This window comes from Oncorhynchus keta, chromosome 6, assembly GCF_023373465.1.
Source record: "Oncorhynchus keta strain PuntledgeMale-10-30-2019 chromosome 6, Oket_V2, whole genome shotgun sequence".
Lineage (NCBI taxonomy): Eukaryota > Metazoa > Chordata > Actinopteri > Salmoniformes > Salmonidae > Oncorhynchus > Oncorhynchus keta.
Window position 1 is genome coordinate 22,981,445 of NC_068426.1, and position 103,871 is coordinate 23,085,315.

General features: G+C 43.3%; 3 protein-coding genes, 1 long non-coding RNA gene and 1 pseudogene across 6 annotated transcripts; all 5 read left to right on the forward strand.

Annotated features, from left to right (window-relative positions):
- Positions 1 to 6,211: 6,211 nt before the first annotated feature.
- On the forward strand, positions 6,212 to 58,152 carry LOC118385256 (ectonucleoside triphosphate diphosphohydrolase 2-like). Of its 2 annotated transcripts, none has more exons than XM_035772243.2 (9): positions 6,212 to 6,230; positions 49,537 to 49,654; positions 51,240 to 51,390; positions 54,196 to 54,355; positions 54,765 to 54,992; positions 56,446 to 56,718; positions 56,930 to 57,049; positions 57,280 to 57,414; positions 57,628 to 58,152. In XM_035772243.2, the coding sequence occupies exons 2-9, from the start codon at positions 49,576 to 49,578 to the stop codon at positions 57,841 to 57,843; spliced, it is 1,362 nt and encodes a 453-aa protein (XP_035628136.1). In that variant the 5' UTR covers positions 6,212 to 6,230; positions 49,537 to 49,575; the 3' UTR covers positions 57,844 to 58,152. The 2 variants fall into 2 exon arrangements, with proteins under 2 accessions (XP_035628136.1, XP_035628135.1); XM_035772242.2 differs by lacking the exon at positions 6,212 to 6,230 and adding an exon at positions 26,979 to 27,293.
- Positions 58,153 to 58,228: 76 nt separating this feature from the next.
- On the forward strand, positions 58,229 to 64,963 carry LOC118385257 (14 kDa phosphohistidine phosphatase-like). The gene is made up of 3 exons (XM_035772244.2): positions 58,229 to 58,525; positions 64,044 to 64,171; positions 64,326 to 64,963. Exons 1-3 carry the CDS (start codon positions 58,360 to 58,362, stop codon positions 64,416 to 64,418), a joined length of 387 nt encoding a protein of 128 aa, XP_035628137.1. The 5' UTR covers positions 58,229 to 58,359; the 3' UTR covers positions 64,419 to 64,963.
- An 855-nt stretch (positions 64,964 to 65,818) lies between these two features.
- On the forward strand, positions 65,819 to 85,551 carry mamdc4 (MAM domain containing 4). Of its 2 annotated transcripts, none has more exons than XM_035772239.2 (29): positions 65,819 to 65,986; positions 66,580 to 66,672; positions 66,968 to 67,129; positions 68,368 to 68,493; positions 68,641 to 68,877; positions 70,446 to 70,571; positions 70,651 to 70,809; positions 70,908 to 71,011; positions 71,485 to 71,640; positions 71,832 to 71,922; positions 72,097 to 72,213; positions 78,800 to 78,886; positions 79,075 to 79,212; positions 79,348 to 79,487; positions 79,638 to 79,746; positions 79,892 to 79,996; positions 80,199 to 80,333; positions 80,508 to 80,635; positions 80,796 to 81,009; positions 81,628 to 81,765; positions 82,090 to 82,217; positions 82,450 to 82,540; positions 82,629 to 82,778; positions 82,990 to 83,115; positions 83,278 to 83,402; positions 83,915 to 84,020; positions 84,114 to 84,319; positions 84,444 to 84,518; positions 84,621 to 85,551. In XM_035772239.2, exons 1-29 carry the CDS (start codon positions 65,932 to 65,934, stop codon positions 84,654 to 84,656), a joined length of 3,663 nt encoding a protein of 1,220 aa, XP_035628132.1. In that variant the 5' UTR covers positions 65,819 to 65,931; the 3' UTR covers positions 84,657 to 85,551. The 2 variants fall into 2 exon arrangements, with proteins under 2 accessions (XP_035628132.1, XP_035628133.1); XM_035772240.2 differs by having other exon boundaries at positions 84,447 to 84,518.
- A 318-nt stretch (positions 85,552 to 85,869) lies between these two features.
- LOC127930850 (uncharacterized) lies at positions 85,870 to 89,482 on the forward strand. The gene is made up of 2 exons (XR_008139614.1): positions 85,870 to 86,386; positions 86,583 to 89,482. It is a non-coding gene; the product is annotated as an uncharacterized LOC127930850 (long non-coding RNA).
- Positions 89,483 to 91,423: 1,941 nt separating this feature from the next.
- On the forward strand, positions 91,424 to 94,048 carry LOC118384857 (glutamine synthetase-like; annotated as a pseudogene).
- The last annotated feature ends 9,823 nt before the right edge of the window (positions 94,049 to 103,871 follow it).

Here is a 103,871-nt window from a genome sequence, read left to right on the forward strand (position 1 = left end):
AATTCCTAGAGATTATACATTGAGCAGTCAGAGCATTAGGAACACCTCCTTGCCCTCAGAACAGCCTCAATTGGTCAGGGTGTCTCAATCTATGTCATGGAAAGAGCATGAAAAAGCAAAAACCTACAGGATGGTAGCTCTCCAGGAACCCTGCAATACATACAGTATATTATGAAGGCACACAACTTTCACTGGGGACGGAGACTGTTTCAGGCAGCGGGATTTAGGACCACCCGGACACCACAGAGAGGGCGGAAAGGCTGTGTGAAGGCAAAGCTTCTGAAAGGCTGGCTGGACCAGCACGGGAGAGTTGAACAGAGGCAGCTGCAGAGCAAGCAGAGCAGCAACTGGCTACTCTTTAGTTGACTGATGTAGCTGACAAGGTAACTGCTGTATAACTTAAAAGAAACAAAACTAAACTAGTGTTTTTTCCCAGTGCTGAGCTAATATTGTAATTGATATGCAACGTTAGCTAATATTTCATCCCCTCTTAACTGGGGTGAATGAATTAGATAGCTACTGTAGCTACCACAGTCAGTTCAGCTCTAGCCTCTAGAAACTAGTTTTTCAACCACTCCACAAATTTCTTGTTAACAATCTATAGTTTTGGATAGGACATCTACTTTGTGCACGACACAAGTAATTCTTCCAACAATTGTTTACAGACAGAGTGAATTAGAAGTGAAATAATCTATCACAATTCCACTGGGTCAGAAGTTTAAATTCACTAGGTTGACTGTGCCTTTTATCAGCTTGGAAAATTCCAGAAAATGATGTCATGGCTTTAGAAGTTTCTGAAAGGCTAATTGACATCATTTGAGTCAATTGGAGGTGTACCTGTGGATGTATTTCAAGGCCTACCTTCAAACTCAGTGCCTCTTTGCTTGACATCATGGTAAAATCAAAAGAAATCAGCCAAGACCTTAGAATGTAAATTGTAGACCTCCACAAGTCCAGTTCATCCTTGGGAGCAATTTCCAAATGCCTGAAGGTACCACGTTCATCTGTACAAACAATAGTACACAAGTATAAACACCATAGGACCACACAGTCGTCATACCGCTCAGGAAGGAGATGCGTTCTGTCTCCTAGAGATGAACATATTTTGGTGCAAAAAGTTCAAATCAATCCCAGAACAACAGCAAAGGACCTTGTGAGGATGCTGGAGGAAACAGGTACAAAAGTATCTATGTCCACAGTAAAACGAGTCCTATATCAACATAACCTGAAAGGCCACTCAGCAAGGAAGAAGCCACTGCTCCAAAACCGCCATAAAAAAAGCCAGACTATGGTTTGCAACTGCAAAGATCGTACTTTTTGGAGAAAAGTCCTCTGGTCTGATGAAACAAAAATTGAACTGTTTGGCCATAATGAACATCTTATTGTTTGGAGGAAAAACGGGGAGGCTTTAAGCCGAAGAACACCATCCCAACCGTGAAGCAAGAGGGAGGCAGCATCATGTTGTGGGGGTGCTTTGCTGAAGGAGGGACTGGTGCACTTCACAAAATAGATGGCTTCATAAGGAAGGAAAATGATGTGGATATATTGAAGCAACATCTCAAGACATCAGTCAGAAAGTTAAAGCTTGGTCGCAAATGGGTCTTCCAAATGGCCATTGACCCCAAGCATACTTCCAAAGTTGTGGCAAAATGCTTAAGGACAACAAAGTCAAAGTATTGGAGTGGCCATCACAAAGCCCTGACCTCAAACCTATAGAAAATGTGTGGGCAGAACTGAAAAAGCGTGTGCGAGCAAGGAGGCCTACAACCTGACTCAGTTACACCAGCTCTGTTAGGAAGAATGGGCCAAAATTCACCCAACTTATTGTGGGAAGATTGTGGAAGGCTACCTGAAATGTTTGACCCAAGTTAAACAATTTAAAGGCAATGCTACCAAATACTAATTGAGTGCATGTAAACTTCTGACCCACTGGGAATGTGATGAAAGAAATAAAAGATTAAATACATCATTCTCTCTACTATTATTCTGACATTTCACATTCTTAAAATAAAGTAGTGATCCTAACTGACATAAGGCAGGGATTTTTTTACTAGGATTAAATATCAGGAATTGTGAAAAACGGAGTTTAAATGTATTTGACTAAGGTGAATGCAAATTTCCGACTTCAACTGTTGCTATGTGAGATGGCTATTATTACTATCTAACAGCTGTTTGTATGGAAATGTTTTGTAGACTTTTTGTCCCGTTTCAACAGAAGTAAATGAATTTAGCTAGCTTTCGCCACTCGATATATTGTTAGAGAGAGCTGGCCAAAACTAGGTAGGGATTATTTTTGCCTCATTCACACTAGACCTGAATCAAACGATGAAACCAGCGGGCAAATGATTGAAGACCTATAATTCTGACATTTCTTTTGTGCAATGTGAGTTTTTATTAGAGTCAGGATAGCAATATAATGTTATCGATTTGTCAGTTTCCCTAGCTAATTGCCTACTTTCAACACTAACACAGTAATAAACAGCTCTACAGGCTTCACCGTCAGTACACAATACTATGATCATCATGTCTTAACAGGATCAGATGGTGACATGTGTCCCAGTAAGGGTCAAACAGCCAGTCTACAGAGCTCAGGTGAATTTTGTAGAATACTAACAATAACAATATCAGTGAATGATACAAAGTTCCATCTTGAGTTGATGGTTGGACCTACAGTAGCTACAGGACAGCTTATTACAGTCTGGGATCTGGTTCAATTACTGAACCATTGATTATATTCTTGGAAAATATAATGTATAAATGTTCACCAAGTAAATCTTTGTCATGCCTCATCTTAGGAGGATCAGATTGTGACGGGTCTCAGCAGGGTCAAGCAGCCAGGGAAGTCCAATCTGTGATGGAGCAGAGGTGAATTTTTGCAGATACAACACTTTATTCTCTTTGTGCAGCAACACTGGGCAACCCAGATGGTTCAAAGATTTAAACTATTGTATAGCAGTCTGACAAACCTCCAAAGTTGATTTCAAACTGTAACAAGTGTTGTTGGAGGCTTTTCCTGATGACACAAAGCATGTCAAATCTAAATGTGAGGAAGACATGATAGAAGCTATTGATGATAAATTGATACAGATATGTTTGAATGCCCAGTCATGTTCATAATGTTCAAAATCTCAGACACACAGGGCATTCGGAAAGTACTCAGACCCCTTGACCTTTTCCACATTATGTTACATTACAGCCCTGTTCTAAGATTTATACAATAATCTTTTCCCCTCATCAATCTACACACAATACCCCGTAATGACTTACCGAAAACAGGTTTTTAGATTGTTTTGCAAATGCATTAAAAATGCTAAGCAGAAATACTTTATTTACATAAGTTTTCAGACCCTTTGCTATGAGACTCGAAATTGAGCTCAGGTGCATTCTTTTTCCACTGATCATACTTGAGATGTTTCTACAACTTGATTGGAGTCCACATGTGCTAAATTCAATTGATTGGATATGATTTGGAAAGGCACACACCTGTCTATATAAGGTTCCACACAGTTGACAACGCATATCAGAGCAAAAACCATGCCATGAGGTCGAAGGAATTGTGCGTACAACAGGATTGTGTCGAAGCACAGATCTGGGGAAGGGTACTAAAATATTTCTTCAGCATTGAAGGTCCCCAAGAACACAGTGGCCTCCATCATTCTTAAATGAAAGAAGTTTGGAACAACCAAGAATCTTCCTAGAGTTGGCCAAACTGAGCAATTGGGGGAGAAGGGCCTTGGTCAGGAGGTGACCAAGAACCCGATGTTCACTCTGACGGGGCTTCAGAGTTCCTCTGTGGAGATGGGAGGACCTTCCAGATCGACAACCATCTCTGCATCACTCCACCAATCAGGACAGACGGAAGCTACTCTTCAGTAAAAGGCACATGACAGCCCGCTTGGAGTTTGTCAAAAGGCACCTAAAGGACTCTCAACCCCTGAGAAACAATATTTTCTGGTCTGATGAAACCAAGATTGAACTATTTGACCTGAATGCCACGTGTCACATCTGGAGGAAACCTGACACCATCCCTATGGTGAAGCATGGTGGTGTCAGCATCATACTGTGGGGATGTTTTTCAACGGCAGGGACTGGGAGACTAGTCAGGATCGAGGGAAAGATGAAAAGAGTAAAGAACAGAGAGATCCTTGATGAAAACCTGTTCCAGAGTGCTCCTGGACCTCAGACTAGGGTGAAGGTTCACCTTCCAACAGAACATCGACCCTAAGCACACAGCCAAGAGAACGTAGGAATGGCTTCGGGACAAGTCTCTGAATGTCCTTGAATGGCCCAGCCAGAGCCCGGACTTGAACCAAATCGAACATCTCTGGAGAGGCCTGAAAATAGCTGTGCAGCGACAATCCCCATCCAACCTGACAGACCCTGAGAGGATCTGCAGAAAAGAATGGGAGAAACTCCCCAAATACAGGTGTGCCAAGCTTTTAGTGTCATACCCAAGAAGACTTGGGGCTGTAATCACTGCCAAAGGTGTTTTAACAAAGTACTCAGTAAAGAGTCTGAATACTTATGTAAATGTAATATTGTTTTTTAAAAACATTTCTAAAAACGTTTTTTTACTTTGTCATTATTGGGTATTGTGTGTAGATTGATGGAGGGGGACAATTTAATACATTTTAAAATAAGGCTGTAACACAACAAAATGTGGAAAAAGTCAAGGGGTCTGAATACTCTCCGAATTCAGTGTACATTCCTGCAGTTTGTGACCATCAATAGAATGTACTATATGCAAGTGTAACTGAATAACATTGACTCAGAAACTGCCTCTGGAAGCAACATCAGGACACAAACTGTTCATCGGGAGCTTCATGAAATGGGTTTCCATGGCCGAGCAGCCGCACACAAGCCTAAGACCACCATGCGCAATGCCAAGCTTCTTCTGGAGTGGTGTAAAGCTCGCCGCCATTGAACTCTGGAGCAGTGTAAACGTTATCTGGAGTGATGAATCGCGCTTCACCATCTGACAGTCCGACGGACAAATCTGGATTTGGCGGATGCCAGGAGAACGCTGCCTGCCACAATGCATAGTGCCCGCTATAAAGTTTGGTGGAGGAGGAATAATGGCCTGGGGCTGTTTTTCATGGTTCGGGCTAGGCCCCTTAGTTCTAGTGAATGGAAATCTTAACACTACAGCATACAATGACATTCTAGACGATTCTGTGCTTCCAACTTTGTGGCAACAGTTTGGGGAAGCCCCTTTCCTGTTTCAGAATGACAATGTCCCTGTGCACAAAGCAAGGTTCATAAAGAAATGGTTTGTTGAGATCGGTGTGGAAGAACTTGACTGGCCTGCACAGAGCTCTGACCTCAACCCCATCAAACACCTTTGGGATGAATTGGAATGCCGACTTTGAGCCAGGCCTAATCGCCAACATCAGTGCCCAACCTCACTAATGCTCTTGTGGCTGAATGGAAGCAAGACCCGCAGCAATGATCCAACATCTGGTGGAAAGCCTTCCCAGCATGGAGGATGTGCTGTTTCTCTGTGTTCATTTACATGTGTCGTTGTATGTTTTGTTTTTATTGTTGTTTTTTAAACTTTTGTTTTTAAACCTTTCGCTTGGGAATAAAGAAAAAAAAGGTGGAGAAAAATGTGTTTTGGGAGAGAGTTTAGGTATTGACTAGACTGTTGGGGGTGCAGGTGGCTCAGGCTAGCTCTGCGGTCTGGCAGACATTTTATATAGAGGATATCTTAAAGAATGTGTTTGATTTGATTATTGAATTACTTTTGATCTAGTTCAGTCTTATTAATCACTTAAAAAGATATTTAACAATGATCTCTTACCTAGCTTGATGACTGGGTGCATTTTTTCTTAATTTGAGTTGTTCTGAATAGAGAGGGCTAGAACGGCCATTGGTTATATTGGGATTGTGTAGAAATGCAGGAAATTTGCTTAGATGCCAGACCCCTCGCAAAGTTATGTTCCCCCCACTTCTAAAACCAAAGTTGGGCCCCTTATATTAAGGTATTTTAATGTTGCGTGAACCCCATCCAAACCGCACGCGGGCAAGCTAACTCAAGCTCTTTCGTTTTCAGTGGCTGGAGGTAGGTTCAGTGTTGCCAGCTCCTCAGTAAGGAAAGTAGCTATTGGCTGTCCTAAAAGTCACTAGAAATCGATAAAGATGTCATCACCTAATTTGCATAATTGGCTATGTGCATGTAATTGTGATGGACGCTGTAGGTGAGAGGAATAACGTCGTGGTAGGGACAAAAAGTGAGTGAAAAACACCCTAAATATGTTTAGAACTACAAATGAACTTTCTTCTGTCAGTTCTTTTTTTTTTATGTCACAATTCCAACCCTCCTCCTCTATCCGGGCTTGGGACTGGCAAAAGTGACCCAAAAGAGACACTCTGGCGGAGTTACTCAGTTTTTTAAAACGTTTTTTTTTATTTAGTTTTTTTTAGTTTAGTTTAGTTTTCTTAATTTGGTTTGGTTTTTAACCTTATGGTCCACTTGGGAGCCTACAACAAGTCACAGTAAAACATGAACATTTATAACCATAACTTAAAAAAAAATACAATCTACATTAACAATCTAAATGGACCAAAAAGAGACAATAGAAAAAAAAATGTCAATGACAATGTGAGAAAATTATCTTCAGGTTAATAAAAAATAAAATAATGGAAACCAGGGCGGGATCAGTCAGCCGTGGCTTCCCGCTCGCGGGATTCATTTGCAGTCTGGACGCGGAGGAGTGCTCTGACTGAAGCTGGGAGGGACTGCTATGCGAGGAATGGGCCGCCTGTGAGTGCTTTGGGACCGGGGTGCTCGTTGAGAAGAGTAAGAACGATACGTGCTTTCACGTCTCCAATAACACCAGAAAGGGGTCTGAATACTAAAGGGGTCTGAATTCTCGCTAAATATAGCGACACATTCGCCAAGTTGGCAACACTGGGTTCCCACTAGTTACCACAGCCACAAAGCTGTGTCATACTACTTCAATATTGACTATATTGTAAAAATGCAGGAAAACACAAATTAGCTTTTTGGTCTTCATTTAAAGTTTAGGGTTAGGCATAAGGATAGCAGTGTGGTTAATGTTAGGTTTAACATCAGATTTGAAGAAGAAATGGTAGAATTAAGCGGGGTTAATAATTTTGTGGATGTGGTAACTAGTGACGACCCCGGAGGTGGAGGCTAGGACAGCAGTACGTTCTCGCGCCTGCTCATCAGGTGGAAGGTTTCAAATTGGGTGTGGCTTACCTATTTTTGTTTTGTTTTTGACTGTTGTTGTTTCTTCAGAGGCGATAGGGGTCGTGAATCGTTTTTTAAGTGTTAGGTATATCATATGGGACTATTTTATAGAGAAATATACCTAGACGTGTTAAAACCGTCCACACCTGTTTGGAGCTGAACCTCATCTGAGTTCTGGAGTTTGTAAGGTAAGAAGCTCGACGAACTCGGGGCTTTTACTTTTCAGTAAAATATGTAGACGGTATTCACCCGAAGGGTTGTGTGCCGTTACTGTACAGACTACTTCTCTTGTATTTAAACAGTAACAAATTGCAACAACAAACATGTCCCAATATTTAGCCCATATCATTTTGATGACTTACTGTGTAGAAAAATTATTTGCAGAATATGGGTATTTAGGACTACATTTAGAACACTACTTCACTGCTGAATCTACTGTACTAGTTCACATCAACACCCACAGATTCAGTCTTGAGACTGCATAGCCAGACACTTTTTGATGTCTGGGTTTAAAAAAATGACAGTACAAACTGATGTCATAATGGCAAATTGTAGTAATAGTAGGCCTAGCGTATCAATAAGAAGTAGTATGACACTACCATTGTCTTTTGTCCAGCTTGCCTTAAGTTCTCAAGTGAGATCTATACAAGGGTCAGGATGGCTGAGACTGAGCCATGGATCAGGGCTGGAGGTCCATGGGAAGCCACTGTCCATCGCCTCCCTGTCTCATGGATCAAACAATGGCTGTGGCATCCTCCAACCTCCAGACCCAAGGTTGAAGACCTGGAGAGACATTATGCAGGACTGTTAGAAGACAGCACTACTAGTCCCTCCAGTTGCTGCTCTCGCCAGCGCATCCTCCTGGCCATCCTCATCATGGTGGCCCTGACAGTCATGGCACTGCTGCTACTGTGGAACTACCAGTGCATCATGGTGTGGCACCTCTGCCAGGAAGAGCACTCTGGCTTCCCTAAGATGATGGAAGGGGGTATAGGGCTGGCACGTTGGGGGAGAGACTAGGGCAGCTTGAACAGGTTTAAGGCGTGATAATGCGAAAGCACATTAACCCTATCCAAACATATACACTAGCTAGCTCATTTTTGTCCTGATTTTGTTTGTTTTTCTGCTTGGATTCTATGGTGCTATACATTTTGCACAATGTTAGTTTTTCCATATAAGTTATGAACAGGTGACAGGTTTTTCAGTTACTGTCAGATTTGTTTGTTTGAAACTCGGGTTCAGAAATAAACAAGGCCAAAAGTATGTGGACAGCTTATTCCAAAATCATGGGCATTTAATATGGAGTTGGTCCTCCCTTTGATGCAATAACAGCCTCCACTCTTCTGGGAAGGAAACTTGATGTTAGAACATTGCTGCAGGGACTTGCTTCCATTCAGCCACAAGCATTAGTGAGGTTGGGCACTGATGTTGGGCGATTAGGCCTGACTCGCAGTCTGCGTTCCGATTCATCCCAAAGGTGTTCGATTGGGGTGAAGACACGGCTCTGTTGGTCAGTCAAGTTCTTCCACGCCGATCTTGAAAAAACATTTCTGTATGGACCTCGCTTTGTGCACAGGGGCATTGTCCTGCTGAAACAGGAAAGGGCCTTCCCCAAACTGTCGCCACAAAGTTGAAAGCACAGAATTGTCTAGAATGTTATGTGCTGTTTCATTAAGATTTCCCTTTACTGGATCTAAGGGGCTTAGCCCGAACCATAAAAAAACGCCACAGACCATTATTCCTCCTCCACCAAACTTTACAGCACTATGCACTCGGCCATCCCGTTCTGTGAGCTTGTGTGGCTTACAACTTCGCAGCTGAGCCATTGTTGCTCCTAGAACTTCACAATAACAGCACTTATAGTTGACTTGGGTAGCTCTAGCAGGGCAGAAATTTGATAAACTGAGTTGTTGGAAAGGTGCATCCTATGACGGTGCCACATTTGAAAGTCACTGAGCTCTTCAGTATGGGCCAATCTACTGCCAATATTTGTCTATAGAGAGTGCATGGAAGTGTGCTCAATTTAATAGAACTGTCAGCAACGGATGTGGCTTAAATAGCTGAATCCACTCATTTGAAAGGGTGTCCACATACTTTTGTATAAAACACACTTTCAATGGTTTATTTTTGCCATGTGTATTACTCAAGCTGGAATATATAAACTCTTATGCTCTTATTTCTTTTGTGAATATTAGAGGGTGATTCTATATTCTGTAAGTGTTCCTACACTAGGAATAAAGATACTTGTTTGTCATATTAAGCTTGATGCAAGTTTGCCAACCTACTATAGTTTTGTTGTTGTATTTTACCACAAGGGGGAGTTATTGTCCATAAATAAAACATCATTAAGTCCCAGCTCTCAGATGTTTCAAGGTGCAGCACTAACTGTTGTTTTGCATGTCTTTTGGGGTTGAAGGTGGTCTCACTGATTTTCCTGCTAATTTAAACCACGGTTGGATAAAAATAAATAAAACAGTGTGGCTCTCAAATGGACTGTGTGTCTACATTGTGATGCCTCTGTGTGGTCAAGCATGGGGGGAAATGTGTGTGTGATTATGTGAATGTGATTTTCACTTGGGTGGTATCGGGTGTAATCATTCTGCAGATTTTTGCAAAAATCTTTGTTTTGCAACAATCTTTTTATTCCAAATGGAAAATGTTTTGTAATGAAAACAAGAGTTTCTATTGGACAAGTTCATGTAGCTCCTTCGTCATTTCATTCCATTTGGTTGGTTCTTAAACGGTAAATGGTTTCCTTTGCAAGACATAACGAATACATCCCAGGACTTTTGCATGCAACAGTGTTCCTGTCATAATGGAGTCTTGTGGAACACTCCATTCTGACCCTTTGATTCTGGAGTCCCAGGGCCCTCTCTGGTTTGAGGAAATGGCCATTTGTCCCTTTGCATTGGCTGTTTAGCCATGTGTGTCTTTTTAAGGATAAAAGGTATGTTGAGTGGACACAGGTCCTTGTTAAGGACCGGTAGTTGGCCATTCTTCAGGGGATTAATCACAGATATTCCAATGGAGGCAATGAGGCATGAGCCCAAGGGATAGAGGGGGAGTAGACACATCGGAAGGCTGGTAAAGAACATTCTGAAAGTGGACAATAGGACAATCCCTGTTTATGTCATCAAAATTGTTTTACGACTATCATACTATCTAGTATGGTGTCTTATTGTCGTTCAAAAAGGTGAGGGCAAATTAAAACATGGTCATTATTGCACTTGTTGTGGAATGAAGTTGCCATATAGGCCTAGTTTATAATGCCAACCATCATTTTTCCAACACTGGTGCAATGCTGTACTAGCCCACCATCTTTATTGTCCCCGGCGATGACAACCGGGAGGGGACTGTGGATCTGTCCCAGTACATTCGTTTGTGTGTTCTTTCTTACAGTCGTCACACAATAACTCTGATGGCACTGGCCCAGTTTTTTTTTTAAACAAAATTTGGGCGAATGATGCATCTTGCCATAGAGATCCAGCATTTACAAAAGTACACTGATTTGGCAGATTATGGCGCTATAACAAGATATTGAAAATGCAAAGTTTGAAACGTCAAGCCCCCCCTCACCCTGTTTGACCTAAAGTAATGAAATTCGGTACATGGGTCCCTCTCCTCAGAAGGAACAAATGAGCCCCAGGGAGGGACCCATAAGGTCTGCCACGATGGATTTTCCGTCATTTTGAATTTAGTGAAAAATAATTTACGCAACTCTTCAGGCAGCAAATGACCTATTTGCACGAAACTTGATATGTGGCATCTATAGACAGAGGTGTCTCAATGCAATATTCTCCAGACTAGTGCTTAAAACAACATTCAGCCTTGGCAATACAGCCACACCAACCCACATCAGTGTGTGTTTTTCTGTCTTTGTTCCTTTGTTGTCACTCTGTGCGTGTCTGTGTCTGTCTGTCCCTCCCTCCCTCCCGTGTTAATTGCTGTAACATATAGAGCCAACAAATTAAGGAACTAGCAGTACATCTTTGTCTCTCTGTTTTCTTCATACCTACACTGCACTCACCTCTGAGCTGTGTCTGCTAAGCCTAGCATCCTTTCCCACATCACTGGTACCAGAAGACCAGAGGATCACAGTGCCTGTGCTGGGTCGAGCAACAATCTAGTTGTGAATGAATAAACACATTTATTTGATAAAGAAGAAAGATTATTGAACTTTTTTGTTTTTACATTGTAGAATAATGGGGAAGACATCGAAACTGAAATAACACATGGAATCATGTAACCAAAACCGTGTTAAACAAATCAAAATATATTTTATATTTGAGATTCTTGAATGTAGCCACACTTTGCCTTGACAGCTTTGCACACTTTTTGCATTCTCTCAACCAGCTTCATGAGGTACTCACCTGGAATGCATTTCAGTTAACAGGTGTGCCTTGTTAATAGGGAATTGTGGAATTTATTTTCTTAATGCATTAGTAATGTTGTGACAAGGTATTGTTGGTATTAGTGATGCACCGATATGACATTTCTGCCCAATACCGATATCCAATATTTTCCTTGCCAGAAAAACCAATAGCAATAACCAGCAGGGTAGCCTAGTGGTTAGAGCGTTGGACTAGTAACCGGAAGGTTGCAAGTTCCACCCCCCGAGCTGACAAGGTACAAATCTGTCGTTCTGCCCCTGAACAGGCAGTCACTATAGTCCCTGGTTCGAATCCAGGCTGTATCACATCATCCGGGCCATCATTGTAAATAAGAATTTGTTCTTAACTGACGTGCCTAGTTAAATAAAGGTTACACACATACCACACTGACCAAAAAGTTATTTATGTCCCGATTACCAGTAAAACATAATCAAAACCAATTTCTTTCACTTACTTGCTGTGCTGTTTCGTTGTTCAGTCGTTTCATTCTCAACCATGATTTCTTTGGAATGCAGTTTGGGTCTTTGCGTGTCAAAAAATATACACAATCTGTTGGCTAGCTAACTATTAGCTAGCGAACTATATAGCTAGGTGTCATCTAAAATAACCCTAATTTATAAGACAGTTCTTATTTGATTTAATGGTGGTCGGACCCATCTATGTGAAGCTAGCCACAATAATGATTATCCACAATAGTGGACTTTGCAGGTTAGCCTTCAAAATAAAAGTATGGCATATGGCATTCTACTATTTGTATTCATTTGTATTACTGTCAATGCCATACTTTTATTTTGAAGGCAAACAGCAATTTCCACTATTGTTCCTAATCCTTATTGTGGCTAGCTTCACAAAACAACCCGGTGTGTTCAAGCCTCACTAGCCAGATAGCTGGCTGCTTATAATGTTGCTTTTGGCAACAGGGTTAAGTTGCTGACTAGCTATTTATTTTCATGAACTGAAGTTCAATTTCAATAGGGAAACAACAAGTGGCAACCTAGCTAATACTTACAAGGATTCCTAAATCATTGCTAAGATTGAATGAAAATGACTGCAGGTTCTACTGGTCATTGTTTTCAGGCTGATTGTATGGGTGCTAGCTAGGTTCTAAGCTAAAGATAGCTACCCCAGACATTGCGGTCGAACAAATTATGCTTAATTACCAACGCGATATTGTAAACACATCGTTTGTGGCCGGTGTTTGCTTGTTTGCAGACTTTTTTGTACATATTTGACAGTGCTACTGTATCTTTTTTGACACGCAAAGACCCAAATGGCATTCCATCGTATGTATGTTGTGAAGCTAATAGCAGTGATGCTATTACTGTGTAACTCCGGTAGGGCAACATTTAAAAAATACCGCACTTGGTAGTGTGGTCGGCGAAAACCAACATCACCCACTACAGAGAACTGTTGATTGTGAATTATTTTGGTATTAATGGATTAAGCCTTTGAGTTGTCTCGTACGGGGGGTGCTTTATGATTAACAACTCATGGTGTAGTCATGAAAACATACAGGAACTCATGTCCTTCTGTTCAGCCGATCTAGAATTCCTTACAATCAAGTTTTGGCCATTTTACCTACCAAGATAATTCTCATCAGTTATAGTCACAGCTGTGTACATTCCCCCTCAAGCAGACACCAAGACGGCCCTCAAGGAACTTCACTGGGACTATATGCAAACTGGAAACAATACATGCAGAGGCTGCATTTATTGTAGATGGGGATTGTAACAAAGCAAATTTGAGAACAAGTCTACCTAAATTCTTCCAGCATTTTGACTGCACTACGTGCATGCGCAATACCGTCAACCACTGCCACTCTAACTTCCGCGACGCATACAAAGCCCTCCCCTGCCCTCCCTTCGGCAAATCCGACCACAATGCCATCTTGCTTCTCCCATCTTATAGGCAGAAACTTAAACGGGATGTACCAGTGACGAGAACCATTCAATGCTGGTCCGACCAATCGGAAGCCACGCTTCAAGATTTTTTTGATCACATGGACTGGAATATGTTCCGGTCAGCCTCCGAGAACAACATCAACCAATACGCTGACTCGGTGAGTGAGTTTATAAAGAAGTGCATTGGAGATGTTGTACCCATGGTGACTATTAAAACCTAACCTAACCAGAAACCGTGGATGGATGGCGGCATTCGTGTAAAACTGAAAGCGTGTTCCACCGAATTTAACCATCGAAAGAGGTCTGGGAATATGTCTGAATATAAACAGTGTAGCTATTCCTTCCAAGACAATCCAACAAGCGAAATGCCAGTAAAGGGACAAGGTGGAGTTGCAATTCAACAGCTCAGACACAAAACGTATGTGGCAGGGTCTATAGGAAATCACGGACTACAAAAAGAAATTCAGCCACGTCACAGACACCGACGTCACGCTTCCAGACAAACGATACACCTTCGCCCGCTTTGAGGATAATACAGTGCCACTGTCGCGGCCCGCTAACAAGGACTGACCCCCCTCCTTCTTTGTGGCCGACATAAGTAAAACATTTAAATGTGTTAACCCTCGCAAGACTGCTGGCCCAGACGGCATCCCAAGCCTCGTCCTCAAAGCATGCACAGACCAGCTGGCCGGTGTGTTTATGGACATATTCAACCACTCCCTATCCCAGTCTGTTGTCCCCACATGCTTCAAGATGGCTTCCATTGTTCCTGTACCCAAAAAGGCAAAGATAACTGAACTAAATGACTACTGCCCCGTAGCACTCACTTCTGTCATCATGAAGTGCTTTGAGAGACTGGTCAAGGATCATATCACCTCCACCTTACCGGCCACCCTAGACCCAGTTTGCATACCGCCCCAACAGGTCAACAGACGACGCAATCGCCATCACATGGCACACTGCCTAATCCCATCTGGACAAAAGGAATACCTATGTAGGAATGCTGTTCATTGACTACAGCTCAGCATTCAACACCATAGTTCCCTCCAAGCTCATCATCCAGCTGGAGGCCCTGGGTCTCAACCCCGCCCTGTGCAATTGGTTCCTGGACATTCTGATGGGCAGCCCCCAGGTGGTGAAGGTAGGAAACAGCATCTCCACTTTGCTGACCCTCAACACTGGGGCCCCACAAGGGTGCGTGCTCAGCCCCCTCCTGTACTCCCTGTTCACCCACGACTGCGTGGCCATGCACGCCTCCAACTCAATCATCGAGTTTGCAGACAACACAACAGTAGTGGGCTTGATTACCAACAACGACGAGACAGCATACAGGGATGAGGTGAGGGCAGTCTGAGTGTGAGATCAGAAAAACAACCTATCACTCAACGTCAACCAAACAAAGGAGATGATCGTGGACTTCAGGGAATGGCAAAGGGAGCACCCCCTATTCACATCGAATGGCAATGGAGAGCCTGGACAGTTAAGTTCCTCTGCGTACACATCACAGACAAACTGAACTGGTACACTCACACAGACAGTGTGGTGAAGAAGCGCTTCTTCAACCTCAGGAGGCTGAAGAAATTTGGCTTGTCACCCAAAACCCTGACAAACTTTTACAGATCCACAATCAAGAGCATCCTGTTGGGCTGTATCACAGCCTGGTATGGCAACTGTACCACCTTCAACCGCAAGGCTCTCAAGAGGGTGGTACGGTCTGCACAATGCATCACCGGGGGCAAACTACCTGCCCTCCATGAGGCCTTTCAGCACCCGATGTCACAGGAAGGCCTAAAAGATTATCAAGGACATCAACCATCCGAGCCACTGCCTGTTCACACCGCTACCATCCAGAAGGTGAAAGTGAGGTCAGTACATGTTAGAGGTCGACCTATTATGATATTTCAACGCCGATACCGATTATTGGAGGACCAAAAAAGCCGATACCGATTAATTGGCCGGTTTTTATTTATTTATAATAATGACATTTACAACAATACTGAATGAACACTCATTTTAACTTAATATAAAAATCCATTTAGCCTCAAATAAATAATGAAACATGTTCAATTTGTTTTAAATAATGCAAAAACAAAGTGTTGGAGAAGTAAAAGTGCAATATGTGCCATGTAAAAAAGCTAACGTTTGGGTTCCTTGCTCAGAACATGAGAACATATGAAAGTTGGTGGTTCCTTTTAACATGAGACTTCAATATTCCAAGGTAAGAGGTTTTAGGTTGTAGTTATTATAGTATTTATAGGACTATTTCTCTCTATACCATTTGTATTTCATATATCTTTGACTATTGGATGTTCTTATAGGCACTATAGTATTGCCACTGTAACAGTATAGCTTCCGTCCCTCTCCTCGACCCTACCTGGGTTCGAACCAGGAACACATCGACAACAGCCACACTCGAAGCAGCGTTACCCATCGCTCCACAAAAGCCGTGGCCCTTGCAGAGCAAGGGGAATAACTACTCCAAGTCTCAGAGCGAGTGACATTTAAAACGCTATTAGCGCGCATCTCACTAACTAGCTAGCCAATTCACATCGGTTACACCAGTTATTAGGCTATTTGGCTTGAAGTCAGAAACAGTGCTGTGCTTGCGAAGAGCTGCTGGAAAAACGTACGAAAGTGCTGTTTGAATGAATGCTTATGAGCCTGCTGCTGCCTACCATCGCTCAGTCAGACTGCTCTATCAAATCATAGACTTAATTATAACAAAACCACACAGAAATACGAGCCTTTGGTCATTAATATGGTCGAATCCAGAAACTATCATTTCGAAAACAAAACGTTTATTTCAGTGAAATACGGAACTGTTCTGTATTTTATCTAACGGGTGGCATCCCTAAATCTAAATATTGTTGTTACATTGCACAACCTTCAATTACGTAAAATTCTGGCAAATTAGTTCGCAATGAGCCAGGCTGCCCAAACTGTTGCATATACCCTGACTCTGCGACAGCGCAAGAGAAGTGACCATTTTACCTGGTTAATATTGCCTGCTAACCTGGATTTCTTTTAGCTAAATATGCAGGTTTAAAAATATATACTTCTGTGTATTGATTTTAAGAAAGGAATTGGTGTTTATAGTTAGGTACAGTCGTCCAACGATTGCGTTTTTCGCAAAATTCGCTTTTGTTAAATCATCCCCCAGCGTTGCATTGATTATTTGCAACGCAGGACACGCTAGATAAACTAGTAATTCATCAACCATGTGTAGTTATAACTAGTGATTATGATTGTTTTTTATAAGATAAGTTTAATGCTAGCTAGCAACTTACCTTGGCTTCTACTGCATTCATGTAACAGGCAGGCTCCTCATGGTGTGCAATGAGGCAGGTGGTTAGAGTGTTGGACTAGTTTACTGTAAGGTTGCAAGTTTGGATCTCCCGAGCTGACAATGTGAAAATCTGTCGTTCTGCTCCTGAACAAGGCAGTTAACCCACCGTTCCTAGGCCGTCATTGAAAATAAGAATGTGTACTTAACTGACTTGCCTAGTTAAATAAAGGTATAAAATAATAATATGCGCCCAAAAATACTGATTTCCGATTGTTATGAAAACTTGAAATCGCCCTTAATTAATCGGCCATTCCGATTAACCGGTCGACCTCTCCAATGGATATTAGAGTGGTTGAAATCTATCCTGTCGTCTGATGAGTCGAAACTTGCGATTTTTGATTCCAGCTGTTGTGTCTTTGTGAGACGCCAAGTAGTTAAACGGATGATCTCCGCATGTGTGGTTCCCACAGTGAAGCATGGGGGAAGAGGTGTGATGGTGTGGGGGTGCTTTGCTGGTTACACTGTCAGTGATTTGATTTAGAATTCAAGGCACACTTATCCAGCATGGCTACCACAGCATTCTGCAGCGATACACCATCCCAACTGGTTTGTGCTTAGCGGGACAAAATTTGTAAGTGCAGGCTGTGTAAGTGCTATTTGACCAAGATGGATAGTGATGGTGCTGCATCAGATGACCTGGCCTCCAAAATCACCTGACCTCAACCCAATTGAGATGGTTTGGGGTGAGTTAGACTGCAGAGTGAAGGGAAAGCAGCCAACATGTGCTCAGCATATGTGGGAACTCCTTCAAGAATGTTAGGAAAGCATTCCAGGTGAAGCTGTTTGAGAGAATGCCAAGTGTGTGCAAAGCTGTCATCAAGGCAATGGGTGGCTACTTATTGGACATGATTTGGAAATGCGCACACCTGTCTATATCAGGTCCCACAGTTGACAGTGCATGTCAGAGCAAAAACCAAGCCATGAAGTCGAATGAATTGTCTGTAGAGCTCCGAGACAGAATTGTGTCGAGGCACAGATATATATAGATCTGGGGAAGGGTACCAAAATATTTCTGCAGCACTGAAGATCCCCAAGAACACGGTGGCCTCCATCATTCTTAAATGGATGAAGTTTGGAACCATCAATACTCTTCCTAGAGCTGGCCACCCGGCCAAACCGAGCAATCAGGGGAGAAAGGCCTTGGTCAGGGAGGTGAGCAGGAACCCGATGGTCACTCTGACAGAGCTCTAGAGTTCCTCTGTGGAGATGGGAGAACCTTCCAGAAGGACAACCATCTCTGCAGCACTCCACCAATCAGGCCTTTATGGTAGAGTGACCAGATGGAAGCCACTCCTCAGTAAAAGGCACATGACAGCCCGCTTGGCTGTCGATTGAACCCAATCGAACATATCTGGAGAGGCCTGAAAATAGTTGTGCAGCTACGCTCCCCATCCAAACTGACAGAGCTTGAGAGGAACTGCAGAGAAGAATGGGAGAAACTCCCCAAATAGAGGTGTGCCATGCTTGAAGTGTCATACACAAGAAGATTTGAGACTGTAATTGCTGCCAAAGGTACTTCAACAAAGTATTGAGTAAAGGGTTTGAATACTTATGTAACTGGTTTATTTGTAATAAATTACCAAAAATGTGCTTTGTCATTATGGGCTATTGTTTGTAGATTGATGAGGGGATAAAAACAATTCAATCAATTTTAGAATAAGGCTGTAACCTAACAAAATGTGGGAAAGGTCAAGGGGTCTGAATACTTTCCCAAGGCACTATGGCTGATTTAAGATGAAATCGTCAACGCTTGCTTTATTTGTTTTACGTAATATGCGCTTACTATAGTCATTTTTATTTAACCTCCTGAGATGGAAAATAACATTTTTGATTAAGTTGAACATGTGCTCTTTTAAATTATAATTGTTTAACTCTATTAAGTTTTACACACACAGACGAGACAACACAAAGCAATATAAATCATATACTACACTATAAAAAAATACAAATAATACATTTTTTAAAAATAGTTTAAAGATACCATACTTTAGACAAGTTAAACACACCAGGCAGAAGGCTACAAAGGTTAAAGGGCAATCTATAGTACAGGTACAGAGCAAACACCTCACCATTGTTCCTGTATACAGTCAAGGGATAGGAGTGGAGAAATGCAACCACTCGCTGACCGTCATGGCCACAGACCGACCATCCAGAAAAAACACAAAGAAATGCTCATCCAACCCACAAGGGGGTCAAATACAGACTTATTTTGGTTTTAATAGGAATGCCATCAGAGGATGGACTGTTGAAAGTAAGACCGGAATGGAGCCCAAGCCTCATTAAACAGTTTGGGGTTCCCACGTGAATTGAATATCATTTTTTCTCGTTTCAGAGAGCACAACACATCTCACCCAATATTTATAAGATTGGGGAGCTGCCATCCATTTTACATCTGACACAGGTAGGATCAAAATCAGAGAATATTCTTCCAAGTTTGGCCCCAGACCAGTGGATACTGTGAACCACCTTGAATTGAATGAGGCTGTGTCTAGTGCTAAAAGAGGATGAATGCACCCTGTGCAGCACAGATTCTCAGGTGTCTTCCCCAAGTTCCTCCCCCAAATCCTTTTCCCATCGAGTCTTTAAAGGCACCAAAGAAGGATTCTGTAAGTCATGAATGATTGCATATACATCTGAAATTGCGCCCCAGGAAGCTTGTTCAGCTCCAAGATGCTCTCTATAGCTGTATTCGCAGGCCTATGGGGAAATTGAGGTGTGTTAGCTCTGACAAAGTTCCTAGTCTGGAGATTGCGGAAAAAGTAGGATTGGAGGAGGTTGAACTTTTCCTGTAGCTGAGCAAAAGAGGCAAATGTATCATCAAAGAATAATTGGGCTAGTGAGGAGAGGCCTAGTGAGTGCCAGATGGCAAAAGCCCCATCATTCAAAGATGGAGTAAATAAAATGTTATGATTAATTCAGCCTGATAGAGAAAAGCCTCGGAGGCTAAAGGCTAAACGGAACTGATTCCAAATTTTAAGAGACTGCTTTTAAATTGGTTTGACACACCTTTTGCCTAGGGACACTGGGAGAGACGAGCACAACACAGAAGCAAGTGCAGCAGGTTTACATGATTCAGACTCCATCTGGATCCAGAGTGGTCTAGGATCAGTCTGCAGCCAGTACAGAAGGGCTCTGAAATTTGCAGCCCAATAGTAAGTCTGAATATTTGGTAGAGCTAAACCCCCCAATGACTTAGGCTTCTGTAAATGTTTTCTACCAATTTGTGGTACCTTGCCATCCCAAATAAAATGCATGAATCTTTGATCCAGTGAAATAAAAAAAAAACAGTTTGGAATAAAAATGGGTAAACATTGAAATAAATATAAACATTTGGGCAACACACTCATTTTAATGACATTAATCCTTCCGATAAGAGAAAGAGGTAGCGAATTCCAAAAAGTAAAAGATTGAAACAATCTGTCTGCTAGAGCAACAAAGTTTTCCTGAAACAAATTCCTAAACTGAGAACTTGTAAAAGAGCACTTTAAAGCAGCCTTATTTACAGGAAAAAGTTCACTCTTGCATAGATTCAGCTTGTACCCTGAGATTGATCCCAACTTTTTAAGAACAGATAACGCACGTGGCAATGAGGTATCAGGGTTAGAGATAAGCAAAAGGAGGTCGTCAGTATATAGTGAGACTTTTTGCTCTAAACCCGTCCTGATTATTCCTTGAATGGCATCATTAGAGCGTAATGCAATGGCGAGAGGCTCGATTGCTAAAGCAAACAACAAGGGGGAGAGTGGACAACCCTGTCTGGATCCGCAATGCAAGGGAAAATAGTCAGAGGACAAGTTATTAGTCCGTACTGAAGCCATGGGGGAAAAATAAATTATCTTTATCCACGCAATGAATTTGGGGCCAAAGCCAAATCTATAAAGGGCAGCTGTTAGGTAATCTCACTCAACTCTGTCAAAAGCTTTTTCCGCATCAAGTGAGACCACCACCTCCGGGTCCTCCGATGCTGGGGAGTACAGTATATTCATAAGGTGCCTAATATTGAAAAACAAATGCCTATTTCTCACAAAGCCAGTCTGGTCAGAGTGTATTACTTGGTGCAGCGAGCCTTCCATACGGATGGCTAAAAGCTTGGCTAGGATTTTGTAATCAGAATTTAAAAGCGAGATTGGGCGATAGGATCCACATTCCAGGAGGTCTTTGTTTTTCTTTAATAGGAATGAAATTGAAGCCTGATAAAGACTAGGTGGTAGCTTTGAGGTATTAAGGCACTCTGAAAACAGCCGAGACAAGAATGGGCAAAGCAGACCAGAAAATGTCCTGTAAAATTCAGTTGGAAAACCATCCAGACCCGGTGATTTACCACTTTTCATTGCGGACACTGCTGTTGCAATCTCCTCAGGTGTAAATTCTTCTTCTACACAGTCATGGGAGTCCGTATCAATTGAAGGCATATTCAAGCCATTAAAGAAGGAATAAATCAGCAATAAATCAGAGGTGTATAGCGCAGAGTAAAATTGTTTGAATTGATCATTGATCTCTTTATGTATAACTGTGGTGGCACCAGACGGGGTCCTTATTTGTGGGATTAAACGTGAGGCCTCAGATTTACGGATCTGATGTGCAAGGAGTTTACTGGCCTTGTCGCCTTGCTCATACACTCTGTACTGAGCTCACAAGAGTAACTGTTCAGCTTGCCTGGTAGAAACCTCATCAAATTCAGATTGGAGTAGTTGGCGCTCTTTATGCAGATCAGAGGAAGGATCCGTAGCATACTTCTCATCCAATGTGGCTATGGACTCGCTCAGGTCCCGATGTCGCTGAGAGCAAACTCTGTTTTGGTTGGCTGTATAAGAAATCATTTGGCCACGTAGGTATGCTTTGAGAGACTCCCATATGGTAGAGCAGGACATACCTGGTGTTGAATTAGTTTCTAGGAATAAGGTGATTTCAGAATAAATTAAATTGACAAACTCCTTATCTGAGAGTAAAATGGGGTTAAGACGCCATTGATAACACATAGGAGGTTGCTGGGGAAACTCTAGTTCAAGAACTAATGGTGAATGGTCAGAAATAACAATACTCTCGTAAGTAAACTGCCGAAGGTTAGGCAGAAGTTTTTTGTCCAAAAAGAAGTAATATATCCGGGAGTATGTTTGATGAACATGAGAATAAAAGGAATACTGTCTATCTGTAGGATGTAGGAAACGCCAGGTCTCAAACATAGCATATTTCTGAAGACAGGATTGAATAAGTAGGGCACATTTAGATGGGCCTGTAGTTGTTTGTGAGGACTTGTCAAGAACTGGGGACATTTTACAGTTGAAATCCCCCCCTACAATCAACCAATAAGAATCTAAATTGGGTATAGCATACAAAAAGGAAGAAATTAAACTTGTCATCCCAATTGGGAGCATAAACACTAGCCAAAAGAGGGGTAGAAAACAGTTTGAAGTAAGGAAATCGTAGTAAGACAATAAAATAAAAAAAATAATAATAATAACAATAGTTGTCTAGCTGACGCTGAGACAGCTTACAACCAAGACCAAAAAACTACGTAGTCGTTTGGCCTGTCTGAAAGATGAGCGCTGCCTGGAAACAGTGGGGGAGTAGTCCTGGTAGATGGAGAAGCTCTGTCCTTGAAAGCTCAGTGGTATTGCGGGCTCGTCGGAGAATCTCCATCTTCTCATGGAAAAAGTGCACTCGAAGAATTTCACAGGGCCTCTCCCCATCCCGGGGCTTTGGGCGCAGCGACCTGTGGGCACAATCAATCAGGGGCTACCAAAGGGACATTATAAACTGAAATATCTTATGTTTCACAGAGTCGTGGCTTAACGCCGACATGATTAGCGTACAGCTGGTGGATTTTAAGCTTTTACGGCAGGATACAACAGTGGCCTCTGGTAAGACAAGGGGTGGCGGCCTATGCATATTTGTTAACAACAGCTGGTGCAAGGAAATCTAGAGGTTTTGCTCGTCTGAGGTAGAGTGGCTCATGATAAGCATTAGACCACACTATTTACCAAGAGAGTTTGCATCTATATTTTTCTTAGCGGTCTATATACCACCACAGACCGATGCTGGCACTAAGACCGCACTCAACGAGCTGTATAAGGCCATAAGCAAACAGGAAAACGCTCATCCAGAGATGGCGCTCCTAGTGGCCGGGGACTTTAATGCAGGGAAACTCATCAATTTTACCTCATTTCGATCAGCATGCTAAATGTGCAACCAGAGGGGAAAAAACTCTGGACCACCTTTACTCAACACACAGAGATGCATACAAAGCTCTCCCTCTCCCTCCATTTTTGGCAAATCTGACCATAATTCTATCCTCCAGATTCCTGCTTACATGCAAAAACTAAAGCAGGAAGCACCAGTGACTCGGTGAATAAGAAAGTGGTCAGATGATACAGATGCTTTACTACAGGACTGTTTTGCTAGCACAGACTGGAATATGTTCCGGGATTCTTTCGATGGCATTGAGGAGTACGCCACATCAGTCACCTGCTTCATCAATAAGTGCATCGATGACGTCGTCCCCACAGTGACCGTACGTACATACCCCAACCAGAAGCCATGGATTACAGGCAACATCCGCACTGAGCTAAAAGCTAGAGCTGCCGCTTTCAAGGAGTGGGACTCAAGGAGTGGGAAGCTTATAAGAAATCACGCTAATCCCACTATTGGGTTCTGATGGGGTATGGCGATTGAATTAAGCTCATGAGGCATTTATAAGTTATATTCTTCAAGAATCAATGGGTAGGCGACATCAATAATTTATAGGGCCAAAAATGGATGTAGCATCTACACTGAACAAAAGTATAAAAACAACATGTAAAGTGTTGGTTACATATTTCATGAGCTGAATAAAAAGATCCCAAGTTTGTGCATGTTTGGGATGCTCTAGATCGACTTGATGACAGCGTGTTATAGTTCCCGCTAATATCCAGCAACTTTGCACAGGCATTGAAGAGGAGTGGGACAACATTCCACAGGCCACAATCAACAGCCTCATTTAATTTTATGTGAAGGATATGTGTGGGCTGCATGAGGCAAATGGTGGTTACACCAGAGACTGACTGGTTTAATACATTTTTTTGTAGTACTTTTTACCCCTTTTTCTCCCCAATTTGTAGTTAGTCTTGTCCCATCGCTTCAACTCCCGAACGGACTCGGGAGAGGCGAAGGTCGAGAGCCATGCGTCCTCTGAAACACTACCCCGCCAAGCCGCACTGCTTCTTGACACACTGCTCACTTAACTCGGAAGTCAGTCGCACCAAACTGGTGACCAAAGTCAGCATCCATGCGCCCAGACCGCCACAAGGAGTCGCTAGAGCCCCAAATCGACAAGGACATCCTGGGATCAAACCCGGGTCTGTAGTGACGCCTCAAGCACTGCGATGCAATGCCTTAGACTGATTCGCCACTCGGGAGGCTACTGATTGGTTTTCTGATCCACACCCCTATATTTGCATATCTGTATTGCCAGTCAGGTGAAATCCATAGATTAGGGCCTAATGTATTTATTTTAATTGACTGATTTCGTTATATGAACTGTAACTCAGTAAAATCTTTGAAACCTGTACCACTGCACACTTACTTGGTACAGGTACCCCCTAGAGGTCGACCGATTTAATTTCAAGTTTTCATAACAATCGGATATCTGCATTTTTGGACACCGATTATGGCCGATTACATTGCACTCCACGGGGAGACTGTGTGACTTCAAGCCTATCAACTACCGAGATTAGTCTTGCAATACTAAAGTGCCTATAAGAACATCCAATAGTCAAAGGTATATGAAATACAAATTCTATAGAGAAATAGTCCTAGAATTCCTATAATAACTACAACCTAAAACTTCTTAACTGGGAATATTGAAGACTTATGTTAAAAGGAACCACCAGCTTTCATATGTTCTCATGTTCTGAGCAAGGAACTCAAACATGAGTTTTTTTACATGGCGAATTTTGCACTTTTACTTTCTTCTCCAACACTGTTTTTGCATTATTTAAACCAAATTGAACATGGTTCATTATTTATTTGAGACTAAATAGATTTTTATATGTATTATATTAAGTTCAAATAAGTGTTCATTCAGTATTGTTGTAATTGTTATTATTACACACACACACACACACACACATATGTACAGTGCCTTGCGAAAGTATTCGGCCCCCTTGAACTTTGCGACCTTTTGCCACATTTCAGGCATCAAACATAAAGATATAAAACTGTATTTTTTTGTGAAGAATCAACAACAAGTGGGACACAATCATGAATTGGAACAACATTTATTGGATATTTCAAACTTTTTTAACAAATCAAAAACTGAAAAATTGGGCGTGCAAAATTATTCAGCCCCCTTAAGTTAATACTTTGTAGCGCCACCTTTTGCTGCGATGACAGCTGTAAGTCGCTTGGGGTATGTCTCTATCAGTTTTGCACATCGAGAGACTGAATTTTTTTCCCATTCCTCCTTGCAAAACAGCTCGAGCTCAGTGAGGTTGGATGGAGAGCATTTGTGAACAGCAGTTTTCAGTTCTTTCCACAGATTCTTGATTGGATTCAGGTCTGGACTTTGACTTGGCCATTCTAACACCTGGATATGTTTATTTTTTAACCATTCCATTGTAGATTTTGCTTTATGTTTTGGATCATTGTCTTGTTGGAAGACAAATCTCTGTCCCAGTCTCAGATCTTTTGCAGACTCCATCAGGTTTTCTTCCAGAATGGTCCTGAATTTGGCTCCATCCATCTTCCCATCAATTTCAACCATCTTCCCTGTCCCTGCTGAAGAAAAGCAGGCCCAAACCATGATGCTGCCACCACCATGTTTGACAGTGGTGTGTTCAGGGTGATGAGCTGTGTTGCTTTTACGCCAAACATAATGTTTTGCATTGTTGCCAAAAAGTTCAATTTTGGTTTCATCTGACCAGAGCACCTTCTTCCACATGTTTGGTGTGTCTCCCAGGTGGCTTGTGTCAAACTTTAAACGACACTTTTTATGGATATCTTTAAGAAATGGCTTTCTTCTTGCCACTCTTCCATAAAGGCCAGATTTGTGCAATATACGACTGATTGTTGTCCTATGGACAGAGTCTCCCACCTCAGCTGTAGATCTCTGCAGTTCATCCAGAGTGATCATGGGCCTCTTGGCTGCATCTCTGATCAGTCTTCTCCTTGTATGAGCTGAAAGTTTAGAGGGACGGCCAGGTCTTGGTAGATTTGCAGTGGTCAGATACTCCTTCCATTTCAATATTATCGCTTGCACAGTGCTCCTTGGGATGTTTAAAGCTTGGGAAATCTTTTTGTATCCAAATCCGGCTTAAAACTTCTTCACAACAGTATCTCAGACCTGCCTGGTGTGTTCCTTGTTCTTCATGATGCTCTCTGCGCTTTTAACGGACCTCTGAGACTATCACAGTGCAGGTGCATTTATACGGAGACTTGATTACACAGGTGGATTGTATTTATCATCATTAGTCATTTAGGTTAACATTGGATCATTCAGAGATCCTCACTGAACTTCTGGAGAGAGTTTGCTGCACTGAAAGTAAAGGGGCTGAATAATTTTGCACGCCCAATTTTTCAGTTTTTGATTTGTTAAAAAAGTTTGAAATATCCAATAAATGTCGTTCCACTTCACGATTGTGTCTCACTTGTTGTTGATTCTTCACAAAAAAAATGCTTTTTTTTGGTCCTCCAATAATCGGTATAGGCATTAAAATCATAATCGGTCAACCTCTAGTACCCCCTGTACATAGCCTCCTTATTGTTATGTTATTGTGTCACTTTTTATTATTTACTTTATTTGGTAAATATTTTCTTAACTCTTCTTGAACTGCACTGTTGGTTAAGGGCTTGTAAGTAAGCATTTCACGGTAAGGTCTACACTTGTTGTATTCGGGCATGTGACAAAGTTTGATGTTGTGTTTATATTTTTGTTCAATGTGCAAGATTTTAACTGCAATTTCAATTCCGTGAAATAAACATTTTTTCCCCCACCAATTTACACAACTCAAAAGGCACCTAATTTTTTGGAACAACCCACATAGAATCGTGATACATGTAGAATGGCAATAAATATGGTATCGCCAAAGTAAAAGTGATAATATCTTATTGTGAGGCACTTCCCAGCCCCACTACCAATGGTTCTATCTGTGGGGTTTTGTGATGGGAAGTAAATAAGTAATTGAAAGTCATGCCGAAGTGACTTAAATTATGCTTTGTATGAAGCCAAACCCATTGTGTAGTTAGTTACCTCAAGTTGTTATCCAAACTCCCTTGCCTTCACTGACAAATCAGGCAGAGCACGCACTGTGGATTTCATCTGCAAGAAGAGCACTGCTCAATTTTTAACAATGGCCAAGCGACGCTGTCATATTTTCGCTTCGGTTGCGCTATTACTGTTTGGGATTGTAGCCATTCTCCTTCTCACTATTCCCACGGATGACTTGACCGAAACCCCGGAATTTATGGTAAGATTCGTTGGGCTATTTTTGGACTGTGTATGTCAGCGTTTTATGCTGGTTCGTGAAATGTAAGCTGAACACAATTAGCCTCACCAACCCCTTACGAAAAAAGATTGCAGTCAGAGTGCAGTTTAACTGTAGTATAATGCAGTATAACTGCAGTTAAAGCGGAGTTAACTGCAATATGCTGCAAATACTGCTTCCAAAATACTTTTTTTTTTACAACTAATTTCGCAGTGTGACTGCAGTTATTCTGCAATTACTGTGTCCAAAATACTACAGTGGACTGCAGTTACTGCACTTGTACTTCAGTTTCAAAAGTGCTATATATTTTTGTAAGGGACAGTGTAGGCTGTGAATGGAGTGGAGTGAGGTGTCTATCTGCAGGCAGCAGCATGCAGAATATAAACCGCATATTTGACAAGGTAATTGTAAAAGGTAAATGTCTACTGACTACAACACTGAAGATAATAACATTGTCAACAAGCATTCAACTATTCAGTCAGTTTATCCACCTCTGCAACCTGGTCCCGAAGCATTTCATAATATTCTTTATGTAAATCCAAGATGCTCCTTTTAGTATGCATGTCACGTTTCATATGGTATGTATACATTTTTGGATGCCCATCATCCATTTCATATAATGATACAAATGACAATTTGTATATGTTATGAATTTTTAAATGTACAATATGTTACGAATTTGCAAAAGGTATGAAGCGTTACGAATGGCAGTTTCTTGTGGCTAACGTTAGCTGGCTAGGGGTTAGGGTTAGCTAACATGATAAGTAGTTGCTAAAATGCTAGTGTCCATGATGAGATTCAAACACGCAACCTTTTGGTTGCTATACGTTCACATTATACACCCACCCTGACCAATGACCCTCCTTTCGTTTTTTGCCTCAAGTAACCTGTCTTGTGTTACGTTTGGTATGGTTACATATCATACTAATTTGAATGTCCACTATGCTAAATCAAATCAAACTGTATTTGTCACGTGCCAAATACAACAAGTGTAGACCTTACCGTGAAATGCTTACTTACAGGCCCTTATTAATAACCAACAGTTCAGTTTAAGAAGAGGTAAGAAAATGTTTACCAAATAAACTAAAGTAAAAAATAATGAAAAGCAACCCAATAACATAACAATAACAAGGCTATATACAGGGGGTACCGGTACTGAGTCAGTGTGCGAGGGTACAGGTCAGAGGTCATTTGTACATGTAGGTAGGGGTGAAGTGACTGCATAAATAAACAGCGAGTAGCAGCAGTGTACAAAATAAATGGAGGGGAGGGGGTTAATGTCATTGTCCAGTGGCCATTTTATTAATTGTTCAGCAGTCTTATGGATTGGGGGTAGAAGCTGTTCAGGAGCCTTTTTGGTTCTAGACTTGGCACTCCGGTACTTCTTGCCGTGCAGTAGCAGAGGAAACTGTCTATGACTTGGGTGACTGGAGTCTCTGACATTTTTATGGGCTTTTTTAGGACCAGGCTGATCCACCTCATACATTAAATAATATGAGAAACTTGTAGCAATTTAGTTAACCCCATAATCCTAAAATGGTAGGCTAACATTCTTCCTTCCATACGTTTGAATAAGGTTGATAGCCAACCTTGCTGAGCATCTATCCAATATTACAGTCACTGAAAAGTACCAAAACATATTTGGCCATTAATGTGTCTGGGTCACATTGTCATCATATAATATTCACCCTGAGAAGTGTTAACATGGGTGTGAGTTGCTAACAACCCAGTGACACTACTTTGTGGTGTCCAAAGCAATCTACTGAGACAATGTATCTTTCACCTTATGTCACTTACTGGGGTCCAACATATAAAGAAAAAGACATTACAGAAAAGACTACAATTTACATACATTAACATGTAGTGTAGAGGTCAACCGATTAATCTGCATTTTTTAAAAGTTTTCATAACAATTGATAATCGTCTTTTTTGATGCCGATTACATTGCACTCCACAAGGAGACTGCGTGGCAGCCAGACCACCGGTTACACGAGTGCAGCAAGGAGCCAAGGTACAGTGGGGCAAAAAAGTATTGTCAGCCACCAATTGTGCAAGTTCTCCCACTTAAAAAGATGAGAGGCCTGTAATTTTCATCATAGGTACACTTCAACTATGACAGACAAAATTAGAAAAAAACATCCAGAAAATCACATTGTAGAATTTTTAATGAATTGATTTGCAAATTATGGTGGAAAATAAGTATTTGGTCAATAACAAAAGTTTCTCAATACTTTGTTATATACCCTTTGTTGGCAATGACAGAGATCAAATGTTTTCTGTAAGTCTTCACAAGGTTTTCACATTGTTGCTGGTATTTTGGCCCATTCCTCCATGCAGATCTCCTCTAGAGCAGTGATGTTTTGGGGCTGTTGCTGGGCAACAGACTTTCAACTCCCTCCAAAGATTTTCTATGGGGTTGAGATCTGGAGACTGGCTAGGCCACTCCAGGACCTTGAAATGCTTCTTACGAAGCCACTCCTTTGTTGCCCGGGCGGTGTGTTTGGGATCATTGTCATGCTGAAAGACCCAGCCACGTTTCATCTTCAATGCCCTTGCTGATGGAAGGAGGTTTTCACTCAAAATCTCACGATACATGGCCCCATTCATTCTTTCCTTTACACGGATCAGTCGTCCTGGTCCCTTTGCAGAAAACAGCCCCAAAGCATGATGTTTCCACACCCATGCTTCACAGTAGGTATGGTGTTCTTTGGATGCAACTCAGCATTCTTTGTCCTCCAAACACAACGAGTTGAGTTTTTACCAAAAAGTTATATTTTCGTTTCATCTGACCATATGACATTCTCCCAATCTTCTTCTGGATCATCCAAATGTTCTCCAGCAAACTTCACTGCAGGATTTGAGTCCCTGGCGGCGTAGTGTGTTACTGATGGTAGGCTTAGTTACTTTGGTCCCAGCTCTCTGCAGGTCATTCACTAGTTCCCCCCGTGTGGTTCTGGGATTTTTGCTCACCGTTCTTGTGATAATTCTGACCCCATGGGGTGAGATCTTGCGTGGAGCCCCAGATCGAGGGAGATTATCAGTGGTCTTGTATGTCTTACATTTCCTAATAATTGCTCCCACAGTTGATTTCTTCAAACCAAGCTGCTTACCTATTGCAGATTCAGTCTTCCCAGCCTAGTGCAGGTCTACAATTTTGTTTCTGGTGTCCTTTGACAGGTCTTTGGTCTTGGCCATAGTGGAGTTTGAAGTGTGACTGTTTGAGGTTGTGGTGTCTTTTATACTGATAACAAGTTCAAACAGGTGCCAATAATACAGGTAACGAGTGGAAGACAGAGGAGCCTCTTAAAGAAGAAGTTACAGGTCTGTGAGAGCCAGAAATCTTGCTTGTTTGTAGGTGACCAAATACTTATTTTCCACCATATGTTGCAAATAAATTCATTAAAATTCCTACAATGTGATTTTCAGGATTTTTTTTCTCATTTTGTCTGTCATAGTTGAAGTGTACCTATGATGAAAATTACCGGCGTCTCATATTTTTAAGTGGGAGAACTTGCACAATTGGTTGCTGACTAAATACTGTTTTTGCCCCACTGTAAGTTGCTAGCTAGCATTAAACTTATCTTGTAAAAAACAATCACTTAACAATCACTAGTTAACTACACATGGTTGACGTTAATTTATCATCGAATCACAGCCTACCTCGCCAAACGGGTGATGATTTAACAAGCGCATTCGCAAAAAAAGCACTGTTGTTGCTCCAATGTACCAAACCATAAAAATCAATGCCTTTCTGATAATCAATACACATGTATTTTTTAAACCTGCATATTTAGTTAAAATAAATGTATGTTAACAGGCAATATTAACTAGGGAAATTGTGTCACTTCTCTTGCGTTCTGTGCAAGCACAGTCAGGGTATATGCAGCAGTTTGGGCCGCCTGGCTCGTTGCGAACACCATTTCTTCCTAACAAAGACCATCATTAATTTGCCAGAATTTTACATAATTCTGACATAACATTGAAGGTTGTGCAATGTAACAGTAATATTTAGACTTATGGATGCCACCTGTTAGATAAAATACGAAACGGTTCCGTATTTCACTGAAAAAATAAACGTTTTGTTTTTTAAATAATAGTTGCCGGATTTGACCCTATTAATGACCTAAGGCTCGTATTTCTGTGTGTTTTATTATATTATTAAGTCTATGATTTGATATATGATAGAGTAGTCTGACTGAGCGGTGGTAGGCAGCAGCAGGCTTGTAAGCATTCATTCAAACAGCAGCTCATAGCAATGTGGGATGCACAGCGCTGTTTATGACTTCAAGCCTATCAACTCCTGAGATTACGCTGGCAATACTAAAGTGCCTATAAGAACATCCAGTAGTCAAAGGTATATGAAATACAAATGGTATAGAGAGAAATAGTCCTATAATTCCTATAATAACTACAACCTAAAACTTCTTAACTGGAAATATTGAAGACTCATGTTAAAAGGAACCACCAGCTTTCATATGTTCTGAGCAAGGAACTTAAACGTTAGCTTTCTTACATGGCACATATTGCACTTTTACTTTCTTCTCCAACACTGTGTTTTTGCATTATTTAAACCAAATTGAACATGTTTCATTATTTATTTATGTATTATGTTAAGTTAAAATAAGTGTTCATTCAGTATTGTTGTAATTGTCATTGTTACAAATATATATATATAAAAACCGTCCGATTAATCGGTAGCAGCTTTTTTTGGTCCTTCAATAATCGGTATCGGCATTGAAATATCGTAATCGGTCAACCTCCAATGTAGTGTGTGTGTGTGCATCTACATGCCTTCTGTTTTCACAAGTGAAGCCTTGACCTCCACAGAAACTATGCCTCTCTGACATAGGCCTGCATTACATTGCAGCCAGGGTCCCTGGAACTATATTACCTTCATCTGAAATATCCTATTGGTGGTGTCTGGTGTCTGCTTTCTCACCTCTCTCTGTGTCTCTCGCTTTCTGTCTCTCTGTGTTCTCTTCACTGCTCATGGAGCAGTCGCCTGGACTTCTTCAAAATGATCTTCACACGGATGGCATGTAAACTAACAACACAATGTGGGCAACATGATGTGTGGTCAGGTATAGTGAAGTGTTTGCATTTTAACAGTCACATACCCTAATACATGCCTGGTTCTTTGTGCAATGCTGAAATGAGCCTCTGTTTGCTCGAACAGACGTTGCCAATGGCACAACCCTGTGTATGTTTGGGTGAATTTAAAAGCCTCAGAGGGAAGAGTAGTTGAATGCCTTGAACCATAACAGATAACTACTACTTCTTGTATGGGTTATTGACCGTCTGTGTATATAAAGAATGTGAATCAAACCTCTACTGTTCCTCATATAAATGTTATGAATACCCTTCAAGTTGTATGAATCCCCTATATGGTGTTGTCAATGGAAAAACAGGAAAGCAGCTCTTTGTGGAGGACTGGTCTGCAGTTCTGTCTGATCACACAGTAATAATAATAATAATAATATATGCCATTTAGCAGACGCTTTTATCCAAAGCGACTTACAGTCATGTGTGCATACATTCTACGTACGAATGACTACTGCTGTATTTTTTGTCAATGGGGCATATTCATTATGTTAATTTAGTTGCATATCCATGTTGCTCTGTTTTTGGAAGACTCTTCTTCCTTCTCTGCCTCTTGCCTCTCATTGGGTGAGTTTGTGTAATTGAGAAATCTTTGTTTAAAAATCGGAAAACCTATCATCACAGCTAGAGACTACTATTGGTTTTCTGTGTGTCGCCCCTACCGGCTCGCTCTCTTCCCCCCCATACCGAAGCCATCGACCACAGCTTCCTGTTAGCTGGTGAAATGGTTAACAGTCAGTTTGTTTAGAAAAAGTTTGAAGGTCTCCTCCTGTTCCACCCCCGCCCCATCAAACATGTCATCGGGTGAGCTCGTTTTCAACTGAAGAGTTTTGGGGGGGTTTATTGGGAGGTCAAAACAGGAAGTTGTAATCCTGGGGTGGAACATGCCGGCCATGCCAATCAGCTGTTTCTATTCCATTTAGTGCCAGATAAATGTACAGAGACAGCACTTCAGTTAAATATAATTTCAGCTATGCACAGTATGCAAACCAACTCAGAACCTGGCACCATCCCTACGGTGAAGCATGGTGGTGGCAGCATAATTCTGTGGGGATGTTTTTCAGTGGCAGGGACTGGATAGTCTAGTCCAGATCGAGGGAAAGATGAACGGCGCAATGTACAGAGATCCTTGATGAAAACCTGCTCCAGAGTGCTCAGGATCTCTGACTGGGGTGAAGGTTCACTAAGCCAAAACAACGCAGGAGACAAGTCTATGAATGTTCTTGAGTGGCCCAGCCCAGAGCCTGGACTTGAACCTGATCCAACATCTCTGGAAAGGCCTGAAAATAGCTGTGCAGCGGCGCTCCCTGTCCAACCTGACAGACCTTGAGAGGATCTGCAGAGAAGAATGGGAGAAACTCCCCAAATACAAGTGTGCCAAGCTTGTAGCGTCATTCCCAAAAAGACTCGAAGCTGTAATCGCTACCAAAGGTGCTTCCACAAAGTACTGAGTTAAGGGTCTGAACACCTATGTATATTAAATCAATATTTTTGGGGGGGTGGGGTGGTAAATGTCTAAAAACCTGTTGTTGCTTTGTCATCGTGGGGTATTGTGTGTAGATTGATGGGGGGGAAACAATTGAATACATTTTAGAATAAGGCTGTAATGTAACAATGTGGAACAAGTCAAGAGGTCTGAATACTTTCCAAATGCACTGTAGATTGGGAGTAATGGTAATCAAGCATTCTCACGCTACAAGAACAGTAAATAGGCTCCTGCTCCTATGAGCTGTTCAGGCTTGCACAAGCCAAGTCTTGTCCTAGGCTACTTATGATGTATGTTAATATCACGTTTCCTTTTTGCAGGTTCACATATGCATGAATGCTCTGAGAGACATTACAATCAGGTCAAAAATGATTGGCACCCTGTATAAAATTAATACATACTGAGCTATATTGTATGTAAAATAGCTCTTTTCATGTGATCTGATTCCAATCCAAGTGCCAATGCTGTTTAGCAATCTCCAAGCATTTACATTTGTTAGATGACATGAAGATCGAGCTCTTTGCCCACGCACACCAGTGGTGGGTTTGGTGTCGAAAGAAAGATGCATGAAAGATGAATTCACTGAATCCCAAGGTGGAATGTACAAGAAATTTAGCTAGGCCAACTGAACATGTAGCCAATAAATGGACGCACTCGCTCTGGCTCTACTGGTGCCTATATTGCATTGATGTTACAAGTCATTATACCACCCTGCTCTTAGTGAGCTGCCCGTTTTGTCCCCGTGGGAGAAATCCAGTGCGCCCCTATCGGTGGTTGTGTGCTATATAATATAACTGTAGGCTACTTCAGTGGTTGTATGCCTGCATCTGTACTATAGATGCCTAATTCCTAAATAATCAAATTCATTTTATTTTCAATTAACACAGTGATGGCAAGTGTTTTTGTTGTTTTTCCTTTGTTATTGACTCTGAGAGGGATAACCTATCCCTTTAAAAAAAACAAGAGGTCTATCACACTAGCCAGGACAAATTATCAATGTATATTTTAATGTGACAATATATATTTTTGTTCTTTGGTATTTTACTTATCTATTTTTTACTCAACAGTTGTTTTCCTTAACTGCATTGATGGTTATGGGCTTGTAAGTAAGCATTTCACTGTAAGGTCTACTACACCTGTTGTGTCTCAGAAGGCAGAAGCAGACCTAGACAGGGCTCATTAATAATATTTACTATATTTACTTCAAACACTCAAAAAACAATTATAATAATAATAAGGGAATTTCAAGAAAGTCATTTCATTCTAGTTGGGAAATATACACTCAGTAGCCAGGTTAAGTACACCACCCCTTTCAATAAAATTGTTCACTCCTACAGATACAGTTGAAGTCGGAAGTTTACATACACTTCGGTTGGAGTCATTAAAACTTGTTTTTCAACCACTCCACAAATTTCTTGTTAACAAACTTTGGTTTTCGTAAGTCGGTTAGGACATCTACTTTGTGCATGACACAAGTAATTTTTCCAACAATTGTTTACAGAGATTATTTCACTTATAAGTCAGTATATCACAATTCCAGTCAGAAGTTTACATACAAAGTTGAATGTACCTTTAAACAGCTTGGAACATTCCAGAAAAGGATGTCATGGCTTTAGAAGCTTCTGACAGGATAATTTACATAATTTGAGTCAATTGGAGGTTTACCTGTGGATGTATTTCAAGGCCTACCTTCAAACCCAGTGCCCCTTTGCTTTACATCATTGGAAAACCAAAATAAATCAGTCAAGACCTCAGAAAAACAATTGTAGACCTCCACAAGTCTAGTTCATCCTTGGGAGCAATTTCCAAATGCCTGAAGGTACCACATTCATCTCTACAAACAATAGTATGCAAGTATAAACACCATGGGACCACGCAGCCGTCTTACCACTCAGGAAGGAGACGCGTTCTGTCTCCCAGAGATGAACATGCTTTGGTGCGAAAAGTACAAATCAATCCCAGAACAGCAGCAAAGTATCCATATCCACAGTAAAATGAGTCATATATCGACATAACCTGAAAGGCTGCTCAGCAAGGAAGAAGCCACTGCTCCAAAACCGCCATAAAAAAAGCCAGACTACGGTTTGCAACTGCACATGGGGACAAATATTGTACTTTTTGGAGAAATGTCCTCTGGTCTGATGAAACAAAAATAGAACTGTTTGGCCATAATGACCATCGTTATGTTTGGAGGAAAATAGGGGGAGGATTGCAAGCTGAAGAAAACCATCCCAACCGTGAAGCACGGGAGTGGCAGCATCATGTTGTGGGGGTTCTTTGCTGCAGGAGGGACTTTTGCACTTCACAAGATAATGGCATCATAAGGAAAGAAAATTACGTGGATATAATGAAGCAACTTCTCAAGACATCAGTCAGGAAGTTAAAGCTTGGTCGCAAATGGGTCGTCCTTAAGCCATTTTGCCACAACTTTGGAAAACAAAGTCAAGGTATTGGAGTGGCCATCACAAAGCCCTGACCTCAATCCTATAGAATTTGTGGGCAGAACTGGAAAAAGTGTGTGTGAGCAAGGAGGCCTACAAACCTGACTCAATTACACCAGCTCTGTCAGGAGGAATGGGCCAACATTCACCCAATTTATTGTGGGAAACCTGTGGGAGGCTACCCGAAACGTTTGACCAAAGTTAAACAATTTAAATGTAATGCTACCAAATACTAATTGTAAACTTCTGACCCACTGGGAATGTGATGAAATAAATAATTCACTCTACTATTATTCTGATTATTATTATTCTGATTTCACATTCTTAAAATAAAGTGGTGATCCTAGAATATTTACAAGGATTAAATATCAGGATTTGTGAAAAACTGAGTTTGAATGTATTTGGCTAAGATGTATGTAAACTTCTGACTTCAACTGTAGTCACTTGGCCGAGCCCTGCTACAGAAATCAGGCAGACAGGCATTGAAGCATTCAGTTACTGTTTCGAAAGGACATTAGAATGGGCAAAACAAGTGACCTAAGCGACTGAGCGTGGTATGATCATCGGTGCCAGGCGCGTCAGTTCCAGTATCTCAGAAGCAGCCGGCCTCCTGGGCTTTTCACACACATCCAGTCAGCAGCAGTCCTGTGGGCAAAAACAGCTTGTTGATGACAGGTTCGAAGGAGAATGACAATCGTGCAAACTAACAGGCGGGCCACGAACAAGAAAATAAACTATTAAGTACAACAGTGGTGTGCAGCACGGCATCTCAGAACATCGTCCTTGTCACGGATGGGCTATTGCAGCAGATGACCACACCGGGTTCCACTTCTATCAGCTATAAACAAAGAGGCTCCAGTGGGCAACCGATCACCAACACTGGACAATTGAGGACTGGAAAAACATTGCTGGTCTGACAACTCCCGGTTCCTTTGCATCATGCTGATGGCAGAATCAGGATTTCGCGTAAGCTGCATGTGTCCATGGCCCCATCCTGCCTGGTGTCAACGGTACAGGCTGGTGGTGTAATGGTGTAAGGAATGTTTTCCTGGCACATGTTAGGTCCCTTGATACCAATTGAGCAACATTTCTAGGCCCCAGAGAATTCAGACTGTTCTGGATGTAAAGTGGGATCCAACCTAGTACTAGATGGGTGTACCTAATAAATTGGACTTACCAATGGAATCATGATTCGTGTTATTATATAGGTTATATCTTTAAAAAAAAAATATACACACCTTATTTAAAATATTACATTTGTGGTTGACTAGAGCACAATTAAGTCTGGCCAAGACTATATATATTTTTTTCTTTGTATTGCGTAGAGACAGTCACTGACCAATAACCTGCATTAAAGGGAATTACCACTACAGAGGCACCAATAAGGTCGCTCTCTCACTGGTGCATCAGTACAGGACAGATTCACACAGGAAGCATCAAAGGGGAAAGGGGAGGAGGTGAAAGAGGAACATGAGGGATTTGTATTTATTTTTTATGTTGTGTGAATACATGCCCACTTAAAAGCTTAAGGGTTGATCAATACTACTTTCATTGTAGCTGTTTATGTAGTGTACCTTACATAATGTGTGGAGTCAAAATGAGAAAATATATGAAGACCCATCTCAATGTTATGTGTTTTTGTGGGAGGGGTATTGGAGGACAACTGGAGGTCTACTTAGAGTTAGTATGGAGAAGTATCTCAAAATGGTTGAAAGGACAGCGATGAGTATCTTAAAATGTAACCCATCATGGTAATCAGTGTATCAAGTATAGCTAGCTATAATTCCACTGTTTATGCTGATAATAAGAAAATAATTTTTACATGGCTAAAGGACAAGGATTACATATTTTGTCTTCAGGAAGCTCATTCAATATCTTTAATGAAGTGCCCTGGGAAAAATAATGGGATGGTAAAATCTATTGCAGTCGGTGGGTAAAGAAATTCAAAAGGTGTTATGATCCTACTCAAAAACAATTTGGATCTTGAGGTACAATATGTTAAAATGGATTGTGAAGGAAGGTGGATTGCCTTGAATATACTATTTGATAATTAACAGTTATGTCTCAAATCTATAAGGACCGAAAAATGACGATCCAAACTTCTTTGAAAATCCACTATATATACACAAGTATGTGGACACCCCTTCAAATGAGTGGATTAGGCTATTTCAGCCAAACCTGTTGCCCACAGGTGTTTAAAATCAAACACATGGCTATGCAATCTCCATAGACAAACATTGGCAGTAGAATGGCCTTACTGAAGAGCTCAGTGGCTTTCAAAGTGACACCGTCATAGGATGCCACCTTTCCAACAAGTCAGTACTTCAAATCTCTAGCCTGCTAGTGCTGTTATTGTGCCGTGGTCTGGGAGCAACAACGGCTCAGCCGCGAAGTGGTAGGCCACACAAACTCACAGAACAGGACCGCCGAGTGCTGAACTGCGTAGAGTGTAAAACTTCTGTCCTCGGTTGCAACACTCACTACCGAGTTCCAAACTGCCTCTGGAGCAATGTCAGCACAAGAACGGTTAGTTGGGAGCTTCATAAAATGGGTTTCCGTGGCCAAGCAGCCACACACAAGCCTAAGATCACCATGCACAATGCCAAGCGCTGGAGTGGTGTAAACTCACCACCATTGGACTCTGGAGTGTTGAATCACACTTCAACATCTGGCAGTCCATCGGATGGATCTGAGTTTGGCGGATGCCAGGAGAACATTACGTGCCCCAATGCATAGTGCCATCTTTAAAGTTTGGTGGAGGAGGAATAATGGTCTGGGGCTGTTTTTCATAGTTCGGGCTAGGCCCCTTAGTTCCAGTGAGGGGAAATTTTAACTCCATTAACTCCATAGCATACAATGACATTCTAGACGATTCTGTGCTTCCAACTTTGTGACAACAGTTTGGGGAAGGCCCTTTTATGTTTCAGCTTGACAATGCCCCCGTGCACAAAGCGAGGTCCATACAGAAATGGTTTGTTGAGATCGGTGTGGAAGAACTTGACTGGCCTGCACAGAGCTCTGACCTCAACCCCATCAAATACCTTTGGGATGAATTGGAATGCTGACTTTGAGCCAGGCCTAATCGCCCAAAGTCAGTTCCCAACCTCACTAATGCTCTTGTGGCTGAATGGAAGCAAGTCCCCGCTGCAATGATCCAACATCTGGTAGAAAGCCTTCCCAGCATGGAGGATGTACTGTTTCTCTGTGTTAATTTACATGTGTAGTTGTATGTGTTTTTTATATTTAAAAAAAAACTTTTGTTTCTAAACCTTTCTCTTGGGAATAAAGAAGAGAAAAAAAAGGTAGGGAAAATGTGTTTTGGGAGAGTTTAGATATTGACTAGACTGGTGGGGGTCAGGGGTGCAGGTGGCTCAGGCTAGCTGGGAGGTCTGGCAGAAATTTGATATGGAGGATTTCTTAATAAAGACATTTTTTAAGTGATTTGTTAAAGGTGCTATACGATATTGATTATTGAATTACTTTTTATCTAGTTCAGTCTTATCAATCACTTAAACATATTTAACGATGATCTCTTACCTAGCTTGATGTCTGGGTGCATTTTTTCAAATTGTTTGTTCTAAATAGAGAGGGCTAGAAGGGCCATTGGTTATATTGGATTGTGTAGAAATGCAGTAAATTTGCTTTAGATGTCAGACCCTTTGCAAAGTTATGTCCCCCCCACTTTAAAACCAAAGTTGTCCCCTTATATTAAGGTATTTTAATGTGTGAACCCCCTCCAAACCGCATGCGGGCGAGCTAAATCACGCTTGTTAATTTTCAGTAGCTGGAGGTTGGTTTCCACTGAAATTATTTGTTGATTAGTGTAGAAGAACTTGACTGGCCGGCACAGAGCCCAGACCTCAACCCCATCGAACACCTTTCGGGTGAATTGGAATGCTGAATGCGAGTCGGGCCAAATTGCCCAACATCAGTGTCGGACCTCACTATGCTCGTGGCTGAATGGAAGCAAGTCCCCGCAGCAATGTTCCAACATCTGGTGGAAAGCCTTCCCAGAAGAGTGGAGACTGTTATAGCAGCAAAGGGGGAGGGCAACTCTATATTAATGCCCATGATTTTGGAATTGGATGCAGGTATCCACATACTTTTGGTCATTGTGTATTTATAAGAATCTAATTTGACTCATAACTATTTTACAATGGTAGGTAACTAGGAAAGGGGATACCTAGTCAGTTGCACAACTGAACGCATTCATAAATGCATTCAGTTCTCATGTCTTCTGCATTTAACCCAATCCCTCTGAATCAGAAAGGTGCACACTATTAAGTACATCAATAGACCGTAAAGGCAATAATACTGCTCATTTTCACCCTCTGGCGCTCATATTATGAATTATGGACACGTTGGCACTGGTTGATGTATGGACGCTTAAAAACCCGGACATACTTGTCCCAAAGTCACACCTGCGTTTGTCTTTGGTGTGTGCTTAGGGTCGTTGTCCTGCTGGAAGGTGAACCTTCGCCCCAGTCTGAGGTCCTGGGTGCTCTGGAGCAGGTTATCATTGATCTCTCTATACTTTGATCCATTCTTCTTTCCCTCAAACTAATCTCCCAGTCCCTGACGTTGAAACACATCCCCACAGCATGATGCTGCCACCACCATGCTTCACCGTAAGGATGGGGCCAGGTTTCCTCCAGACGTGAAGCTTGGCATTCAGGTCAAAGAGTTCAAACCTGGTTTCATCACACCAGAGAATCTTGCTTCTCATAGTCCGAGAATATTTAGGTGCCTTTTGGCAAACTCCAAGTGTGTTGTCATGCCTTTTCCCGAGAAGTGGCTTCTTCCATAAAGGCCTGATTGGTAGAGTGCTGCAGAGATGGTTGTCCTTCTGGAAGGTTCTCCCATCTCCACAGAGGAACTCTAGAGCTCTATCAGAGTGACCATCGGGTTCTTGGTAACCTCCCTGACCAAGGCCCTTCTCCCCCGATTGCTCAGTTTGGCCGAACGGCCAGCTCTAGGAAGAGTCTTGGTGGTTCCAAACTTCTTCCATTTAAGAATGGAAGCCACTGTGTTCTTGGGGACCTTCAATGCTGCAGAAATGTTTTGGTACCCTTCCCCAGATCTGAGCCTCGACACAATCCTGTCTCTGAGCTCTACGGACAATTCCTTCGACCTCATGGCTTGGTTTTTGCTCTCTGGATACACCGGAGCTCAATTTCGAGTCTCATAGCAAAGGGTCCTAATACTTATTTAAATAAGGTTTGCAAAAAAATTCCAAAAACCCATTATTGCTTTGGCATTATGGGGTATTGTGTGTAGATTGAGGATTTCAAAAATTATACATAATCCATTTTAGAGTAAAGCTGTAATGGACCCAAATGTGGAAAATGTCAAGGGGTCTGAATACTTTCCGAAGGCACTAAATCCTAACTGGTTATCCAGTAGGCTACTAAGAGAGACACATCCGGTGTTTCAAATGGGTCTCTTTGCTGTTATACAGAATAAAATCATACATTTCCAGTCACTTGACAATGGAGCCCTGTTTAAATTATCCTCTTTTTTAAAATGAGGCTTTACAGAGTTGGCTACTATTCCAATTTTATAATCCAAAAGAGGCACAACATATTACAGCAAATAATATGGCTAGATGCCAATATACGGAGAAGATAAACCAGTTCTCGTGTAGATAATGTTTTAGGAACGTATAGTTATGAATGATATAAAACAGTCAAATTATGTCACGCAATTAATCAAGGGGTATGGAGATGTATGCTCAATATAAAATGATAACCAACTCATCCCAGCTCTGCCACAAAAAGGTGAGGAGGATTATTTAAGATAGTGTTTGAAGAGGTAAGGTTCCAGATGTTTTCAAAAGATATGCATGGACTCTGTATGGGTGGGAGGGCAAAGAGACTGGAGGTGGCACAACGGAGTGCTGGGGTGTAGGGTTTGAGCGTGGTCTGAAAGTAGGGAGTAGCAGTTCCTCTTGCTGTTCCGTAGGTAAGCACCATGGTCTTGTAGTGGATGCGAGCTTCGACTGGAAACCAGTGGAGTGTGGGGATGAGCGGGGTGACATGAGTGAACTTGGGAAGGTTGAAAACCAGGCAGGCTGCAGCGCCCTGTATAAGTTGCGGGGAGCCCAAACAAGGAGTTGCAGTAGTCCAGATGGGAGAGGACAAGTGCCTGGATTAGGACCTGCGCCACTTCCTGTGTAAGGTAGGGTCGTACTCTACAGATGTTGTAGAGCATGAACCTGCAGGAGCGAGTCACTGCTTTGATGTTTGCAGAGAACAATAGGGTGTTGTCCAGGGTCACACCAATTTTCTTTGCACTCTGGGAGGGTGACATTGTGGAGTTGTCAAACGAGATGGAGTTATTTGAGCTGGCAGGCCGTCCCTGGCAGGAAGAGCAGCTCTGTCTTGTCGAGGTTGAGCTTGAGCTTGAGGTGGTGTGCTGACATCCAAGTTGAGATATCTGCCAGGCACACAGAGATGAGTGTTGCCACCTTGGTGTTAGAAGGGGGGGAAGGAGAAAAATAGTTGAGCATAGCAATGATAGGAGAGACGATGTGAGGATATGACGGCGCTGAGTGACTTGGTGTATAGAGAGAAGAGGGCCTAGAGCTGAGCACTGGGGGACACCAGTTGAGAGTATGTGGTGCAGACACAGATCCTCTCCACGTCACCTGGTAGGAGCGGCCTGCCAGGTTTGATGCAATCCAAGAGTGTGCAGAGGCTGAGACGCCCAAAACGGAGAGTGGAGAGGATATGATGGTTCATGGTGTTGAAGGCAGCAGATCGATCTAGGAGGATGATAACAGAGGAGAGTCAGCTTTGGCATTGTGGCGAGCCTCCATGACACAGAGCAGTCTCGATTGAGTGAACCGTCTTGAAGCCTGTCTGGTTAGGGTCAAGAAGATCTTTGTGAGAGAGAGTTTAGAGACCGCACACTCAAGTGTTTGGGAAAGAAAACAAAGGAATAGGTCTATTGTTTATGACGTCAGGAGTCGTGTTGTGTGTTTGAGGAGGGGAGCGACTCGGGCCATTTTGAAGACTGAGGTGTCACGAGCAGTGGTCAGGGATGAGTTGATGAGGGAAGTGAGGAATGAGAGAAGGTCTCGGGTCCAGCAGGCAGGTTCATTGAGAGTGGACTCAATAGGCTGAGTGAATGAGTAGCATGTCAAAGTGGTTGACAAAGTTGTCTGTATGGAGGGAGGAGAAGGTAGAAAATAGTTTCCTAGGGTTAGAAGCAGAAGCTTGAAATTTAGAGTTGTAGAGAGTGGCTTTAGCAGCAGATGCTGAGGAAGAGAAGGTAGAGAGGGAGCGAAAGGATAGGTACACCACACCGGAAGATTACTTTTCTCCATTTTCGCTCAGCTGCCCATAGCCCAGCTCTAAGCTTGCAATGAGTTATTCAGCCAAGGAGCAGAAGGGGAGGGCCGAGCCGCCCGGGAGGAAAGCGGACAGTGCGAGTCATGGTATGCGGAAAGAGAGGATAGTAGTGTAGAAGAGGCAGAGTCAGGAGGTGGGAGGGAGAAGGATTTAGCAGAAGGGAGAGATGATAGGATAGAAGAGGAGAGTAGTGGGTAGTGGCTGAGTGGTTAGGGGTAGTGGGGTTAGGGGTAGTTGGGTAGTAGTAGAGTAGTGGCTGAGTGGTTAGAGTTGGAGGAAAGGGAGACTGAAAAGGAAACAAGTAGTGATCAGAGACCTGGAGGTCAGTTGCAGTGAGATTCGGAGGCGAGCAGCCTCTAGTAAAGATGAGGTCAAGCGTAGTGCCTGCCTTGTCAGTTGGAGGAGATTGGGAAAGGGTCAAGGAGGCAAGGAGGGGAAAGAAATGGAATTAAATTAATCGAATGCAGTCGTCGGGAGGTTGAAGTCGCCAAGTACGAAGTGTGGTGAGCCATCGTCAGGAAATTAGCTTATCAAAGTGTCAAGATTGAGATCTGAAAATATCTTTGTAAGATACTCAAGTGAGAGAGTGGTGTAGAGCCTCCCTCCCTCCCTCCCTCCCTCCCTCCCTCCCTTTCCTGCCTACCTTCCTTACTCGAACAACGGTCTTTATTTTAGGCGCCACTGACACAACCGCCACTTTCAGCTGAGCTGACCATGGGAGACTGAAGTACTAACACTAATTGCTAATTGCCTAGGCAGAGGTGAAACCACTGCCCCTCCAATACAGCCACTGATTACCAAAACAAGTTGGCAAATTGCCCTGCCCCTTAATTCTGGTTCCTGTGTCCACAACTATCTGCAAATTATGAGCAGTCAGCAGTTCACACACCATGTAGCCCACTGGAAAGACAGGCAACACTTAAAGTAGATTGCCCGAGCTAGTAAAAATACAGTACTGGACCACAACAGATATAAACAAAAATATATATTTCTCACTCCTGGAGATATCAGGAGTTCTCTAGCTGTAGAATTAAGCACTCGCAGAGTATACACGTTTAAGGTCCTCCAAACTTGGCTACAAGTGGATCTTCCAGCAAGACAATAACCACAAGTACACATCAAAGTCCACAAAAAAATTGTGAATTGACAACAAAAATCAAAATTTTGCAAGGGCCATCTCAGTCTCCGGACTTGAACCCAATTTAAAATCTGTGGTTTGAATTGAAGAGGGCTGTCCATAAGAACAGATGAAGGATATCAAGGATCTGGAAAGATTCTGTATGGAGGAATGGTCTAATATCCCTCCCAGTGTGTTCTCCTATCACATAAAATATTTTACTAAAATGCTCAGTATTGAAAATAGAGGTGGCAATAATTTTAACCCCTATCTTTAAAAAAAAAAGTATTACTTGTCAAACAAAATCTACTTTCAGAACATTTGTATTAGTATACAATTAAATGATTAGTTCAGCATTGTATTCTTAATTTTTTTCAGTATTTTTTTCCTCATCTTTATCAAGGGTGTCAATAATTATGAACCTGTCTGTATATATGTGTATTACCATGTAAATACTTACACACAAACACATGCAAATTTACCATGAGGTAAAACATACAGTCTTCAATACTGTAGTCCAGCTATTCCCAAAAGACTGCATCCCAAACACGCAATGCCGTTGGTGGTACGCCAAATAAAAATGTGATTCACATTTTCAAACAGTCCATTCAGATCTTCCAACAGCGCTATACATTTGGGTGATGTTTTTTTCTCGCCTGAGTAGCCTCGTTTCACTGCCAAAAATTAAATGAAACCATCTAGTGTTCAGCGAAATAACAACGCAATGTCAAAAACAGGTAGCCTCGTCAAATAATGAACATCCAATCACATTAACCGTTACTCTTTCGCGGGAATTCCACTAACGGTCCGGTCCGTATGTAGCCAAACGTAGCTGCTGCTTATTCCGTTTGCTCGAAAATGGATGAATGGTTAAAAATAAGTAAGGCCCGCATCCATAGACACATACCAGCTCTACTGGCAGTACTGCTACTACCAGCAGTACTATACCTGCACCTGTCAACGACACAAGCTGTTCTGCTTTCACGAGCACATCCAACGCTAGCATCAGTCATTTTACATTTGTTGTTAGCCCAGCTATCATGCATACTGACAGTTGGGAATATGATGCAGCCGAAGAGCTACTGCCCCCTTACCCAGGAAAGCACAGAACAACAGACAGGGACGTTGGACCATCGAAGAGGCGCAAATATGATGAGATCTACATTGATTTGGGGTTCACTTATATTGGGAGTAGTGCCTTTCCAGAGCCACAGTGTTAAATGTGCAAAAGTACTATCTCACAACTCGATGAAACCTTCACTCTTGCGCAGACATTTAGAGACAAAACATGCCAATTTGAAAAATAAGCCTCAGGATTTTTTGAGCGAGATTTAAGATGACTTTCGAGTAGTAAGACATGTATAAAAGCAACAGATACTATTTAATAAGAAGGGGCTAGGAAGCGTCTTATATGGTGAGCTACCAAGTGGCTAGGACAGGCAAGCTCCATACTATTGTGGAGGACTTAATTCTTCCTGCTGCTGCAGATATGGCTGGGACAATGCTGTGGGAAAAGGCCCAAAAACCTATACACACAATGCTTTCATCAAACAACACTGTATCACGATGCATCAGTGACATGGCTGGAGATGTTTTGAAACAATTACTGTTTCGCATACAAGCCAGTGAATTCTATGCGTTACGGCTGGATGAGTCAACAGACATTGCAGTCCTGGTATATGTCCGTTACGTTTCTGGTGGGTCAATTAAGGAAGACATTATCTTCTGCAAACCACTGGAAACCAGGACAACAGGAGAGGATAGTTTTTAAGTACTGGACAGCTTTGTGACATCAAATGGACTTTGGTGGTCAATATGTGTTGGTATCTCTACCGATGGCGCAAAAGCCATGACAGGGAGACATAGTGGAGTGGTAATGTGCGTGCAAGCAGTTGCTCCCGACGCCACTTGGGTACACTGCAGCATCCACAGAGTGGCTCTTGCTGCCAAGGAGATGCCTGACAGCTTGAAATACGTTTTGGACACTACAGTGAAAATGGTTAACTTTGTTAAAGCAAGGCCCCTGAACTCTTGTGTATTAAATGCATAATGCAATGATATGGGCAGTGACCATGTTACGCTTTTACAACATACAGAAGTGCGCTGGTTATCAAAGGGAAAAGTATTAACAAGTTTTTAAAATGTTCTTTACTGACCATAATTCTCACTTGTCTGACCGCTTGCATGATGACGAGTTTCTCACACAACAGGCCTATCTGGGTGATGTTTTTTCTTGCCTGAAAGATCTGAATCTAGGATTACAGGGACTCTCCTCAACTATGTTCAATGTGCGGGACAAAATGAAGGCTATGACTAAGAAATTGGAGCTCTTCTCTATCTGCATTAACAAGGACAACACACAGGTCTTTTCATCATTGTATGATTTTTTTTGTGTGCAAATAAACTCAAGCTTACAGACAATGTCAAATGTGATATAGCGAGTGAGTGAGCTGGGTGTGCAATTACACAGGTATTTTCCCGAAACAGACAACACAAACAACTGGATTCGTTATCCCTTTAATGCCCTGCCTCCAGTCCACTTACCGATATCTGAACAAGAGAGCCTCATCGAAATTGCAATAAGCGGTTCTGTGAAAATTGAATTTAATCAGAAGCCACTGTCAGATTTCTGGATAGGGCTGCGCTCAGAGTATCCTGCCTTGGCAAATTGCACTGTTAAGACACTGATGCCCTTTGCAACCATGTACCTATGTGAGAGTGGATTCTCAGCCCTCACTAGCATAAAAACTACATACAGGCACAGACTGTGTGGGAAATGATTTAAGACTGAACTCTGCAATGTTGGGTTGTATTGGAGAGGGTCTATGTACATCCTTTCAAGCACACCCTTCTCATTAGCCTGTGGTGAGTTGTTCACAATTGTTGATGAACAAATAAGGTTTTATATGTAAGATGGCTAAATAAAGAACAAAATTATTGATTATTATTATTTTATTATTATGTGTGCCCTGGTCCTAAAAGAGCTCTTTGTCACTTCCCACGAGCCGGGTTGTGACAAACTCGCACTCATTCTTATGTTTAATAAACGTGTCGTATAGTTTTGTGTGTGGCAGGCTTACAATGATGGCAAAAAAATAACATTTGAGAGTGTGCTGACCCTGGTGCTAGAGGGGGTACGCAGCTGGAGGTTGAATGTTTGAAGGGGTACACGATCATAAAACGTTTGGGAACCACTGCCGTAGGCTATTCCCAAACACACCCTTCCACCTGCCTTACCTTTGCTCTTGGGTCCTACACCCATAGTTACATATTTTAATTGCTGTCTCTTTCTCTGACACTGCTGTTGAAACTTGTATAATTACCTGACTGTGTTTGGCATCTGACTGGTTTATGATATTTGTTTCGTGATGTATAACTATACTGAAGAAAAATATAAATGCAAATGCAATAAAAACGCAATTTCAACAAATTTAGTTACAAGGAAAATCAGTCAATTTAAATAAATGAATTAATCTATGGATTTCACATGACTGCAGGAGCGCAGCCATGGGTGGTTCCACCCACTTGGGATCCAGGACCTGCCAATCAGAATTAGTTTTTTATTACAGACAGAAACACTCCTTAGTTTCATCAGCTGTCCGTGTGGCTGGTCTCAGATGATCCCGCAGGTGAAGAAGTCCTGGGCTGGCGTGGTTACACGTTGTCTGCGCTTGTGAGACCAGTTGGAAGTACTGCCAAATTCTCTAAAATGATGTTGGAGGCTGCTTGTGGTAAAGAAATTAACATAACATTTTCTGGCAACAGCTCTGGTGGTCATTCCTTGCAATCTGCATGCCAATTGCACACTCCCTCAAAACTTGAGACATCTGTGGCATTGTTTTGTGTGATAAAACTGCACATTTTAGAGTAGCCTTTTATTGTCCCCAGCACAAGGTGCACCTTTATAATGATCATGCCGTTTAATCAGCTTCTTGATTTGCCTCACCTGTCAGGTGGATAGATTATCTTGGCAAATGAGAAATGCTCTCACAGGGATGTAAACACATTTTTGCTCATAAGAAATAAACTTTTTGTGTGTACATTTCTGGGATTTTTTATTTCAGCTCATGAAACATGGGACCAACACTTTACATGTTGCATTTATATTTTTATTCAGCATATTTTGGTCATAGTAAGTTCCGCTGTAATAATGTCATCATTACAAAGTGGCCTCATGCAGGATGTTGGCCCAAGGGTTTTAATAGAAGACAGTATCTTAGAAAGTTAATGTTGCCTTAATCATTTGAATATTTACACACAATTTACTATGTTTGCAGTTTATGATTCATAGCATAATCAGGATTGGAGCGTACACACTCTAAACTGTTCCTTCATGATTTTCAATCATGGGTTGTTCTCAGACCAGACAGGGCCTCTTACTTCTCCTAATTAATTCCCTCATCCTCTTTCACATCCTCTACAACTTTCCATCTATCTTACCATGACGTAAACATGCAAGCAACATCCTTGCTGCCAAAATGTATACACGATGTCATAAAAGCCAGAGGACAGGCCTTCAATCTAGTTAAATGTCTTCCAGATGTCTCTATCCATATTAAATGTCTTGTCATAGATGGATTTCAAACACCTGATCGTTTGTAACCTTTTATGGTTTGGAGTATACCCAATTAGGTTGTCTTTTCTTGGGGATTATTCTAAATCGGCTCTTTTTTTCTCAAGATTTGTCTCTAATCTCCCTCTCTTCTCTTCTCTCCAACCCTCTCCCCAGTATGGGATAGTCCTGGACGCAGGCTCCTCTCACACGGCCATGTACATCTACAAGTGGCCGGCAGACAAGCAGAATGGCACGGGTGTGGTCACTCAGCACACTGAATGCCACCCCAAGGGTAAGACAGTATCCCAATGGAAGGATTCTTCCAGGTGGTTGTCTGCTATTTACCAAGTGTTTACATAGAAATTACTTGGTAGAATCGTAATTAAATTGTTATTACTCTTTTGTTCCTTAAAACAAGTAGTATTACCATGTGTTACCAGTGAGTAACCAATTATTTGAAGTACCAGAAAGTACAGATTTACATCTGAAATGTTTATCAAAGAGCAGGCAAATGGGGTGGCAGGTAGCCTAGTGGTTTTAGCATTGGACTTGTAACCGAAAGGTGGCTAGTTTGAATCCCCGAGCTGACAAGGTAAAATGTCATTCTGCCCCTGAACAAGACAGTTAATCCACTGTTCCGAGGCCATCATTAAAAATAATAATTTGTTCTTAACTGACTTGCCTAGTTAAATAAAGGTAATAAAAAATATATATTTTTTAAACAATAATAATTGTAAAATACTGTATTACCCAAAACCTTAACCCCAATAAAACTTTTTGGGTGCTCCAGTTGGCAAAGAACAGTCCCCATTGTGTGCTGTGTTCACGCCATTTCGGTTACGGTATCTCATCCCACAAGGCCAGAGATAAAGAAGCAGAAAAACATAGATGCCTAGCAACGCTGGATCTGTCAATAGTTCCGCAGTGACTCAGTGCACTGTGTGGTTTTCCAGTCCTGTCATGCCTAGAATAGTTACGTGTTTGTATAGATCACGGTAGTTGGCTGCTTTAATTCATGTGAAGTATTTGTAAGTACACAAGCTCTCCTAGAGTACATGTAAACAGCATATACATTTTAGTAATTTATCAGAGGCTCTTATCCAGATCGTTAGGTCAGACAACTACATGTCATAGTCATAGTAAGCACAGTAAGTTATCAGAGAAGTCAGTGCAAGTAGGTTGCAGCTAGGGAGTTCTGTATAGCACTTTGTGACATCGGCTGATGTAAAAAGGGATTTATAAATACATTTGATTGATTGAAGCAGCAACATCAACAGCTCCTCCCATCTGTCATCACCTGTACCGCTAGTGCCAGGAAACAATACATGCTTCACTTACTGTAATTTACTGTCTTTCAGCAACCGCATGGGTTAAGACCTTTACATATCCTGGGATTCTCTGACCAGTATAACATGATGGGATCAAACACTGAAATCTCGACTTCTTCTTCCTCCTCTCTACCTCACAGGGTATTAGAAACAAAGAGTTCAAGGGTGTTAGACTCAAGGTAGCACCTGGGCAGTTTGGTCTGTCTTGGAATTCGTCGGGCTCCAGCTAAGCTAGCTAACTGTATTGGAAAGTAGTTTGTGTGCGTGTGTGAGTTTTGTGTGTTGGAACAGAAGCTTTCCAAGGGGTGAGACTACCCAACGTCTCCCTCACAATGTAATGTGTTGAGCAGAAAGCTCTGCCTCCTGCTTCAATGCCCCACAGAATGCAGGGAATTCTCTTGATCTGGTCTGAGTTGGGGGAAGGCATGCATGACCTGATCCCTGGGTCACTGCCTGGGCTTAATCCTGCTCCATGAACCAGGGCATTGACACCCAGGTGAGGGGTGTTTGTTCTGCCATAAAGTATGTCTGGGTGTTCCCGCTATGCAGGCGGAGGAATCTCTAGCTATGCGGGACAGCAGCGAGAGGCAGGGAGAAGCCTCCAGTCTTGTCTGGACCAGGCCACGAGGGACATCCCCAGAGCCAGGCACCACCTCACACCTGTCTACCTCGGAGCCACCGCTGGCATGAGGCTGCTCAAGTGAGTTATAGTTTGTGTATGCATCTGTGTGTGTTTGAGTGTGAGTGCACAAGCATTTGTGTCTGTGTATCTTTGTGTGTGTGTGTGTGTGTACCTTTGTTTACATACAATCAGTGGCTAAGGATTTCACACTCAGAGGCAGACAGGCAAGAACAAGCCCCCACCTTTCATCTGCCAAGCTCTAAGCAAACACTACCACACCTGTTTAAAACACAAGGGATGTCATATTCCGACATTCTGATCAAAGAAGCATACACAACAGTAGAGGCAGCTGAGGGGAGGACGGCTCATAATAATATCTGGAATGGAGTGAATGGAATGGTATCAAACACATCCATTCCGTCATCCTCCCCTTCCTCCCCTCCAATGATACACACACATTATGTACACACAAAGTTACACTAAGACACCCATGTCCATGCAGATATGTGCACATAGACATTTCTCATGCTCTTGCACACAATGGTTTTAAACACAAGCAAAGTTAACAGAATGTACATCAGAGACAGACAGATGGGCGGACAAAGTCAGAAGTTTACATACATACAGTTGAAGTCAGATGTTTACATACACCTTAGCCAAATACTTTAAACTCAGTCTTTCACAATTCCTGAAATTTAATCATAGTACAAATTCCCTGTCTTAGGTATGTTAGGATCACCACTTTATTGTAAGAATGTGAAATGTCAGAATAACAGTAGAGATAATTATTTATTTCAGCTTTTATTTCTCAATTAGTATTTGGTAGCATTGCCAAACGTTTCGGGTAGCCTCCCACAAGCTTCCCACAATATTTTGGGTGAATTTTGGGCTATTCCTCCTGACAGAGCTGTTCTATAGGATTGAGGTCAGGGCGTTGTGATGGCCACTCCAATACCTTGACTTTGTTGTCTTTAAGCCATTTTGCCACAACTTTGTAAGTATGCTTGGGATCATTGTCCATTTGGAAGACCAATTTGCCACCAAGCTTTAACTTCCTGACTGATGTCTTGAGATGTTGCATCAATATATCCACATAATTTTCTTACCATCTATTTTGTGATGTGCACCTCCTGCAGCAAAGCACCCCCACAACATGATGCTGCCACCCTGTGCTTCACGGTTAGGATGGTGTTCGACTTGCAAGCCTCCCCCTTTTTCCTCCAAACATAACGATTGTCATTATGGCCAAACAGTTCTATTTTTGTTTCTTCAGACCAGAGGACATTTCTCCATGTGCAGTTGCAAACCGTAGTCTGGCTTTTTTATGGCGGTTTTGGAGCAGTGGCTTCTTCCTTGCTGAGTGGCCTTTCAGGTTATGTCGATATAGGACTCGTTTTACTGTGGATATAGATACTTTTGTACCTGTTTCCTCCAGCATCTTCACAATGTCCTTTGTTGTTGTTCTGGGATTGATTTCCACTTTTCGCACCAAAGTATGTACATCTCTGTGAGACAGAACGCGTCTCCTTCCTGAGCGGAATGACGGCTGTGTGGTCCCATGGTGTACTTGCGTACTATTGTTTGTAGAGATGAACGTGGTACCTTCAGGCATTTGGAAATTGCTCCCAAGGATGAACCAGACTTGTGGAGGTCTACAATTTACATTCTGAGGTCTTGGCTGATATCTTTAGATTTTCCCATGATTTTAAGCAAAGAGGCACTGAGTTTGAAGGTAGGCCTTGAAACACATCCACAGGTACACCTCCAATTGACTCAAATGATGTCAATTAGCCTATCAGAAGCTTCTAAAGCCATGACATCATTTTCTGGAATTTTCCATGCTGTTTAAAGGCACAGTCAACTTCGTGTATGTAAACTTCTAACCCACTGGAATTGTGATACAGTGAATTATAAGTGAAATAATCTGTCTGTAAACAATTGTTGGAAAAATGACTTGTGTCATGCACAAAGTAGATGTCCTAACTGACTTATAAAACTATAGTCTGTTAACAAGAAATTTGTGGAGTGGTTGAAAAATAAGTTTTAATGACTCCAACCTAAGTGTATGTAAACTTCTGACTTTAACTGTACATAACGTTACTATAAAATACATTCACACACAAAGTTGCACAATAATAGATTCTAACAAATGAAAATATCGAATTGTCGCCTTGTCTTTCTCTTTGTGTTATTGCAGGGTAAAATGTGAGTCAGGTTGGGGTTCTGAGATGAGTCAACAAGATTGAGAGATGTGCGTGTGTCTCGTTAATAGGTTATTGTCAGTGGTGGAAAAAGTACCCAACTGTCACACTTGAGTTAAAGTATAGACACCTTCATACAAAGTTACTGAAGTAAAAGTTACAGAGTAAAATATAGCATGATTAAAAGTATTTGGTTCTAAATATACTTAAGTATCAAAAGTTAAAGTATAAATATTTTCAAATTTCTTATATTAAGCAAAGCAGACGGCAACATTTTTTAAATTTCCGGCTAGCCAGGGGCACACTCCAACACTCAGACATCATTTTCAAACGATGCATTTGTGTTTGGTGAGTCCACCAGAGGCAGTAGGGATAACCACGTATTCTCTTGATAAGTGCATGAATTGGACCATTTTCCTGTCCTGCTAAGCATTTCAAATGTAACGAGTACTTTTGGGTGTCAAGGAAAACGTAGGGAGTAAAAAGTACATTATTTTCTTTAGGAATGTAATGAAGTAAAAGTAGTACTTTAAACTATTTCTACTTAAGTACTTTACGTCACTGGTTATTGTTGTCAAGCTGAGTAATGTTGTTCAGTCAATATCCCCATGTTGATTCGTGCCTGTACCTTCTCTTTGCGCATCTAAAGTATCTGAAGTGGTACATTTCCCTTTCTCAACAGTATCTCCAGCCCTGTCCAGTCAGCTCAGGTCTTAAAAGAAGTGGGTGGAACAATCCAGTCCTATCCTTTTAACTACCAGGGGGCAGCCATCTTAAGTGGCCAGGAGGAGGGAGCGTACGGCTGGGTCACTGTCAACTATCTCTTGGAGAACTTCATCAAGGTACCATGGCTCAGCTTTCACAATTCTATAGTTATTTATGGTACCCCAAAGAAGTGTTTATTTATACAGTTGTTTGTAAATAAAGATCCTGCATAAACATTGCTATGGTGGTTCGAAATCGATCCCTGCCTTAAGCTTTTCTTTCAATGCAACCATAAGCAGTTAAAAACTTAAGAACCCTGTGTTAGTTTCCTTTAAAGCTTCTGTAGACATTCTTTGAAGATTGAAAGGAAATTGATTATAGCTACCAAATGACTGATTTCCACTAAGGCTGATTCTTGTGTTAGGATTAATTGGTTGAGTATATGGCTACCTGAGGACCTCTAGTGACCATTACAGCACAGCTGACTAGACAAGCTACCCACACACCTCTCATATTACTATGTTTATCCCTATGTGCCCACTGCAGTATGGCTTTGTGGGCCATTGGCTGAGCCCAGGCAGACAGACTGTGGGGGCGCTGGACTTTGGTGGGGCTTCCACCCAGATCACCTTTGTGACCAAGGACGAGGTGGAGGACAAGAGGGACAGGATGAATCTACGTTTGTACGGCCATGACTACTCCCTGTACACACACAGCTTCCTGTGCTACGGACGAGACCAGGTCTTCAAACGCCTACTGGCTCACTTGGTGACGGTAGGAAACACTCTGTTTGGCCACAACAACATCAGAACCCCCTAAAGGCTACTTACTGTAAGCTTCACTCCATTTCACAGCCTGTTCACCCTGCCATCATCCAGAAGGCGAGGTCAGTACAGATGCATCAAAGTTGGGACCGAGAGAATGAAAAACAGCATCTATCTCAAGGTCATCAGACTGTTAAATAGCCATCCCTAGCCGGCCTCCACCCATTACCCTGCCCTGAACTAAGTCACTAGCTGCCTACCACCTGGTTACTCATCCCTGCACCTTAGAGGCTGCTGCCCTGTGTACATAGACATGGAACACTGGTCACTTCAATAATGTTTACATACTGTTTTACCCATTTTATATGTATATACTGAAGGTCTGCCTTGAAACACATCCACAGGTACACCTCCAATTGACTCAAATTATTTCAATTAGCCCATCAGAAGCTTCTAAAGCCATGACATCATTTTCTGGAATTTCCCAAGCTGTTTAAAGGCACAGTCAACTTCGTGTATGTAAACTTCTGACCCACTGGAATTGTGATACAGTGAATTATAAGTGAAATTATCTAGAAGATTGAAATTCTGCTTGTTTTTAATGACCGCATGCTTCCGAAAAACGAGCAATCTCGCCCCAATGCTAAGATTCGCATTTTCATGGAATCCAATTGGCTGCAATAGCACGCTGACAAAAAACTAGCAGTATTTCAATATTCTCGATGTGTCAGTTGGGATAATTAGGAGTACACTGCCATCTCCCACACCTGGTTTGAGGTCCATTTTCTGTCCTGATTATGGCATAGTCGCATTCTGACTAGAGAGAGAAGGTAATGAAGGTCTAGACGGATGTTGGTTAATATAGTCTATATATCAGATCAAGGAACCAAGCGACAACACTGTACCCATGTCTGCAAAAGGAATGATAAGGCGCCTTTCAGTTTTTAGGTTGTACAAAATTGAGCCAAAAGGAGCCGCCCCTTTTGTGATGAAAAAGGACATTGCAGTACCGTGCAACGCTCTGTACCTTCCGTCTCCATAGTGTGTGTATTTACCTTTATGCACTCCAGCAAGGGCCCAGAGTCTTTCCCAGTCATGTCACGTAACAAGAAATCTAGAGACTCTGTTATAAATCATTGGAAACCCACCCACTAATATATCACCCCCAGATTGTTTCTATGTGTTGTATCTATAACAGATTAAGATAACCATGTGTATTTGAAAGTCATCCCAGGCATTAATTCCAACAATAGATATTGGTCCTCAGTACCATAGTACTCCATTTATGACTGTAGCTTGGTCTCTACTTGTTATAGGAAAGTGTCAAGTTACTGTAATAAATTCTCTCTCTGTCTCTCTCTCTGTCTGTCCCGCTCTCTCTGTCTCTCTGTCTCTGTCGTCTCTCTGTGTCTCTCTCTCTGTGTCTCTCTCTGTGTCTCTCTCTCTCTCTCTCTCTCTCTCAGGGTCAGGGTCACACAGGGAAAATGTCCCACCCGTGCTTCCCTGCAGGCTACAACGTCACCATGAAGGTGGGGACATTGTTTGACTCTCCCTGCACAGTGGGCCTGACACCCAGCTCTGGCTACAATCCCCAGACAGCCCTAACTGTGGAGGGCAGTGGCGACTATGATCACTGCCTGGGCAACATGACTGAGATCTTCTCCTTCCACAGCTGCCCCTTCTCCCAGTGCTCCTTTGACAAGGTGTTCCAGCCCAATGTCAGTGGCAGCTTCATGGTGAGAGGCATTAGGAGGGGCCCATACAGTGGTTGAATCAACCCTAACCCTATCCTCAACTACAACCCTAAACCTAGTTTCATGTCCACATCGTGGTTCAACCCTAACCTTAAACCCAACCCTCAAGACACAAACCTAACCCTAACTACAGCTCCGACCCTAATCATAACTCATCCTTTTTTTTCTCTCTTTCTCTCCATTTGTCCATCAGGCGTTCTCAGCCTTCTTCTACATTCACCAGTTCCTACAGACTACTACAGGAATCATTGTTGCCACCCCTGCCCAACTGGAAGAGGCAGCCCGTGCTGTCTGTAACATGAGCATCAATGAGGTCAGCAGCCCTCTCTTTGTGTGTGTGTGTGTGTGTGTGTGTGTGTGTGTGTGTGTGTGTGTGTGTGTGTGTGTGTGTGTGTGTGTGTGTGTGTGAGAGAGAACATTTGTGTGTGAAGGGGAGAGAGCCTGCATGCATGTGAGAGACCCCGTCAGTGTTTGCATGTGTTTTCATGGATTTCTGGATGGATTTCATGGCTATGCAGTACACATTTTTGTATCCTGTTTCAGATGTTGGTGCTGGCCCCAGACCAGGAGCCTCGTCTGCAGGACTTCTGTGCTGCTTCTGTCTTCACCAAGGTGCTCTTCACGAGAGGCTATGGCTTTGACGAGATCTCATTCCCCCGCATTTCTTTCCAGAAAAAGGTAAACTTGCTTGATGTGAATATGATTTATTTCTCAATCTCCTTATTTTACTCCAGATACCAGCATAATCATTGACATTACACAAAGTCTTGTTAGTGTTTGTAATTTACTTATTTTTAGGCTACAGCCTCTCCCCCTAGTGCACCAAGTGCCTATCAGAATGCTCTGAGTGTACCCAGGCTAACCTGAGGTGTTTGTTTGAAATGTCACTAGGCAGGGGATACCTCTGTGGGCTGGGCCCTGGGCTACATGCTCAGTTTGAGCAGTCTGCTGCCGGGGGAGAGCGTAGGCCTGAGGAAGGCTCTGAAACCTGGAGCCTGGACGTCCCTGCTCTTCCTCTTCGCCCTACTCCTCACCACCGCCCTGATGTACGTCTCCCTGCAAGCCTGCCGCGGGAAGAAGAAAGGAAGCAGTGACATTGCCAGCTAATCATAATAAGGGAATCCCTTATGCTGGTGTTACTATCCTGGAGTGTGTAGATATAATGTTGGATAAAGTATTAATTATATTGTCTCTCTTTACACAGAGATAAAAACGGAGTCCTCTCAGGCTGTCAATACATTTTAAATATCCTCTCTTTAACAAATAGGGGGTTTTCTGTACATCACACAATGTAGGCTATAATTAATGTTCAACATCACTCTCACAACACATTTACCCAACATTTAAGTGCCATTTGTTTATGATTTATATTCATTTTGTATTTTGATAACAAAAAATAAACTGTTTTGTTTTGTACATGAGTGGTGTTTGTATATTGACTACAAGTGACTAAAACTACAAGTACCATAATAGCATCTTTCTGTATTTCCGGAAGTGTGCTTCGGATCTTTCTTTCCACATTGATCATCGCAGGAAGAATTGTCTACTATTTCAAATTCAATCATTATCAGCTGTGCGAACTAGCTAAGTACGTTGCATTTCGTGGAACTATTTTAAGGAAAAATGTGTACTCAAACGAAGGCTGCTTCCCTAATGGCGAACATTCCAGAGGCAGAAATCGACCCGACGGGTGTGTTCAAATACGTTCTCATTCGAGTACACAGTAAAGAAGACGGCGACGATTCGAGCGTAGATATTGTACGTGGATATGCCTGGGCCGAATATCATGGTAAGAGGACCAAGAATGAGGATGCTTTTTGTCTTTCAGTTTTAGTATAATTCATGTATATGTCACTGATCTACTAGCTACAGACTAAGACTCGTACTGTGCCGGCAGTGACGCTTGCGAGCTAGTAGGTGGGGCTTATGTCACTGAAAATGTCAGACAGTCCAGCCCTACCTTGCTATATTGTTGTCTTAGGTCTCTCTTCATGTAGTGTTGTTTTGTCATGTTTTGTTATGTATGTATGTGTGTGTGTGTGTGTATACAGTTTAAGTCGGAAGTTTACCTAGACTTCGGTTGGAGTCATTAAAACTCGTTCTTCAACCACTCCACAAATGTCTTGTTAACAAACTATGATTTTGGTAAGTCAGTCAGGACATCTACTTTGTGCATGACACAAGTAATTTTTCCAACAATTGTTTACAGACAGATTATTTCACTAATAATTCACTTTATCACAATTCCACTGGGTCAGAAGTTTGCATACACTAAATTGACTGCCAAAAACAGCTTGGAAAATTCCAGAAATTTGTCATGTCAATTATAATATCAGAAGCTTCTAAAGCCATCATTTGAGTCAATTGGAGGTGTGAATGTACTTCAAGGCCTACCTTAAAACTCAGTGCCTCTTTGCTTGACATCATGGGAAAATCAAAGAAATCAGCCAAGACCTCAGAAAAAGAATTGTAGACCTCCACAAGTCTGGTTCATCTTTGGTCAGCAATTTCCAAACACCTGAAGGTACCACGTTCATCAAGTATAAACACCATGGGACCATGCAGCCGTCATACCGCTCAGGAAGGAGACTCGTTCTGTCTCCTAGAGATGAACGTACTTTGGTGTGAAAAGTGCAAATCAATCCCAGAACAACAGCAAAGGACCTTGTGATAATGCTGACAGGTACAAAAGTATCTATATCCACAGTAAAACGAGTCTTATATCGACATAACCTGAAAGGCCACTAAGCATGGAAGAAGCCACTGCTCCAAAACCGCCATAAAAAAAGCCAGACTACGGTTTGCAACTGCACATGGGGACAAAGATTGTACTTTTTGGAGAAATGTCCTCTGGCCAGATGAAACAATAATAGAACTGTTTGGCCATAATGACCATCATTATGTTTGGAGGAAAAAGGGGGAGGCTTGCAAGTCGAACACCATCCTAACCGTGAAGCATGGGGATGGCAGCATCATGTTGTGGGAATGCTTTGCTACAGGAGGGACGGGTGCACTCTACAAAATAGATGGCATCATAAGGGAGGAAAATCATGTGAATATATTGAAGCAACATTCCAAGACATCATTTACATTACATTTACATTTAAGTCATTTAGCAGACGCTCTTATCCAGAGCGACTTACAAATTGGTGCATTCACCTTATGACATCCAGTGGAACAGTCACTTTACAATAGTGCATCTAAATCTTAAAGGGGGGGGGGGTGAGAAGGATTACTTATCCTATCCTAGGTATTCCTTAAAGAGGTGGGGTTTCAGGTGTCTCCGGAAGGTGGTGATTGACTCCGCTGTCCTGGCGTCGTGAGGGAGTTTGTTCCACCATTGGGGGGCCAGAGCAGCGAACAGTTTTGACTGGGCTGAGCGGGAACTGTACTTCCTCAGTGGTAGGGAGGCGAGCAGGCCAGAGGTGGATGAACGCAGTGCCCTTGTTTGGGTGTAGGGCCTGATCAGAGCCTGGAGGTACTGAGGTGCAGTTCCCCTCACAGCTCCGTAGGCAAGCACCATGGTCTTGTAGCGGATGCGAGCTTCTACTGGAAGCCAGTGGAGAGAGCGAAGGAGCGGGGTGACGTGAGAGAACTTGGGAAGGTTGAACACCAGACGGGCTGCGGCGTTCTGGATGAGTTGTAGGGGTTTAATGGCACAGGCAGGGACCCCAGCCAACAGCGAGTTGCAGTAATCCAGACGGGAGATGACAAGTGCCTGGATTAGGACCTGCGCCGTTTCCTGTGTGAGGCAGGGTCGTACTCTGCGGATGTTGTAGAGCATGAACCTACAGGAACGGGCCACCGCCTTGATGTTAGTTGAGAACGACAGGGTGTTGTTCAGGATCACGCCAAGGTTCTTAGCGCTCTGGGAGGAGGACACAATGGAGTTGTCAACCGTGATGGCGAGATCATGGAACGGGCAGTCCTTCCCCGGGAGGAAGAGCAGCTCCGTCTTGCCGAGGTTCAGCTTGAGGTGGTGATCCGTCATCCACACTGATATGTCTGCCAGACATGCAGAGATGCGATTCGCCACCTGGTCATCAGAAGGGGGAAAGGAGAAGATTAATTGTGTGTCGTCTGCATAGCAATGATAGGAGAGACCATGTGAGGTTATGACAGAGCCAAGTGACTTGGTGTATAGCGAGAATAGGAGAGGGCCTAGAACAGAGCCCTGGGGACACCAGTGGTGAGAGCGCGTGGTGAGGAGAAAGATTCTCGCCACGCCACCTGGTAGGAGCGACCTGTCAGGTAGGACGCAATCCAAGCGTGGGCCGCGCCGGAGATGCCCAACTCGGAGAGGGTGGAGAGGAGGATCTGATGATTCACAGTATCGAAGGCAGCCGATAGGTCTAGAAGGATGAGAGCAGAGGAGAGAGAGTTAGCTTTAGCGGTGCGGAGCGCCTCCGTGATACAGAGAAGAGCAGTCTCAGTTGAATGACTAGTCTTGAAACCTGACTGATTTGGATCAAGAAGGTCATTCTGAGAGAGATAGCGGGAGAGCTGGCCAAGGACGGCACGTTCAAGAGTTTTGGAGAGAAAAGAAAGAAGGGATACTGGTCTGTAGTTGTTGACATCGGAGGGATCGAGTGTAGGTTTTTTCAGAAGGGGTGCAACTCTCGCTCTCTTGAAGACGGAAGGGACGTAGCCAGCGGTCAGGGATGAGTTGATGAGCAAGGTGAGGTAAGGGAGAAGGTCTCCGGAAATGGTCTGGAGAAGAGAGGAGGGGATAGGGTCAAGTGGGCAGGTTGTTGGGCGGCCGGCCGTCACAAGACGCAAGATTTCATCTGGAGAGAGAGGGGAGAAAGAGGTCAGAGCACAGGGTAGGGCAGTGTGAGCAGAACCAGCGGTGTCGTTTGACTTAGCAAACGAGGATCGGATGTCGTCGACCTTCTTTTCAAAATGGTTGACGAAGTCATCTGCAGAGAGGGAGGAGGAGGGGGAGGAGGATTCAGGAGGGAGGAGAAGGTGGCAAAGAGCTTCCTAGGGTTAGAGGCCGAAGCTTGGAATTTAGAGTGGTAGAAAGTGGCTTTAGCAGCAGAGACAGAAGAGGAAAATGTAGAGAGGAGGGAGCGAAAGGATGCCTGGTCCGCAGGGAGGCGAGTTTTCCTCCATTTCCGCTCGGCTGCCCGGAGCCCTGTTCTGTGAGCTCGCAATGAGTCGTCGAGCCACGGAGCGGGAGGGGAGGACCGAGCCGGCCTGGAGGATAGGGGGCATAGAGAGTCAAAGGATGCAGAAAGGGAGGAGAGGAGGGTTGAGGAGGCAGAATCAGGAGATAGGTTGGAGAAGGTTTGAGCAGAGGGAAGAGATGATAGGATGGAAGAGGAGAGAGTAGCGGGGGAGAGAGAGCGAAGGTTAGGACGGCGCGATACCATCCGAGTAGGGGCAGTGTGGGAAGTGTTGGATGAGAGCGAGAGGGAAAAGGATACAAGGTAGTGGTCGGAGACTTGGAGGGGAGTTGCAATGAGGTTAGTGGAAGAACAGCATCTAGTAAAGATGAGGTCGAGCGTATTGCCTGCCTTGTGAGTAGGGGGGGAAGGTGAGAGGGTGAGGTCAAAGAGGAGAGGAGTGGAAAGAAGGAGGCAGAGAGGAATGAGTCAAAGGTAGACGTGGGGAGGTTAAAGTCGCCCAGAACTGTGAGAGGTGAGCCGTCCTCAGGAAAGGAGCTTATCAAGGCATCAAGCTCATTGATGAACTCTCCGAGGGGACCTGGAGGGCGATAAATGATAAGGATGTTAAGCTTGAAAGGGCTGGTAACTGTGACAGCATGAAATTCAAAGGAGGCGATAGACAGATGGGTAAGGGGAGAAAGAGAGAATGACCAATTGGGAGAGATGAGGATCCCGGTGCCACCACCCCGCTGACCAGAAGCTCTCGGGGTGTGCGAGAACATGTGGGCGGACGAAGAGAGAGTAGTAGGAGTAGCAGTGTTATCTGTGGTGATCCATGTTTCCGTCAGTGCCAAGAAGTCGAGGGACTGGAGGGAGGCATAGGCTGAGATGAACTCTGCCTTGTTGGCCACATCAGTCAGGAAGTTAAAGCTTGGTCGTAAATGGGTCTTTCAAATGGACAATGACCCCAAGCATACTTCCAAAGTTGTGGCAAAATGGCTTAAGGACAACAAAGTCAAGGTATTGGAGTGGCCATCACAAGGCACTGACCTCAATCCTATAGAAAATTAGTGGGCAGAACTGAAAAAGCGTGTGCAAGCAAGGAGGCCTACGAACCTGACTCAGTTACACCATCTCTGTCAGGAGGAATGTGTCAAAATTCACCCAACTTATTTTAGGAAGCTTGTGGAAGGCTACCTGAAACGTTTGACCCAAGTTAAACCATTTTAAAGGCAATGCTGACCAATACTAATTGAGTGTGTAAACTTCTGACTCACTGGGATTGTGATGGCTGAAATAAATGATTCTCTCTGCTATTATTCTGACATTTCACATTCTTAAAATAAAGTGGTGATCCTAACTGACCTAAGACAGTTAGGAATTGTCAGGAATTGTGAATAACTGAGTTTAAATGTATTTGGCAAAGGTGTATGTAAGCTTCCGACTTCAACTGTGTGTGTGTGTGTGTGTGTGTGTGTGTGTGTGTGTGTGTGTGTGTGTGTGTGTGTGTGTGTGTGTGTGTAATGACACAACACTACATAAAGAGAGACCTAAGGCAGCAACACATGACAACGCAGCATGGTAGCAACACAACACGCTGCAAACATTATTGGGCACAGACAACAACACAAAGGAAAGAAGGTAGAGAACAATGCATAATTGCCTCCACTCTCCTGGGCAGTGGTGTAAAAATACTTTGAAGTACTACTTAGTTATTTTTGGTATCTGTACTATACTTTACTATTTTTATTTTTGACTAATGAGCTGTTTTTGCACCTAGACGTTTCCACTTCCACAATAACGTAACTTCCAGTTGACTGGGGCAGCTCTGGCAGGGCAAAAATGTGACAACATTACTTGTTGGAAAGCTGGCATTCTATGACGGTGCCACATTGAATGTCACTGAGCTCTTCAGTAAGGCCATTCTACTTCCAATGTTTTCCTCTGGAGATTGCATGGCTCTGTGCTCAATTTTATACAACTGTCAGCAACAGGTGTGGCCGAAATAGCCAAATTCACTCATTTGAAGGGGTGTACTTTTGTAGATAGTGTACATTCCTCATACAAAAAACAACAGACTTTCACTGGGTTATTCTGCACATCAGTGCTTTTGAAATAGTGTATTTTGAGTATTTCAAAGAGATTGGTTCTGAAACCTTGAGTACATGAATGATTTTTGTGTTTTTGTCCCTGCAGCGGATATCTATGACAAGGTAGCAGAGGAGCTTGAGAAAGGAGGGCACCTGGACTGTGAATGTATTGGAGGAGGAAGGATTAAGCACGACTGCCAGTCAAAGAAGATCCACGTCTATGGCTACTCCATGGTAAGAGAATGCAGAATAGCGTTGTTATTTCAGTGGAACTCGTACGTCTATTGATTGGGTTTTCTGATAGTGCATGGCTGAGATTACATCTCTTGAGGTTTGTTATTTCCTAGCAGCCAAGTTATCCTTTGAATTGCTTTCTTGTTCTTTGCAGGGCTTTGGAAAAGCAAATCACGCTGTTTCCACAGAGAAACTGAAGGTCCGCTATCCTAAATACGAGATCACCTGGGCTGATGAGGGATACTGACCTACACTGGACCCACCTCTGTGCTTGGACTTGGTTCGGGCCTGACTCCTTCCTGAGTGTGGACCAACAGAACACTGCAAAACCTCAGTGGCATCACAGTATGTGAGATCTGAAGACAAACCTGTCGGTACAAAGCTGGGACTAAGACTGACACATTACCTAGTTCATCGTTTCCCAAACTCAGTCCTAGGGACCCCAAGGGGTGCATATTAATTTTTGTTGCCTTACACACAGTGTATTCAAATGATCAAATCATCATCAAGCATTGTTTATTTGAATCAGCTGTGAGGTGCATATTAATTTTTGTTGCCTTACATACAGTGTATTCAAATGATCAAATCCTCATTGAGCTTTGTTTATTTGAATCGGCTGTGAAGTGCTAAGGTAAAAAGTTTGGGAAATGCTGACCTAGTTGCTGACTAATATACCCAGAACAGTGCTTGATTTTGTATTTTGTTTCAGTGAAACAATACATGGAAAACATTACTTAACAGGAATCTTTTCATGTTTAACCATAAAACTAATAAATGTTTACATCGATTTAATACATTGTAACGTATGCTTTATTAGCATGAATTAATGTTTAGTAAGGACATTTTATATCATACAATACCGGTACCTGAAAACGAATGAGTATGAAATTCCATCTCCGGTCATGGAGTCATAAAGCCATTATCATGTTGAGCAATGTGGTTCAACATAGGGGAAATATAACACTCCATCTTTCAAATAGCGCACTCCTGTTTCATAACAGAAAAACGCATCTGTCATTATGTTTCTCTCTACTTTTATCTCACTGTGTATCTAACTACAGGAAGTTCATATGGTTTTGGGAGCAAATTGCTGAGCAACTGCAACATGAGTGATTATAAATGTGGATATCAGATAAGGTCAGGTGAACTCATTGATCTGAAATGTGTTAACTTCCGATGTTGCCATACAGGCACAGTGGTATAGTGGAGGGTAATTGCAGTTTACATGAAAGTATAGGGAGTGTTACTTTTTACACCGCAATCAGTTTACCCACCTATTGTTTTTACCATTACATCACTGTATACTGCAACTCTACACTCAATCATGTACCTAAAATATACCTTGCTGTCAGTATGTGCTACTGCCAATTAAATGATGTATCTATAGTGAATTTAAAGTATCCATATCACAAGTTTGATACCTTCATAAAGGTATACATTGCAAATTAGTATCCTATCACTATTCAGTGCCTTGGCTCTGAGAATATAGAAGTCAGGTTTCTACACTGAGCACTGCAGAGCTGCCATGAAGAGGAATTCAGGACCTTTGATGAATGCATGCAGCCACAATATGCATGCAGCCACAAAACGTGCTGTTTTTACGACCGACGGCTCTGACCGATGCAGATGGATGTAAAGTCTACCTGTTATCCATCAGCAGATCAGAGGAGGTCAGAGGCAGACCGTGGCTGTTATCACAGTCTAGTAGGTGCCAGGTGGTGTTCAGACGTCCACAGCTCCAGCAGAAAGAGAAGGGTAACATGGGATTTAACAGAGGGATTTCAGCGCTGGTTTTACTGCTGACGTTTCTCTGGGGTAAGAACATTGACACTGGTCTTCATGCAATACTTTGCTAAATGTAGGCTAGTGTTTACTGAACTCACTGTCCGTGTCAGCAACAAGGACATTTTTTAAATTCACAGTTATCAAGGAAGTGCAATATTGTTTTTGTTTTTGACTTGAAATAGGCTGTGTAGATCACAGGTGCATGATGAACCTAGGTCCTGTGGCTTTGGAAGTTACTGCTACCACAAAAACGGTTATTTATTATGTACAGTTACTTTATGGACTCTTGTGACATGGATTCTGTAATAGCTGCTGTCAGGGACCTTGGCTTGAACATTTCCCAGATTTACTGCACTGTATGACCTTTGAGCCTGCTAACATTATCAGCCTCATAAAACGTTGATTATAATGGGTTCTGATAAGAGGGGAATTAAGGGGTTAGTTACTGCCCGGGTAATTATTGCACGTACTCACTCGGGTCCAACCATGGAAGATCCTACTGGGGCATTTATGCAATTGTCCACTTAAAAGTCAGTTTTAGTTTTGTCTGCTTAAATCACTCTCCTACTGTACTGTAGATGGAGATTATTTTCAAAGTCAATGATGAGTCTGTTGTTTTGCAGCGATTGGCTCACAGACACTTGCATGCCAGACCCCAGAGCTGAAGTGTGACTTTGTTTGTGACTGTACAGACTGCATCGATGAAAACGGCTGTGGTAAGACTCCCTCTGCTCTGACTGAGCCATACAAATCAATTCAAGTACCTGCGCTCCAGTGACCGTGCCCATTTGCCACTGAACACCAATCATGCAGCTCTGACATTTACTAAACGTTATGTTATATCACTAGAACGGGATGGAAAAAGGTCAAGAAAAAACCATTTCCAAGAACACACACTGCAGCTCTCTCAGACCAACACATTGCAATACAAGCTTTTGATTTTAAGTGATGTCTGTCTGCTTGCCTATCTGTCTGCCTGTCTGTATCGTGCGTGTTGGTGTGAAACCCAAGGCTACAGAGGGATGGACTTTGTGTGTGACTTTGAGGACCCAGATGTGTGTGGCTGGCAGGACCAGTCCTTGGAGAAGGCCTACTCCTGGGAGAGGCGTCAGAGAGGGGACACACTGCCAGACAGCGGACCCTCCTCAGACTTCACCATTGGGACAGCCACAGGTACACTCTCGACAGTACTACAACACACAGATAGGGACTCGGTGCACTCAGATAGATACTCACACTCCTGCTCTCCCAGTGAATGTACACTAATATTTAAAAAACACTAAAACACAGGGCTAAGAAGTTTTGTATCACACACTACTAAAAAATGTAATTCACATCTATTTTTTATTTAATTTTTTTATTTAACCCGGTATACCAGTTGAGAACAAGTTCTCATTTACAACTGCGACCTGGACAAGATAAAGCAAAGCAGTGCGACACAAACAACAACAACAGAGTTACACGTGGAATAAACAAACGTACAGTCAATAACACAATAGGAAAAGAATCTGTATACAGTGTGTGCAAATGAGGTAAGGCAATAAATGGGCTGTCGTGGCGAAGTAATTACAATCTAGCAATTAAACACTGGAATGATAGATGTGCAGAAGATGAATGTGCAAGTAGAGATACTGGGGTGCAAAGGAGTAAAACAATTTATAAATATATAACAATATGGGGATGAGGTAGTGTCATGAGAATTTTCAATCCCAATGATAATAACTGACAATATATAGCTCTGACCAATCCCCGAGATCTGTAAGACCATGGGTTTAATAATAATTAGTCAAAAGCTCAGCTTATGCAAAAAGATAGAATGTTCTTTGAATTAACTGTACTAAAGTCCATTATACAAAGACATCCATTTTATAGCTGCGCACATACTTCCACACAAACAGTAGGTGAGTTTTATCCTTCTCCATAGTTCTCGCCACTGTGTATCACTGCCCAGCCGACAGTTCCATTCCCCCGAGATTAGGGAAACCTTGAGAAGTACTCCCTATGCTATCATAGGTTCCTCAGAGGCCTAGCCAGGTCGGTCCAAACACAGTTTAACTATGTTTTTTTCTTCGGCACACACATACAAGTTCAAATCCTTGCAATTTGTTCCAGTCATTGGCAGCAGAGAACTGTAAGGAAAGGCGGCAAAAGTAGGAATAGGCTTTGGGGGTGACCAGTGAAATATACCTGTGCATGCGCTACGGGTGGGTGCTGCTATAGTGACCAGTGAGCTGAGATAAGGCAGAGCGTTACCTAGCAAAGACATAGATGACCTGGAGCCAGTGGGTTTGGCGAAGTATATGAAGTGCGGGCCAGCCAACGAGAGTGGTGGGTAGTAATATGGGGCTTTGGTGAATGGGGCTATTTGTGTGTGGGAGATTATACAATGACTGCGTGTTTTATTTTTTCAGGTTGGTTTATGGGAGTGACCGAAGTGAAGGCACATTCTCCCAGCACTGCAGTGATGGCATCTCCAATGATGAAACAGTCTTCACCCTCATGCCGAATGCACCTCAGATACTTCCTCTGGGACCCAGGTAACACAATAGCATTACAAAATCAAGGGTTTTACAGTAATATTTAGCTATTTCTTCTGATCAATTTTAGCATGGGAAACACAGGGGTTAGCCACTGTGTAGAATGAGGTAAATTCCCCCAAAATCTAACCTTTATACTATTATCAGGGTTCACAGGAATGGGGCCTGCCCCACTGTGGGCATCTGTGTATAGGGAGGACAGCACCCAGCAGGCAGTGGTGTGGCGTCCTGAGAGCACCAGCGTGCGTGGCTGGAGGGAGGCAACCGTCTTCCTGGGACGCATCCCCACCACCTTCCAGATCCGCCTCCACTCCCAACGCACCGAGGGGCGCCGCGGAGACGTGGCTATAGACCAGCTGCAGTTCTTCGACTGTGCCCTGCCTTGTGAGTCTCGCTCTTTTCCTGTCTTTTGATTCCTCTGTTTCTTTATGCTCTCTTCCTCAGATCTGTTATTCTGTGTCAGCGTGTTAACCTTTCTAGCGCAGGGGTTCTGCTAGCGGAACACCTCGACAACATTCCGCTGAAAAGGCAGCGAGCGAAATTCTAAAATATATTTTTTTAAATATGTAACTTTCACACATTAACAAGTCCAATATAGCAAATGAAAGATAAACATCTTGTTAATCTACCCATCGTGTCCAGTTTCAAAAAATGCTTTACAGCTAAAGCACAACATATGATTATGTTAGATCACCACTTAGTTGAAAAAAACACAGCCATTTTCCCAGCCAAAGATTGGAGTCACAAAAAGCAGAAATAGAGATAAAATGAATCACTAACCTTTGATGATCTTCATCAGATGACACTCATATGACATCATGTTACACAATACATGTATGTTTTGTTTGATAATGTGCATATATATATCCAAAAATCTCAGTTTACATTGGCACCTTACGTGCAGTAATGTTTTGATTCCAAAATATCCGGTGATTTTGCAGAAATACTAATAATAAACATAGATAAAAGATACTAGTGTTATTCACAGAATTAAAGATAGACTTATCCTTAATGCAACCGCTGTGTCAGATTTTAAAAAAACTCAGAATCCAAAACAGCCAGAGGAATAGCTGCCATTTTGGAATCAACAAAGTTAGAAACAACACCATAAATATTCACTTACCTTTGATGATCTTCATCAGAATGTACTCCCAGGAATCCCAGTTCCACAATCAATGACTGATTTGTTCCATCATTTATGTCTAAATAGCCACTTGTTGTTCGCGTGTTCAGCCCAGTAATCCATCCTCATGAGGCACGAGCATTTCATCCCGACAAAAACTCAAAGTTCCATTATTGTCCTTTAGAAACATGTCAAACCATGTATTGAATCAATCGTTAGGATGTTTTTAACATAAAACATCCATAATGTTCCAACCGGAGAATTCCTTTGTCTTCAGAAAAAGCACTGGAACGCGAGGTAACTCTGTCAGGAGTGTGCATCATGAGAGCAAGGCTCTCTGCCAGACCACTGACTCAGAGGTCTCATGAGCCCCTCCTTTATAGTAGAATCCTCATTTAAGTTTCAAAAGACAGTTGACATCTAGTGGAAGCCCTAGGAAGCGCAACCTCATCCATATCTCAATGTGTACTCGGTAGGCCAAGCATTGAAAAACTACAAACCTCAGATGTCCCACTTCCTGGTTGGATTTTTCTCAGGTTTTCTCCTGCCATATGAGTTATGTTATACTCACATACATAATTCAAACAGTTTTAGAAACTTCAGAGTGTTTTCTATCCAATACTAATGATAATATGCATATATTACCATTTGAGACAGAGTAGGAGGCAGTTCACTCTGGGCACGCTATTCATCCAAAAGTGAAAATGCTGCCCCCTATCCCAAAAAGGTTTTAACATCACTTTGAGTTAAGAGAGATTACTCTTTTAACTCTTTCTCTCTCTTTTCTCTCTTTCTCTTTCTCTACCTCTACCTCTCTCTTTGTTCTCAGTGCCAGTCCCAGGGGAGTCGTGTGCTGCAGGGTTACTGCAGTGTAACAGGGAGGGCTGTGTGGAGCAGCGTCAGGTCTGTGACGGCACTGATGACTGTGGTGACAAAACTGATGAGCAGAATTGTGGTGAGAGTCACCTTATTTCAACCTTATTTTAACCCTGTTCCACTATTTTTATGAACTCTGTATGGCTTTGTGTGTTTAGGAGGCTACTGGGGCTGTGACTTTGAGGAAGGAGTGTGTAACTGGGACCTGAGGACTGTCTCCACTAGTCTGAAGTGGACAAGGACCAGTCAGGCCAATATCTCCACGACAGACCCTTTTAAAGGACCTGGTAGAGACCATTCCGACAATACTGCATCGGGTACAAGCTCAACGACATTATATAAACATAGTAATACTTGTTCTGTCCTGATTTTATTCCTCAGTGAGATGTTTTCAACTTGTGTTATTACCCTGAAGGTCACTTCCTGTATGTCACTGTACCTGAAGGCGGGCTCATATCTGATTGGACATCCTTTCAAAGCCCTTTACTGGAACCAACCAACAGCACACATCCTTGCAAGGTATGCACTAAGGCACAATAATGCTTCTCCAAAACACCCCTCTATCATGCTGTCTCCACACACACACATGGCTTCTACCTTGGCAGGCCAGTCTTTTGAACTTTATACGCACATTTACATGTAAACAAAATTGTCATTTAGCAGACGCTCTTCTCCAGAGTGACTTACAGGAACAATTAGGGATAAGTGCCTTGCTCAAGGGTACATCGGCTGATTTTTCATCCTGTAGACTCAGGGATTCAAACCAGCGACATTTATATTACTGGTGTAAGGCTACCAAACGCACATCACACACTATCACACACTATATCATCACTCTTGACAGTCATCATATTACTAACCTCTCAGTCAAGGTAAAAATAGTTGAATCAATCATTATGTTCACTTTAATTACTAATGTACTACAGTCTGTATAGATACTTGTCTTTAATGTGAGCAAAAACACCTAAATGAACGTCATGTCTGCCCTGTAGATGGTGATGTACAGCCACCAGTTTGGGCCAAGGTCTGGAGGCCTGTCTGTGCTGGTGGCAAACACTGAGATCTACCCGGTGTGGCAGAGGGGGGGTGCCCTAGGGGACCTCTGGGTCAAGGCTGAGGCGGAGATCATTAGCAACACCAGCTTCCAAGTGAGTGGACTGGATAGGGCTTGGTGGACATAATCAAAGCGTGGACATCTGTTTCAGATGGTTTTCCAGATAATCAAAGAGCTTTACATTGGATGAGGGACAGTATTGTTATAAAAGCCTGTTGAATACTGACCACCTTTTCGTTTGCATATTGCTCTCTTTCTCCTTTTAATGACATTCATCTGTCTTAGATTGTGTTTGTGGCTGCGATCCGGGACGAGGAGTATGGAGGGGTTGCTATAGATAGCATTACGATGTCTCCTAACTGCCGTCTCTCTAAAGGTGAACCAAATAAACACATACAAGGAAGGTATCTTCTGAATCACACAATGTATACAGAACTGAACTACTAATAAAGTTAACCAACAGCACAGTGCAATATGGTCATAACATAGCATGTATACTGCATCTATTTACCCGCTTAACTCTGTCCCCTTCCCACCTTTTCTCTTGCAGGAAATTTCACATTAGCAAATTTCCCCAAACCTCCTGGGCATCCTTGCACTAGCGATACCAGTAAGATCTGTGACTTTCGTGAAGACTGTGCGGATAAAGATGACGAGGCCAAGTGCGGTGAGTACTTTGCGTTTACGATGTATGTATTATTGTAGGTGTATTATACAGTTGAAGTCGGAAGTTTACATACACCTTAGCCAAATACATTTAAACTCAGTTTTTCACAATTCCTGACATTTTAATCCGAGTAAAAATTCCCTGTCTTAGGTCAGTTAGGATCACCACTTTATTTTAAGAATGTGAAATGTCAGAATAATAGTAGAGAGAATGATTTATTTCAGCTTTTATTTCTTTCATCACATTCCCAATGGGTTAGAAGTTTATATACACTCAATTAGTATTTGGTAGCATTGCCTTTCAATTGTTTAACTTGGGTCAAACATTTCGGGTAGCCTTCCACAAGCTTCCCACAATAAGTTGGGTGAATTTTGGCCCATTCCTCCTGACAGAGCTTGTGTAACCGAGTCAGGTTTGTAGGCCTCCTTGCTCGCACAAGCCTTTTCAGTTCTGCCCACACATTTTCTATGGGATTGAGGTCAGGGCTTTGTGATGGCCACTCCAATACCTTGACTTTGTTATCCTTAAGCCATTTTGCCACAACTTTGGAAGAATGCTTGGGGTCATTGTCCATTTGGAAGACTCATTGCGACCAAGCTGTAACTTCCTGACTGATGTCTTGAGATGTTGCTTCAATATATCCACATAATTTTCCTTCCTAATGAAGCCATCTATATTGTGCAGTGCACATATCCCTCCTGCAGCAAAGCACCCCCACAACATGATACAACAAGTTCTCATTTACAATTGCGACCTGGCCAAGATAAAGCAAAGCAGTTCGACACATACAACAACAGAGTTACACATGGAGTAAAACAAACATACAGTCAAAAATACAGTAGAAAAACAAGGCTAAGTTATAGATGGGCAATGTACAGGTGCAGTGATGTGTGAGCTGTTCTGACAGCTGGTGCTTAAGCTAGTGAGGGAGATAAGTGTTTCCAGTTTCAGAGATTTTAGTAGTTTGTTCCAGTCATTGGCAGCAGAGAACTGGAAGGAGAGGCGGCCAAAGGAAGAATTGGTTTTGGAGGTGACCAGAGAGATGTACCTGCTGGAGCGCGTGCTACAGGTGGGTGCTGCTATGGTGACCAGCGAGCTGAGATAAGGGGGGACTTTACCTAGCACGGTCTTGTTGATGACCTGGAGCCAGTGGGTTTGGCGACGAGTAATGAAGCGAGGGCCAGCCAACGAGAGCGTACAGGTCGCAGTGTTGGGTAGTATATGGTGCTTTGGTGACAAAACAGATGGCACTGTGATAGACTGCATCCAATTTATTGACTAGGGTATTGGAGGTTATTTTGTAAATGACATCGCCGAAGTCGAGGATCGGCAGGATGGTCAGTTTTAGAAGGGTATGTTTGGCAGCATGAGTGAAGGATGCTTTGTTGCGAAATAGGAAACCAATTCTAGATTTATTGGAGATGTTTGATATGAGTCTGGAAGGAGAGTTTACAGTCTTACCAGATACCTAGGTATTTGTAGTTGTCCACATATTCTAAGTCAGAACCGTCCAGAGTAGTGATGTTGGACGGGCGGGCAGGTGCAGGCAGCGATCGGTTGAAGAGCATGCATTTAGTTTTACTTGTATTTAAGAGCAATTGGAGGCCACGGAAGGAGAGTTGTATGGCATTGAAGCTCATCTGGAGGGTTGTTAACACAGTGTCCAAAGAAAGGCCGGAAGTATACCGAATGGTGTCGTCTGCGTAGAGGTGGATCAGGGACTCACCAGCAGCAAGAGCGACCTCATTGATGTATACAGAGAAGAGAGTCGGTCCAAGAATTGAACCCTGTGGCACCCCCATAGAGACTGCCAGAGGTCCGGACAGCAGACCCTCCGATTTGACACACTGAACTCCATCAGAGAAGTAGTTGGTGAACCAGGCGAGCCAATCATTTGAGAAACCAAGGCTATCGTGTCTGCCGATGAGGATGTGGTGATTGACAGAGTCGAAAGCCTCGGCAGCATAGCCTAGTGGTTAGAGTGTTGGACTAGTAACCGTAAGGTTGCATGTTCAAACCCCCGAGCTGACAAGGTACAAATCTGTCATTCTGCCCCTGAACAGGCAGTTAACCCACTGTTCCTAGGCCGTCATTGAAAATAAGAATTTGTTCTTAACTGACTTGCCTAGTTAAATAAAGGTAAAAAAAATAAAATAATGAATACGGCTGGCGATGGCGGTTAAGATATTGTTTAGGACCTTGAGCGTGGCTGAGGTGACCAGCTCTGAAACCAGATTGCATAGCGGAGAAGGTATGGTGGGATTCGAAATGGTCGGTAATCTGTTTGTTGTCCTGGCTTTCGAAGACCTTAGAAAGGCAGGGTAGGATAGATATAGGTCTGTAGCAGTTTTGGTCAAGAGTGTCCCCCCCCTTTTTGAAGAGGGGAATGACCGCAGCTGCTTTCCAATCTTTGGGAATCTCAGACGACAAGAAGGAGAGGTTGAACAGACTAGTAAATAGGGGTTGCAACAATTTCAGCAGATAATTTTAGAAAGAAAGGGTCCAGATTGTCTAGCCCGGCTGATTTGTAGGGGTCCAGATTATCAGCTGACTGGATTTGGGAGAAGGAGAAATGGGGAAGGCTTGGGCGAGTTGCTGTGGGGGGTGCAGTGCTGTTGACCGGGGTAGGGGTAGCCAGATGGAAAGCATGGCATAGAAAAATGCTTATTCAAATTCTCAATTATAGTGGGTTTATCGATGGTGACAGTGTTTCCTTTCCTCTGTGCAGTGGGCAGCTGGGAGGACGTGTGCTTATTCTCCATGGACTTTACGGTGTCCCAGAACATTTTTTAGTTTGTGTTGCAGGAAGCAAACTTCTGCTTCAAAAAGCTAGCCTTGGCTTTTCTAACTGCCTGTGTATATTGGTTTCAAGCTTCCCTGAAAAGTTGCATGTCACGGGCTGTTCGATGCTAATGCAGAACGCCATAGGATGTTTTTGTGTTGGTTAAGGGCAGTCAGGTCTGGGGAGAACCAATGGCTATATCTGTTCCTGGTTCTACATTTCTTGAATGGGGTATGCTGAAGCTCGCATCCGCTACAAGACCATGGTGCTTGCCTACGGAGCTGTGAGGGGAACGGCACCTCAGTACCTCCAGGCTCTGATCAGGCCCTACACCCAAACAAGGGCACTGCGTTCATCCACCTCTGGCCTGCTCGCCTCCCTACCACTGAGGAAGTACAGTTCCCGCTCAGCCCAGTCAAAACTGTTCGCTGCTCTGGCCCCCCAATGGTGGAACAAACTCCCTCACGACGCCAGGACAGCGGAGTCAATCACCACCTTCCGGAGACACCTGAAACCCCACCTCTTTAAGGAATACCTAGGATAGGATAAGTAATCCTTCTCACCCCCCTTTTAAGATTTAGATGCACTATTGTAAAGTGACTGTTCCACTGGATGCCATAAGGTGAATGCACCAATTTGTAAGTCGCTCTGGATAAGAGAGTCTGCTAAATGACTTAAATGTTAAATGTAAATGTTAAGATGGTGAGGAAGGCATTTAGAAAAAAAAACAGGCATCCTCTACTGACGGGATGAGATCAATATCCTCCCAGGATACCCCGGCCAGGTCGATTAGAAAGGCCTGCTCGCTGAAGTGTTTCAGGGAGCGTTTTACAGTGATGAGTGGAGGACGTTTGACCGCTGACCCATTACGGATGCAGGCAGTGAGGCAGGGATCACTGAGATCTTGGTTGAAAACAGCAGAGGTGTATTTAGAGGGCAAGTTGGTTAGGATGATATCTATGAGGGTGCTCGTGTTTACGGCTTTGGGGAGGTACCTGGTAGGTTCATTGATAATTTGTGTGAGACTGAGGGCATCAAGCTTAGATTGTAGGGTAGCTCGAGTGTTAAGCATGTTCCAGTTTAGGTCGCCTAGCAGCACGAGCTCTGAAGATAGATGGGGGGGAAATCAGTTCACATATGGTGTCCAGAGCACAGCTGGGGGCAGAGGGTGGTCTATAGCAGGCGGCAACGGTGAGAGACTTGTTTTTAGAGAGGTGGATTTTTAAGTTAAAATTGTTTGGGTACAGACCTGGATAGTAGGACAGAACTCTGCAGGCTATCTTTGCAGTAGATTGCAACACCGCCCCCTTTGGCTGTTCTATCTTGTCTGAAAATGTTGTAGTTAGCGATGAAGATTTCAGAATTTTTGGTGGTCTTCCTAAGCCTGGATTCAGACACGGCTAGAACATCCGGGTTGGCAGAGTGTGCTAAAGCAGTGAATAAAACAAACTTAGGGAGGAGGCTTCTAATGTTAACATGCATGAAACCAAGGCTATTACGGTTACAGAAGTCATCAAAAGAGAGCACCTGGGGAATAGGAGTGGAGCTAGGCACTGCAGGGCCTGGATTCACCTCTACGTCACCAGAGGAACAGAGGAGGAGTAGGATACGGCTAAAAGCTATGAGAATTTGTCGTCTAGAACGTCCGGAACAGAGAGTAAAAAGAGGTTTCTGGGGGTGATAAAATAGCTTCAAGGTATAATGTACAGACAAAGGTATGGTAGGATGTGTATACAGTGGAGGTAAACCTAGGTATTGAGTGATGATGAGAGAGATATTGTCTCTAGAAACATAATTGAAACCAGGTGATGTCATCGCATGTGTGGGTGGTGGAACTGAAAGGTTGGATAAGGTATAACGAGCAGGGCTAGAGGCTCTAAGGGGCTAGAGGAAATAAGCCAATAAACACTAACCAGAACAGCAATGGACAAGGCATATTGACAGAAAGGAGAGGCATGCTTAGTCGAGTGATCATAAGGGTCCAGTGAAGTGAGGTTGGTTGGTTGGGGTCAGACAGCTAGCCGGGCCATCGGTAGCAAGCCAGCATAGGATGGAGGTCTGTTTTTAGCCACCTCGTGCGTTTCAGTTGGTAGATTAGTGGGGTTCCGTGTGGTAGAGGGGATCAATCCAATTGGCAATATAGATATAGTGACCCAATAAAAATTGTCCGATAGACCTATTAAGATAGCTAACAATTAGCGGGCTGCAGATGGGCGTTCAGGTAAAGTCGCGACGGAGGGGCCAGTTGTACAACTCCCTCAGGCAGATAGCGTTGGTAGTCCAGTCGCATCGGCAGTAAAATGGGTCCGAATAGGTGATTGTCGCCCAGGAGTGGCTGATGGAACTCTTCAGCTGGCCGGAATAATTGATGTTTGCTCCGGGATCGACGTAAACCAATAGTCACACGGATAGCAGCTAACTAGCTGCGAGATCCAGGTCTAAATGTCCAGAGCTTGCGGTTGAAATCCGGGGATATGGCGAGACAAATAGGTCCGTCCGGTATGTTCTGGTCTGAGTCGCGTTGTACAAAACTGGCGATAGATTTTCGAGCTAAAGGATAGCTGATGACCACAAACCGTAGTTAGCTGAATAATAACATTAGCCAGTAAACTGGCTAGCTTCTTGCTAGCTTCTTGCTAGCTTCTTGCTAGCTTCTGGTTAGCTTCTTGCTAACTTCCGGTTAGCTTCTGGCTAGCTTCTATTGTGGATTACAGATTTGAGGTAAATAATACTTCTTAAAAATTGGCGGGTTGCAGGAGAGTGTTTTGAAGTCGAGTTTTTGCAAAAAGAAAATATATAAAAGATATACAAAGAAAGATGTAAATATATATATATACACGGGACACGAAAAGAAAGAGGATAAAGGACGTCTGACTGCTATGCCATCTTGGTTTATTCATGATGGTCATTATAGCCAAACAGTTCTATTTTTGTTTCATCAGACCAGAGGACATTTCTCCAAAAAGTACAGTCTTTGTCCCCATGTGCAGTTGCAAACCGTAGTCTGGCTTTTTTATGGCGGTTTTGGAGCAGTGGCTTCTTCCTTGCTGAGCGGCCTTTCAGGTTATGTCGATTATAGGACTCGTTTTACTGTGGATATAGATACTTTTGTACCCGTTTCCTCCAGCATCTTCACAAGGTCCTTTGCTGTTGTTCTGGGATTGAGTTGCAGTTTTCGCACCAAAGTACGTTCATCTCTAGGAGACCGAACGGGTCTCCTTCCTGAGCGGTATGACGGCTACGTGGTCCCATGGTGTTTATACTTGCATACTATTGTTTGTACAGATGAACGTGGTACCTTCAGGCATTTGGAATTTGCTCCCAAGGATGAACCAGACTTGTGGAGGTCTACAATTGTTTTTCTGAGGTCTTTGCTGATTTCTTTTGATTTTCCCATGATTTTAAGCAAAAGAGGCACAGAGTTTGAAGGTAGGCCTTGAAACACATCCACAGGTACACCTCCAAATGACTAAAATGATATCAATTAGCCTATCAGAAGCTTCTAAAGCCATGACATCATTTTCCAAGCTGTTTAAAGGCACAGTCAACTTAGTGTATGTAAACTTCTGACCCAGTGGAATTGTAATGCAGTGAATTATAAGTAAAATAATCTGTCTAAACAATTGTTAGAAAAATGACTTGTCATGCACAAAGTAGATGTTCTAACCGACTTGCCAAAACTATAGTTTGTTAACAAGACATTTGTAGAGTGTATGTAAACTTCCGACTTCAACTGTATTTGTATTATTTGTCAAAAAATGTTTGGTGTGAATCTGCATGTTCTTAGTGTGTGTGTTTGTGTAGGGGACTTCTCCTATGAGAAGGGCAGCTCTGGATGGACAGACAGCAGCATTGGAAGTCAGCAGTGGGTGCTGAATGACACCCCCAAAGGTAACTTTTGGACAGAGGAGTGTGTGCGTATGCGTGTGCATACTTGCTTCTGTGTGTTATGCTTGTGTGCATATCAAGATACTATAAGGTATGAGTGGCCATGTCTGGTCAGCTGTACATTTTGTTTAGTTTGTTTTTCAGTATAGTGACAGACCTCCACCTCTCTCCATCTCTCTCTCTGCCCTCAGACAAGTACCTGTTTTTAGCTGAAGCCCCAGGGCAGCAGTTAACTGAGGCCCAGACACACACCCCTCTCCTGGGCCCCTCGGGGCCAGCCTGCACGCTCAACTTCTCCTACTCCTTGACCAGCAAGAGCAATCACACCGGTAACACGGCCTCAGACGCCTGCAAGAAAACCCTAACAATCCCCTTAACCAAAACCTATGTCCCTCCTACAGTTCAGGACATCTGCCGCTCCTTGTCTTTACCTCTGCCTCTTTGTTCTCTGTTTTCTCCCCTAGGTGAGCTGTCCATCCGGGTGATTGACAGTCTGTTGGGCATTCTGCCCAGGCTGTGGGAGTTCAGTGGGAAAACAGGATCTGTAGAGGGGGTGTACCAGCAGGCGCAGGTGTACATCGGAGCCAGGGATCACCGCTTCCAGGTATGATACCTTCAGTACATGCTTATGGTTTGGTTTGGGGGACCTTGTTTGCAGCCAGTAATTATCTTGTATTATCTACTACCATATTAATTGTATTCATTTTTTGATGCTGTGTTTACTCTTTTCTTTCACTCCCCCTCTCTTTCCAAGATTGAATTTGTGGCTCGTGCTAGGAAGTTGTGCCCATGTGCCAGAATATCTGTGAAGGATGTTCGTTTCATCAACTGTCATGCTCAGTATTTCCCATCCTCTCCCACAGGTAAGCAATTTATGTTTCAGTTTGAACAAATATTGTTTTGTTGTGATCATTTAGTATTTCAGTATGGTCACACACATATCCTGTATAGTATATAGCATTTTATTTTGTTGATTTTCTGCTGATATGATTTGTTTCTTCTGGACAGCTCTGTCATGTAACTTCGAAGAGGGACTGTGTGGCTGGTACCAGGATCAAGCGGACAACTTTGACTGGAGCCTGCTCACAGGGATGGACCATTCCATTGGCGTCGGTACTAACATGACCTTACACCTGCATAGAATAGTTAGCTAGGTTCACATGGCAAACATACCAGTTTTACATTCTAAACATGTCGTACGTCTCACATAGTAGCATTACTCCAAGTGTTCTCTGCTCTCTATGTAACCAATGGACCTGATCATTAAGTCATTAGGGGTCTATAACGCCTTAATTAATCCTGTCTTTGATTACAGGTAAAAGCCTTGCTGTAGACGTATGGAGCCCCTTGTTACGGGGTGTGTCTGGCCGTCTGTTATCGTACGGTCAGCCAGGCACCCCCGGACATCACTGCCTGTCCTTCTATTATAAGCTCTACGGGCCTGAGACCGGTGAGGATGAAGGGCTCTCCTTGGCTTCCAGAAGAGTCACTCCTGAACACAATGAACACCACTTTCACGTTCTATTTCCATCTCCCTCTTCTCTTCCTCTCACATCCTCTTCCTATGTTTTTACTCCTTCTCTCTCAACTCCCCTCCATCTCCCCCTGTCTCTATCCCTCTCAGGTGCACTCAGTGTTAAGATGCGTGATGCCTACGGCGGTGAGAGTCTGCTATGGAGCCGCAGCGGTGCCCATGGCAACTTCTGGCATGAGGGACACTGTCCACTATCTGAGCAGCTAACTAGCTTCCAGGTATGAGTGGGTTCAATACAGGATTCAGGTCCAGTTACACGTAAACATAATAATAACAAAAATAGAATGTGTGTTCATGTTGACATTGATATGACACTTCCATTTCTCTCCACCCCTGCTCCCCTCTCCTTCCTCCTCTCTGATTCACAAACACACACAGCTGATATTTGAAGCAGTGCGCTCCGGCTTTGACGGGCGGGTTGCACTAGATGACGTGGCGTTTGTGAACGGCCCATGCACCGTACCCAATAAGTGCTCCTTTGAAGGCCAGCAATGCGGCTACACCAGCACTGGCACTGCCAGCTGGCTCCACACTAACTGGAAGTCCTCCAACACTGGGCCAAAAACAGACCACACACTGGAGACAGTGATGGGTGAGAGACGGAGAGAGAGAGAAATAGAACGACAAAAGGACATACTTTGTATTTTATTATGGATCCCGTTTCTCTTCCTGGAGTCTGTCAAAATGAAGGCAGTTATACAATGTTGAAAACATTACAATATGTTCATAACAGATTTCACAACACTGTGTGCCTTCAAGGCCCTACTCCACTACCACATATCTACAACACAAAATCCATGTGTGTGTGTGTGTGTGTAGTGCGTATGTTGTCATCTGTGTGTATGCATGTGTCTGTGCCTATGTTTGTGTTGCTTCACAGTCCATGCTGTTCCATAAGGTGTATTTTTATCTGTTTTTTCAATCTGATTCTACTGCTTGCATCACTTACCTGGTGTGGAATAGAGTTCCATGTAGTCGTGGCTCTATGTAGTAATGTGCACCTCCCATAGTCTGTTCTGGACGTGGGGAGTGTGAAGAGCCCTCTGGTGGCATGTCTTGTGGGGTATGCATGGGTGTCTGAGCTGTGTGCTAGTTGTTTAAACAGACAGCTCGGTGCTTTCAACATGTCAATACCTCTCAGAAATACAAGTAGTGAGAGATACAAAGATACATGGAATCTACTTAAACATATCCTATTGTTGGTCCTTAGGGTACTACATGATGGCAGACAGTGATGTGGAGATCCTACCACAGGGCAGTGTGGCCACCCTTACATCCCCTGTGCGAGTAGGCGTGGCACAAACAGAGTGTGTTCACTTCTGGTACCACATGGGGGGAGAGAATCCTGGTGAGTATATACATTTTACAGTACATACCCACCCTCAATCACACATCACACTTTGCATGCTGGGGCCTCCAGAGTGGCGCAGCGGTCTAAGGCATCGAAATGCTTGAGGAGTCACTACAGACGACGCACAATTGGCCAAGTGTCGTCCGGGTCAGGGGAGGGCTTGGCCAGCTGGGATGTCCTTGTCCCATCGCACTCTAGCGGGAGTTGCAGCAATGGTACAAGACTGTGACTACCAATTGGATATCACAAAAAAGGGGTAAATGTACTACAAAACGATATGTTTGCCAACATTAGTGTGTGTGTGTGTGTGATCTATTTTAGGTTTGCTGACTGTGTACATGAAGCCAGTGAAAGGAGATAGGGTGAAGATCTTCTCCAACAACCTGGACCAGGGAGATGTCTGGCGCCAAGGCAATGGCAACATCAGCAGCACCATCACAGACTGGCAGGTAGTGTACATGATGTCATGTGATCAAGCCACTGGTCAGACACTGCAAGCACTGAAAGGTCAGATGTAAGCAGCCTAGTGTTTAAGAGTGTTGGGCCAGTAGCCGAAAGGTCGCTGGTTTGAATCCCCGAGCCAACTAGATGAAAAATCTGACGATATACCCTTGTGCAAGGCACTTAACCCAAATTGCTTCTGTATGTCGCTCTGGATAAGAGTGTCTGTTTGTGTTTCAGTTGGAGTTTGAGGTGCAGGGAGCGGGTGGCAAAGGCACTCATGTCTCAGTTGATGACGTAATTTTCTCAAACCATCCTTGTCAAACACTTGGTCAGTACTTTACACACTCACGAACACACAGAGAGATAATTCTTCTTATTGTGTGTGTTAGTGACATGCATGCTGGTGTGTTTGTCAGGTACTAAGTGTGACCTGGAGATGGGAATGTGTGACTGGACCAACACTCAGAACCCTGAGCTAGACCAGTTGGACTGGGAGCTGACCAGTGCTGAGGCAGAGACCCACTACCCCACCCCATCCCATGACCACACCCTTGGGACAGAGAGAGGTGACACACTGACACATTTAAATGCATTTACTGTCAGCTACGGTCTTGATTAATCCTCACACTTTACTTACAAGATACAGGTATGATGGAGTTATAATGCATTATAAAAGTCGTCATAAGCATCAAATTGGCCTCTGAAATCCGACTCTTCCAGATTAGAATCCATGTTCTGATTGGTCCCAGTCTTATTGTCCTTGTGTCCATTCTGCAGGTCACTTCCTGTTCCTCCCCAGTAGCACCAGGGACACAGCCAAATACAAGGCCTGGTTGCTGAGTCCTCATCTGCCCTCCACCATGGGCACCTGCCTGCGCTTCTGGGTGTACAAACCAGTCTCCCGTAAGACCCAACCTACACCACTGAACATCACCACTGCTGTCTTAACTCTATCAAACAACCTGCCTTACCTGTCTGTTTCTTTGTGATGATGCCGACCATGATGGTGGTGATCCTGGTTGCCAGTTTGTTAATGCCGTTATATTCCATACTGTGTCCATGCAGATGGTAGTCATCTGAAGGTGTGGAGGCAGTCTGAAGGGAACCTGGAACAAATGTTGAGTGTGGAAGAGGTGGGAGCAGTTTGGTCACGCTTCAATGTTGACATCACTTCTGCTGAAGAGTATCAGGTCAGACATCACACAAACACACACACACACACAACACAGGTGTGGTTCCTGAGTTTATTAAGCAATTAACATCCCATCATGCTTCAGGTCATGTATAAAAATGCCCAGTTACCCATTATTATGGCTACCATGGCTAGAAGAAGAGATCTCAGTGACTTTGAAAGAGGGGGTCTCAACGGAGCATAGGGGGCTTAAAGTGTGTGTTTGCGATCGTGTACGTGTGCATCTCATTTGAACCCAATTGAACACTTAGGGGAGATTCTGGAGTGACGCCTGAGACTACGTTTTTCACCGCCATCAACAAAACACCAAATGCTGGATTTTCTCGTGTCGCATCCCTCCTATGCCAAGGCACATTGGAGCTGTTCGGGCTCGTGGTGGCCCAAAGGCCTATTAAGACACTTTATTTTGGCGTTTCCTTTATTTTGCCAGTTACCTGTATATATTGTATTATGAGACATTATTATTATTATGATTATTATTATTGTTGTTCATTGAGAATGTGTTTCTAGATTATATTTGAGGGTGTCAAAGGATACGCTGGAGTCTTGGCCCTGGATGACATTGACTATGACATAGGATTCAACTGTGCCGGTGAAGCAAAAGACCCACTAACAAGTAAGACACAAGCAATATATTTTTCATGGCTCATGCCACTCGCCAGGCCTGGCTGTGCAACCCTTATCTAATAGCACTTTATGTCCAATACAGCCACACCAGAACCAGACAACGCAGGAGGTATTGCTGCTTCCATCATCGTGGTACTGCTGCTGCTGGCCACTCTGGGAGTGTTGCTGTACTACTACCTGCGCACCCAGGACAAAACAAAGGCAATGACTGGCGGAGCTGTGGAACAATCAGCTTCGCCATCCGCTATCGAAGGCATTGCCAATGACATGTATGACCCACACCCCACAGTGAGTATTATGGCTTGGGGTTCTTTCACCTGATTCAAGAACGGTTCGAGGAATGGCTCAAGAAGGTGTTTCTAACATGAAATATTTGTACATTTGTTCTCATTCTCCTTTTGTCCATTTTCAGCAGGGCCGAATGACCGTGTCTCCAGTTCCGGCACAACCCATGGCGGGGGACTTCACTAATGAAGTATGCGTCTCTGTAAGTACATGTTCCACTTCGAATCAATTCACTTATGTTGACTTATTTAATCCAATGCGCTCTGTGAATAACCTACAAATATCTGTTTTTGTGTGTCTGCAGGATTCCTCAGTATTAGTGAGGAAGGAGATGGTGTAGAAGGGGAGACTCTGCTGCCTAGTGGCGGCTTTGTGAAATGAAGGCGATATCACAGCAGAAGAACTGCTTGTGTCGTCTTGCACCTGACACACACACACACACACACACACACACACACACACACACACACACACACTGGATATCAGGATAGCATTGACTTGCTAACTTTGAGTGAATGGCTATAGCATCCACTGCACACCTTCACAAACCCCACACACAAACACACTCACTCTCATCCATGTACCATTGCAATCAATGAAGCAGCTGCAGATTTGACTGACTGGGTCCTGAAGTCTGGGACTTCTGCTGGTGGACTGTCAGGATATTTGGAGGTCAATGAGATGAGATGGCTCACTGTATGCAGTTCTAGCTGCCAAAGCATGAAATTGCCCTTTCGGTCCTCAGAGATAAGACAGACACTGCTCTGCTATGGTAATTCTACTAATAATGAGTTAGATGAAGTAGAAATGAAGAACACTGACATAAATGTCTGTCGCAGAATCCTATCTGTTGGCTACAGTGCTAAATTGTACTTATAGCTTATTGATATGAGAGCCATGCTATATAGCTGTTTATAAACACTGTCATAGAAGACAGCTGGTTCAACTTCAAGTAAGAGAGACAAAGACAGAGAGAGGGATGTGATGCCTTATATTAGAATCTGTGAAAGAGAGGTGCCTTGTTGCAATTTGCTTCCAAATACAGTGCTGATGTTCTGGGGCAAATAAAAGACTAAAAGGGAAATATAATGATGAGCGTGTATTTCCAAGCAAAATGCTATTGAAATGTAGCTTAGTTGTATGTTTTGTGATGATGAATAGTACAAATTAAATCAGAATGTCATGCACCATATTGCTTCAGTTCAGTTTTACAATAAATATCATCATTCATTTGATTATGAGGCTATTGCATATCTTGTGACAAGTAACACACATGGTAGATATATTAAACTAAAACCAGTCAGACCTATGTGTAGACTAATTATGGGTCTAATGTGTAATCATAAGGTAAGTAAATTTGTCATGTTATTTCTCTTGGCTCCCTGATCAAGAGTCCAGAAGGCTTTGCCCTGGTCAAATGAGATTGATAAAAAAAAAAACAGATGGACAAGGGAATCACGACACGACATCCCACCCTAGCAACCGCCATGTCTCCACGGCAACACCCTCCCCTGTCCTCTTCGGTGGCATCAATAGTATTAAAAGCATAATGGTCACTTGCACAGTAGCATGTTTTTGATTAGATGACCAACTCGTACGAAGATGGTTGGGGTACACACTATTGATCGTGGGGGGGGGGCATCATTTCGGCTGTAGCCTAGTCTATATTGAGGTTAGCACGGGTGGGGTAGGCTACACAGTGACAGCGCACACACTCATAGATGTGGGTGGTTTATTAGGCGCAAATTAGGAAGGAGCAGGACTCGAGAAAATCTCGGTTGCAATTCCATTAGGACAAATTACTTCATTGCTCTCGAGAATAAACGGAGTATACCACGCGCGAACCCATTCTGGCTCCCGCTCCCTGGACAACCTCCTTTCCAGACTCGCGCCATCCGTCCTCTTCGAATACCTGCACAGCAGCCCGTTACCGTTCGTTCGGATGGATCCCGCTGTTCTCATCTTCCTGCTGTATATGATGATCGCTCATGAGCTGGTCTGCGGCTGGTTGCAGTACCGGAGGCAAGCTGCCAAGCCCCGCAAACGAGTCGGGCCGATGTGGAGTACCAGGTAAGGGCTATGTGAATGCTATTATGGGATGAATAACAAAATGCATCAACGGTAGTAGACTAAGTCTATTATAATTAACTTTTTTTGTGTTTGTATAAGTAATATTCATCATTACAGGCTATTATGCAGTTATTACAATACAGCATGACAAATAAATTATTCATTCAGCTGTTACTCCCTCCTCTCTACCCCTCAGTGCCCGAGTTTGCCCGAGCAGCTGGCGGGTCAGTAGCCAGCCTTGCAGGACAGAGAGAGGACGAGACTGGAGGAGGGCTGCTGGGAAAAGTGGGCGACGAATTGTCAGAAAGGCCTGAGCTGGAGAGAGCATCTGTTGAGCAGAACTTCAGACAATTCCACAACCCCAGAGTGGATTGTTGGACTGAAAGACCTCTTCTTGTCTTGAACTTGGAACTTTGACAGGTTTGAAGAGCTTGATCTGCTGCAGCATCTCTTTGCTGTGATTGAGCAGCACATTGCCCATGGGGATTTGGTCAACACAGCTACGAGTCTAAACTCCGGAGAGCAGTACAATATGAGGAAATGTCTGTGGATGTGTGGGAATTTTGCCTATTTATTTGTTAATCTATATGGTCATAGTCCTATGTTATCATGTTATTTGGTGATGTTTGTATTCCAAATCAGCTGTTAGCCTCCCTCCAGGATCTGTCTTTTAGACCACACTTCCAAAAGAATGCTATATATTCCATCAGATCCATCCTGGAATTTTAATTGTCCTTTTCATTTAGACACTTAATTCTTTCTCAAAGAGAAAAATACACGTTTGTCATGTTTCCCACCGATGTAGAGACCACCAGGTGTGTTTACTGTGGATGTGGCTCTAATAACGTTTGTATTAACACACACTTCTGAAATGAACCGTTGAAAGACTGTCTGTGATGGAGCAGCCAGTATACTGAACAAAATAACAATGCAACATGCAACAATTTCCGAGACTTTACTGAGTTGCTTTTTATTTAAGGAAATCAGCCTATTGAAATAAATAAATGAGGCCCTAGTCTATAGATTTGACTGGGAATACAGATATGCATATTTTGGTCACAGATACCTTTTTTTTTTTTTAAGGTAGGGGTGTGAATCAGAAAACCAGTCAGTATCTGGTGTGACCACCATTTGCCTCATGCAGCGTGACACATCTCCTTCTCATTGAGTTGATGGTGGCTTGTGTTATGTTGTCCCTCTCCTATTCAATGGCTGTGCGAAGTTGCTGGATATTGGTGGGAACAGGAACACGCTATTGTACACGTCGATCCAGAGCATCCCAAACATGCTCACATGTCTGGTGAGTATGCAGGCCATAGAAGAACTGGGACATTTTCAGCTTCCAGGAATTGTGTACAGATTCTTGTGACATGGTGCCATGCATTATCATGCTGAAACATGAGGTGATGGCGGCAGATGAATGGCACAACAATGGGCTTCAGGATCTCGATATGGTATCTCTGTGCATTCAAATTGCCATCGATAAAATGCAATTTGTTTTGTTTTCCACAGTTTATCCCTGCCCATACCATAACCCCCTCACCAACATGGGGCACTGTTCACAACATTGACATCAGCAAACCGCTCACCCACATGATGCCATACACATGGTCTGCGACTGAGGCCAATTTGACTTACTGCCAAACTCTCTAAAATGATATTGGAAGCCATATATGGTATAGAAATGAACATGACATTTTCTGGCAATAGCTCTGTTGGAAACTCATGCAGTCAGCATGCCAATTGCGCTATCCCTAAAAACTTGAGACATCTGTGGCGTTGTGTTGTGTGACAAAACTGCACATTTTAGAGTAGCCCATTATTGTCCACAGCACAAGGTGCACCTGTGTAATGATCATGCTGTTTAATTAGCTTCTTGATATGCCTCACCTGTCAGGTGGATGGATTATCTTGCCAAATGAGAAATATTCACTAGCAGGGATTTAAAGACATTTGTGCACAACATTTGAAAGAAATCCCCCAAAAAATTGTGTATGGAACATTTCTGGGATATTTTATTTCAGCTCATGAAACACTTTACATGTTGCGTTAATATTTTTGTTCAGTATATATGAAATATGTTGTGTTAGCACAATATTGGACTGTTGTATCGAATACAAAAGAATAAGAGACTTGATCGGAGAGAATGTTACATGTCAATTTTGGTAATGGCCTGCAAAACATAGCATTCCCTTTGAAACAATTAGAACTTTATTTGCATCTTTTTCTTATAAAATTGGAGGAAGGATTCAGTGGCTTCATACCTACTTTTCAAAAGATGACTCATCCAGTTTAGGCTTACATAGCACCTCTCCCAACCTCAGTATATTATCTGATTATACACGAGAGAGACACCCAATCTCTCTCTCCTGTAGTCGCTGACTTTGTCAGCAGACGTTGAGCATTGTGCCACATCAGACTCAGAAATACCCACCCCTTCTGTCCTGTGGCCAGTCCCCCAATGTCAGATCAGTAGTCCGTGTCATTAGAAGACCGTGTCAGTCTCAGGATAGCCAGCCTAGTGGAAAGTAGGTGCATTTCATAAGGAGTCGTCCTCCGTACTGGCCTGTAAATGTGTGCTCTTGTGCACTGAGCTGCTTACAATGCATGGATCACTAAACAGCGCTAGTCCTCTCTCAGCAGATGGCCCGCCTGCGATAGCACAGGTGGGTGCTCATGTTTTATTTTTCATGGGAAGGAAGCATTTGGCTGCCGCAGTCTTCCTGGTTCAAAGGTCCATGCTTGTCGAAATCTGGTTGTATTTTTGTAAGAGGGTTTTGTGTTCATTTAGGGGTTAACATGTGTAGGATGTCAACAAATGAAACAGAATTTGAAATTGTTGTTGGTGTTTGCATATAGGATCACATTGTGAATTTGAGTTGGTCGGTGCTTTTGCATCTCTTCAGTTTTATTTTTTTCACAAATGTGGACCTGTGAAACACTAAAGGATGTTGTCAACTCAAAGTTAAATGTACATCATAAGACTTACATAGTTGACAACTAGTCAAAGACTGATGTAGATTACGGAAACAAGTTTAAGGTGTTTTAATGTTAATTAAAATGTTTGTGTAATTAATTATACGGTAAGACAATGAACTTCAAAGCAGTTGAACTAGTTGATTGATAGCTCAGCTGTCAGTGATGAGAGGACATATGAGCCTCTCTCTTCCTCTTCCTCTCTCTTCCAAACTCTAAATGGGTTTAGACGTCTCAATCGACTTGGATGATCTGAGGCTGACGGGAAGAGAGACCAGAGCCCTGCTTCAGTAGAATCAACTCTCCTCACGTCACCCATAAAACAGCAAGTGAAGAAGTTGGAAGTTTGGATGATGTAAAAGAAAGTGAAACGCCTCGCCCACTGGGCACACACTGGTTAAATCAACGTTGTTTCCACGTCATTTCATTGAAATGACATTGAACCAATGTGGGACTGGCTGTTGAACTGATGTCTGTGCCCAGTGGGAGGACATGCTTTACATTAATTTAATGTGTGCACAACCAGCTACCAACTTACCAGGTGTCAGGTAGAGCAAATTGTTCAATATAAACCAAATAAAACTCACAAATACCGTTGTGTGCTCACAGATGATACATTTTGTTAGAGGTTTTTTGACGAAGACCAATTGACAAAAGATTATTGTCCTGGAAAAACATGATATTTGGGAGCATACAACTGTGTGCAGGCTTATTTTGTATGCCTCTTCTTTCTGCACTGTAACGGAGAACTGTAAATTATATAGTAATTTGGTGTATTATCATCAGTAAAATACTCTGCAGCATACTGTAAATTATGGTGCATTGTGGGAAAATATGGGCATGGAAAGAATTGCTGTATTACAAATGGTACTGTAATTCCATCTGACAGAATACAGTACCGTACCATGCTTTTTAGAGTGCCAAAAACCTCTTGACCACTAGTGGGTGCATGGTATTGTGGTTTCTGGTTCATTATCATATTTTTGCGTTTGCCTTGGAAGAGGTTGTATTTGTTGCAACCATGAGTGAGAATCCTGTAACAATTGAACTCTTATGTGGTTACAATGCCCCATCAATTTGTATAGGGTACAGATCGGAGTGGCAGCAACTCTTTAAACTTAAATGGTTGAACATTTTGCCATATTCTTTGGTCTGTTTTGTCCTGAAGTCGCTGCCAGCTTGGAAGCCGTTGTTAAGGCCTGCAGAACTGTAAGTGATATAAAACACCAAATATTCTTGAATATACTGTTATGTGTAAACACTTTACATAAGCAGCCAACCTACTAGCACCAATACCTTGTAATTACAGTAAAATACTGTGAAATACAAACACCTACACTCAATTAATTTCATTCACCCATTAATTCATTCCGATTCTGATAGCGTTGACTTTTTTACAGTATAATACAGTAAATTTTATGGTATTTTATTGTGTCATTACTTGCTTTTATACCGTATTTATATTACATTAAGTGTTCTGTAATATGAAATACATAATTGTACTTGCCTGTAAGCCACTGTAAAATTCACAGTAACCCTTTATTGCGGATCCATCACAGCATTCAGATTCTGAATGTTTTGTTTGTTTCTAGAGGGGAATTTAGGCTTTTTCTTGTTGTTTGATTATGCTCCTGACAATCCCCCATTTGGCTTTAGTGGTTTGTTTACACAGAGGTAGAGGTGGATTGTTGACCTATAGTCTTACTGTTGTTTAGCCAATGCTGTTTTCAGACAAACACAAAGACCTGTATGGTTGAAATGCTGCTGAAAGCAACAGAAATCCACCCGGCTTTGGGTGGATCAAAGGATTTGCCCCATCAAAAGATTGGGATCTAAATACATTTTGTGAAATAAAAATGTGTTAAATTCTCATTTGCATAGAGTACAAGGGAATGGAATGGAACATGAATAACAATACAAAATATGGTCTTGTGCAACACCTGATGACATTGTCTGATGAAACAACCATGAGGAATTACCTGCTGAACTATGTGTCACTATACAGCAAGTGTTCTCAAGTATCTGTTTCTCTGTCATTTTAACCCCCTTAGACTCTAAGCCATGGCATCTGTGTCAGTCAGCTCTCATCTAAACAAGGCCATTTATCAGCACTACCTGTCCCTCCCTCAGGCGACCTGTGCCACGTTATCTACATCTGGATCGATGGCTCCGGGGAGGGGCTGAGGAACAAGACTCGTAATCTGGACAAAGAGCGCTGGGAATAGAAGGTAACTTACCAGACCACAGGTTTAACTGTGTGGCCAAAACTTCCCACTCATGTTTTTTTCCTTTGTACCTCTGCAGGAAGGTAAAAATAAGTTCTGACTTTGACTTGTAGTGTTTACCTGACAAGAAAGCATACTTGTCCAGAGGTGACATGTATAATAAAGTTTTGCTTGCTTCATCAAGCCCAAAGCATTAGGCCCATCTCGCAGAACATTTTATCTCTAGTACAGTGATGTTAATGCTCAAATTGATATTGGCAGAACTTTGATGGCTCCAGCACCTACCAGATTCAGGGATCCAACAGTGACAGGTACCTGATCCCAGTGGCTATGTTCCCCCTCAGGAGACTGAAAAGATTTGGCATGGGTCCTCAGATCCTCAGGTTCTACAGATGCACCATCGAGAGCATCCTGACGGGTTGCATCACTGCCTGGTACGGCAACTGCTCGGCCTCCGACTGCAAGGCACTACGAAGGGTAGTACATCACTGGGCCAAGCTTCCTGCCATCCAGGACCTCTATACCAGGCGGTGTCAGACGAAGGCCCTAAAAATGGTCAAAGACTCCAGCCACCCTAGTCATAGACTGTGCTCTCTGCAACTGCACGGCAAGCGGTACCGGAGCGCCAAGTTTAGGTCCAAGAGGGTTCTAAACAGCTTCTACCCTGAGCCATAAGACTCTTGAACATCTAGTCAAATGGCTACCCAGACTATTTGCAGTGCCCCCCCTCACCCCCTCTTTACACCACTGCTACTCTCTGTTGTCATCTATGCATTGTCCCTTCAATAACTTTACCGACATGTACATACTACCTCAAATAACCGGTGTCCCCGTGCATTGACTCTGTATCGGTACCCCCCTGTATATAGTCACGCTTTTGTTATTTCCCTACTGCTCTTTAATTACCTGTTACTTTTATCTCTTATTCTTATCTGTATTTTTTTAAACTGCATTGTTGGTTAGGCCCTCGTAAGTAAGCAAGCATTTCACTGCGCATGTGTAATAAAATTTGATTTGATGTTCCGGGACCATTTCATCCTGTCAACCAACAAACTGGTACTGTGTGAGGTCCTTAAGTACAACCGCTTGCCTGCAGGTACTTGTAATCACTTTTCTACATCAGTTGACAGAGACCAACTGGTTTTGGTCAAGATAAACAGCAGCCTGTAGGCTTTGACTGTCTAATATTTCCCTGTCAATCAAACTAACCCTACAGTATGCCTATTCTCTCCTATACAGAGTGTAACATACTTTCAGGCTGTAAGAAGGTGAAGGACTATACCCCCTACTTTTGAATGGAGCAGGAGTACACTCTACTAGGGATGGATGGTCATCCCAGGTCCCCAAGGTGGCTGACTCTATTGTATTATACCATGTGTCCTTGTTCATTTCATAATGTAAATGGTCTTGTGCACTCGGAAAAGCACTACATATATTAAATCTACCTCAATCTATATGTCCATATACAATCTTAATGTTATTAAATAGGCCTTTGAATTTGGCTCCATTTAACTCTCTCTCTTTCTCTTTCAGGTCCACACTACTGTGGGGTTGGTGCAGACGATATCTATGGCAGGGACATTGTGGAGTGTCACTACAAGGCATGTCTCTATTCTGGGCTCAGAATCTGTGGCACCAATGTTGAGGTCATGCCGACTCAGTAAACTTTGACTTTTTTTTCTCCAATGCTGTATAACAAGTCTTTCAGGATGGTTTTAAAGGGGAACTGGAACGGCGCGGGCTGCCACACCGAAGTTAGCACCAGGGAGATAAGTGAAGAAGGGTGGCTGCAGTGAGTATTACTGTAAAAACATTATTGCACTGTCAGGTTCTGTAAGGCTGTATAACTATGAGATTTGGTCCAATACCTAACCCCTCCCCTCTTCAAAAAGACATATTGAGCAGGCCATTGAGAAGCTGAGCAAGCAACACGCCAAGCACATCCGTGTGTATGACCCTTGCGGAGGCCAGGACAACATCAGATGCCTCACAGGATTCCATGAAACCTCCATCACCCGCGACTTCTATGCCAGGGTGGCCAACCGCGGGGCCAGCATCTGGATCCCACGCTAGGTGGGCCAGGAGGAGAAGGGCTACATTGAAGACTGTCGGCCCTCCGCCAGCTGTCACCCTTATGCCATGATGGCATCACAAGCACCTGCCTGCTCGTGTGGAGGAGGAAGAGGAGAGTACATGAGAGAGTGACCAGACTCATACAGTACGGTACTGTAGCTGCTGGTTCGGGGAAACCGGCCCGTTACATGATTGTAGAAGATAACTATATTGTAGCCAAAGCAATCTGTAGTGATGTTTTTTGTTTTGCAGACTTTGAAGAGTCATTACTTGAAGGTAGGTTGAATGTTTATGGTCAATTATAGTTTTACATCTTTCAGATTACAGCTGGTCCAATTGGCATATTATTCAGTTTGTCTGAAATTGAGATTAAATAAAGAGGTGCAGAATTGAATGAGCCGCATGCTCTTTAAAATGACCACTAGGTGGAATCATGATGCAAGTTTTGATTGTCACCCCTCATACTGGACATGAATGACAATAAAATGAATAGCACGATAAACTCACATTAACCTTTGATTGTAAACTATTTGAATATATTGAAAGAGGAGTCACAGGCTACTTAAAGAAGTGGCTCGGAGTTCCACGATGCCTTACCACCATAGGCCTCTATGGAGATGGTGTCCTCAAGCTGCCCCTCACCAGTCTAACAGAGGAATTCAAGTGTGCAAAAACCAGGCTCCAGATGACACTGAATGAATCTCAAGACCCAGTGGTGAGCAACAACGCGCCGACCTTGGCAACTGGGCGCAAATGGAGGCCAGGAAAAGCAGTCCAGGAGGCAACAGCAGCCCTCAGACATGCTGACATTGTGGGTCATGTTCAGCAAGGGAGAGGAGGCCTTGGGCTAACTAGCCGTGCTGCTTGGAGTAAGGCCACTGCACCAGAGCGGCGGAAGATGGTAGAGCAGGAAGTACGCCATCAGGAGGAGGCTGCAAGGTGGGCCAAGGCAGTCTCTCTTGCCAAACAGGGACAGTGGACTCGATGGGACAGTGTGGAGAAGAGGAAGATCAGCTGGAAGGATCTGTGGGCCATGGAAGCGAGGCGGTTGAGCTTTTCCATCAGAGCAACATATGACGTCCTTCCAACACCAGTTAATCTTCACCAATGGTATGGTGAAGATCCGGACTGTGCCCTCTGTTCCATGCCAGCCAACCTCAGGCACATTCTCACAGGGTGTAAAACAAGCCTCACCCAAGGACGCTACACTTGGCGTCACAACCAAGTCCTTAAAAACCTTGCGTCCACCCTGGAGGACAAGCGAGCTGCCACCAACTCCCTACCACCCACAGCAGCATCACACTCCTTACGGACAAACTTTGTCCGCGAAGGGGCTAAACCACCGAAGAGCGGCTCTACACCATTAGAGCGAGACCAGCTGCGCTTGGCCCGCGACTGGAAAATGCTAGCTGACATTGGCCGGCAACTTGTGTTTCCTCCGGAGATCGCAACCACCACCCTAAGACCTGACATGGTGCTCTGGTCCCGTTCACTCAATAAGGTCTTCATCATTGAGCTCACAGTACCCTGGGAAAACTCAGTAGATGAGGCTTATGAGCGAAAACATCTGCGCTATGCTGATCTAGCTGCCGAAGCACGGCATCATGGCTGGAACACAGAAGTCCGACCAGTGGAGGTGGGCTGCAGAGGTTTTGTGGCAACATCTACAACCAGACTGCTTAGAGACCTGGGAATTAAGGGCCAGAGCCAGCGTTCGGCAATCAAAGCTGTATCAGAGGCGGCAGAAGGCAGCAGTCAGTGGCTCTGGATGAAGAGGAAAGACCCCAGCTGGGCCCCGAAGTGAGAGGGCCAGGAGGTATGCGGTCAACAATGCTTGACTCAGGGAGGAGGACGCCCCTGCCATGCATAGTCCCATGGGATGTTGGCTATCAACAACAAGGCAACTCCTATGACTAATTGGGAATGGGACGCAAGCGTAGGATTGATCACCCTGTCGCTGGCCGCCTTTGGGGAGGGTGTATAGTGTGAAAGGCCGAAACACCCTAGGAACCAAAGGTACACTACTGACGATGCGCTCCCCAAATTTCACCACGCTCACTGTTCATTAACTCTTGGAAGTGCTTGCACAAAGGATAGTAACATCTCATCCTGTGTTCTTGGAATCTGACAACACATGACAACCAGTCAAATTAGACTGTAAAGGCATTGTATTTATTACCAACATGTCAGCTGTGGTTAAAACAACATCAAATCAAAATCAAATCAAATCAAATGTATTTATATAGCCCTTCGTACATCAGCTGATATCTCAAAGTGCTGTACAGAAACCCAGCCTAAAACCCCAAACAGCAAGCACTGCAGGTGTAGAAGCACGGTGGCTAGGAAAAACTCCCTAGAAAGGCCAAAACCCAGGAAGAAACCTAGAGAGGAACCAGGCTATGTGGGGTGGCCAGTCCTCTTCTGGCTGTGCCGGGTGGAGATTATAACAGAACATGGTCAAGATGTTCAAATGTTCATAAATGACCAGCATGGTCGAATAATAACAAGGCAGAACAGTTGAAACTGGAGCAGCAGCACAGTCAGGTGGACCGGGGACAGCAAGGAGTCATCATGTCAGATAGTCCTGGGGGACGGTCCTCGGGCTCAGGTCCTCCGAGAGAGAGAAAGAAAGAGAGAATTAGAGAGAGCATATGTGGGGTGGCCAGTCTTCTTCTGGCTGTGCCGGGTGGAGATTATAACAGAACATGGCCAAGATGTTCAAATGTTCATAAATGACCAGCATGGTCGAATAATAACAAGGCAGAACAGTTGAAACTGGAGCAGCAGCACAGTCAGGTGGACTGGGGACAGCAAGGAGTCATCATGTCAGGTAGTCCTGGGGCATGGTCCTACAACACACACATCACGCCAAGCCATACTGCATCTCACCCATTGATAAAACTTGAATGGTGATGGAATGGTATTACTTTAGTTTGGCATCATGAATTTGTCATCATCAGGGGTTGAAGTGGGAATTTGGAGGTGGAGGAGCCCTGCTCACTGTCATCTGCCATGTCTCTCCACACTTCAAATCAAATCCAATTTTATTTGTCACATACACATGGTTAGCAGATGTTAATGCGAGTGTAGCGAAATGCTTGTGCTTCTAGTTCCGACAATGCAGTGATAACCAACAAGTAATCTAACTAACAATTCCAAAACTACTGTCTTATACACAGTGTAAGGGGATAAGGAATATGTACATAAGGATATATGAATGAGTGATGGTACAGAGCAGCATACAGTAGATGGTATCGAGTACAGTATATACATATGAGATGAGTATGTAGACAAAGTAAACAAAGTGGCATAGTTAAAGTGGCTAGTGATACATGTATTACATAAGGATGCAGTCGATGATGTAGAGTACAGTATATACGTATGCATATGAGATGAATAATGTAGGGTAAGTAACATTATATAAGGTAGCATTGTTTAAAGTGGCTAGTGATATATTTACATCATTTCCCATCAATTCCCATTATTACAGTGGCTGGAGTTGGGTCAGTGTCAATGACAGTGTGTTGGCAGCAGCCACTCAATGTTAGTGGTGGCTGTTTAACAGTCTGATGGCCTTGAGATAGAAGCTGTTTTTCAGTCTCTCGGTCCCAGCTTTGATGCACCTGTACTGACCTCGCCTTCTGGATGATAGCGGGGTGAACAAATCAAAATCAAATTTTATTTGTCACATACACATGGTTAGCAGATGTTAAATGCGAGTGTAGCGAAATGCTTGTGCTTCTAGTTCCGACAATGCAGTGATAACCAACAAGTAATCTAACTAACAATTCCAAAACTACTGTCTTATACACAGTGTAAGGGGATAAGGAACATGTACATAAGGATATATGAATGAGTGATGGTACAGAGCAGCATACAGTAGATGGTATCGAGTACAGTATATACATATGAGATGAGTGTGTAGACAAAGTAAACAAAGTGGCATAGTTAAAGTGGCTAGTGATACATGTGTTACATAAGGATGCAGTCGATGATGTAGAGTACAGTATATACATATGAGATGAATAATGTAGGGTAAGTAACATTATATAAGGTAGCATTGTTTAACGTGGCTAGTGATATATTTACATAATTCCCATCAATTCCCATTATTAAAATGGCTGGAGTTGGGTCAGTGTCAATGACAGTGTGTTGGCAGCAGCCACTCAATGTTAGTGGTGGCTGTTTAACAGTCTGATGGCCTTGAGATAGAAGCTGTTTTTCAGTCTCTCGGTCCCAGCTTTGATGCACCTGTACTGACCTCGCCTTCTGGATGATAGCGGGGTGAACAGGCAGTGGTTCGGGTGGTTGATGTCCTTGATGATCTTTATGGCCTTCCTGTAACAACGGGTGGTGTGGGTGTCCTGGAGGGCAGGTAGTTTGCCCCCGGTGATGCGTTGTGCAGTCCTCACTACCCTCTGGAGAGCCTTACGGTTGAGGGCGGAGCAGTTGCCGTACCAGGCGGTGATACAGCCCGCCAGGATGCTCTCGATTGTGCATCTGTAGAAGTTTGTGAGTGCTTTTGGTGACAAGCCGAATTTCTTCAGCCTCCTGAGGTTGAATAGGCGCTGCTGCGCCTTCTTCACGACGCTGTCAGTGTGAGTGGACCAATTCAGTTTGTCTGTGATGTGTATGCCGAGGAACTTAAAACTAGCTACCCTCTCCACTACTGTTCCATCGATGTGGATAGGGGGTGTTCCCTCTGCTGTTTCCTGAAGTCCACAATCATCTCCTTAGTTTTGTTGACGTTGAGTGCGAGGTTATTTTCCTGACACCACACTCCGAGGGCCCTCACCTCCTCCCTGTAGGCCGTCTCGTCGTTGTTGGTAATCAAGCCTACCACTGTTGTGTCGTCCGCAAACTTGATGATTGAGTTGGAGGCGTGCGTGGCCACGCAGTCGTGGGTGAACAGGGAGTACAGGAGAGGGCTCAGAACGCACCCTTGTGGGGCCCCCCGTGTTGAGGATCAGCGGGGAGGAGATGTTGTTGCCTACCCTCACCACCTGGGGGCGGCCCGTCAGGAAGTCCAGTACCCAGTTGCACAGGGCGGGGTCGAGACCCAGGGTCTCGAGCTTGATGACGAGCTTGGAGGGTACTATGGTGTTGAATGCCGAGCTGTAGTCGATGAACAGCATTCTCACATAGGTATTCCTCTTGTCCAGGTGGGTTAGGGCAGTGTGCAGTGTGGTTGAGATTGCTTCGTCTGTGGACCTATTTGGGCGGTAAGCAAATTGGAGTGGGTCTAGGGTGTCAGGTAGGGTGGAGGTGATATGGTCCTTGACTAGTCTCTCAAAGCACTTCATGATGACGGAAGTGAGTGCTACGGGGCGGTAGTCGTTTAGCTCAGTTACCTTAGCTTTCTTGGGAACAGGAACAATGGTGGCCCTCTTGAAGCATGTGGGAACAGCAGACTGGTATAGGGATTGATTGAATATGTCCGTAAACACACCGGCCAGCTGGTCTGCGCATGCTCTGAGGGCGCGGCTGGGGATGCCGTCTGGGCCTGCAGCCTTGCGAGGGTTAACACGTTTAAATGTCTTACTCACCTCGGCTGCAGTGAAGGAGAGACCGCATGTTTCCGTTGCAGGCCGTGTCAGTGGCACTGTATTGTCCTCAAAGCGGGCAAAAAGTTACTTAGTCTGCCTGGGAGCAAGACATCCTGGTCCGTGACTGGGCTGGATTTCATCTTGTAGTCCGTGATTGACTGTAGACCCTGCCACATGCCTCTTGTGTCTGAGCCATTGAATTGAGATTCCACTTTGTCTCTGTACTGACGCTTAGCTTGTTTAATAGCCTTGCGGAGGGAATAGCTGCACTGTTTGTATTCAGTCATGTTGCCAGACACCTTGCCCTGATTAAAAGCAGTGGTTCGCGCTTTCAGTTTCACGCGAATGCTGCCATCAATCCACGGTTTCTGGTTAGGGAATGTTTTTATCGTTGCTATGGGAACGACATCTTCGACGCACGTTCTAATGAACTCGCACACCGAATCAGCGTATTCGTCAATATTCCCATCTGACGCAATACGAAACATGTCCCAGTCCACGTGATGGAAGCAGTCTTGGAGTGTAGAGTCAGCTTGGTCTGACCAGCGTTGGACAGACCTCAGCGTGGGAGCCTCTTGTTTTAATTTCTGCCTGTAGGCAGGGATCAGCAAAATGGAGTCGTGGTCAGCTTTTCCGAAAGGGGGGCGGGGCAGGGCCTTATATGCGTCGCGGAAGTTAGAGTAACAATGATCCAAGGTTTTACCACCCCTGGTTGCGCAATCGATATGCTGATAAAATTTAGGCAGTGGTTCGGGTGGTTGATGTCCTTGATGATCTTTATGGCCTTCCTGTAACATCGGGTGGTGTAGGTGTCCTGGAGGGCAGGTAGTTTGCCCCCGGTGATGCGTTGTGCAGACCTCACTACCCTCTGGAGAGCCTTACGGTTGAGGGCGGAGCAGTTGCGGTACCAGGCGGTGATACAGCCCGCCAGGATGCTCTCGATTGTGCATCTGTAGAAGTTTGTGAGTGCTTTTGGTGACAATCCGAATTTCTTCAGCCTCCTGAGGTTGAAGAGGCGCTGCTGCGCCTTCTTCACGACGCTGTCAGTGTGAGTGGACCAATTCAGTTTGTCTGTGATGTGTATGCCGAGGAACTTAAAACTTGCTACCCTCTCCACTACTGTTCCATCGATGTGGATAGGGGGGTGTTCCCTCAGCTGTTTCCTGAAGTCCACAATCATCTCCTTAGTTTTGTTGACGTTGTCTTATGTTCACACTCTGTCTCAACAGTAACCCTAGCCCTAACCCTAGCTTCATGTCTGCACCCTGGCTCAACCCTAACCCTAGCCCTAACCCTAGCCCTAGCCCTACCCCAAGCTTCATGTCTACACCCTGGCTCAGCCCTAACCCTAACCCTAGCCCTAACCATAACCCTAACCCTAGCCCTAACCCTAACCCTAGCTTCATGTCTGCAACCTAGCCCTAACCCAAGCTTCGTGTCTACACCCTGGCTCAACCCTAACCCTAACTTCATGTCTACAACCTGGCTCAACCCGAACCCTATCCATAACCCTAACCCTAGCTTCATGTCTACACCTTTGGCTCAACCTCAACCCTAACCATAATACCCCTGGCCAGTCTCTTTGGCAAGGAGTGGAATGTTAGCTGAAGATATTGGTACCAAACTACCTTACCCTAGCCATAACCCTAACATATTAATGTTAAAGCTATGTATACAGTGCCTTGGAAAGTATTCAGACCCCTTGACTTTTTCCACATTCTGTAAGGTTACAGCCCTATTCTAAAATTTATTACATTATTTTTTTCCCTCACAATACCACATAATGACAAAGCAAAAACTGTTTTTTAGAATGTTTTGATAGAAATATTGCAGAAATATTACATTTACATAAGTATTCAGACCCTTTACTCAGTAGTTCGTTGCAGCGATTGCAGCCTCGAGTCTTCTTGGTTATGATGCTATAAGCTTGACACACCTGTATTTGGGGAGTTTCTCCCATTCTTCTCTGCAGATCCTCTCAATTCCTGTCAGGTTGGATGAAGAGCGTTGCTGCACAGCTATTTTCAGGTCTCTCCAGAGATGTTTGATCGGGTTCAAGTCCGGGCTCTGGCTGGGCCACTCAAGGACATTCAAAGACTTGTCCCGAAGCCACTCCTGCGTTGTCTTGGCTGTGTGCTTAGGGTCGTTGTCCTTCATTAAGGATCTCTCTACTATCTATTGCTCCATTCATCTTTGCCTTAATTCTGACTAGTCTCCCAGTCCCTGCCGCTGAAAAACATCCCCACAGCATAATGCTGCCACCACCATGCTTCCCCGTAGGGATGGTTTCAGGTTTCCTCCGGACGTGACACTTGGCATTCAGGCCAAAGAGTTCAATCCTGTTTTCATCAGCTCTGTCACAGTGACCAGTGGGGTCTTGGTTACCTCCCTGACCAAGGCCCTTCTCCCCCAATTGTTCAGTTTGGCCGTGCGGCCAGCTCTAGGAAGAGTCTTGGTGGTTCCAAACTTTTTCCATTTAAGAATGGAGGCCACTGCGTTCTTGGCTACCTTCTGTGCCTCGACACAATCATGTCTCGGAGCTCACCAGACAATTACTTCGATCTTGGCTTGGTTTTTGCTATGACATGCACTGCCAACTGTGGGACCTTATATAGACATGTGCGTGCCTTTCTCAATCATGTCCAATCAATTGAATTTACCACAGGTGGACTCCAGTCAAGTTGTAGAAACATCTCAAGGAGGATCAATGGATATTGGATACACCTGAGCTCAATTTCGAGTCTCATAGCAAAGGGTCTGAATACTTATGTAAATAAGGTATTTGTGTTTTTATGTTTACTAAATGAGCAGAAACGTGTAGACAGCTGTTTTTGCTTTGTCATTGTGTTGTGTGTAGACTGCTGAGGATCTTTTTTAAATGTTAATCTATTTTAGAATAAGGCTGTAATGTAACAAAATGTGGAAAAAGTCAAGGGGTCTTGAATACCTTCCAAAGGCACTATATGCTGAACAAAGCTGAATCTGGGACCAATTTAACAACCGTCATCTATACAATTTGAAGGTTGGTTCAAACTGCCGTTGGTACTACGCTTGTAGTTAAATCCATAACACATCATCAAACAACCCAACAGTAAATGTCTATAAACTGGTTGCATAATACATGGGTTTACCTGATTTGAACCTAGTAGGTGTCTGGATGAGGATGTTGAGTGTAATTTTTCCGTTTTTGATTTGTTAAAAAAGTTAGAAATATCCAATAAATGTCGTTCCACTTCATGATTGTGTCCCACTTGTTGTTGATTCTTCACAAAAAAATACAGTTTTATATCTTTATGTTTGAAGCCTGAAATGTGGCAAAAGGTCGCAAAGTTCAAGGGGGCCGAATACTTTCGCAAGGCACTGTATATTCATTGATTTATCCTATGCATTTGAAAATGGCTCATAAATTCAGTAATAGAGGTGGAGTGAATGTCAGAGGGTAATTTCAGATACTTCTACAGGCGTTTGAACCTACAGTGAATCAGCAACCTGGAGGCATATACAACATGCTGCTTCAAAATTAAATACTTATTCAGACAAGAGAGCCATTTCCATGGATACTGGCAGTAACTTGGCAACTACTGCGTCTGTCTGTTGTCATGGAAGCATCTGTCTCATTGCATGTGATGTACTCTGCTTTTTTAACAGCCCAGTCATTCCCTCTCTTTCTCTCTCTCTCTCTCTCTCTCTCTCTCTCTCTCTCTCTCTCTCTCTCTCTCTCTCTCTCTCTCTCTCTCTCACTCTCTCACTCTCTCACTCTCACTCACTCTCTCTCACTCACTCACTCACTCACTCACCACCACTCACTCACTCACTCACTCACTCACTCACTCACTCACTCACTCACTCACTCACTCACTCACACACAAGCTTGTGTATAGGAGTGTGTACATGCACGTGTGTGCAAATGCAATAACTGTATGTTTCACAAGCTTCCACTTTAGTATATCACCTTACTACATGCACGAATAAAGCAATAAGCGTAGATAAATTACTTACTCAGCTTAAACGGGGAACAACTAGCTCCTCATTTGGGAACAGAAGTCCCATTACCACTTCAGCTTGGGAGCTCATTCTCTCCAGGACACTTTCATTATTTTCTCTGAGAGCTATAAACTATCACATTCCTTTGCTCCAGGGGTAGGCAACCATAGTCCTGGTGTGCCGCAGTCACTTCATGTTTTTGATTTAAACACTCTGGAAAACCAGGTGTGTTGAATTTTGTCAATCACTGAACTAATCCATTAGCTCAGTTGATCTGACGTGGTGCCCAGTTGGGACAAAATCCTGCAATATCTACGTCACTCCAGGAACAGGGTTGCCTACCTCTGCTCTGATCAGCCATCCTTTCTGAGTGAGACAAATTGCTGATGTCAGCAGCATGTAGCTAATCTCGATCTGGAGATGGGGAGTGCCCTGCTGTCTACCATTTTCTAGTGAGGTGGGGATGGAGGTGGAGATGGGTGAAGACAGGGGTAACCCACCATACAGTGTTTGATGCATCCGTCCTGTAATTCAGTGAATGTGTGGTCCAACTCAATCAATGGCTCAATGTCTGCAAAATAGCATGTTTAAGAAATATAGAACATTTCAGAGACCAATGTTGAGTAGTGCAATGTGTACTGTGGTTATTACAGTGTTATTATATTATCTCCACTGGGAGGT

Coding starts and splice junctions, on each gene's coding strand:
- LOC118385256 (XM_035772242.2), top strand. CDS start 27,177: ATGGCCAAGCGACGCTGTCATATTTTCGCTTCGGTTGCGCTATTACTG. Junction 54,356..54,764: donor TCTTGGAGAACTTCATCAAG/GTACCATGGCTC, acceptor TGCCCACTGCAG/TATGGCTTTGTGGGCCATTG. Junction 57,415..57,627: donor GCATTTCTTTCCAGAAAAAG/GTAAACTTGCTT, acceptor AAATGTCACTAG/GCAGGGGATACCTCTGTGGG.
- LOC118385257 (XM_035772244.2), top strand. CDS start 58,360: ATGTGTACTCAAACGAAGGCTGCTTCCCTAATGGCGAACATTCCAGAG. Junction 58,526..64,043: donor TGCCTGGGCCGAATATCATG/GTAAGAGGACCA, acceptor TTGTCCCTGCAG/CGGATATCTATGACAAGGTA. Junction 64,172..64,325: donor ACGTCTATGGCTACTCCATG/GTAAGAGAATGC, acceptor TGTTCTTTGCAG/GGCTTTGGAAAAGCAAATCA.
- mamdc4 (XM_035772239.2), top strand. CDS start 65,932: ATGGGATTTAACAGAGGGATTTCAGCGCTGGTTTTACTGCTGACGTTT. Junction 70,810..70,907: donor TTCCGACAATACTGCATCGG/GTACAAGCTCAA, acceptor ATTACCCTGAAG/GTCACTTCCTGTATGTCACT. Junction 80,636..80,795: donor AGCAGCTAACTAGCTTCCAG/GTATGAGTGGGT, acceptor AAACACACACAG/CTGATATTTGAAGCAGTGCG.